General features: G+C 40.7%; 1 protein-coding gene across 1 annotated transcript; it reads left to right on the plus strand.

Moving 5' to 3' along the window:
• The first annotated feature begins 23,299 nt into the window (after positions 1–23,299).
• On the plus strand, positions 23,300–121,645 carry SH3BGRL2 (SH3 domain binding glutamate rich protein like 2). The gene is made up of 5 exons (XM_066252580.1): positions 23,300–23,400; positions 43,469–43,943; positions 87,835–88,020; positions 114,634–114,714; positions 118,693–121,645. Exons 1-5 carry the CDS (start codon positions 23,300–23,302, stop codon positions 118,702–118,704), a joined length of 855 nt encoding a protein of 284 aa, XP_066108677.1. The 3' UTR covers positions 118,705–121,645.
• The last annotated feature ends 22,534 nt before the right edge of the window (positions 121,646–144,179 follow it).

Raw genomic sequence — 144,179 nt, forward strand, 5'->3', positions numbered from 1 at the left:
CTTGCCCAGTCAGGGCACATGTGGGAGTTGATGCTTCCTGCTCCTTCTCCCTTCTCTCTCTCTCTCTCTCTCTCTCTTTCTCTTCTCTGTCTCTCTTCTCTAATAAGTGAATAAATAATAAATAAAAATAATTAAAAAAAAAAAGAAACAGTAGAGCCAAAAAATGGTGGGCCGTTCCTCTACTAAAGTCTCAAACCAGCCAAAGAGCAACACAGGGAAAACACTTCCCTTTCACTCATTCAGAGCTCCCAAAGCCCTGACACATTCTCCGGTTCCACAACCAGGAGAATCTTCTCCGGTTTCTCTTAGAATCAAAGGCCTCGCTTGACCAGGCGGTGGCGCAGTGGATAGAGCATCGGACTGGGATGCGGAGGACACAGGTTCGAGACCCCGAGGTTGCCAGCTTAAGCGTGGGCTCATCTGGTTTAAGCAAAGCTCACCAGCTTGGACCCAAGGTCACTGGCTCGAGCAAGGGGTTACTCGGTCTGCTGAAGGCCCATAGTCAAGGCATGTATGAGAAAGCAATCAATGAACAACTAAGGTGTTGCAACAGAAAAATTAATGATTGGTGCTTCTCATCTCTCTCTGTTCCTGCCTGTCCCTATCTATCCCTCTCACTGACTTTCTCTCTGTCTCTGTAGAAAGAAAGAAGAAAGAAAGAAAGAAAGAAAGAAAGAAAGAAAGAAAGAAAGAAAGAAAGAAAGAAAGAAAGAAAGAAAGAAAGAAAAAGAAAGAGCCTGACCAGGCGGTGGCGCAGTGGATAGAGCATCGGACTGGGACGCGGAGGACCTGGGTTTGAGACCCCGAGGTCGCCAGCTTGAACGCGGGCTCATCAGGTTTCAGCAAGGTTCACCAGCTTGAGCCCAAGGTTGCTGGCTCAAGCAAGGGGTCACTCAGTCTGCTGTAGCCCCCCTGTCAAGGCACATATGAGAAATCAATCAATGGACAACTAAGGAACTGCAATGAGGAATTGATGTTTCTCATCTCTCTCCCTTCCTGTCTGTCTGTCCCTCTCTCTGACTCTCTCTGTCTCTACCACACACACACAAAAAAAAAAAAAAAAAAGAAAGAAAGAAAAGAAAAAAAAGAGGTCCTGGCCAGTTGGCTCAGCAGTAGAGCATTGGACCAGTGTGTAGAAGTCCTGGGTTCGATTCCCTGTCAGGGCACACAGGAGAAGCGCCCATCTGCTTCTCCACCCCTCCCTCTCTCCTTCCTCTCTGTCTCTCTCTTCCCCTCCTGCAGCCAAGGCTCCATTGGAACAAAGTTGGTCTGGATGATGGCTCCATGGCCTCTGCCTCAGGCTCTAGAATGGCTCAGATTGCAGCAGAGCAACGCCCCAGAGGGGCCCAGCATCGTCCCTTGGTGGGCATGCCAGGTGGATCCCCATCAGGTGATTGTGGGAGTCTGTCTGCCTGCCTCCCCCCTCCTGCCCCCTTCTCACTTTGGAAAAATACAAAAAAAAAAGGCCTCACCAGTCTCAGCGGACCTCACAGAGCCTCTCAACTATGGTTCCCCATCTGCACACCTCCTCTTTCACTGCACAAACTGGCTTCTTCCTCAGCACTCTGCATTCTCTCCACTCTCATTCTGCAAACATGGTTTCTTTTTCTTTCTCTCTCTTCTCTCTTTTTTTTTTTCTTCCAAAAACTTTCTGGAGCAAAATCATCTCCTCCAGCAAACATCAGCAAAACAATGGCCCTTCCCAAGCAGGAAGGTAATTTGCAATTTCACAGACCCACATATACCTGGCACTGCCCAGTCCCCCATGCAAACTAAGTGAGCAAACATAAAAATCATATTTTACAAACTTATTTGACCAACAGTCTGTCAGATAATTCTACTTCAGTTACTCTTGAAAAGCAAATTCTTTTGACCTGATTCTTTTGGTGCCATCATTGTACAGTTCCTGAAGGAAGGTGAGTTGGGGGTACTAAGTGATGTGAAATGCACTCTAATCGGAGCCCAGCCAGGAGGCCGTGACAGCAGAGAAGCCACATGTGCTGTCTTAAGTGTTGAGAAAAGATTCTCTTCATGATCTTGTGGCTGAATGACAGTAAGAACTAGTAAGTGAAGTTTTTTCTCCTTACCTGTATTTTAGTGCCTCAGAGAAAGCACAGGGCAAGACGGGAAGCAGAAGGGTCTGTTTTCCAGAAGCCAAACCCGTGGAAGAGGACAGGGTTTGAAGGAGAGGCAGAGAGGCCCAGAGGACATCGGAGGGAGAGCAGGCCTCTGGGGTTTTCTCAGCCTCAGATGGGGGTGGGGGTTGGTGGTGTAGGGAGAACTGTGGGGCCCTGATGGGAGCCGTGTAAGCCATGTAAGAATAGGGGCCTGAACGCTGAATAGGCACCAAGCTTTAGGTGAATAGTCACTAAGGAGGACTCCCTCTGGCCTTGAATGCCCAGCCTGTGTGACAGATGTGGGCAGAAGCATAATCGCACACCTCTGGCCTGGGGCTGCTGGGGCTGGCACCGTGTGGTGGACTGAACATGGGTATCCTGCCAGAATCCATGTACTGACTGAAGTCCTACCCGCACCCCCATGTGATGGTAGTAGGTAGGAGGTGAGACCCTCAGGAGGTAATTAAGTGGGTTATGTCCTGAGAGGGGAGCCCCTAAAATGAGATTAGTACCTTCAGAAAAAGAAACAAGGTGCTCTCTCTGAGTATGCACGGCGGAAAGGCCATGTGAGGACACAGCAAGAAGGTGGCCTTCTAAGACAGGAAGAGCCTTCTCACTAGGAAGTGAATCTGCCAGCACCTTGATCTTGGACTTCTCAACCTCCAGAACTGTGAGAAATAAATGTCTGTTGTTTAAGCCACCCAGTCCCTGGTATTTTCTTATAGCAGTCCGAGCTAACTAGGACACAGAGAGTCTACATCAAAGACCATTATGTAGAGAACTTATCGTCGTTTTTAGCTCTCTGTGAGCGTCCCCCCACCAGATTCTGATGCAGCCCTGGGAGGAAGGGGAAGGGCCCCCGTACTGACTGAATGGAAGGTCAGGTCTATTTAGGTAGAGTCTTGAAGTAAAGATAAAGTTCATAATTAGATAATAGAAAAATAAAATGCAGTATTTCTGGCATAAATACATTTTGAACAGAGAGTCTTATCAGCAGGAATAGGTGGCTTTCTGTTTTCAAACAGCCCTAAATTTAAATTTAGAAAGTCCTACGCTTTTCAACTGATTAGAAGTAATAATAAATGTTATAAGACTGGGACTCTATCTTTTGTATTTCATAAAAACTGTCACATTCATTCACAGCCAGTGCTTTTGTCACCAGAAGCACTGCTTTTCTGCTCTCTGTTCTGCCTTTTATTATTTATTTATTTATTTATTTATTTATTTATTTATTTATTTATTTTTCTGAAGTTGGAAACAGGGAGGCAGTCAGACAGACTCCCGCATGCGCCCGACTGGGATCCACCCAGCATACCCACCAGGGGGCGATGCTCTGCCCATCTGGGGCGTTGCTCTGTTGCAACCAGAGCCATTTTAGCGCCTGAGGCAGAGGCCACAGAGCCATCCTCAGCTCCCGGGCCAACTTTGCTCCAATGGAGCCTTGGCTAAGGGAGGAGAAGAGAGAGACAGAGGAAGGAGGGGGGAGGAGTGGAGAAGCAGATGAGTGCTTCTCCTGTGTGCCCTGGCCGGGAATCGAATCGGGGAGTCCTGCATGCCAGGCTGACGCTCTACCACTGAGCCAACCGGCCAGGGCCTGTTCTGCCTTTTAAAAGACATGAGGTTGGGAAGTTTATTTAACTTCCCTGCCCCACAGGTTTTTATCTGCAAAATTGAGAAGGCACATGCTGAATTAAGAAGAGCCATGCACAGGCCCTGGCCGGTTGGCTCAGCGTTAGAGCGTCAGTCTGGCGTGTGGGGGACCCGGGTTCGATTCCCGGCCAGGGCACATAGGAGAAGCACCCATTTGCTTCTCCACCTCCCTCCTCCTTCCTCTCTGTCTCTCTCTTCCCCTCCCGCAGCCAAGGCTCCATTGGAGCAAAGATGGCCCGGGCGCTGGGGATGGCTCCTTGGCCTCTGCCCCAGGCGCTAGAGTGGCTCTGGTCGCGGCAGAGCGACGCCCCGGAGGGGCAGAGCATCGCCCCCTGGTGGGCATAGCGTCGCCCCCTGGTGGGCGTGCCATGTGGATCCCGGTCGGGCGCATGCGGGAGTCTGTCTGACTGTCTCTCCCCGTTTCCAGCTTCAGAAAAATACAAAAAAAAAAAGAAGAGCCATGCACAAAATGAGGTATTGATATCCACTCTTGGTCTCCATGCTGCATTGCCTATGAATTAGCCCCGTTAGGCTAATGCTGTCTAGGCAATGCTGGGCACTGGGTGGTCATTATGGTGATGATGGTGAAAATGATGATGATGATGACACTAGATGTTGCTAATAATGTCCCTGAATACCTGTCAAGTGTTTTATAGTTCACTAAGGAAGTTTCAAATATTTAATGTGATTTGATACTTTTAGAAACTCTATGAAGTATTGTTTTGCCCTTTTTGCAGATAAAGTCCCTGAAAGAGTTGAATGGAGAGGTCATGGTGAAGATGCCCACCTGTTGAATGGCAGATGCTCCATCCATAAAAGCCTGCGTTGTTTCCACAGGGCTGTAGCACTGGTTTTAACCTCCATCTTCACACTCTAAATCCTGATTTTTTCCTTAATGACAAAGCCCCTTCTTTTAACTGGAAATTGGAACTGTATAATATTCATTTTCTCATTTTGGCTTATAATAAATGTCACATAATATGTCTGGATTTCTCTACCACCCTCACTAAGGCTACTGATAGAAAACACTAAAGTATACTTGTAGTCACTATCCCCCCACTTCCATCTCAGTCCTATTTCTTGGTCTTCATCCAGTCTTCATACTTCCTTGTTTTCTTTGATGCTTAGGTTTCTTTTATTGCCCTGAGGGACAGGCTGGTGCACTTGTCACAGCTAGGGACAGTGGAGCCATATCACCTGGCTCATGGCTCTGCCACTTACTAACTGCATGATCTCAGCAAGTTTCTCAACCTCAGATTTCTCACCTTTAGGTGTGGATAGTACTTGTTTCATAATGTGATTGCAATTAAACAATAGTTCACATAAAGAACCTAAGCACAGTGCCTGGCTATTAGAAAGGGCACCATAAATGGGGGGGGGGTACCACTGTGGTCATTCAGAAAAACCATCTCATCAATTCATCCTGACTAAAGTGTGGAATATAGATCTATCTATCTATCTATCTATCTGTCTATCTATCTTGCTCAAAAAAATTAGGGGATATTTCAAAATGAATACAAAGTGATAAAATATCCCCTAATTTTTGTGAGCAGTATACACACACACACACACTTTTTTTTGTTGTCATAAGCTCTTTACATATTTCTTTAATGTTCTTGTCCTCAAACTTTGGACCTGACCAGAATTACCTGGGAAGCTGTCCACTTTCCTGAGTTCTGAGTGGTAAGCCTGAGTGAGACTGTGGCTGCTGCCCCCAAGCAGGCCTCAGGGACCAATGTCTAAAACACAAGTAAAATGGGAAGGGCAAAGGCTTTGGAGACAGAGACCAGACAGAGCTGGTTTTTATTCATGTGACTTGGGAACTCTCCATACCACATCTAAAAACTCAGTATAAAAATATCCCTGTCATGGGGTAATTGTAAGGAAAAAAGTAAATAAAGGCCCCAGCACAGTGGGATCTCAGTGTAGACATTAGGAACATCAAAGAAGTTCTTTTTTTTTTTTTAATTAAGTGAGAGCAAAAGAGGCAGGCAGACAGACTGTACCCTGACTGGGACCCACCTGGCAAGCCCCCTATGGGGTGATGCTCTGCCCATCTGAGGCAACCAAGCTGTTTTTAGTGCCTGAGGCAAAGGCCATAGAGCCATCCTCAGCATCGGGGCCAACTTGCTCCAGCCAATTGAGCCATGGTTGTGGGAGGAGAGAGAAAGGGAGAGAGAAGGAAGAAAGGGGGGGAGGGGAGAAGCAGATGGTTGCTTCTCCTGTGTGCCCTGATCATAAATCAAACCCAGGACATCCACACACCAGGCTGACACTCTACCACTGACCCACTTGGCCTGTGCCAAGGAAGTTCTAATTAATCTTCTTTGAATTAGAGAAAGAAAAATTGATTTATGTGGTTAAATTAATTGGTGCTCAAAAAAAACCAACACTAATTGAGAGCTGACCCACACTTTGAACACCAGAACTTGGACTTGAACTTGTCTTTCCTGTGAGAGTCAAATTTAGGAGCTTCACAAAATTCCAGGCTCTAACACTTCACTATAGAGCTCACATTTGTGTGGTACATTATTAGCATGTAACCCTTTCAGAATCTTTAGAAGGAGTAGGGATTAACCCACTGCATTAGACTGGTGGAATTGGATGCATCAGAAAGAGAAATATTACATAACTGCACTATGATTTGGGAGAAGAATGTGTTAACTTCTCCTCCTCCACCTGTTCTTCCTTTTCCTCCCTCTCATCCTTTGGCAGATGTATTGTGTTCAATATGAAACTGCAGCCAAAGGGAAGACTGACTCTGAAGAGCCAAGAATGCTTCCCCCTCATCCCCTCACTGTGAAATTTGGAGCTAGATAGCTGTTACCCTAGCAATTTGGTACCTGTCATTGCACTGTCAAGAACAATTTCTTGAACTGAAAAAGCACAGGGTAACTGCCTTTTCAGCACAACCTGAAATTGCTGGCACTTGGCATGAAGAATTCTCCCTTAAAAATAAGAATGTTCTGGGCCCTGGCCGGTTAGCTCAGCGGTAGAGCGTCGGCCTGGCGTGTGGGGGACCCAGGTTCGATTCCCGGCCAGGGCACATAGGAGAAGCGCCCATTTGCTTCTCCACCCCCCTCCCCCTCCTTCCTCTCTGTCTCTCTCTTCCCCTCCCGCAGCGAGGCTCCATTGGAGCAAAGATGGCCCGGGTGCTGGGGATGGCTCCTTGGCCTCTGCCCCAGGCGCTAGAGTGGCTCTGGTCGCAGCAGAGCGAAGTCCCGGAGGGGCAGAGCATTGCCCCCTGGTGGGCAGAGCATCGCCCCTGGTGGGCGTGCCGGGTGGATCCCGGTCGGGCGCATGCAGGAGTCTGTCTGACTGTCTCTCCCCGTTTCCAGCTTCAGAAAAATACAATAAATAAATAAATACATAAGAATGTTCTGCTCATTTCCACCCTCAAAGTTGCAAAGAAAACCTGGAAATATTCTACACATCTTGAATTTTAGAGGTGGAAGGGATCTAAAGAGAGGTGCTTTCAATCCTTTTGACTATGATCCATAGTAAAAAATACATTTACATATGACCCAATGTACACATACACACACACGTTCTACCCAATATAAATTTTATTTCATATTATTGTTATTTAGTCTTGTTTGTTTTGACTTGTTAAATTGGTTTCTCGGCCATTAATGGGTCATGACTTGAAGTTTAAAAAATACTGCTATAGAAATTGAGAAGATGGTGATAGAGTAAGCCAATGTTCCAACTGCCTCCTCTCAGCAACAAATTGGATTACAACTTAATTTAAGAACAATCATCTTGAAAAACCAATTTAGGACTAAACTAAGAGGAATCTATAACTAAGAACCCCAGAAGAAGCCACAAAAAAAAACTGGTAGGAAGGGCGGGGATGTGAAAAGGGCTGCCCCGCTCCCAGGAGCAAGTTGCGGCAGAGTCTACAAGGACCCTCACTGTGGGGAGAATGGCACTGAGAGGTGTGGATCCTCAGCCCCAGGCTCAGAGCCCCAGCTTAGAGCCCCAGAGCCTAGAAGAGGCAACTGGACAGTATTTACCCTTGAAAAAAGCCGGGTTACTGTTTGTGAGAAAGAGAAGAACTCTCAGACCCAGGCTCCATCTTAAAGGGCCCATGAAGAAAATCTCCTTCACAGACACTTGTCCGGGGCTTTAGTGGAGGGGAGAGCTGAGAGGACTGGAGTTGCAAGAGGAGAGAGTTGACTCAGAGGCCCAGGGAGAGACACTGTGGGAGAAGGCCACCCCTGTGCTGAGTCATTCCCCAATACTAAAGTGGCCATTTTTCCTGGGAGAAGCAACACCTTTAGGTGGCACCAGCAAAGGGAAGCAATTACCCTGATCACCAGAGTCGCTCCTGCTCCAGTCAGAGAAAAGGGTCACTCAGAAGAGGGGGCACATCAGGGACACAGGTTATGAATGCTGAGGCAAGGCTGGTACAATATCCACAAATCAATCAATGTGATTTATCACATAAACAAAAGGAAGGATAAAAATTACATGGTAATATCAATAGATGCAGAAAAAGCATTTCATAAAATCTGGCACCCATTTATGATCAAAACTCTCAGCAAAGTGGGAATACAGGGAACATACCTCAACATGATAAAGGCCATCTATGACAAACCCACAGCCAGCATCATACTCAATGGGAAAAAATTAAAATCAATCTCCTTAAGATCAGGAACAAGGCAGGGGTGTCCCCTTTCACCACTCTTATTCAAGCTAGTTCTGGGAATCCTAGCCACAGCAATCAGACAAGAAGAAATAAAAGGCATTTAAATTGGAAAAGAAGAAGTAAAACTGTCATTATTTGCTGATGACATGATACTGTACATAAAAAACCCTAAAGTCTCAGTCAAAAAACTACTAGACCTAATAAATGAATTTGGCAAGGTAGCAAGATATAAAGTTAATATTCAGAAATCAGAGGCATATTTATACATTGACAATAACCTGTCTAAAAAGAAATTAAGGAAACAATCCCCTTCACTATTGCAACAACAAAAAAAATAAAGTACCTAGGAATAAATTGAACCAAGTAGGTAAAAGACTTGTACTCAGAGAATTAGAAAACATTGATAAAAGAAATCAAGGAGGATATATACAAGTGGAAGCATATACCGTGTTCATGGATAGGAAGATCAAACATCATTAAAATGTCTATATTATCCAAAGCAATCTATAAATTCAATATAATTCTTATTAAAATACCAATGGCAGACTTCAAAGATATGGAACACATATTCCAAAAATTTATATGGAACCAAAAAAGAACACGAATAGCCTCAGCAATCTTGAAAAAGAAGAATAAAGTGGGAGGTATCACACTTCCTGATATCAAGTTATACTACAAGGCCATCATACTCAAAACAGCTTGGTACTGGCAGAAGAACAGACATACAGATCAGTGGAACAGAAGAGAAAACCCAGAAATAAACCCACACCTTTATGGACAATTGATATTTGACAAAGGAGGTAAGAACATACAATGGAGTAAAGACAGTCTCTTTAACAAATGGTGTTGGGAAAATTGGACAGGTATATGCAAAAAATAAAACTAGACCACCAACTTATACCATACACAAAAATAAACTCAAAATGGATAAAAGACTTAAATGTAAGTCATGGAAACCATAAACATCTTTGAAGAAAACATAAGAAGCAAATTCTCCTACATCTCTCGTAGCAAAGTCTTTGCTGATTTATCCCCACAGGCAAGTGAAATAAAAGACGGGATGAACATATGGGACTATATCAAGCTAAAAAGCTTTTGCACAGCAAAAGACAATATGAACAAAATAAAAAGACAAACCACACAATGGGAGAACATATTCACCAATACATCAGATAAGGGGTTAATAACAAAAATTTATAAAGAACTTTTAAAACTCAACACCAGGAAGGTAAATAATCCAATTAAAAAATGGAAAAAAGAACTGAATACTGCTCCAAAGAGGACATACAGATGGCAATAGGCATATGAAAAAATGTTCAATATCACTAATTATTAGAGAAATGCAAATTAAAACCACAATGAGATAATACCTCACACCTGTCAGAATGGCGCTCATCAACAAAACAACACACAATAAGTGCTGGTGAGCATGTGGAGAAAACGGAACCCTCCTGCACTGCTGGTGGGAATGCAGATTTGTGCAGCCACTGTGGAGAAGTATATGGGGTTTCATCAAAGAATTAAAAATGGAACTACCTTTTGACCCAGCTATCCTACTTTTAGGAATAAATCCTAGGAACACCAAATCACTGATTCAAAAGAAGATATGCACCCCTATATTTATTGCAGTATTGTTTACAATAGGCCAAGATCTGGAAACAGCCCAAGTGTCTATCAGTGGACGAGTGGATTAAAAAGCAGTGGTACATATATACAATGGAATACTATGTGGCAGTGAGGAAGAAGGAAATCTTACCTTTTGAGACAGCATGAATGGACTTGGAAACTATTATGCTAAGTGAAATAAGTCAGGCAGAGAAAGACAAATATCATATGATCTCACTTATATGTGGAATCTAATGAAGAAAGTGAACTGAGGAATGGAATAGAGGCAGAGGCAGGGTCACAGGGACCAGAGGAACAGCATTCGGAGGGAAGGGGGAGGAGGGGATGGGATCAGAGAAGGTAAAGGGGTTCGTGAAATTATATATACATACACAGAGATATAGATAGTAAGATAGCAAATCCTAGAGGGAAGGGGAGGAGGGTGTTGAGGAGAGGGGGGCAAGGGGCATATAAAGGGGGACACGAGGTTAGAGGTGAGGGAGTTATATTCATTGGGACACTTGAATCCATGTAAACACAAATTAAAATTAATATAAAAAACAAAAGAATCATAAAAAATATAAACTGCTATAGGAGATTGCAGAACCCAGAATGGTAAAGTGACTTGTCTAAAGTCACACAGCAAACAGCTATAAAGAACAGGAAATTCCAAGGCAAGAAGGACTGAAATAAGTGGAGTGAAGGTGGGTGCAGAAGAGGGAGGGGAAGGTAGTGAGGTTAGTAGGGCCCAAACATGAAACTTTCTGTGTCTTAACACACACACATGCTCACACACAAAAACTCCACAAGCTACAGGAGTCAGGGAAGGATTTCAAATAGGCAGCTAACCAAAAAGTTTATGTTTTGAGCTTCTGGTGAGCAGAGCACTAAGATGTAATGGGGGTGGAGAGGGAGGGAGAAGCAATCTCTCCTTTTCTCAATGCCATACCTTCTCTCCATCTTTGTAACAACATCTTCTGGTCATTGCTCCCATTCCCATCTGATGCAAGGATTTCATGCCTGGAATTCCTGTCTTCCCAGGACATCCCCATACCTCCTGATACCAACCCTGGTGACTTAAAAACCCATTTGGATGATCCCTCTAACATCAAAATTCATAGGTCTGTGCTCCCCTGACTCTGATGCCCTCCATTCTAGTTTTATCACCTGAAACAAGGCCTTGCCTGAAACCATACCAGTGCTGCGAACTGTTTTCAGGTATTGTCCTGTGGAATTGCCCATATTCATTTCACTTCTCCACCCTTACTCCAATCCCACCAAGCATTTATTAAATGCTGCTATGTGCTATAATATATGAGGAGTGGATGACAAGTTGTATAGTATACAATCCTTGTGCTCAAGAAAATTCCAGTCATGACACCGACAAACAAAGAACTACAATCCAGAATGAGATATGTGATGCTGCCACCAGTGGCACTAATATTCGTAATAGCAGTAATAATTAACAACTGTTTGGTGCTTTCTATGACCAGGCACTACTTTAAGGGCCTTATGGGTTGACACTCAGTTCTTTTAACTAAAGTTAATTTAGCTGGTAAGATTCATAGCCAGACAGACATTTTGATTTCAGAAACCATGCTAATAACCACTACCCCATACCATCAATGATAAAGAGACACAAGTTGCTGTGGAAGCCCAGGGGACACCAAATGGAGAACTTTTTTTTTAATTTTTATTAATTTTAATGGGGTGACATTAATAAATCAGGGTACATATATTCAAAGAAAACATGTTCAGGTTATCTTGTCATTCAATTATGTTGCATACCCATCACCCAAAGTCAGATTGTCCTCTGTCACCTTCTATCTAGTTTTCTTTGTGCCCCTCCCCTTCCCCCTCCCCATCTCCCTCCTTCCCTCCCCCCGCCCCCCGTAACCACCACACTCTTATCCATGTCTCTTAGTCTCGTTTTTATGTCCCACCAATGTGTGGAATCCTGCAGTTCTTGTTTTTTTCTGATTTACTTATTTCACTCCGTATAATGTTATCAAGATCCCACCATTTTGTTGTAAGTGATCTGATGTCATCATTTCTTATAACTGAGTAGTATACCATGGTGTATATGTGCCACATCTTCTTTATCCAGTCTTCTATTTTTTTTTACAGTGATTAAAGCCTTTAAGCAAACTTTTGGCCAATACTACAAGAATCCATAAAAGAGTAGTGTTCTTAACAAGTTCACCAAGTCCAAGTTGGCCCCAACACCATGCCAAATCCCTGATAAATGCAACCCAACCCCAGTTCAGTCTGTTAGGAGCTGTCCCAAGGAGCAGGAGTCCAGGAAAAGTCCACATCCAGGAAAAGTCCACGTGGCACTGGAATTGTTGTCACAATTCTATACTTTGCAGCTCACGTCTAAGTCCCAATGTCCGCTGCTTCTAGCTGGTAATGATTCAGGTAGACTGGAAAAGCCATTTACAGCATGCGTGGATATGGAGCTTCTGTTCTCCTCTGCCTGGAGAGATGAGACCAGGTTGCTTTTCCCTGGAGCTCTGCAACTGTGGCTTGGTAAAGAGAACCCTGGGATATACTAAGTTGTGTGGCAAAGGTAGATTCATAATAGAAGCTGGCAAAAGGGGGAAAGAGAGCTCTAAATTAGGAGTAGGTCCCAGCTTGAAATCTGAGTGGGGCATTGAGGTAGGAGGAATAAAGGAAACCCTATATATTAAACAAAGCAGCAGAAAATAGGACTATCAACACCCACAACAGAGATCTTTGAGGGAAGAATAAAAAACCTGACTATTCAGGCAAGACATAGTTAAGTGGCCCTTGTGCAAATGAGATCAGTTTACCTGCTTCTTGGAAGAAATACCCTAGGCTCGTCCACAGTGTCATAGATGGGGCCAACGGCCCTGTGCACCTTCAGCCTTCAGTGGCAAACCCCAGAATTTTGGGCAAGGTTAGATCATAGGTGGCTGAAGCAGGGCTGGAAGAGACTGAACCCTCCCTTAGAGGAGCGAGGGGGAAACCCACCTTCCAGTGTCTCTGTTTCCTCACAGCAGAGGCATGTAAGTCTGGCAGGCTTTAGCTCAATGACCTTCCTTTCCACTATTGAAGCAGGACCCAGATGGCATCCTATGAGACCCCTTTGGGGTGTTGGAGCCTTTAAGGGCGTATCCTAAAAGCTGCTATTTCCATTGGGCCAAATGGAGAACATTCTGGAGAACAGGACTGCTGACATTAGTTTTGGGAGGTAATTTAGATTTAACTAGTTGAAGATTGTGGGTTGAATGGAGGTGATCCAGATAGAAAAAACAAAGAGTTAGAGGTGAAAATGGTAGAAAATATTATGGCTAAAACGAATAATTCAGCCTGGCTGGACTATAGAATGCATATGTGAGAATGGCAAGAGATAGGTGGGAAAGATATAAATTTTATTTGTTTTTGTCCCCTGGCAAGTAATGTTTGGGACTTAAAAATGTAAAATGTTATGTCTTTGAACTCTTTCTTTATTATTTTTTTTAAAAGCATGTTCTTTTTTTTTTTTTAGATTTTATTCACTCATTTTAGAGAGGAGAGGAGAGAGAGGGAAAGAGAAGGGGCAGAAGGAGCAGGAAGTATCAACTCCCATATGTGCCTTGACCAGGCAAGCCTAACCCTAACTTGGACAGGCAACCTCAGCATTCCACATCTATGCTTTATCCACTGCACCACCACAGGTCAGGCACTTTCTTTATTCCTAACAACCGAAGGTCTTCTTTCTTTCTTTCTTTCTTTCTTTCTTTCTTTCTTTCTTTCTTTCTTTCTTTCTTTCTTTCTTTCTTTCTTTCTTTCTATTTCCTCCTTCCCTACCTCCCTCCCTTCCTTTTTTTTTTTTTTTTTTTTTTTTTGAGACAGAGAGAGACAGAAAGGGACAGACAGGAAGGGAGAGATGAGAAGCAACAATTCCTCGTTACAGCACCTTAGTAGTTCATTGATTGCTTTCTCATATGTGCCTTGACATGGGGTATTGGGGGCTTCAGCCAAACCAGAGACCATGGGGTCACGTCTATGATCCCGCACTCAAGCCGGTGAGTGCGCTCTCACACCGTCAACCTCGGGGGTTTTGTGCCTGGGTCCTCAGTATCCCAGGCTGATGCTCTACCCACTGCACCACCGCCTGGTCAGGCTCTTCCTGTTTTCTTTCTCTGTCTTTAATCTAAATAGCATTTTGTTTGGTCTTGTTCTTACAGCATTTGCCTCAGGCTTCACACTAAACCACCTCTGCCTTTGTCTTACTTTCTGCCGGATGTTAAGTATCCCTCTGTGAATCTACAGCAGAGCTTGACACAGAGTAGATACTCATTTACAGTGTGTCTGTAAAGTCATGGTGCACTTTTGACTGGTCACAGGAAAGCAACAAAAGATGATAGAAATGTGAAATCTACACCAAATAAAAGGAAAACCTTTCCAGTTTCTGTAGGATGATGTGGCAGCATGAGTGCATGTGCAGATGATGACATAACAGCGTGTACACAGCGGAGTAGCCCATGGCCATGCCAGTTGAGATGTAGACGGTACAGAGGAAAGTTCAGTGTGTTCCGTGGCTCACGAAATTCGAATCCATGACCAGAGTGCAACGTGAATATCGGCGCGTTTATAACGAAGCACCACCACATAGGAATAACATTATTCGGTGGGATAAGCAGTTGAAGGAAACCAGCAGTTTGGTGGAGAAACCCCGTTCTGGTAGGCCATCAGTCAGTGACGAGTCTGTAGAGGCTATACGGGATAGCTACCTAAGGAGCTCTAAAAAATCTATGCGTGAGCCCACATTGAACTGCACCAAATAGCTATGAAACTGGGAGAGTTTTCTTTTTATTTGGTGCAGACTTCACATTTCTATCGTCTTTTGTTGCTTTCCTGTGACCGGTCAAAAGTGCACCATGACTTTATGGATACACTGTATTTACTGAACTGGTTCCAAGAAGGATTTGGGAGTGCTTATAAGATTTATTTGAAAATAATGTAGAAAAGCCTCTGATTCAAATTGATTCAAACCCTGAATCAGGCTTTTTGAGAAGTACTGGTATGCGTTTCCTGGGCCATGGAGGTCAGTGGCCACCAGAGAGAGAAAGGGTGGTTTTGGGAAGGACTGGGACCGCAACCCAGGACAGACAGCAGCCAGGTGCATGGAGAAGAGGAGAGCTACAAGCCACTTTCTGACTTGGTCTGACTTTGGGAGCAGAAACAGAATCACAGAAGTGACTCATGGTGGCCTGGGAGTTTACTCCCTGAGAGGCAGTTCTGCTCCAAGCAAGCCACTCCTAGGTGCCCTCTCAGGGCTCAGCCCAAATGCTGCTTGCACCAGGGACTGATAAGGACACTGGCAGCCCAGAGGACTCATTATTAGCACTTGCAGTGACGAGTGGCCTCAGCATCTGCACTCCAACACTCTTGGGTTGGTTGGGAGCCACCTCACTGCTCAGGACGTCATGAGGCACCAATGTTGCTTTACGTTCAGAAACCCCACTGCAAGGGATTACAGTTCCTGGAATAAGAAGAGTGAGGGGCTCAAATGGAGCTGGGTTTTTTTTTTAGCCAATCAGCAAGTGGGGGCTAGACTACTTCAAGAATTTATACATTGACTGTTCTCCCTGGCTGAAGAGGTCAGAAAGCCAGCGGTTAGAGTCCAGCTGCATGAACCCTGCCACCACGGTACCTCTGTGAGGCTACTTCTGTGCAGGGTAGCTCTACAGTCGGCAGCACAGTATTCGTTCATATAAGTGTGGACCTTGGAGTGGGACCCAGAGCAAATGTGGCTCTGCAGCTTACTAGACAAATCATTTCAACTCTCTGAGCCTGGGCATTCTAGCTGTACCAGGGGAGCGGCTATGAGGATTGTGTGTGACTACACCTGTAAAGTGCCTAGTGCAGCAACTAATACATATTAAATACTCCACAAACTGTGGCTGTTTATTTTTTTCTTCAAGAGCCATGGGCCCCCTGCCTATGAGTTGTAGCACACAAGAAACTGTACCAATTTAGCATGAAATGATTTCCAAATTTATATTTTTCTAAATACCTTATATTTCTTTTCTAAAAATCCATTTTAATCCATTCCTGGTTTCTTCAGGTTTTATTTTGTAATAATGTGCATTGAGATACTTTCTTTTGTCATGTTCAGGAGGCACGAGGCCCTGAACTGTTAGTGACAGTTCCCTAGAACAGTGACAGCATGGCTCACATCAGATGGCAAAGCAAGAACAGCCACGAGGAGAAGCAGGAGCCCGCTGGCATCATGACCCTGCACCAGGCCTTTCTCATGAAAGCCCAAGGGAGATGGATGCTGAAAAAGCGGGGAATGAGAAAGCCAGAGGGTGGTGAGGAGCTGGAGGAAGAGTGACAAGAACCAACATTTACTGGGATTCTTGGGATTCTTGGCTATGTGGCAGCTCTGTTCTAGGCTCCCCCCCCCCCCCCCCCAGTGAGAGGAGAGGAAATAGAGAGACAGACTCCTGCATGCGCCCTGACCAGGATCAACCCGGCAACCCATATGCACATCTGGGGCCATGCTCTGCTCATCTAGGGGCATGCTTGCAACCAAAATGCTTTTTGCGCCTGAGTTTGCATCCTCAGCACCTGGGCTGATGTGCTTGAACCCATCGAGCCATGGCTGCGGGAGGAGAAGAGAGAGAGAGCAGAGAGGGAGAGAAGGATAAAGGGAGGGGTGGAGAAGCAGATGGTCACTTCTCCTGTGTGCCCTGACTGGGAATTGAACCTGGGACTTCCACAGGCCAGGCCAATGCTCTACCACTGAGCAAACTGGCCAGGGCCTCTAGGTTCTTATGCATTTTTCTCACTTGGTCCTCCAGTGACTGTGTGAGAGATGGCATTTTATCTTGTTAGGAAGACACAGGAAGATCCATGTCAGCAATATTAAGTGACTTGCTGAAATCACAAAATGGCTTTGTATCCATACCTTCCTGGTTCCAGAGCTCATTCTCTTACTGGGAAGAACAAAAGAACCTCAAAGAGGCTGGTCCTGAACCTGCATCAACCTCTGAGTTCAGGGACCAGAACTCATCTTCCTTATGGTTACATTAAGGGGTTAGACCGATGACCTGCATGGTCCTTTCCACCTCTCATATGCTGCCCTTGTCATTTTGGAAAACTCTGTTCAGTGACTCAGGGCATAGAAAAATACATGGAGTATCTATTTACTAACTGCCAGATGCTGTCTATTTAATTCATTTATAAATTGCCAACTAACTTTTGAAAAATATCAAACATCTTGATTCAACAATTATTAAAATTTTGCCGCATCTGAATCTTTCATAGCTATCTCTATATCTAACTGTGGATCTATCATCTACAGTGGGTCCTTGGGTTATGACACAGTTCTGTTCCTATGACAGTGACATAAGCTGAATTTTAGTGTAAGTTGAAACACACCCTAGCCTAAGTCACTTACCTATCCTAACACAGTTGTAAAATCATAATCTAGAACATAAAAACACAACTAAGCCACAGAGAAAGGAAAACGACATAAATATACCATACTGTACACAGTACTGTAGTAACAGAAAAAATGACAGAAAATGAGTAAGTCGAAACACTCACATCTCAATTTTTTAAAGTTTTTAAGGGAGTAAGCATCGTAAACTCAAAACATCCTATGTCAAGGCTGTTGTGACCCAAGGATCCCTTGTATCTGAATTTGAAACTAGTGGACATCTTAAGATATCACTCTCAAACGTTTCATCCTGCATCTCCTAAGAATTAGGACATCTTTTTACATAACCACAAGTATTATCACACCAAAGAAAATTAACAGTAGTTCCCTATTTATATCTAGGTTTAATCACCAGTCCAGATTAAAATTTCTGTATCTTCAACAACTTTTAGAGCTTTTTGTTTTTGTTTTTTTTGAACGAAGATCCAATCAAGTTTCATTTATTGTATTTGATTAAACAAGTTAAATAAAAATAGTTTTTCAATCAGGTGACACAGGATGCCACATTCTTAAACAATAGTGACACTAAATACAGTCATATGGCTAATGTGATGACCCACACAGGTCCTTCCAATGCAAAATTGTGGGATTCCTTTGAAGATCTGCTTGGCTGCGTGTGGATAATCTGTCCCACAGCAACCTTGTACTTGATGACATCAGCATCTTTTGATATTTAAATGTATGTATAATTTAATTGATAGTTGCAAAATGGTGATTTTACCAATTATCATTTCTTCTTCGTTTATTTGCAGGCATATCTTAGTAAACAAGAGCTTTTCCTTACCTATTGGGGATGAATTATACTTCCTTTTATTTTTTTTCAATTTTTTAAACTTTTTTTTATTGATTGATTTTTTTAAAGAGAGACTAAGGGAGTAAGGAAAAGAGAGAGAGAGAAACACCAATTTATTGCTCCACCCATTCACGCATTTACGGGTCATGACTGGACGTGCCCCACTGTGGATCAAACTGCAACTTTGGTATAATATCTGGACAGTGCCCCGACCAAGTGAGTTACCTGGCCAGGAAGAATTATAACTTCCTTTAAAGAAGCAGGGCAAAGCCCTGTCCAGGTAGCTCAGTTAGTTAAAGTATTGCTCCAACATGCCGAAGGTTGTGGGTTCTGTCCCCGGTCAGAGCACACACAAGAATCAACCAATGATGACATAAATAAGTGGAACAACAAATCTCTCTCTCTGTCTCTCTTCCTAAAATAAAACAATAAATAAAGAGGCAGGTTGAGAGCCTCTTTCCCTTTCCTAACTTTCAGAGTAGAAAGTTGCTTTGGCCACTTTCAGTAGTGGCAAATTCGGGGTTTTTTCTGTCTTTCCTGCTTTGAAGAGTCCTAAGAATATTTATTTATTTATTTATTTATTCATTCATTCAATATTTATACTCAGCTGCAGTCATTTTTGTTGCCCAAATTGCCCCAAATTTGGCCAGCAGGAGCTCCTTCAACCTGGCTGGCTTCTGTGCCTTTGGGATGTGCCCATCTCCCCTGTCTTTGGCACACAGAAATGTCGTGGGCTTAGCCGGTAACTTCCAGGCCCTCGACCTGGAATCAGCCATTTCTCCAAGGAACCTCAAGACTGTTTATTGGAGGATAGGATTTAAAATCTCAGATCTGCCTGACCTGTGGTGGCGCAGTGGATAAAGCATCAACCTGGAAATGCTGAGGTTGCCGGTTCAAAACTCTGGGCTTGCCTGGTCAAGGCACATATGGGAGTTGATGCTTCCTGCTCCTCCCCCCTTCTCTCTCTCTCTCTCTCCTCTCTATAATGAATAAATAAAATCTTTAAAAAAAAAAAAGAAAAAAAAGAAAATAAAATAAAATCTCAGATCTCTGAACTCAGTGAGCTCACTGCCAACAGAGTATCAATGCCTCTAGGCTCTTCTGTGGCTAAAGCTAAGAAATATATTTATTTCAATCATCAGTTGATATATACTTCTAATTCAAATTTAATAGTACCCGGTTTTCCTTAACGTTCTTCTTTTGCCTTATCCATCCCAGCTTGTTCCAGATGCTACTCTCCTACCATTTCCCCCACGGAGCCTCCCCTGCTCTCCCCACTCCTCGTTCCTAAGCATTTGGTTGGTTCATATTTAAACCAGCAATATTTTCCAAACTTCATTCACTTCTTCTAAGGTTTTCCTTAACTTTTATGTGTTTGTTTTGTTTGTTTTTTTTTTACAGAGGCAGAGATAGACAGGGACAGACAGACAGGAACGGAGAGAGATGAGAAGCATCAATCATCAGTTTCTCGTTGCGCGTTGCGACTTCTTAGTTGTTCATTGATTGCTTTCTCACATGTGCCTTGACCGCGGGCCTTCAGCAGATCGAGTAACCCCCTGCTGGAACCAGGGACCTTAGGTCTAAGCTGGTGAGCTCTTTGCTCAAGCCAGATGAGCCTGCGCTCAAGCTGGCGAGCTCGGGGTCTCGAACCTGGGTCCTTCCGCATCCCAGTCCGACGCTCTATCCACTGCGCCACCACCTGGTCAGGCGACTTTTATGTTTTTATATTTATTTGTACCTCTTTTCTTTGACATGGAAAATCACAGTTCTCAATATCTATAACATATTTACTTATTTGCCATAGTCTACAATATATATACTGTATAAAGTACATTTAAAATTGAAATACTGGATATCACAAATGGGAGTGATTTCCTTCTTGTGCTAATTTAAAGGCATTTAAAAAAAAAAGAAACATGGGATTTTACTAACATTCAGTAGTCATTCCACTTGGTTGAAGGGAGTTTTATTGCACACTGAAGCTTCCATTCTCAAAAACAAATGTTTCAGATTTCTCAGAACAGCTTTAAATATAGTGTGAGTTCTCTTGATGCTGACTTCACCGCCACCCCTGCCCATCTTTAAAGCTCACAACATTCTCTGGTTTTCTTTTTGCGCTACATCCCATTCATCAATGTCACTGGAGCCAGGTTCTGCCTTTTTTGAGACAATAAACAAATGTTCTTTCCTACTGTGTAGTTCTCTAGCAAGTCTATTTGTTCAAAGTTCATTTCTTAAATTATTTGTCCCATTTCTGCTCTATTATTTTTCAAAAAGGTGAATAAACCAATTTAGTTAAATTAAAATGTTTTTGACTCCCTTAAATGATTTTCTCCTGACCTTTATGTGAGTGGTATGGCAAACAGAAACTAGTGCAATGATAGTGCTTATATTGCAGGAATCAAAGGAGGACAAAAACGCCTAGGCAACTTGATGAAGAAGTAGAATTGTTTGCAGGACTACATGACTTTTGTGTTTTAGGGAGGGTGTTGGGCAGATAAAATATATTATGCTCACTTTGTTAAAGATGACGCTGCCCATACAGAAGCCGTCGCCCAGGTGATATTAATGTGTGTTGGGGGCAGGCTGTGGGCAGGCAGAATCCTTGTAGCCTGGGGCTTGGTTTTGGGATTAAGCCTTTCCCACCCTTTTTGATGTGGGGTGGTACAATCCAATCCCATCATGCCCCAGAAAAGTGACTTTATATTAGAAACTTCCCTATTTTGTATATTGGATTAAAGGTTTGGATTTCTACACTATAAAATAGGGCAGAACGGGAGCTTGCTCTCTTGGTTCCTGAGATTATCATTAGAGGAGAGAACAGAGCAGAGAGCAGAGAGAGGCCACGTGGAGGAGGCCAGGAGAAGCAGCCAAGATGGTGGAGTGTTGAGTGAGAAGCCAGTTTGTGCAGTTTGTGCAGGGAGAAGGAAGGAGATGGGGAACAGAGGTGAATAAAGTCTGGTGAGCTAGAAACCTTTGATTCTAGGAAACTCGGATAAGTCAGTAGCTTTGTGAGCACTGAATGTGCGTGGGTTTTGGAGCCCAGTGTGTGTTTTTACTTGCCCTCCGGGTGCAAGCTAGGATTAAAGACTATGGCCCACCAGTTTTTGGCTCCGTTGTTTCTTTACCGACTGAATCCAATGCGAACCTGCATGTGAATGGCCATGGTGGCGGCTCCTGGACTTACAGAGGGGAAGGTGAGAGGTAGCTGGAGGGTCTGTCCTTGATAATCTGATCACTCATTCTTCTTACTGGAGCTGTAGTTCATTTCAAAGAACTGATACCTAAGGTGACCAACTTTTTTACAATGAAAAGGAGGACAAAAATAAATGGAAGAAAACAATATCATAAATAAAAGAACCATTTTATTCATTGCAACAATTATACACTATAATATGATAAATGCATAATAAAAACATTTGTAATATTTTATATTGTAATTATACTTACATGCCTATTAATATTTAATAATAATTGTAAGAAAAATGTACTCATTTAGATACAAATACGTCACACCACATGTAATGGATTGACTCTGCATTGGTCAAATGCAGACATTTACAGAGTAGTTTTCCAATATCAAAAAGGAGGACATGTAGGATGTTGGTCAAATAAGTTTGTAAATATGATATATATGATTGCTCACTTATAGTTTGCATTGAGTGTGGGGACAAGCTTAATGTTGGAAGATCTTAGTATTAAAAGGGTAGGAAACGACCTGACCTGTAGTGGCGCAGTGGATAAAGCGTCGACCTGGAAATGTTGAGGTCGCCGGTTCGAAACCCTGGGCTTGCCTGGTCAAGGCACATAGGGGAGTTGATGCTTCCAGCTCCTCCCCCCTTCTCTCTCTCTGTCTCTTCTCTCTCTCTCTGTCTCTCCTTCTCCTCTCTAAAATGAATAAATAAAAAAATAAAATAAAAGGGTGGGAAATGCTTAGTCTTAAAACTAAGCTTTAGGCTATAATGACCCTGCCTGTTTACAGCCTGCCCCCCACACCCAATGCAAACTATAAGTGAGCAAACATATATATTATATTTACAAACTTATTTGACCAACATTCCACCCCTTTTGCTTGCTTACAATCTAAAGCACAGGAATTTTTGCACAAGGAAATTAGGCACGTTACACAAATTACAACAACATGACAAATCATACAATTTCAACAATTACAAAGATACACTTCACCAGTCTCTGAGTGCTTTGCCAAAAGCGCAAAATGTCCTCAGACTTCTTTCTAGCCATGGGAAAATCTTCCCAAGACAGGGGAAGGGCCTCTAGCAAAGCCACCCCCCTGCCCCCAACAGGGTACTTCACATTGTCCAAAATCCATAAGTCTGTCCAACAAAGGAGCCAATGCCCACTCCAGTCATAGTCCAGGAATCAATCCAAGAACATGGGGCCTCAGCCACCCCACTCATCCCTGCCTTCCTGGCAGGTCTTACACTGTCCCAAGGAGGAGCACGTGGCAATGGCAGTCAGCATTTCCATCTCTGCTCCAGAGAGCATGATGGCAGCCACCCCTATATCCCAAAACTGCAGACCTACCAGGGGTGTAGTAGGGTACTCCTTGCTGCTGGGCTATCACCTTCTGGAGACTGCGAATCGCAACTCCAAATGGATTCTCCTCATCCTCCAAAGATGAACTGAAAACACTGGCTCTCACTGCCAGGTTCGAGCCCCAGGCTGCCACCACCTTCTGCTCCACGGGCCTTGCAGTCCTAGCCCCTGCCTCAGCCCCTGCCTCCCGCTGCTGCTGGGTCTCTACAACGTCCAGGGCAAGCTGCAACTCACGAACCTGTGATTCCTTCTCCAGCAGCTCCTCCATTTCCAAGAGAAATTCACGAACCTGGTTGGCCTCCTTTGGTGCTTGCTCCAGCTCCAGGGTCGGCATCTCTTTCTCCCACATTTGCTCCAGCTCCTTCCACTGCTCGGTTTGCAGGTCCCGGGCAGCCTCTTCCACAAAGCTCTTGGTTTCCTCACACATGGCTGTAAAAGTCAGCCAGCCTACGGCCCCCAAAAGGACAGCCATGGGGAACCATAACAGCAGCCAGTCCTCTACTCCACCACTCAAAGGTGGTGGTGGCTCCATACCAAGCTGTATCGAATTCTTCCACAGACTACACCAAATGTAAAGCCAGTAGCTGTGGCCACCATCACAGTCACCTGGCCCATGCAGGTTCACATTTGATTCAGACAAACAATAATGAAAAAACAGAGCCAAGAACTGGTGGGCCATTACCTTTAATCCTAGTTCACACCTGGCATAATATGATAAATGCATAATAAAAACATTTTAAATGTTTTATATTATAATTATGTTTACATGCCTATTAATTTTTAATAATAATTGTAAGAAAAAAAGTACTCATTTAGATATATATATGTCATACCACATGCAATGGATTGACTCTGCATTGGTCAAATACGGACATTTACATTTTAGTTTTCCAATATCAAAAAGGAGAACATGTAGGAGGACACTTTTCAAGAGAGGACGGAACTTACAAAAGAAGAACTGTCCTCCCTAAAGGAGGACTATTGATCACTGTATGGCCAGTAGCCACGGCCACCATCACAGCCGCCTGGCCCATGCAGGTTTGAATTTGATTCGGACAGATGGTAATGAAACAACGGAACCAAGAACTGGTGGGCCATTACATTTCATCTTAGCTTGCACCTGGCGGGCAAGAAATACACAGAATGGGAAAGCACTCCCCTTTCCATTCAGGGCTCCCAAAGCCACTGACTCATCTGAGTATTCCTAGAATCAAAGTTTCTACCTCACCAGCCTTATTCACCTCTGCTCCCCTTCTCCTTCTCTCTATGCAAACTCTGCACAAACTGGCCTCTCCTTCAGCACTCTGCCATCTTGGCTGCTTCTCCTCTCCTCCACGTGGCCTTTTTCTGCTCTCCTCCAGCATGGGCTTCTGTGCCCCATTTTATAGTGTAGAAATCAAAACCTTTAATCCAATATACAAACAAGGAAGTCTCTGATACAAAGTCACTTATCTGAGGCATAATGGGATTCCTCATAAGAGTGCACCACCCCCTATCATGCAACAGTCAAGGGTGTGGGGAAAAGCTTAGTCTTAAAACTAAGCCTTAGGCTGTAACCACCCTGCCTGCTTACAGCCTGTTGCCCACACCCAATGCAAACTATGAGTGAGCAAACATATATATCATATTTACAAACTTATTTGACCAACAGTCACCTTATGATAATAAGCAAGGTCCACATCTGTGGTTTGTTATTTTCAAACTCTTCTGTATGCCCTTGTTCCCTCAGTCAAGAACACTGAGGTCACAGGCAGGAGCGTAAGACCTCGGACATTGCAGACCCCTCTTTCCTCTGCATTCTTCTGGTTTCTCCTTCACTTATCATCTAATCAACATGTGCTAGGTTCATGACTATCACCTGGCTTGCAAAGCACTTATGCTTTAGCACATGAATAATATATTAACCTAGCTCTAAATACATCACCCATTTGTCCTTGGAGGATAACAGTGGAGAGTCCTGTGTGAGGATCAGTATCCATTTTAGCCTTGAAATCAGGAGCAGAATAAAATAGTAATAATTTCCTGGTCTGAAAAATTATTTTTCAGGGGAGGGGTCATGAAAAAGAAAAGAAAACATGTATAGGAAGAGAAGAAGTAAGAAAAAAGTGGAGAAGAAAGAAGAGAACAGGAGCAAGGGATGGAATGGGGGTGGGTGTTGCAGAGAAAGAATCAAAAGGGTCTAAACCCGTGCTGGTGAACCTATGACACGCGTAGCCATTTTGGATGACACGATGTGGCCGCATACCAGAGAAGTATGGGGCCGCATGCTGAGAGGATGTTTCATCCTCGGCTCCTACACGGCCAGGTGCAGTAGCTGAGGATAAAACATTTGCTGTAGTGTAGACACTCTGTGCTGGAGGTCTGTAGGCCAAAACAACAGAACTCCGGCACAGAGTGTCTAGTTCTGGCACTTCCGGTTAGGCCGCTAGGGGATCTTGGACCTCACTTCCGGCCGGCAGAGCAGGGAGCAGTGGAATGCCGCGGGGGACGCATCTCTGGGGTCCTGTGATCGCCATTACCAGCAACCACATAACCACAGCAACCATCACCCAATCTACTGTTCTGGGATGTTGTGGATTTCTAATTGACCATCATTATTGAGATAAGTGAGGGGGAGGCTGGGAGAGGCGAGGGCCTGTGCTATGGGTGCCGTTTCCCGCCATTTGAAATAGCGACAGCCATCTTAATTTACATAAGATGCAACTTGCAGAATTTCAAGACAGCATCTGGGCTCCGGTGTTTGTCGACTTGAGGTCAAAGCTTGAGAATCTGATAAGGTGCTGCTTGGAGAATCAAGAGGAGTGCCACTATGAACAGAAAATTTGGAGTGCCTGGAACCAATTACCAGACACTTTTAGCACCCTGAAAAATATAGCAATGGCTTTACTCACAATTTTTCCCTCTACGTACTTTTGTGAGACCTTATTCTCAGCGTTAAATAATATCAAAACCAACAAAAGAAACAGATTGACAGATGAAGTTAGTAGCGCTTCCTTGGGCTTGAAGTGTACAAAATACCAACCTTCAATTGAAGATTTAGCCAATGAAATTCAGCAACAAAAAAAGTCACTAATAGGCAGGTTAGTTAAAGAATTCCCCCTCCCCCTCACTTATCTTAGTTCACGGCACCCCACACAAGTTAAATAATATCAAGACCAACAAAAGAAACCAACTGATAGATGAACAAAGAAGTCACTTAAGCAGGTAAGTTAAATAATTAGTTTTTGGTTTATTAAATACAGTTATATATTAAAATTATACATTTTTGTTATTTAAACTATAAATATCATGAAATTATGGTTTTTTACTCGAAGTGACACACCACCCAAGTTATACTTGAGTTTTTGGCAAATTTTGACACACCAAGCTCAAAAGATTGCTCATCACTGGTCTAAACTGTATCACAGACATAGGTCTGGTGGAAAGAACTGTTCTCTGAGGGCTGGAAGCTGTGTTTTCCAGTTCTATATCTAGGGAATCTGAGGAATGTGGTTGTAAATCAAGCACTTTAGGAAATACAGTGCCTCCTTTCATTAGCAATTAATATTCATGAATGCTTAATATGTACCGCTAGTTTATTCAACATTTGGCATGGATTATGTCATTTAATTCTCACCCAAGCCTAGGAATAAGGTTTTATTATTATCTCCATTTTACTGATGTGGAAACTGAGACAAAGTTGCTAAATAACTTACTCAAGGCTACACTAAACAAACGACCATAGCATCATTGTTGCTACTCACCACCTCTGTGGTCTTTCTTGCCAGCAATAGTTTGGGTTGCCAGTATGCCCACCCTCCACTCTATTCCCAGAGGACAAATGATAACAGACCTCAACGCATCTTGGCTCTCACACTCTCCTTTCTGACATATATTTCCAGCCTCCTTTGCCCATCGCCAGGTGACCCAATGAGGTTAAGGAGAATTCTGCTGGGAGCTTCTGGGAAAGCTTGTCTTCTGTGATAATAGAAAAGCATACTCTCTCCTTGTTCTCTTCTTTCTTCCTACTTGGATAGTAGAATAAAGATGCCATACTTGTGGTTGTGGATGCCACCTTGCAACCATCAGGCACAGAGCCCCAGGAAGTACATCATTAGGCTAAGGATTGCAGAATGGGAGCGGAAGTGCCCTGGGCTTTGAGGACATTGTTGGACTGCTACAATAAACCTGGATTCACCTCCCTGTACTCCTCTTGTTATGTGAAATAATCAAACGCCACTATGCCTACTAGAAATATGTCAGGTTTGCCAAATGTGCAGCTGCATTTATATCCACAGATATGGGAACAGAAATGGATGTTGGACAGACCGTCTTTGTTTTAGGCCGACAGTTGGCCATTCAGTACTGCAGAATATTCTCCTGGCACACTGCTCACCCTCAACCTTGACTCCAGTTTACAGTTGCTACTCTTAACCAAGGAACAAAGGCAAAATGTAGCAAATTACAGGAAAACAGACACTGATGATATTTTAACTACCTAAAATATTCTACTTTATATCTAAAACAGAAAAATGAATGATGATATTGCAAGTACACTTTAGATCATACTATGATTCCTTTCAAGGGACCCATGTTCCATATCTCTGCATTGTTCTCACACAACCACTCACTACAACCTTTGTACTACCACCCAGGACTTTAGTTTGCTTTGAAATGGTCTCACCTTGCCTGACCAGGTAGAGGCGCAGTGGATAGAATGTCAAACTGGGATGCAGAAGACCCAAGTTCGAGACCCCAAAGTCACCAGCTTGACTCCAGGCTCATCTGGTTTGAGCAAGGCTCACCAGCTTGAGCCTAAGGTCGCTGGCTCGAGCAAGGAGTCACTTGGTCTGCTGTAGCCCCTCCCCACCCCACCCGGGTCAAGGCACATATGAGAAAACAATCAATGAACAACTAAGGTGCTGCAACGAAGAATTGATGCTTCTCCCTTCCTGTCTGTCTGTCCCTCTGTCTGACTCTGGCTGTCACATAAATAAATAAATAAATAAATAAATAAATAAATAAATAAATAAACAAACAAACTAAAATGGTCTCACTTCAACCCTAACACACACTCATTAAATTAATCTCCATAGTCCCAGCATCTAATAGAATGCCTAGTGCCTAGCACAAACTCACTAAATGCTTGTGGTATGAAATTAAAATTGCATAACACACCTTTTATTGAACAGCTATCAAAGTTATAGGCTTCTCAGGAATCACAAGGACATATTAATACTATTCTGGTCTTGAGAGATTATTTCTTAATATTTATTAAAAAATTAAATAGATGCAAGTTGGTGAAGAAAGTTTAATAAGTTACTGATATAGAATAGGTGTTCAACAAATAAACTAAACAGATCAGATTGGCCTTTAAAAAAACTACATGTTCTGGACAAATGTAAACTGTGATTAAGGTAAAATGAGGCATTCTACTACATTGTTCCTAGGGCAAGAAGAATTTAATGAATGCTAAATATATGTCTAGTTTACAACCAGGGAGCAATTAACATTGGAAGGGCTAGAATTCTACCTACTACTAAGTACTTTATTTTGTCATAAACTCAGTGACATCTGGGCCAGTTTATGGCTTCTGAGTACAGTAAATTGCACTTATAAGGAAGTCTTGCTCCCTGACATCACTGTTAAATGGAGTTTCACTTCATGCAAAAATGTTTCCCCTCTCAAAAGATTCTGTTTAAAACTAAAGGCTCTCATTCTAGTGGAAAACAAAGTACTGTAGCATGATAGCCACAACTAAAGTTGCCCCTGAATAAATTGGATAGACAGATGGGTGCAAAGAACTGAGGAAAAGAACTGGTAACCTAATGATAAAGTGCTCTAAATTTTTTTCTCATCCTTTGATTTTACTTTTCAGAAACAATTGAGGAATTTAAAGGTAAAGACCTTGTTGAGCCTGACCAGGTAGTGGTGCAATGGATAGAACGTCGAACTGGGGTGCAGAGAACCCAGGTTTGAAATCCTGAGGTTGTTGGCTTGAGCATGGGCTCATTCAACTTGAGCGCAGGCTCACCAACTTGAGCATGGGGTCACTGGCTTGAGCGTAGGATCATAGACATGACTCCTGGTCACTGGCTTGACCCTAAAAGTTGCTGGCTCAAGTTCAAGATCACTGGCTTGAGCAAGGGGTCACTCGCTCTGCTTTACCCTCTGGTCAAGGCACATATGAAAAAGCAATCAATGGACAACTAAGGTGCCACAATGAAGAACTGATGCTTCTCATCTCTCTCCCTTTCTGTCAGTCTGTCCCTATCTCTCCCTCTCTCTGACTCTCTCTGTCTCTGTCACACACACACACACACACAAGATGTTTTCAAAATTTATTATTTAAAAAAAAGCATTATGGTTCAAGGTATTAAAAAGTACTTAAAAGCAAATGCTTGTAATTTCCATTATGTAGGCCCTTAAAAATTATAGGCAGCCTCAGCAATCTTAAAAAAGAAGAATAAAGTGGGAGGTATCACACTTCCTGATATCAAGTTATACTACAAGGCCATTGTACTCAAAACAGCCTGGTACTGGCATAAGAACAGGCATATAGATCAATGGAACAGAACAGAGAACCCAGAAATAAACCCACAGTTCTATGGACAACTGATATTTGACAAAGGAGGTAAGGAAATACAGTGGAGTAAAGACAGCCTCTTTAACAAATGGTGTTGGGAAAATTGGATAGCTACCTACAAAAAAATGAAACTAGATCACCAGCTTACACCACTCACAAAAATAAACTCAAAATGGATAAAAGACTTAAATGTAGGCCATGAAACCATAAGCATCTTAGAAGAAAACATAGGCAGTAAGCTCTCGGACATCTCTCGGAGCAATATATTTGCTGATTTATCTCCACGGGGAAGTGAAATAAAAGACAGGATAAACAAATGGGACTATATCAAACTAAAAAGCTTTTGCACAGCTAAAGACAATAAGAACAGAATAAAAAGACAAACTACACAATGGGAGAACATATTTGACAATACGTCTGATAAGGGGTTAATAACCAAAATTTATAAAGAACTTGTAAATCTCAACACCAGGAAGACAAACAATCCAATCCAAAAATGGGCAAAAGAGATGAATAGACACTTCTCCAAAGAGGACATACAGATGGCCAATAGGCATATGAAAAAATGCTCAACATCACTAATCATTAGAGAAATGCAAATTAAAACCACAATGAGATATCACCTCACACCAGTCAGAATGGCGCTCATCAACAAAACAACACAGAATAAGTGCTGGCGAGGATGTGGAGAAAAGGGAACCCTCCTGCACTGCTGGTGGGAATGCAGACTGGTACAGCCACTGTGGAAAACAGTATGGAGATTCCTCAAAAAACTGAAAATCGAACTGTCTTTTGACCCAGCTATCCCACTTTTAGGAATATACCCCAAGCACACCATAGAACGGCTCCAAAAGGAGAAATGCACTCGCATGTTTGTGGCAGCATTGTTCACAATAGCGAAGATCTGGAAACAGCCCAAGTGTCCGTCAGAGGACGAGTGGATTAAAAAGCTTTGGTACATATATACTATGGAATACTACTCAGCCATAAGAAATGATGACATCGGATCATTTACAATAACATGGATGGACCTTGATAACATTATACGGAGTGAAATAAGTAAATCAGAAAAAAAACTAAGAACTATATGAATCCATGCATAGAAGGGACATAAAAATGAGACTCAGAGACATGAACAAAAATGTGATGGCAACAGGGGTGGGGGGTGGGGGGAGGGGGGATGGGGTGAAGAAGGAGAGAGGGGTTGGGGGAGGGGAGGGGCACAAAGAAAACCAGATAGAAGGTGACAGAAGACAATTTAACTTTGGGGGAGGGGTATACAGCACAATCAAATGTCAAAATAATCTAGAGATGTTTTCTCTCAACATATGTACCCTGATTTATCAATGTCACTGCATTAAATTTAATAAATAAATTTTAAAAAATTATAGGCAGAACAATAATAAAAATAATGCCAATAACACTTTATGTTTGTTCGACTTCCATTTCCTCTAACTGTAGCTATATATAAACATTTTCTTATATTTCTTGTGGTGTAATTATTCTAAATGGCCTTTATGCCTAGCATAATGAGAAATTATGAGGAAACTCATTAGCATGTATTCATGAGAAATTAAAATGTTTCAGAATTCAAACAATAACCTAAATGTAAAATTTTGTTTATTATAATATGATTATCATGTATAAAGTCATGACCTAATAACCAAAAGACTGTAGAGTATTAAAAGTTCCTCTAACTTATGTTGCCTAGAATATTTCAACAATATCAATTTTTACCCTTTATTGTGTTATGGTAATATCATCTCCTGACCTATGATGTAATTTTGTTTGGGAGTAGGGGATTCCAAAAAAAAAGTTGATTAGGACAGTTTTACAAGATTTAACAAATAACAAAAACAACAAAATCTAGTCTTTTCCTCAAGCACTTAGCATACTCTTGTAAATTTTCATCTTTCCAATTAGCCATCATCTCCATGAGGGTTGGGGCTATGATTCGTTTACTGCTGGATCACTGGCATCTATCACAGCTTTGGGCACAGAGTGAATGAATATAGCTGCAAGAAATGAACTGCACACAGGTTTTTAGTTTATCCTATGATTATCAGCAAATCTCAAAGCCTCATTGTTACAGTTCTAAGATGGTGGCTTGTGCCATTCTGTCTTTTCATGCCTTTTTTTCAGTTTCAAGTAGGAATAAGTTACTGGGGAAATAAAAGTGTTTTATGCTGTTAAACACTCATCTCTCTCTCTCCCTTCTCCAGAGAATGGAGAACCCTATTGGTTGGGTTGAGTGTGAACTGATTCAAGACCAAGTCCTGAATGTTGGTTTCAAGCCTAATTCCTTGGTTTAGCATTTACCTCTAGGCCTTTACGATGAATGCTGAAAGTCCTATCCAATTCAGGGATTGGTTAGTATGGTTCCTGTTAATTAAGATTTTATTTTATTAAGAATAGACAGAAGGGGCCTGATGAAGCAACATAAAAGCAGTGGATGAATTCTCTCAGGAAATTAAAGCTACATTATTTGACTTTATTGCTGTTTCATTTCACTAATACTCCTATTATCTTAAATAAGGTCTCTAAACTTCATTAACATCAAAAAGTTTTTGTTCAGTACTTCAACTGAACATGACACTGTACAAAGAGGTTTATACAACCAGAGTCTTGTTATTTTGAAAGTTAAATTCACAGACATAAAACAGAAACATCGATAGAATTTATATGCTTTATGCAAGTGAAACCTCCCTAATTCACTTTGCATGATTAATCATAGTTAATACTTACTGAGTTCCTAACTATGTTACAGGCACTGTGTGAAAAAGCACTTTACATACATCTTCTCCACTAAGCCCCCAACAATAATGAGGAGGTGAGGTATCAGCAAGTTAAGTAAACTGCCTAAGGAAGGTCATACAGCTGTGACATTAATCCACGTCTGGCTAGGAGGCCCCCTTTCCTTAACAATTATGACCTACCCCTGCCCTTTAGCTTCTAACCTCGTCCCTCACAAATCTGTCACTCACAAAGAGCCAGATGTGCCAATTCAGCTCTCAGAGGAGCAACTTCCGGGAGCAGGGCAGGGATTGGGGCAGGCATGCTGTAACAACTGAAGGTCCTCAAATCCTTGAGGAGCTTAATTCCTGCATTAAATGCTAGTTAGAACAGGGCAGCTCTGACAGAATTATCAGTCAGATTCTATTCCATTCTATAACTAAAATCCTGACAGTTGATACTCCAGATTGTGTAAAAGAGCTCTTTATTTAATCTGTAGCTAAACCTTAATAAAAAATGTTCATACTGGCTGATTCCCCTTCAAACTTCTGTCCTTGCTTGTCCCCTTGTATTACTCCTCAGCTTCTAATTAGAAAAGCTGATATCCTGGCCTCTACAGCCTCATTTGCTAGCAGTCCTGCACCCTCCTGCTGAAAGTGCTCTTGCAAAGGTCAGTGACGATAATGAACCATCATTATAACAACATCTAGTACCTCTTGTGGAGTTATTGGGTGGCAAACACTGGGCTCAGTGCTTTATTTACAAGGGAGGGAGAAACCTGGAGAACCATAGGGCTGTACAGGACTTGCAGATGGTTTGGCTTAATTGGCCCAGTTAAAAAAAAATTAAGTCTACAGTGAAAAATCAAAATATTTCAGACAGATATCTGAACTTTTGAGATGTGCTGTCCAGTTTGCTACAGTCCTCACAGTGAATGAGTACACATGCACGTGAACCTTCCTCAGCTCTCTCATTCATGTCTCCTGCCCAACCCCTATAGGAATATGATTTACTGTCCATGCTTTACGTGGGTATTCTGGTCCGGAGTGGATAGCAGCTGGGAAAATAGACCTGCTTAAACTAGCTCAAGATGAAAGACTGGGGTTATTAAACAGCAACCCAAGGGCGGGAGCTATGGCAGACCTGGATTCATGGAAACCGAGACTGGGAGTAAGATAGCCACCAGCCTCCTTGTGAGTGTCTCCACTTTTCACTCTGCAGTGTCTCCATTCTCTTGTCACAGACCAACTTCCACTTCTTATTCTTCATTTCAGTTCCCTCCTTGTCTCATACTTGCTCAAAGCTTCTCATCCTCACCTGCAGGCCCCTCACAGCATCTTCCTTCATATTCCTGCTGCTAATGGCCTTAGTCTTTCCATTTTCTGATTGTAAATTCTTGAAAAAGAACAAACTCCTGTATTTTCAAGCTTGGTCATATATGTCATAAATTACTTTCAAGCTGTAACAGGTCACTGTATGGCCAGTAGCTGCGGCCACCATCACAGCCGCCTGGCCTGTGCAGGTTCGCATTTAAGCTGGACAGATCATAATGAGTCAACAGAGCCAAGAAACGATGGACCATTTTCCTTTATTCTAGACTTGTACCGGCCAACGAGTAAAAACAAACACATGGGCATCAAAACCCATTCTTTCTGTTTTTTTTTTTCCCTAGAATCAAAGACCTAATAGCCTCACTCCCCTCTGCATGCCTCCATTTTGGCTGCCTCCTCCCCTCCAACCATGTGGCCTCTTTCCTTCTCTGTAACAGCGTGGTCTCCCCTAAAATGGCCTCCTAGCTCCTCCATTTAAAACTTCTCAGCGTGAAAGCCCTCCCTCCGCACACATTAGACTAACCAAGCCCCTTCCCAAGCATGAAAGGAAATTAGCTGTATCACGAGAGCATCATCACATGAGCAGCAGCCATCTTTAACAATAAGTATGAGCAAACCCAGAAAATACAGATTTTACAACTCATTTGCCCAACAGTCACCCTGGAGGAAGTACACAGATGTGGTACAAAAATCTGTAACCAAGTGAGCTGGGAGTATTCTTCACAGCGTTGTGGGTTGATAGATAATATAAGGCATAACTTAGAGAACATCCTAAGCATAATTAATCCTTTTAACAGTCTTTAGTGATAGTCTTTATTTTTACTTACTTTATAGACATGAAAACTGAGGTTTAGAGAAGTGACAAAATTTGCTCAAGGTATTAAGCCTAAAAAGCTAGAATCTGAACTCAGGCTGTCTAACACACTCAAAACCACCCTTTTCATTATCATCTTTCTTTTTTTATATATAAATAATTTTTTTATTTTAATGGGGTGACATCAATAAATCAGGGTACATATATTCAAAGAAAACATTTCCAGGTTATCTTGTCATTTAGTTCTGTTGCATACTCATCACCCAAAGAGAGATCGTCCTCAGTCACCCTCTATCCAGTTCTCTCTGTACCCCTCCCCCTCCCCCTCCCCCTCTCCCTCCCCCCCCCACCCCCCATAACCACCCCACGCCTGTCCATGTCTCTTAGTCTCATTTTTATGTCCCACCAATGTATGGAATCCTGCAGTTCTTGTTTTTTTTCTGATTCACTTATTTCACTCCTCATAATGTTATCAAGATTCCACCATTCTGCTGCAAGTGATCCGATGTCATCATTTCTTCTAGCTGAATGGTATACTATGGTGTATATGTGTCCCATCTTCTTTATCCAGTCTTCTATTTTTTTTACAGTGATTAAAAGCCTTTAAGCAAACTCTTGGCCAATACAGCAAGAATCCATAAAAGAGTAGTGTCCTTAACATGTTCACCAAGTCCAAGTTGGCCCCAACACCATGCCAAATTCCTGAAAAATGCAACCCAACCTCAGTTCAGTCTGTCAGGAGCTGTCACAGGGAGCAGGAGTCCAGGAAAAGTTCACATCCAGGAAAAGTCCTCATGGCACTGGAATTGTTGTCACCATTCTATACTTTGCAGCTCATGTCCAAGTCCCAATGACCGCTGCTTCTAGCTGGTAATGATTCAGGTAGACTGGAAAAGCCATTTGCAGCATGCTTCTGTTCTCCTCTGCCTGGAGAGATGAGACCAGGTAGCTTTTCCCTGGAGCTCTGCGACTGTGGCATGGTAAAGAGAACCCTGGGATACACTAAGCTGTGTGGCAAAGGTAGATTCATAATAGAAGTTGGCAAAAGGGGGAAAGAAAGCTCTAAATTAGGAGTAGGTCCCAGCCTGAAATATGAGTGGGGCATTGAGGTAGGAGGGATAAAAGAAACACTATATTTTAAGCAAAAAATAAGTAAATAGGACTATCAACACCCACAACAGAGATCTTTGAGGGAAGAATAAAAAACCTGACTATTCAGGCAAAACATAGTTAAGTGGCCCTTGTGCAAATGAGATCAGTTTACCTGCTTCTTGGAAGAAATACCCTAGGCTCGTCCACAGTGTCGTAGATGGGGCTGACGGCCCTGTGCACCTTCAGCCTTCAGTGGCTAACCCCAGCATTCTGGGCAAGGTTAGGTCATAGGTGGCTGAAGCAGGGCTGGAAGAGACTGAACCCTCCCTTAGAGGAGCGAGGGGGAAGCCTACCTTCCAGTGTCCCTGTTTCCTCACAGCAGAGGCTTGTAAGCCTGGCAGGCTTTAGCTCAGTGACCTTCCTTTCCACTATTGAAGCAGGACCCAGATGGCATCATATGAGTCCCCTTTGGGGCATTGGAGCCTTTAAGGGTGTATCCTAAAAGCTGGTAGTTCCCCTGATCTCTATTAGGCTTTTTCTGCCTCTAGGTATCTTAAAAGCCATGCTCAGAAGATCTCGCTGAGGGGTTTGAGGATCCCCATCTGCCTATATAAATCTTTTCCATATATCTGGAGCTATTTGGAAAAAGACAAAACAGTGTTATTAGCTGGATCTAATAAAGAAGGTAGTAGTTTGCAGGCGAAAAAGATTTGGTGTCTCCTGTTCATCAGCATTCAAAAGAAATGTAAATTTTATTTTTTTTTAAAGTAAGAAGCATGATATGGTAGACCCATAGGAGTTCCAGGATATGACTACCCCCTTTTAAATTTTTTTTTAATTGACCTTAAAATGTTTGCTGAGTACACTTTAATAATACCTTAACTTTAAAGATTGTAAGCATGACAAAATACAGTAAATGCTTTTGCTCCATATGCAGGAGTATTTTCAGTTTAGCCAGTTTAGGAAATCCAATAATAGAACAATGCATACAGACAATGAGCTATAACATTATCATCTTTCTTTTTTCTTTTTTTTTTTTTGCATTTTTCTGAAGCTGGAAACAGGGAGAGACAGTCAGACAGACTCCCGCATGCGCCCGACCGGGATCCACCTGGCACGCCCACCAGGAGGCGACGCTCTGCCCATCCTGGGCGTCGCCATGTTGCGACCAGAGCCACTCTAGCGCCTGGGGCAGAGGCCAAGGAACCATCCCCAGCGCCCGGGCCATCTTTGCTCCAATGGAGCCTTGGCTGCGGGAGGGGAAGAGAGAGACAGAGAGGAAGGCGCGGCAGAGGGGTGGAGAAGCAAATGGGCGCTTCTCCTGTGTGCCCTGGCCAGAATCGAACCCGGGTCCTCCACACGCTAGGCCGACGCTCTACCGCTGAGCCAACCAGCCAGGGCCTATCATCTTTCTTAACTGCCTGGCTGAGTAACATTTTTCCTACTCTCTACTCCTTGAGTCTTGGTTTTGTACTTTTCTGATCATTTCTCCACTGTTTTAAATTCTTTGTTCTTCCAATTCTTTTTTTTTTTTTTTCAGGGACAGAGAGAGAGAGTCAGAGAGAGGGATAGATAGGGACAGACAGACAGGAACAGAGAGAGATGAGAAGCATCAATCATCAGTTTTTCGTTGCGACACCTTAGTTGTTCATTGATTGCTCTCATATGTGCCTTGACCACGGGCCTTCAGCAGACTGAGTAACCCCTTGCTTGAGCCAGCGACCCTGGGTCCAAGTTGGTGAGCTTTTTGCTCAAGCCAGATGAGCTCGCGCTCAAGCTGGTGTCCTCGGGGTCTCGAACCTGGGTCCTTCCACATCCCAGTCTGATGCTCTATCCACTGTGCCACCGCCTGGTCAGGCTGTTCTTCCAATTCTGAAATGTAGGAGTTTTCCAGGAGACTCTTCATGGCCCCTTCTGTCTCTTTCTGTACTTTTTCTTAGGCAAATTCATTGGCTGTTACAGATTTGGATGCATTTCTTAACCTGGGGTTCTTGAACACACACAACCCCCATCTCAAAAGGAGCTTGTGGACAGAATTTAGGGAGTTTGTGAACTTGAATAAGACAAAAATAACATCTTTATTGTGGGAGACAGGCTCTAAGCTGACAAGGTCCTTATAGCCTAGGGCAGTGGTTCTCAAACTTTTTGAAATCGGGGAGCATTTAAAATCCTACAAATAATTGTAGGCACACTATATACAAATTTCTGAGAAATATATTATAATAATTAAGTCAAATATTAAAGAAAAAAATATAAAGTCCAAGTGTGCTTTTATGGTAATTAAACAAAATAAATAGGACAAAATTAAATTTATTCTGACATTAAAAAACATTTTTATGTTACATTTTTTGAATTATGCTTTTTAGAATTTATAAAAAAGAGGGGTTAAAAATAAAAAAAAACAACAAAAAAGTTATCTTTTTATATATATAGATGCATTCTTAGTAAGTTTTAGTAAATTTGGCAGGTTCTGGCACGAATGTGTTAAGTTTTTTCATTCTGTGTTTATGAGAAACATGAGCCTGATGTGTCCTAGCGATTTCTTCAATGTTTGGGCATATATTTGAAAGGCAAACTCTCATTTCCTCGTCAATACATTGAAGAATTCCTCTTTTTACTTTTAATTGTGTTGAGTGCAGAAAAACCCCACCATACATATCATCTTAACTTTATACCAAACAAAGGGTAGAAGAAACTTGCCTCCAGTCTTTCCAGGGAACATGGGGGGTAGTGTAAATAATCCAGCACCACAGCTTAATAGCCTTTTGCAACCTAATCAAGCAAGTGAGGTGGGGAGTTGGGCAAACTGTCAGCTCACAGCCAATTCCCCACAACTCTGTCTCCCAAAAATCTAAACTCCAGAAAACCCTGTTGATTTTTTGGTTCCCAACAGGCACATATTTCTCTGGAATACCATAGGGCACACCTGGAAATCTTCTAGGGCGCACCAGTGTGCCCTGGAGCACACTTTGAGAACCACTGGCCTAGGGCTTAGTTTAAGACTAAGTTCTATTCCACCCTTTTAAGACTAAGATCTTTTCAACACCCTTTTTAAGACTAAGCTTTTCCCCACACCCTTGACTGTTGCATGATGGGGGGTGGTGCACTCTTATGAGGATTCCCATATATGCCTCAGATGAGTGACCTTGTATCAGAGACTTCTTTATTTACATATGGCTTATCGGCTTTAATTCTCTATACTATATAAATAATAAAGCAACCCGGGAGCTCTCGGTCTCTGTTCTTGTCATCAGCTTGCAGAGGCTCCCGATCCCATCCTATTTCTCTTTAAGTTTATTTTCTTCATTCTGCATTGTTCTCCCTCAGGACCTGGAATTACTAGCTGTGCTGGTTCACAGCACTTTATATTATATTTTCGCTAAACTCTAACTGAAATTTACCAATTCTTTCAATTATGGATGTAGGTAACAAACCACTGTAATAGCAATAGACCTTTATGACTTTGTTACCAATAGAAATCACAGTATTTATTTATTTATTTAAAAAATTTTTTTTTGGATTTTTTTGAAGTTGGAAATGGGGAGGCAGTCAGACAGACTCCTGCATGCGCCCACCCGGGATCCACCCGGCATGCCCACCAGGGGGCATTGCTCTGCCACAATCAGAGCCATTCTAGCGCCTGAGGCAGAGGCCATAGAGCCATCTCAGCGCCTGGGCCAACTTTGCTCCAATGGAGCCTTGGCTGTGGAAGGGGAAGGGAGAGACAGAGAGGAAGGAGAGGGGGAGGAGTGGAGAAGCAGATGGGCACTTCTCCTGTGTGCCCTGGCCGGGAATCGAACCCAGACTCCTGCATGCCAGGCCGATGCTCTACCACTGAGCCAACCAGCCAGGGCTAAATTTTTTTTATTTATTCATTTTAGAGAGGAGAGAGAGAGAGAGACAGAGAGAGAGAGAGGAGAGAGATTTTTAATCTTTTTTTAAAATTTTTTTTATTTATTCATTTTAGAGACAGTATTTATTTTTATGGTGGTTATTTGAGCCACTACTAAATCATAATACTTAATGCATTATCAAAAAAGTATGTCTATTACCATATCAAAAATTATTGAATAATTTAATAACTGTTTTGAAATTCTTTGTAATCTTGTCTCCTTTTCTTCTATTTAGGAACTTTTCTTTTTTTGAGAATGGGTCCACCAGACTACTAGAGGTTGAGAAGCCCTTTATAACACTTTGCTGCCTGACCTGTGGTGGCACGGTGGGTCAGGCATTGACTTGAAATGCTGGGGTCGCTGGTTTGAAACTTTGGGCTTGCCCAGTCAAGGCACATATGACAAGCAGTCAATGAACAACTAAAGTGAAGAAACTGAGTTGAAACTTCTCACTCCACCCTCCTCTCTCTCCTCTCTCTATCAAATTAATAAAATCTTTAAAAAAAAAAAGGACTCTTGGCCTGTTAACTAATCTTATTATGGTAATTATTTCACATAATATATATGTATATTAAATCATCACGTTGTACACTTCAAATTTATGCAATGTTATATGTATGTAATATCTTAATAAAGCTAAGGAAAAAAAACACTCTATACAGTCTATCATGATTTGTAAAGATCAAGTCTTAGGCAATGCCGGAGCACCTTCCCTAAAACCTAATGACCTACTCAGTTTGTCTGTATTCTGTCTTTAAGTTTCAGCTTCTTGCTTTATCTGCAGCCTTTACTTGTCAGATGGGCATCTAATCCTCTCTGTAGTATGATACCTTGGTGTTGATCTTGGACCTCAAGCTTGTATCCCAGATTGTTTTCTACTCTTGGTTACTTTTTCACTTTGTTTACTAACTCTTGAGTCTCAACTCCATACTGGCCTTTGAGGTTTGCTGGACACAAGCTCTAGACATAAACTTTTTTTCATCCAGTGTGAAAAAACATAGCCAATTATTACCAGAGTAATTCTTAAAGTATAGCTCTGATAATATCTTTCTCTTTGTCAGAATGCTTACGGATTAAGTGCATACTTTTCAGTTAGCACAGTTTTAGTTGCACAAATCAAAAGTTGAGGTGGCTTAAGTAAGATGAGGAATTTATGTCCAGGGATATTACACAGGCCTCAAGAGCAGGGTGACAGAAACAGATTGATTCATAAACAGGGATTGGCCAATGTTTTTGGTAAAGTGCCAGATAGTAATATATCAGACTCTGCAGGCCATATGATTTTTGTCATTCTGCCACAGACAATATGAAAAGGAATGTGTTCCAATAAAACTTTACTTATAAAACAGACAAGTAGCTGGATTAACACACAGGTTTTAAGATCCCTGGACTAAAGAATTGTCAGGACACTGTGAAATTCATTTCAGTCATCCTCCACTTGTCTGCATTGTTGTTCTCTTTCTGTTGACTAGCTTCTCTATAGGTTCTCTGGCTCTTAGGCTGGAACTTGGCTTCTGAAAGCTCTGAGCTCCCAGGTCACAATTAAAGGTCACATTCTCTCTGTCATTCTTTTTTTTATATATATAAATAAATTTTTATTAATTTTAAAGGGGTGACATCAATAAAACAGGGTACATATATTCAATCTTTGTCATTCTTAATTCCTCCAACTCCTTAGGGTAGTAATGTTCCCTGGCCTTGTTTGGGTCAGGTTTTCACCCCCAGACCAATCAGTTGTGGCCAAGGGTTTGGATCTTGTTGTATGAACAGGGTTTTGGGGCACGATCATCACTCCAACATCTTGGATTAGAGCAGAGGAACAGACTCCAGAAAAGGACAAGGAACTAAGCAGACAACCCAAGAGAGTCCCTTCTGTATTCATTCAAGCCTTTCTTTTCAGTCCTGTCCCCTATAAGTCCCCTACTGGCCTTTCTGAAGCAAAACTGACTCTTTACTATTCTCATATACTCTGGATATTCTCACCCTGCATTTTCCCCCATCTGCCAGCAGAAATTCTACTCATTTTATATATATATAATTTCTGAATATATATATTATTTCTGAATATATATATATAATTTCTGAATATATATATATAATTTCTGAAGTGAGATGCTGGGAGGCAGGAGGCAGACAGACTGGGATCCACCCATCAAGCCCACTAGGGGGCGATGCTCTGCCCATCTGGGGCGTCGTTCTGTTGCAACTGGAGCCATTCTAGCACCTGAGGTGGAGGCCATGGAGCCATCCTCAATGCCTGGGTCAACTTTGCTTCAATGGAGCCTTGGCTGTGGGAGGAGAAGAGAGAGAAGAAGGAGAGAGGGAAGGGTGGAGAAGCTGATGGGTGCTTCTCCTGTGTGCCCTGGCTGGGAATCGACCGGGGACTTCCACACATCCGGCTGAGGCTCTACCACTGAGCCAGCCAGCCAGGCCAGAAATTCTATTCATCTTTAAAGTCTCTTTTAAAAGGTCACCTTTCCCTCTCTTTCCTTTATATCCACACAACACTCCATCGGTATTTTGCTTGTTCTGTCGCTATTTCTGTGCCTTTTTATTTTGCAGACAATAGGTGTTCTGCTGACTGAAAAAATGACTTATTCACCTTTTTATCCATTCTCCTATCTTTCAAAGAATAGGCTCTGAGTTTCTATTTGTTGAGTTTAATCATATCTTCAAAATAATATAATTTCAAAAGGAAAAATAGCTGACTTTTATAAAGTCGCATATATACAGGAAATTGGTATCTACCTTTAAGAAAATTATTTTGAATTTTATAAACATTCATTTCCACATTTGTGGTAGCTAAGTTAAAGTATATTTGAAAAGAGATAGTAATTACAGCAAAACTTATATTTAAAATTGTTGATACTAAGGAGAAGTCAAGTCTCATAAGATCGTATCTTCTATTATACTAAATTAAAAAGGAAAACTACAGAGCCCTGGCCGGTTGGCTCAGCGGCAGAGCGTTGGCCTAGCGTGCGGAGGACCCGGGTTCGATTCCCCGCCAGGGCACACAGGAGAAGCGCCCATTTGCTTCTCCACCCCTCTGCCGCGCCTTCCTCTCTGTCTCTCTCTTCCCCTCCTGCAGCCAAGGCTCCATTGGAGCAGAGATGGCCCGGGCGCTGGGGATGGCTCTGTGGCCTCTGCCTCAGGCGCTAGAGTGGCTCTGGTCGCAACATGGCAACGCCCAGGATGGGCAGAGCTTTGCCCCATGGTGGGCGTGCCGGGTGGATCCCGGTCGGGCGCATGCGGGAGTCTGTCTGACTGTCTCTCCCTGTTTCCTGCTTTAGAAAAAAAAAAGGAAAACTACAGAAATGATATAAGTAATAAGAAAGGTTATATATAAACTTAAGATATTCAAAATTGCTCTAAAAAAACAAACAAAAAAAAAAACAAATGGTCTAAACAGATTAGTATTTGTGAAGAAATTTTCCAAGAAACCTCATCATCTAATTTCTTTGTGTCTAGAATTATTAATTAACGTCGTTCCTAGAGCTCTGCTAAGCTCCCCTGCTGAAAGGAAGAAAGTAAATACAGTACTGCGGGAAAAACTGGTTCATTTCCATTACACTGTGAGAGGCTTGCACTTTTGTTAAACAGAAGCACTTGCTAACAACTATTCCTAAACTATTAGCAACTACATAAAAGCTTTTTATCTAACGGCATCCTCCAGGGAGACTGCACTGGAATGTGCAGCAGGTCTGAAAAAGGCACAGATTTGGCTCAACTGTAAATATTAGGTGCACAGAGGCAAGGCCATTGTGCAGGGTAGGGGGCGGGGCGGGTGGGGTCCTGATTCCGAATGTTGATAGAAGGATTCTAATTTCGCTGGGTATTTATTTCTTCTACTACAATTACAGTTTTGCTAAGAAAAATAAAATATCAGTTGTGCTTTCATCTGGGTTTCTAATTTTCAGTGTCTGCAGAAAAAGAAAACCTCTCATTTATCTAAAAGAATCACCTTTCTGCAATCTCTGGGAAAACAGGCGCGCCCAGCCCCATCGCCCCCACCGCCACCGCCTTCTGACAGCCCAGCCTGCCCCATCCCCACGGCCACAGGTCGCTGCGGTTTACCCCACGCAGATGGCCCGGAGATGACAGTATTTATTGGCGTTTCTGGGTGGGGAAGCTCCAAACAAGTAAACCACACACAGAAGCTAAGCTTGGACTTTGAACCAAGCAACCCTTTTGCCTAGTTTTCTTCTTCCTAGTCTCGCCGGCATCCTCGCCACACCTCGTCACAGCCTTTCCCCCGCCTGCGGGTCCCTTCCAGCCACCTGCACACTTAATGGGATTGACGCGCAATACAGAGGCAACCTGAAGAAACGCAGTCCACCAGCCACTCCAGGGAGCAATCCAAACTACAACTCCCATCATGCCCCACACCTGCCACCCTCCACCCTCCTCGCCTGCCTCTTCTCCTCCCTCTCCTCCTCCCCCTCCACTGCCTTGGCTGGCGGCGGAGAGGCGCTGAGCTTTTTTATCTGCAGACCGGGAGGGAGGGATCTAGATCCCTGCGATCTTACCCGAAGGCAGGGCTCTAGCGGGCGGCGGCCGCGGCTCTCAGCCGAGTTTTACCTCCGCGTCCGCACCAGCCTAGAGCCCAAGGGGGCAAACGGTGCGCTCCCGCGCGGCGAGACGATGGTCATCCGCGTGTTCATCGCCTCTTCCTCGGGCTTCGTGGCGGTGAGCACGGCGGGGACGCGTAGCCGGCCGGGGTCGTGTAAGCTGGGGTGGGGGCGCCCGGCGCGGGTCCGGCGGGAGGCGCGGCGCTCGCCCCTGCGCGTCCGGCCGCGCGAGCCGGCGCCCGGCAGGTGATCCATCAGATTCGGTCGGACAATGAAAAGCGGGGCAGAGGTGGATGGGGGACCCCGAGCTCACCCCCGGCTCAGCCTGCACCTCCAGAGTGGGAGACGGCGCGGGTAACCCCCAGCTCCAGCGTGTGGCTCGGAAATTTGGGGAAGAGGTGATCCAAGAGTTTCGGGGTCCCACTTGCCTTGGTGTTAATTACTCCCAATTTTGGACTTTAAGCCTGGTTAAATTCTGTCACTTGCCTTGGTGTTAATTACTCCTGATTTTGGAGTCTCAGCCTGGTTAAGTTTTGTACGGGAGCTTTTTCGGATGCTTGGTTTTCCTAACCTAGCTCTTGAATTAAACAAGTTTAAGTGGTAATTGCTGTCTACCCGCCCTTCCCCACCAAGTACATTTCTTTAGTTTTATACCTGCGCAAAGAGAAGGTAAATCAGATTTTTCCTGTAGTGCCAGGAATTTTTATTTGTTAATTTTTTTAGGGGGGAACGTGGAATACTGTAAATATTTTTACATCTTTATGTAAATGTGTGTTTGGATTCTTCCCTCCTTTAATGCTGTGGTGAGTTTCATCTTGGGGATGTATAAATAGTGGCTTTTTAAATTATTGTAAGCTATTTTGTTTGGTCGATATCCTTGAGTATTTTGGGGAAGAATTTTTTTTTTTTTTAAGAAGGAAAAGTTAAGTAGCTAAATGTCAGACGTTAAGAAAAATTTAGTAGTATACTTGATAACCCACTGAGTAAGACGTAACAGTATGTTTTACGTGATAATGTTAATACTTGGTTTTCTTAGCTACAGGTTAAACTATAGATTTAATAGGCTCTTTGGTGAGATATGGTATACATATATAAATGCATCAAAAAGTGTAGTTTTGATCACTTTAAATTTGACCTGTCCAGTTGACTGTCCAACAACCCAACCCCTTGTCCCCAGATTTGTTTCTGAAGCAGGTGGGATGCAGGATGGAATAAAGTATTGTTTGCAAATTCTGATAAGCCACTGAGGCTTTTTATTTAAAGAGAAATCAACACTGTAGTAACAGAAAAAAGAAAAAAAAAAGACTCCCTTTTGCACTAGGAACAATAGATGGAAAATGCCACCTTATCTTTATGTGCAGGCATGCTCTGCTCCCCAGACTCCTGATAGTTTTGGTGTTTCTAGTTATTTGTGGTTGCTTAGTCATACCTGCCTTTTATAGAGTTCTTCACTGAAGCTACACTTCAATGTTTGGAAACTCATACTATTTTGTAAAAAGATATTTTTCGAATGCACTCCTTCATAAGAATGCTACAAAGCTTTTGGTTTCACCACCAACTTGCATGCTTCTGTAATTGTTCCAATAGCCTTTACTGACTGCACAGGGATGCTTTCTAGTACGTATTAAAAATCTAGGCTATATTGGACAAGTCAGAGCCAGAACTTGAGGTAGTTAAAAAATCTAGGCTATATTGGACAAGTCAGAGTCAAAACTTGAGGTAATTACTTTGCTTATCCTGTCAGTAGATAGTATATTAGTTCTGGAACCCTACACCTCCATTTCCTCATTCCAAAATATTTATTGCCTGCTTGCTATGTACCTTTTTAATTTTATTATTTTATTTTATTTTATTTTATTTTTTTTAGAGATACAGAGAGAGGGATAGATAGGGACAGACAGATAGAAATGGAGAGAGATGAGAAGCATCAATCATCGTTTTTCGTTGTGACACCTTAGTTGTTCATTGATTGCTTTCTCATATGTGCCTTGACCGTGTGCCTTCAGCAGACCGAGTAACCCTTTGCTCGAGCCAGCGACCTTGGGTCCAAGCTAGTGAGCTTTGCCCAAACCAGATGAGCCTGCACTTAAGCTGGCAACCTTGGGGTCTTGAACCTGGATCCTCCTCATCCCAGTCCGACGGTCTATCCACTGCGCCACCGCCTGGTCAGGCTGTACCTTTTTAATTTTAAATCGAATGTTTTGCACATGAAGCTAGACTTAAGAGACCTAAGTTTTAATGCAGTCCCTGACTAGTGGTATAAGCTTGGATAAGATGCTCTATCAGCGCCTGAGTTTGTCTTCTGTGGGATAAAGGATTGTGTGATGAATAGTTCAGGATTGCACTCTAGTGTTAAAATGCCTTGACTTCTTCAGTTGGGTAAATGTGGATAAACCCTCATAACAGCTTCTTTTACTTGAGCAATATACACGTTTGCCTCAAAGTGAATTTGTTTTTCCTTTGGTATTTTACTGTGATGTCTCAGGTCCCCTCACTGCCCACCTGGTGGTATGTGTTCTGACACTATTTGGTTTGAGCTGGAAGACGGACTATGTTATTACATATGTACAGCCCATAAACACTAATTAGCTACTTAATGGACCCAACCTTTTTAAGTCTCCTCAGCCTCCTCAGTATCTCCAATTGTAGTATCTCCTCTATCAATACCCAGTTTTTCTGTAATTATATAATATTGATACTTTTGGCAATGATTTTATGTATATACAAGAATAATGATTTATAAGAGATAATGAAGTTGTTTGAGTCAACTTTAGGGCTGGGGAGGCTAATGGGGCTTATAGTATTAAACTATATTAAGTTTTGATGGCATAGCCGTATTATTTTCCTTCCAGCAGTGTTGTGTTGATCTTTGGCACTGTTTTATTCAGTGACCAACAGTAACTAGCAAGTGCATGGGAGAACAAATAATTTGTTTCCCGAGTCAGTTTGATTTTAGTTGAAGTTTATTAAATCTCAAGGGAAGAATGTGACTAGAATTAGACTTAGCTAAGTGAGCCCCAAGAATTTCCAAAAAGATGCTCTGCCCCAGTCAGCAATAGATTCAAACATTCTATTTAGAGAAAATGCTCATATTTTGTTCTGATTTGTCTGAACTCTCTGGCTTCAACGCTTAAAAGTGGTAGTTGGAATAATAAAAGGATGTTTGCCCTTTTATTCTCCCTAGCTCCAGGTAAGGTCTGCTTTTACTAGGGAATAAAGGTGTTGTTACATTATTATGGTATGGATACACGAAAAATTTGACTTCTTAGGCATCCAATAATATTGCTGCCATTCATATTGTAGCGGAGGACATTTTAGTCCTAGAAAAATAGCATAATTGGCTTATCCTGGTTATTTCTTTGTGTAATAAGTTTATGTAGGAAATATATTAATAGGAATTTTTTATTAAAAACATTGAAATCAGTAATTTCCTTTGTTCATTATTTCATTCATTCAACAAGTATTTTCTAAAGGCTTGCTGCTTGCCTAGCTCTGTCCTTGGTCTTGTGGGGAACTGGAAGAGAGAGAGGGTGTGGGCTTAGTCCTCAAGGAATTCATGTGGGGACCAGGTGGGGAGATAAGATAGGAAAGGTAAAACCACCTACCTGTAATAAAGTACAGCCCAAGGATACACGCCTCTTTCAGGAACATTCTTACCAGAGATAGAAATAATATCGGCAGCAGAGGGATGCATTGCAGGATGTCAGATAAGGCGGAAATGTGCCAGAAAATCATGAAATATGCATGTGGGAGCCTTAGGCAGATGGCATGGAGAGGGATTGAGTTAGATTTGGAGCCTCGAGACAGTGCGTAAGCCCACCCTGTTCAGGCTGGGAAGGGAGGAGCGTTGAGTTCAGCAGAGGTCCCTGTGTACCCCTTTTGAGGACAGAGTAGACTCTGTGTCCTTGAAAGAAGCCATGATAAAACATAAACGCCATAGTACCCAGTGTCTTGGAGATGTCTTCAGTATCTGCAGTTTGCTTGCTCTCTGGAACCTTTTGTCCCCAAGGCAACAAGGTGCTCTCTGACAGGCAGGGACCCCTGGTATGTGATTTCAAAGAAATACCCCCACCTGCCCGGTGTTGATTAAAATATCTCAGAAAAGAAAGTCTTTTATTTTCCGTTAAAGTTCATAGGCTCAGTTGTTAGAGCTGTAAGAAAACATGAAGAGATTTTTAGTGAAGTCCAACCGCCTAATTTCACAGAGAAGGAAATTTGGGCATAGAGATTCAGTGCTTTACCCTGAGGTCATTTATGTCAGTCAGTGCAGAGCAGAGGGTTAAGTGGTTGCCAGGTCTCTTGACTCCTGAATGCATTCATTCATGTGTTTATTCAGCAATGTAATCATTCATGCATGGATTGATTCTTGCATTCATCAATCATTGAAAACCTAAGTACCAGGCCACTGTGTTAAAGTGTTGTTAGGTCATGGTCAGGAGAACAGAACAGACTTAGACTGCTTTTAGACTAGACTTAACACAAATTGATGCTGACTTTCTACAGCCCAAAGACCATTCAATCAAGGAGAATGAGAGACTCATTGCCTTGAGTGTAGTAAGCTAGACAGCAGTATATCCCTGGATGTTGGACAGTAACTGTCACTGGGAGCAAAAGTTACAGAGAAATTGGAAGTCAAGTTAGAGAACATGGAGCTTTGCCCAGGGTTGCAACTGTGTTTTCAAGTAGGGGTGAGAGTAGTGGTGGAAGAACAGGCAGACTCTGTACTCAGAGTTGTCTTGTTCGTTGTACTGAGAAGGCATACCCACCTGTTTTGCATGGCTTATAACTATATATTTTAAACATGCAGTGATCAGTAAAGCAATTGCATCTCCACAGAATGTATTCAGTGAAGCCTTCACTGTGTGAGGAAGCCACCTAAACCAAGTCCCAAGGCAGTTAGAGTCAAGATGTTACAACGTAGAATAGACTCGGCATTAACTCCTAAGTGATGCCAGGTAGTAAGCCTGTGCTCTTTAGCATCTTTAACTCACTCAGTCTACTGAGTGAGTCTTATGGCAAGGTAGTTATTTATTCCTGTTTTACAGTCGAAGAGATCGAAGTTAACTGACCTGACGAGATCATAGGCCGTAGATAGTGGTACCCTGAGTTAAACTCTGATGGGCAGGCGGCGCCAAAGCTTCTGAGAAGTTCTCCACTGTGAGCACTGTGTTGCCCTGGGAGAAGGAGAATACCAGGGATATTTGATACCCTGCTGGACGGGCCCCCCTAAGCACTGCCCCATGCAAAATGGCAGTGGTATCCCCGAGGAGAAACAGTGCTGAAGGGCCTTGGTAGGGGAGGTTGTGCAGTGAGGTTCAGGAAGAGGGGGTAGCATGCACAAAATGATCAGAAGCAGAAATACGTTGGGGTGCAAGGAAAAGAATTGTGATCGTAAAAGAAGGTCTGCCTGGAAAGGTGTGTGTGTGCGTTTCCTAAGGGCCGCCATTAACAAAGTACCAAAAACTGGGTGGCTTAAACCAGTGGTCCCCAACCCCTGGGGCTGCGGACCAGTACCGGTCCGCAAAGAGTAAATAACTTACATTATTTCCGTTTTATTTATATTTGCTTCTGAACGATGTTTTATTTAAAAAAAATGACCAGATTCCCTCTGTTATATCCGTCTAAGACTCACTCTTGACGCTTGTCTCGTAAGTTCGACAATTATATTTAAAAATACCACAGTTTTTATGCCGGTTGCATAATTTTATTTTGTGCATTTATCCGTCTCACCCTAAAGGCCAGTCTGTGAAAATATTTTCTGACATTAAACTGGTCCGTGGCCCAAAAAAGGTTGGGGACCACTGGCTTAAACAGCAGAAACTTATCTCCCAGTTCTGCAAGCTAGAAGTCGAGATCAGGGTGTCAACAGGGCTGCTTCCTCTGAGGGGTGTAAGAGAGACTCTTGTCCCATGCCTCTCTTCTGGCTTCTTATGATTTGCTGGCAGTCTTTGGGGGTTCCTTGGCATGTAGATAATCAACGTGACATCCGCCTTCATGTTCATTCACATGGTGTTCTTGTGTGCATATCTGTCTCTGTGTCAGATTTCCCCTTTTTATAATGACACAGTCATGCAGTTAGAGACCACCCTCATGACCTCATCTTAACTCTGTCATCTGCGAAGACCTTATTTCCAAATAAGCTACATTTGTAATTACCAGGGGTTAGGACTTCAATATCTTTTGGGGTCACAGGGACCCATAAAAGCATGTATTATGAGGGTTGAAATACACTAATTGATGGAATTTCCCCCCCTTTAATTGGAAAGATTTTGAGCAAATTTCTTGAATCTTAAAGGCAGCAGCTGGCTACGTCATGATGTGGAGTTTAGTCAATGTTCAAGGTATATGGCTAGGAAGGGAGAGGCGTCATATCCCAAGGAACACCTCACCTCAGGTTTTCCAGTTCATTGTAATATATTCCCCAAATTTGATATATTTCATTCTACAATAGTATTTTAACCTTGTAAATAAAATATAATTGAGGTTTTGGACTCATAAAATTAGGGGCTTTTTACCCATTTATTTTAGGACTCTTTCAATAAAGATTCCTATTTGAGTAAAGTGAAATTTTGACAAATATTTATAGTATAAACTAAGGATAAGATGGTTTCTACATTGCAAGAACGTAAGACTACTTGAGTCTTGTTTTTAATCTGTTTTTCAATTTTTTAAAATCAAAACCAGAAAAGGAAAACAGCTATAGTGGGGGGACCTCAGTAGCTCACTGAGAAGCAGTGTAAGATGCTAACTCCAAAAAATATTTCTTCTTTAGATTTTTTTTTTTAATGTTTAAGTAATAAAAAGTTTAGAAATGAATTGTGTGTGTTATTCCCCCAGTAACATTAGAATTGGGTGATGGAGTAGAAAAGTCTAGTTTCTTAGTGAATATTTCACTTAAAAAAAAAAAAATTAGAATGGCATACTGATCGTTATATATAAAACTTTAAAATAGTTTATGTTGAAATGCAGATTTAAAAAAATGGGATCAAGTAGTCTACTCTTATTGATCATTGTCACCCCATTCAACTGAATTTCTAAATTAAAAAAAGAAATGACTAGTTACACTGCTAAATATAAATTTTGTTAAAAGCTACTTTTCAAACTCGAAATTCAGAATGAGACCCTCTCAGGTTTCAGTAATTTTTCTGGCAGGAATCGCCCTAATCTGTATTGTAGCTGTAGAAAACTTAAATGGTTCTAAGTTGAATTACTTTCCTGTATTCGTTATTTTTCTGATTCATTTTTGTAATACTACTTATCCATTAAATAGTGACCTTAGCTTTCCAAATTAGAAGTTTAGTGAATTTTTCCTTGAAATGGCAAATGCTTATTAATATTTGAGGGAAATTTTCTACTTCTGATTATGTACAATGACCTTTTTAGGGTCCTCTTTATAGATGTGGTTTTTTTAGACCAGTAGTGATCAGTATGTACCATTGCCTCGTTTGGGGCGGGGGGTTTGGTGGGTCTGGGAGAGGTGGGGGTGAGAAGAGTTGGAGATGGGTAACTTGTGTCAGCTACGTGCAACTGAGCAATCTAGTTTAAGGCAGTGCAGTTTCCCTTCTGTCTTCTTCTATAGGCTTGTCTGAGTTTATCTGCCAGCACTGGCTAGTTTCTTAGGAACTAGACTATGGTAATTTAGAGTTAGTGTTGTTATTTCTTTTATGTTTGATTGCTTTTTGTTTTTTCCCTGAACTCTAAAAAAAAGAAATCAACCTACGAAAAGCACTTAATTGAATGTTTCCCTTTTGGACTCATGACAGCTTTGCTATAGGACTGAAAGCTGAACTAGGTACTGACAGACCGGGGTGTCCTCTACCTACAAGCCCAGGTACTCTGAGACTGGTGTGACCCCTGGGAAACTAGAACAGTATGGTTGGTCCCTGGATCTGGTTCCGTCTGTTGCCATTGGCAGCTTATTTGTTCCTGAGGGGACCTGACTCTTCTGGGCTGGCTCAGTATCTGGCAGGACCCCGAGGGGGTTTCCTGGAACTGACCCTGACAGTGGAAAAGCAGGACGAGTGTCCCATCAGGGTGTGTCTGTCTTGTTGTGGGACCTTTGTGGGCTCCCTGCCAGTACTGCTGTGGAGCTCCAGAAGCCGGAAGTGGAATGGTGGCCGCTGCTGAGGGCAGAGGGTTCTAAGTGTTGCAGGATGCATTTCCCATTTCATACTGTAATGACCCAGATCGGCTAATGGTGTTTTGTGATTTTCCATGTAATGGCTTTGGGAATGGATGTATGAGTGTAAGAGAGACCCAGTTAGGTGACTTACTTGACAGGTGAGTTTAGATACTTGGTAAATGCAAATAGGGTTAAAGTAAGCAGCCATTGCTGCATACCAACCCAATATTATAATCAAAACAAACCAAAACACAAAACCCAACACTGCTTCTGCGTCATTTGTTTTCCTTCTGTGGGCTGCGTACGGAGTGGGAGTGTAGTCCTCTTCATTCATGACATTCCCGTGTGAATTGAAGTTGACTGGTTTTCTGCTTTGGTAATTATCAGATTTCCTTTGAATGGGAACTGGCCATTTCTCTAAGCATGGATCTCAAGTGATAGGAATTTTGGGTTGCACTGTCATTTTATGATAAACTACTTCTGAGCCAAAGTAGGTGTTTGGGTTGATTATTTGCTGATTTAGTTAATTCTGGAGTCTGCCCCAGTTTTGGATTATCTATCACTGGAGGGCAGGGTTCCCTCATGGGTAAGGCAGGGACTGAGTCCGAATCCTAGCTCTGCCATTGATGAGGGATGTGACCTTAGCCAGGTAACCTCAGCCTCTTCATTTGTAAAAGTGGGATAAGGATGGTACCTTCTACCACAAGCATTGAATTTATGGAGTACAAGCATTCCATATTAGCAGAGTGCTAGGTACATGGTAAGTACTTAGTGTATGTAATCTATTATTTTTATTATATCAGCCGTAGCAGCAGTAGAAGTAATAGCAGTAATAAAAAAGAAAAATGATTATCTTGAATCATGTAAGATCTTTAATCAAAATATTTACAGTACATAGTGCTTACTAAGCTGAGCGTGCATGCTGATACAATTTTTGGAAAGTTTTTTGTAAATTTAAATATAAAGAGATTTCAACTGAAATTTGAATTAATAAGAACATGACAACTTGAAGAAGTCATTCCCTCCATAACCCAGTTAATTAGAGTTCTGTAATTTTTGAATATTTTATAGGTATATAGCATGTTGTGCATGAGTCATTAAACCATATTTATTCACTGCCTATGCAGATGGACACTATTCTTTTCGTACATGATTTTAGAGTTCTGGTTGGATTTAAAGCTTCCTTACCTTGGCAAGTAGATTTCATCCTCAGTGACAGCGCTGACTGATGGGTGGTGGCTGCGAGGGGAGCTTTGATAGGGGTTGGGAGCCTTGTCTGGGAAACAAGCAATGGGATTGCCTGTTGGTGTCTTCTCTGGCACCAGAGGAGGGAGGACCAGGGCCGTCACAGATACACTAGCCTTATCATAGACTGCAGTGGGACCCCGTCTTTCAGATTTGTGTAACTGAATGCGGACTGTTTTGAGTCTGTGAGAGAAATAGGAGACTCCAAGTTGAATTGATGGATAATATCCTTCCTCTGCAAACATCTTATCCCAAACTTGAGGGCCGGGACTTCTGTGTTTAATGAAGATGTGTGGTGTGGGTGGGGTGCTTTCAAACCTGGCAGATGGGCAGGTGGGTGGTGGTAAATCAGGTAACAGGGGCTCCGTGGGAAAGGTGATGGACACAGGAGCGGGCGAAAGACGCCAGAATAGGTGGACTCTAGGCGATGCCTGTCCACCATGCTGAGCCTTAGGGCATTGAAAGGTCAGGTTCAGGTGAACAATGAGTGTTTAACTGTGCCTGGTAATGTAGTAGGACTTTTTTCTGCAGGTTATTTAAACCAAAGAATGACCCTACAAACTGGTTTATTATACCTGTTTCACAGATGAGAATATTGAGGTTGGGTGAATAAGTAACATGCCTAGGAATCCAGGTTTGAACCCACCTTCTGATTTTGTATCCAGTACTTTTTTCATAACCATACATTGCCCACTCAAAGCCCACAGTCAGAGACTAGTGAGAACCTGGGTTGTTGCTGACCCAGAACGCTGGTTAGGAAAACAGTGTGAGTTCACATTAGAGAAAGGGAAGGGGCAGGACTCCTAAAAAACAGTTCCAGGGGTCGCACTCAGCTAGGCGCACAGTGTCCTCTGGACATGTGAAAGCAATGGCTTTGCTTCTGCAGAGACTCATAAAAGCTATAAGGAGTATGGGTTGAATTGGAAAGATGGTCATCATAGCAACTGTAATTCACACCATGTGCAGGAAGCCCTCAGGGCTTTTTGTTTGTTATTTTTATTTCTTAAAGTGACTTGGCATGGTAACCATTCATATTCATATTCTCTCTCTCTCTCTTTCTCTCATAGGAAATTGCTCAAGTTCAGAAACTAAATAACCTGCCCTGTCAGATTCCAGAAGGTCCAGATACCTAGATCTGTGCCATTCTATTTCCTGATGGCCATGTTCCAGAGGAAGGAATCAGAGGTTAAAAAAAAAAATTAGAATAGGCAGTGCTCTGAAGGGACTGTTGAATGTTTTGTTCGGTGTCCTGAAGCCAGATTTGCTGCACATAGGATTGTCTTGCTCTGTGTAATCAAGTTGAGTAGAACTGACTAGATGTATTGAACTGGAGGGAGCAGAGTGGGAGTGGAGAGTAATATGAGAGAAGAAAAACTTACGGATGGAACCCAGGGATGGGGCCGAGGGCAGAGATATTTTCTCTCTTGGGACCTTTCGGGCAACATGAGACATACCAGGACAAATGCTAGTGGTGGCAGTGTGTACTCTCATTCTGTTTATTCATCTTGGACATATTCTCCATGGGCTGATGATGTCTTTCTTTCTACCCTACAAATAAAGTGTCTGGTAGAAAGAGTTTATCGGTTATTGCAGCCTACTGTGGGAGTTCAATGCCAGAGCGGTTAGAAAGTAAAAGGCCAGAGTCAGGACTATTGGTGGCTGGAGGGGACAGGAGGGCCTGTGGGAGTGCAGGCAGCTGCTGTGTGAAGAGACTAAGGTAATCAACACCCGCAGGGAGGCCCGAGGGGCCTGCAGGACTGGGTCTGCAAAGCCACTGTTCACATGTTTCACAAAAAGTAGGTTCTTATAATTTACAGAAAAAGCCTCATAAACTTGGTAAATAAAAGAAATGTGTGATACAAGCAAGGTGATAGATAACGTGGAAAGAATGTGACTTTAAGAACACAAAGACATGGGTACAAATCATGACTCTGGTACCCTAACCAGCAGGGTGGTTTAATAAGTCTTTTAACCTCTTTGGATCTCAACATGCCCATTTGTAAAGTTGTTGGAGTTGAATGAAATGCCAGCCCTTAACAATATTATGAGTTTCATTTAAATTTAAGTCAGCAACACTTCTCTTGTCTTTTGTGAATTCTCAACTTTAAATGAACTGTTAAGAGTTAATTAAAAGAAAGAAAATTGTTCTTATAATTGGACAATGGGTCCTGAGTTTGATGAAATGCATTTATAGGAAGAGCTGAAACTGACATTGTTTATTGGAGTTAGCTAAGGGTCCTGAATGCAACCCCTTTGCTTTTGACTTAACATTGTGTCTTAAAATTTATTTTTTTTGAATCAAGATTTCAAGTACTGGGAGATATCTGTCTCTTCTTTCTCTTTCTCTCTCTCTTTCATGCACACCCACACCACACCACACCACACCACACCACACCACACACACTATTTCCCACTCTTCTTAATTATCTGAAGATTCCTTGACCCCATTCCCTCACTCTATCCTGGCATAGATCCATTGGAGCTAATTAGTGGTGACTGCTTCATCTAGGCATGTACCCTTGGGGTATCCACAGCCTTCCACTGTTCCCATCGTCTTCCCAGGTCTGAGCCATTTGTTATGGAGCTTGTGATAGTCCATTTTGTTATCATAGAAAAGTATTTCTTGGCTTCTATGTCTATTAAAAGTGAGAAACCACAAGATTATATTGAGACACTTATATATGTTTCATGAAGAGTAGGAGCCAGTGAAAGTTTTTTGTTTTTTTTTTGTGGAAGGAAGGAAATAATAGCCTTAAATGGTTGTTAGGTGTTTGTTGGCTTTATTCCTTTATGTTAATTGCCTGACTCTTTTGGGTATTTCAATATACGATTCTTTGTGGAAGTTAATTGTTATGGGGGGGAGGAATATCTGTTTCCTATGTGTGGTTGGTGCTACCCTCCTAGCCACTCTGTAATCTCTGAATTGCTCTTTGAAGTCATTATACTGTAGGACAGGTAATTCTTTATTATGGGAGGTTATTCTGTGCATTGTAGCCACAGAGCAGCATGCCTGGTCTCTGCCTGCTGGGTGCTAGTAGTGCCCCTTTGTCCCATTTGTGACAACCAAAACTTCTCCAGACAGACACTTTCAAATGGCCCCTGGGGAGCAAAATTACCCCTGGTTGAGAACCCTGCTCTAATTTGTAGTAGCAGAGGAAGGAAATGTGCATAATATGAGAAGGTTCAGATTGCCTAAAAACTGCAGAGATCATTTAATTCATCTTTCTCTTCTGATGAAGTGTGAGCCGTTAAATGACTAGTTCACACCAACACTGCTTGCTCTGATATTTCTAGAGCTGTGTATTGTGGATACTTCTATATTGTATTGGGAGTTGGGAGGCTTGGAATCTGGCTCTGGTGATGCCATTTAATTTGCTTTGTGTCTTTGGACAAGAAACTTAGCTTCCCTGGGCTTCAGGTTTCTCATCATGTTGTTTTTCTTGTTTTCTGATTGAGATATATCATTTACCGTGGAATTTACCCTTTTCAATTGTATATCCCAGTGGCTTTTAGTACAGTTACTATGTTGTGCATCCAGCACCACAGTCTATACCTCTAGAACCTTTCATCACCCCAAAAAGAAACCCAAGTCCATTAACCATCTCTCTCCATTCATTTATCTCTCTCCATTCATTCCTCCCTCCAGCCCCTGGCAACTACTAATCTACTTTCAGTCTCTATGGATTTGCGTATTCTGGACATTTAATATAAATGGAATCTTACAATATGTGTCCTTTGGGTCTGGCTTCTTTCACTTAGCATAATGTGTCAATATTTATGCATGTTTTGTAGAATGTGTCATTACTTCATTTCCTTGTATGGCTGAATAGTGTTCCATTGTATGAACATACCACTTTCATTCATCAGTTGATGGATAGTTGGGTAGTTTCCATTTTTGGCTATTATAAATAATGCTTTTGTGAACATTTGTGTACAAATTTTTGCGTGACCACATGTTTAATTCTCTTGGGTCTATACCAAGTAGAATATGATAACTCTATATTTAACTCTGTGAGGAACTGCCAAGTGGTTTTCCAAAGCAGCTATTTTATTTTACATTTTCACTAGTAATTATGAGGGTTCCAGTTTCTTTACATACTCACTAATAATTGTTATTGCCTGTCTTTTAGATTATAACCATTTTGGTGGTTATGTGGTCATACCTCAGTATGGTTTTTTTTTATTTTATTTTATTTATTCATTTTTAGAGAGGAGAGAGAGACAGAGAGGGATAGAGAGGAGAGAGAGAAGGGGGGAGGTGCTAGAAGCATCAACTCCCATATGTGCCTTGACCAGGCAAGCCCAGGGTTTCGAACCGGCGACCTCAGCATTTCCAGGTCGACACTTTATCCACTGCGCCACCACAGGTCAGGCCCTCAGTATGGTTTTGATTTGCATTTCCGTAATGAGTGATAACATTTATGTGGTTTTTAACAACTGTTTTTTTTTAAAGAGGTTCTAGCTCTGAGGGTTTTTTTCTTCTATTCCATACATAAACCAATATGAACAACATAGAATTGTGTCTTTACTGGATATATATTTTGGAAATGAATTGAGTTAATCAGTTCTCATAATATACTGCTCACAAAAATTATGAGATATTTCAAAATCAATGTGAAGAGATAAAATATACCCTAATTTTTGTGAGTAGTATATTTGGTTGTGAGAACCTTCAGGATGCAGAATGAGTATATGGCATTACTCTATCCCCACCCCAACCCCAGGTAACTCATAGCCTGCCCAGGGAGAAAAGCTGAACACAGAAAACAGAGGACAACACAGAGTCATAAGGAATATAGTTCTAAAATTAACCTGTAGGTAAGTCTCAAGGGCAGGTATATTTATTTGGATGAGGGCAAAGAAAGTCATATTCAGAGTTAGACAGAAAAAAAGTGTCTTTTGAGTTGAGAAGGTGGCTGTTTTTAAGATTTTAGAAAATTTCCTTAAAGAAAAGACTCTGCTGGAAAGTTAAAAGATTTTGTTTGTTTCCAAAATATTTTGTGTAACTTGTGGCCTGGAACAGATGCCTTTTCCCCTGTGCTTTTTCGTCAGACATGAATTTGAGCTGCATATCTGGACTGCCGTGTGCTGTAGACTTGATGACTCCTTTTCCATCGGTGTTTCCTGAGTGTGAGAGCCAGGCAGATGATGCTCTGTAGTTAGTTCCGCAGTGGTATTTTAATAGTGAGCTTGGTTCAAGAGATAATGAACAGGAATGAGATGATGAATAATTCACCTTTTGAATTCTTTTCCATTAAAGGGGTGAAGGTAAGGAGGAAAGCCTCCTTCTTTTAAAAGATTAAATCTGCCTGACAGGTGATGGCGCTGTGGATAGAGCATCAGCCTGGGACACTGAGGACCCAGGTTTAAAACTCTGAGGTTGCTGGCTTGAGCGCAGGCTCATCCGGCTTGAGTACGGGCTCACCAGCAAGGGGTCACTGGCTCAGCTGGAGCCCCCTGGTCAAGGCACATGTGAGAAAACAATAAACCACTAACGTGCCGCAACTAGGAGTTGGTGTTTCTCATCTCTCTCCCTTCCTGTCTGTCCGTCCCTGTCTGCCCCTTCCTCCTCACTAAAAAAAAAAAAAGGATTACGTCTGTGTGTAATCTCCAGAAAGCTTAGAAAAACCTCATTGGTCCCTGAGAGCTGATATCTTCAAGGCCAGATAGCCTGATATTTTGGGCCCTCTGTGATCTGATTCTGACCTCTCTTTGTGGCATTTTCTCTCACTGTTCTTTGGACTACTGTGTAAATACACCAGACTTGTTTTCTCCCTGTCTTCTGTGCCTTTTCTCATGCCATTTCCCTTGTCTTGCTGGTGCTCACCCTGCGTTGGGACCAGAGTCTCCTCTTTTATTGGAAGCGGTGCCAATGACATTCCTCAATAACGTATACCTTACAGTCCTCCCTTCCTCCTCCCTCCTCCAGACTGGGAGGACTCTGCTTCCCTAGCCCTTCACGGCACCACCTGTGACTTCTCTCCTGTGGCTTCAATATAGTCCACCCTTGGTTGTAATTATTTTGTACCTAGGTTGTTTGCACTACAAATTCTAAGTTCTTTGAGGCCAGGGACTATTCCATTCATCTTTCTATTCCTCCAAATTTCCTATTAGAAAACTTGGCATGTAGTATTTACTAAACAAATGAAAAAAAAATGTTTCATCTGTAACTTCTGCATCAAAAATATAAAACTATATCAAGAGTTCATGACCATGTCAAGGTGGGACTGGAGTAGAACATATAGATGGAATGTGCTTTGGGAAATATGAAGCAGGCAGGCCACTGAGAGGCAGTTGGCTATGTGCCTTCTGCAGGGTCGCACACTGCCCTTCGTAGCCTCACCCAGAAAACTGAATAAATAGACCACAGCAGTCTTTGGCCCCACTCAAAGGTATCTCTGAGAAGTGATGGCTGCCTTCTGAATACAGAAATGGAGAACTCCTTGATGCACAGCCTTGGCCGGTTGCTGTAAAGTAGAACAGCAGGCTTTTACACTTACGTGGACTCAGAGAATGTTAATGCACCACATCAGAGTACAGAAATGGACCGTAATGGTGATTCTTCGTCCAGAACAGATTAAATCAGGTTTGGCATATTTTGGTTTGATGTACTCTGCTGAACGCATAGGAACATGTGGTGCATTTTAGAAAGAGTTCTTTTTGTTTTCCTTTTCTTCCTTTTTTTTTGTCTTAAAAATGAGAAGTGGGGAAGCAGAGAGACAGACTCCTGCATGCACCCTGACTGTAACCCACCCGCAAGCCCCCTGTGGGGCAATACTGTACACATCCGGGTCATTGCTCCGTTGCTCCACAACAGAGCTGTTTTAGTGCCTGAGCCAAGGCCATGGAGCCATCCTCAACACCCAGGGCCAATTTGCTCCAACCAAGCCATGGCTGTGGGAGATGAAGAGTGTGAGAGAAGGGAGAGGGGGAGGGGTGGAGAAGCAGATGGTTGCTTCTTGTGTATGCCGTGACAGGAAATTGAACCTGGACATCAACACACTGGGCCCATGCTCTACCACTGAGCCAGCCGGCGAGGGCCAAAAGATTTCTAAACTAAAAATAGGGCAAAATAAAATAATAAGTTTATGTTTAAAGGGATGAGCTTCAATTATACAGAAAACCTCAGTCTCCACTTCCAGGAGGAAGGAACTGACTGGCTCCTCACTGTCCCCACGGTACAGCTCCTCTTTTTGCCTTCCATGTTCCTTTGTCTCTACCTTTTGCCATAGCTGTACATTCTTTTTCCTCCTCCATACAAGCTGTTTCTTTTATATCCCTTTTTTGTATTTCTGATGCTGCGCTTTTGTTCTTTTCTTACACATCACTGTAGCCTTGTAGCCCTCCCGTGTACCTTTTCCGTGGAGTACCTACCATCTTTCGGCAGCCTGGTCCCTGTAGGCACTTCTGTGTTACTGCCAGTCCCATATGGAAGTTATTTGTTGACAAGCCCTATTTCCCCCCTACCCACACACACCCCTTATGCATTGCATTAATTTAAAGACCTTGTTTTGTCATCCATGTTACCCTAGTTCCTAAAGCAGTATCTAGTACAGGGGTCCCCAGACTATGGCCCGCGGGCCACATGCGGCCCCCTGAGGCCATTTATCCGCCCCCGCCGCACTTGCGGAAGGGGCACCTCTTTTATTGGTGGTCAGTGAGAGGAGCATAGTTCCCATTGAAATACTGGTCAGTTTGTTGATTTAAATTTACTTGGTCTTCATTTTAAATATTGTATTTGTTCCCGTTTTATTTACTTTAAAATAAGATATATGCAGTGTGCATAGGGATTTGTTCAGTTTTTTTTATAGTCTGGCCCTCCAACGGTCTGAGGGACAGTGAACTGGCCCTCTGTGTAAAAGTTTGGGGACCCCTGGTCTATTACATGGAAACTTTTAAACAAGGCCTTGTAAAAACCTGCTCAGTAAACAACAGCTCCTTGACTTTAAGAGTCTTTGATTGTTCTTTGTGCTGGCCCTCTGTGCACTCTTGCTTCTGTTCTCTCTCCCTCTCTCCCTCTCTCTCCGCCTCTCCCTCTCCCCTTCTCTCCCCCTCTCTCCCTCTCCCTCTCCCTCTCTGTCCCTTCTCTCCCCCTCTCTCCCTCTCCCTCTCCCTCTCTGTCCCCTCTCTCCCTCTCCTCTCTCTCCCTCTCCTCTCTCCGCCTCTCCCTCTCCCCTTCTCTCCCTCTCCCTCTCCCTCTCTGTCCCCTCTCTCCCTCTCCTCTCTCTCCCTCTCCTCTCTCTGCTTCTCCCTCTCCCCTTCTTTCCCACTCTTTCCCCCCCTCCCTCTCTCCCCCACTCTGATTCTCCTTTGTTAGTTTCTCTCTGCTTACTCTCTTGAGTCCAGATGGATGCAGAATCATATGGCTGAAGACAGAGAAATTTAAGATGCAAACACTAGACTTTGAAGGTACTCTTCCAAGATACAGTTTATCTTACCTGGAATACAGGGATTGGGGCCATCTGTGGGAAGGGCGAGGGCCTGTGTAGATTTGAGGAAGCTATGAAAGCTCCTGGTGGTGGTTGTGTAGGACTGAAGCTGAATTCAATGTCCAGCTGCAGTTAGATGGTGGAACTTCAGCAAACAAGACTGGCTAGCATTGCTCAGTGAGTAGCCCAAGGAGGGCAGAGAAGGCTGGTGACACGGCGGCCTGAGAGGGAGCGGGTCCAGGGCATGCACGAGGGAGCATCCAGACTTTGTCTTGTAGGTGTCAGTTTGTGCCTACTATGGAAATATGGACTAATATGATCTCCTGTAAAATGTAATTGTGAAAATGATCTGTCATCTCCCCAATTATTTCTCAAATGTAAGTAGAATTTGTTTTTAGATCATCTTACAGAATCACTTTCACACATTCAAGGATGGACTGATGTAGAAATGGGAACAATGTATTCCAGAACCCACTGTGTCACAGAGCAGCTTCTCCGGCTGTGGACAAAGGCACCGCTTTTGGCTGACGTCCTGTATTCTTGCCTGTGGAAAATACTCTGTTCAGCAGGATTTCCTCTTCACTGTAGAGGATTTGGACTATCACAGCACGTTTTGCCAGAGCAGCTTTTCTGCAAAGTGCATATCTTCTAATTAACAGGAAGCATGTGTATGAACAGTTGTATATAATTTCCATGGTGGCATTCTAAACATATTATGTACTTGGCTGACTTTTTTCCTTAAGGAAGTAAATATGTAATATTGACAGGGAATGTAAAAACTATAAAATCTAACCACCCACATCTTTCATTTCATGTTTTTGCTAATGATATGATGGCTTCACATTGCTAAGTAACGCAAGTTTTTTCTTAAAATGCTGACCAAAGGCAGTTCATGTTGATGGAGAAACTAGTCCTAGCCATTTATATTTCGTCAGGCGGGAACAGAGACAGATCAGCTTACAGGTCTGTGATGGGCGCCTCCTCTGAAGCTGCCCTACTCACTCCCTTGTGGGATGCAGAGGTGATACACACATGGTCTTCATCCTCCAGAGGAATTTAGGGTTCAGTTGGGGAAGGAGCATGGATACAAACTACTGTTACTAAACAATGCCAGGCCGTACAGCATTATTAAATGTTGGGCTGGTGGTGACCATGGGTGGAATGGGAACTTGGTGAAGGAGATGATCTGGACAGCAATGGTTGGTGTAAGTCGGGTTTCTCAACATTGGCACTGTTGACTTTTTGTTTTTGTTTTTTGAGAGACAGAGAGAGAGAAGCATCAACTCTTTATTTTACTGAGTTATGCCACTGATTTCTTATATGTTCTTTGACTGGGGCTCAAGCCAGCATCCTTGGGATAAAAACCAGCACCCTCTGGGATGGAACAGACCTTAGGGTTGAGCTTGTTCCCTCGGGATCAAGCCAGTGACCCTGGGATCAAGTTGGCAACCCCAGGCTTGCACCAGCAACCTTTACACTCTATCCACTGCACCACTGGCCACGGATCAATAAGTATTTTTAAGGAATGAATGAATCCTTTAAAAGCTTCCAGGAAGAGCAGAATGCACCTAGGGGGAATCCAGTGTATATGTTAGAGATGGGAGTGACTTTTAGAAGGGAATGTTAATGACATTTAGTCTATTTCTGTGGTTCTAGTCTTTCAGTCATTTGTTCATTCCGAGTTAGAAACCTTTTCTCATTGCTTGCCCTTGGGCCATAATTTTGAACTGATAATTACCCAGTTGAAACTAATTTGTACATTTTATAACTTATTCAAATTGTGTATGTCCTTCCCTCTTGGGATTTTTAAACATTTTAATGTCGTTGGCACAGAGTAACTTTTGTGATTATTTGGCAATGTTTATAGCTGTCCTTAGAGAAATAAAGGAGGGTGCATATTGGTTCATTTGCATTTTCTGTGAGCACTGTTCTTATAGTGATGTTGGTGATCTGTGCCTATTTATACATAATTGGGATTTTTGTTTGGATCCATGAATAGCATTGATGTGAGGTTACGGAGGTTGATTGCTTAACCTATGGCCATGGGCCTATACTTGTGTCTTCTCTAGAAGCTTTGAAGAGCTTTATGGTTTGCTGAAATCCACCTAATTACTTACTTTGTAATTACCCCTCTTTTTTTCTTTGAACATATTAAACATACCTATTTTAAATTCCGTATCTGATAATTTCAATATCTGCAATGTTTTTGGGTTTTTTTCCCCGCACCCTTCTGGGTTTTCCGTTTCCTAAATGTAATGTATGTGGATATTGGACTGCTTAATAGGAGTTCAGAATTGCTGTCCCAACTCCTGCTACTTACCTAATGAATTATTTTGGGTGAGTTACTTAACTAACCTCTGTATCTCAGTTTTATCATTTTGTCAAAGGAGTATATTGACTCAACTACAACTGGCACACGTAACCCATACAAGGGGCACAACTGGAGTACCTGGCTCAAGTGACCAAGGAGACGGCACTATTGGATCTCAAAGGACACTTACTACATAAGGCTACTCTACCAACACTGGAAGACATAGCAGCTCTACCTAGTACATAGCAACAAACACCATGAGGCAGTCAAAATGAGGAGACAAAGAAACATGTCCTAAATGAAGGTATAGAACAAAACTCCAGAAAAAGAACTAAATAAAATGGAGATAAGTAATCTACCAGATAAAGTTCAAAACATTGGTTATAAAGCTGTTCAAGTGAGAACTTCAACAAAGAAATAGGAAACAACATAAAGGGAGATAGAAACATAAAAAGAGAACCAGTCAGAAATGAAAAATACAGTAACTGAAATGAAGACTACATTAGCAGGAATCAGCAGTAGATCAGATGAAGCAGAGGACTGAATCAGTGATTTAGAAGATAAGGTAGTAGAAAATACCCCATTAGAACAGCAAAAAGAAAAACAAACAAAAATAATTAGGATAGTTTAAGGCAGGGGTCTCAAACTCACGCATGTGGCCCGCCGAACAAGTTTGTGCGGCCTGCAGACTAATCCACGAAGTTCAAAATATTTTGGATAAAATTAAGTAAGCCTAGGGGCCTACTTGTATTTTTCATTTCTCTAGCATCCTAGCTAGATATTAGCTTAGTTAACAGCAGTTGTGATGCGAACTACAGTTTATTCGTTTTGTGACACTGAATAAACTGCATGTACGATTGTGCTTGTTGTGCTGATTTTTTTTTTGTTTTCAACTGCAGTGAGAAAAGTGTTGCATAACAGTTGCCTTTTGTAGACCTAGTGTGGCCCGCCGAATGGCTGTGATCTTGCTCTGCGGCCCACATGCTGAGTTGAGTTTGAGATCCCTGGTTTAAGGGGATCTGATACCAACATTGTTATCATAGGGGTACCAGAAGAAGATAGAGAGCAAGGAATTGAAAACTTGTTTGAAGAAGTAATGTCAGAAAACTTCCCTAACCTGGGGAAGGAAACAGACATATAAGTCCAGGCACAGAAAGTCCCAAACAAGATGAACCCAAGGAGGCCCACACCAAGACACATCATAATTAAAATGCCAAAAATTAAGACAAAAAGAAAGTCTTAAAAGAATTAAGAGTAGAGCAGTTAGTTTTCCTATAAGGGGGCTCCCATAAGACTGTCAGCTGACTTCTCAACAGAAATTTTTCAGGCCAAAAGAGATTAGTAAGAAATATTCAACATGATGAAAAACAAGGACCTACAGTAAAGATTATTCAGCAAAGCAATCATTTAGAATTGAAGGAAAGTTAAGAGCTTTTCAGGCAAGAGAAAAAGCTAAAGAAGTTCATCACCATCAAACCAGTCTTACAAGAAATGTTAAAGAGCCTTCTTTAAGAAGAAGAAAAAACAAAGATAAAAATATAAACAATAAAATGGCAGTAAGTACATATTTATCAACAGTTACTTTAAATGTAAATGGATTAAGTGCTTCAATCAAAAGACATAACAAGAGACAACAAAGGACCAAGCAACTCCATTTCTGGGTATTTTATATGAAGAACCCCAAAACACTATTTCAAAAAGATATGCATCTATATATATTCATTGCAGCATTATTTATAATAACCAAGTTATACAGGCAACTTGAGTGTCCCTTGCTAGATGAATGGATAAAGAATAAGTGGTACATATATACAATGGAATATTACTCAGTTATAAAAAATATAAAATCTTGCCATGTGCAACAACATCAATGGAATTAGAGGGTATTACGCTAAGGGAAATAAGACAGAGAAAGTCAAGTACCATATGATTTCATTTACATGTGGAATATAAAAAACAAAATAAATGAACAGGCAAACCAGAATCAAACTCATGGGTCCAGAGAACATTTTGGTGGCTGCCAGATGGGAGGGGGTTTGGGGGGATGTGTGAAAAGGGAAGGGATTGAGAAGTACATAATGGTAGTTACAAAAAAAGTCATGGGGATATAAAGTACAGCATAGGGATTATGTCAATAATGTAGTAGCTGTGTATGGTGTCAGATGGGTACCAGATTTATTGAGGTGATCACTTTGTGAGTTATGTAAAGTGTCTAATCACTGTGTTGTACACCTGAAACTAATTTAATATTGTATGTCAACTGTAATTGAAAAATAAAAAATTACTTAAAATCACAGTAGGAGCTTTTTTTTTTTTTTTTTTTTTTTTAGTGAGGCAGAGGGCAGAGACAGACTCCTACATGTGCCAGACTGGGATCCACCTGGCAAGCTCCCTACCAGGCAATACTCTGCCTGTCTGGGCCACTGCTCCGTTGCTTGGCAGTGGAGTCATTTTTTTTTTTTTTTGAGGCCATGGAGCCATCCTCATTGCCCGGGGTCAACTTTGTGGGAACAATTCAAGCCATAGCTGCGGGAGGGAAAGAGAGAGAAGAAGGGGAAGGGAGAGAAGCAGATGGTCGCTCTCTTGTGTGCCCTGATCAGAAATCTGACCCTGGACTTCTACACACTGGACTGACACTCTACTGCTGATCTAACCAGCGAGGGCCTAGAAGCTTTTTTAAAAAGAAAGAAAAAGAGTAGATTGACAGGTCATTGAATAGTTTTAAGGCAAATGACTCATTTCAGGATTGTGGTCTAGGCATTGGCAATTTCATATCCATTTTTTCTGCAGCTTCATTGTTGGCTAAAGTAGCATGCAAGGTACTTTGAAGTCAAAGAGGTATAACATCTGTTCCCTGTCCTCTAGAATTTTACTAGACAAAATCCAGTAGCTCTAAAACACAAATTGAATGTGGGTAGCATATTCATTGAAAGTAAGTGGGAAATATTCTGGACTGAGGTGGTACAATATGAGAGGTGGGCTCTAAGTTAGGCCTTGTAGGAAGAGGAGGACTTAAGTGTTGAGAAGTCAAGATGGCATTCAAGTCAGTCACTGTGGTGAGGGAGTAAAGGTAAGGAAAGGAGAGTCAGGAGATTACATGGAGAAGTTGGGACCTCAAGTGTTAATCCCACACTTAGCCATATCCTCATACCAGCGTCCTCTTCACTCCAGCCCTGGACAACCACTGATCTTTCTGTCTGTAGATTGGCCTCTTCTCTGAGCATTTTATATAAATAGAATTGTACAATCATTGTATGGTCTTTGATGACTAGCTTCTTTTACTTTAGCTTGTTTTCAAGTTTCATCCATATTGTGGCATGTATCAGTACGTCATCCATTTTTATAGCCATATAATATTCCATTGTATGGATGTGAAGTTCAAATTCTTGAGCTCGACTCAAATATTACTGAATCAGTAACTTTGGAGATGACCTCCTTTCCACAATCTGTGTTTTTTCTTTTGTTTTGTTTTGTTTTTGTATTTTTCTGAAGCTGGAAACAGGGAGAGACAGTCAGACAGACTCCCGCATGCGCCCGACCGGGATCCACCTGGCACGCCCACCAGGGGGCGATGCTCTGCCCCTCCGGGGCGTCGCTCTGCCGCGACCAGAGCCACTCTAGCGCCTGGGGCAGAGGCCAAGGAGCCATCCCCAGCGCCCGGGCCATCTTTGCTCCAATGGAGCCTTGGCTGCGGGAGGGGAAAAGAGAGACAGAGAGGAAGGGGGGGGGTGGAGAAGCAAATGGGTGCTTCTCCTATGTGCCCTGGCCGGGAATCGAACCTGGGTCCCCCGCACGCCAGGCCGACGCTCTACCGCTGAGCCAACCGGCCAGGGCCCACAATCTGTGTTTTGACAAGCCCCCCTGGGCCACCAAGATGCACATTTGGGCCGACAGTCACTGCTGCAGGGTAAGGGACAGAGGGACATGGTGCTGGAGAGGTGGCCCTTGTGAGCCTGGGCACAGACTTTTACTTTCATCTCAAGGATAATGGGGAGGTTCTGAAATGTTTTTAAACAGCTTTATGCTTTAAAAATGTATTTTAGCTTTTCTGCAATAAGTGGTTTTTTGGAGAATCTGGCTAAAAGAAGATACAGGAAGGTGATGGCTTGCCATGGACTTTGGGAGTGAAAATGGAGAAGGAAACAGGAGAGGGCTCAAGAAATATCTTGAAAGCAGAAACTTGAGGTTCTGTGATTTGATGATTAGTTATATTATCAGGGATCCTGAGTCAAAGATGAAATCCAGTTTTCTGGGTTGGGCAGGTGAGTGGGTGCGGTAACATCAATAAGATCTTCTGAATATTCTGGGGTTTTTTTTTTTAGTGCATAGGTAAATATTAATCACCCATTCCTCCCCCTAGAGCCTACTCTTTAGGCAACCTCCAGAGACGAAATATTAGGTGACATTTGACTATACTGTGTGGAATGTACTCACCACACACATCTGGAACCACAAGTAACATTGATATTAATGTGTGTAATATATAAAAAGAAAGAATATGTGTATGTGTGTGAGCAGGTGGAAAATAAAAGTGTCTCCAGGGTATTTGGACTCAGTAGTGTGTGTAGAAATCTTTTCAAGCAAGGTGAATTTATTTAATTTAGAGAGAAGTGGAGTATTTAATGAGCAGACAGAAGAGATTTGAAGTTGTGGTCGATTCCCAAAAGGCCTATGGTGTGAGCTGAGGTGCTCTGGCCTGAGGGTGTGACCCAGGCCACCCCAGGATTCCAGGATTCTGAAGGTTAGCCTGGAAATCTAGGAACAGGAGACTATCGAGCTGTCTTTATTTAAAAAAAAAAAATTATCAAGGTGCCAATGAGGAATTGTAATATTCTCAAAAGCTAGTGCTATGAACATTCTTGTCTGCTTTTAGACGAGAGTGGGTAGGATAGTTCAATTCTGGAGCCACGGCGAGCAGCGGGAGAGGGACTGTAGAAATGGAAATAGGCAAGGCAGAGGAGTAGTGGAATTTTCAGGACTTGGCGGCTGAAGAAAAGAGTGAAAAACAAAAGAAAAGAAGGAGATGAGTTCATGGTTTCTAGGAAACTGGATGAGGATTCCGTCATTGTAACTCATGATGATGGAGGAGTTGTAGGGTTAGGATGGCTGTGAAAGACGGTGATTGTAACTTTTTAACAGAAACAAATAATTACTGTTGACCTTTGAACAACAGGGCTTGTTCAACTGCGGTTTCAGTTTAAACTGCAAGTTCACTTACATACAAATGAATAAAAAATACTTTTAAGTTTATTTTCTGTTCCTTATTATTTCCTTAATAATATTTTCTTTTCTCTAGCTTACTTTATTATAGGAATACATACAGTATAGATAATACATGTAATAAATTAATCAGCCATTTATGTTATTGGTGCATTAATCAACTCTATGTTATCAGTAAGGCTTTTTGGTCAACAGTAGGCTATTAAAGTTTTTGGGAAGCCAAAATTATAAGTGGATTTTTGATTTAGTGGGGGGTCTGCATTGTACATGGGCTTAAACATTTAAGTGTAGTTTTGAAAAATAATGTCACTAAATTTGAGGTAGCAGATTTTATACACTTCATTATCTTTTAAATTTTGATTCAGTTCTAGTATTGTCCTACTTAGCTATGTATTAAAATTATACCAAGAAGTAGAAGCACATATTGTTTTAGTAACCTGTGATCTGGAATGTGAAGGGAGTTGCCTAAACTACTCTGAAAGTATTGGTTCCCAATAAGGAAACACATACAGGTAACATTTCGTTAATGGTGGGTTGGGTTCGAGTTCTGGGAAGACTGCCAGCAGCAGGCAGCAGCAGTAAGCTGCCTTTGATCTGTTCTGAAATGTTTTTTAAAACTCAAGAATAGTAGACCATAAATTCTGATACCTGCCTTAGTTTCAGTTTTGGAACTAAATGAAGTGATTAGTTTTAATTACATAGTAACTTCTTGATCTTTATCTGTAATTCTGAGACAAGTGAGTATAGTCCAAATAAAAAAGGTATTAAATTAGTGTTGTTTATCAGTTTAAAAATACACCAGGACTGACTCTGTAAGTCCTAGGGGACTGCCATGGGGACGTTTGTTCATTTCTCTTTGCTTGGCTGAAATATCTGGTTCTCCTTGTTCCACTTTCCAGTTTTATCTTTAGCCTTCCTTCTTAGTTCTTGTATGCAGCAGAGATGGGAAAGCCCAAAAGGTTACTCTTGTGAACATTCAACAATGAACAGCACCTGTTTGTTCCTGGGTTTGGCTAGTCTAGATGGGGCAGTTGGACTTCATTCTGCTGATGACAAGACTGTGCAAGGGTGTGCCCAGGGAGCACCCATCCCTTTCCGTCTGCTTTAGCCTGCTTCCCAGACGAGCACAGGGTATAGCAGGGTTAGCCTGGGCCTGGGCGGAAAATAAACCCGTATAGAATGTGCTCTGCTGGTGTGACAGCATTATGCTCGTATCTGAAGGGAAACCTGTTCTTACCAAAGGGTATGTTCCCAGAGAGTAGATCACCTCTCTGTTTAAATCAAGTTTTCTATAATGGGCACTATCAGTTATTTGACTGTTGATGCCTGTAACTCACAGCTTTCTTGGGGTGAACTAAAGCAAGACACAGGCGGCGTCTGTTTCTAGCACAGTGTTTGGCACTTGGTAGGTTCTCAAAATATTTTTGTGGAATGGCTAAATGAGTGACTCAGTGAAGGAATGGAGAAAGAGAAGCCAAATTCCTGTGGAGCTATAGTGGGACCAGGTATCCCCAGTGATTAGAAGTAGGCCTGCTAAAAAGAGAGTGGCTGATGAGGTTTGCGGCCTTAGCATAGAATTACTATAGTGATATAATCACTAATGTGTGGGGAGCTCTTTCAATGTGCCGTGCACTAAGAATTCTGTATTGCGTCATTTTATTTTCATCACCACACTCTTGAGCTGAATTATGATCTGCATTTCACCTGTAGGAGACTGTAAAGCCAGAAGCCACGGCCAGGGCCACTATCACAGCAGCCTTCTGGCCCATGCAGGTTCACATTGGATTCAGACAGTCGGTAAAGAAACAATGGAGCCAAGAACTGATGGGCTGTCATCTTTAATTCTAGCTTGCACCCGGCGGGCAAGTAAAAACACACACTGGGCTCCAAAACCCACTCACATTCAGTGCTCACAAAGCTACTGACTTATCCGAGTTTCCTAGAATCAAAGGTTTCTAGCTCACCAGCCTTATTCTCCTCAGTTCCCCATCTCCTTCCTTATCCCAGATACAAACTCTACACAAACTGGCATCTCACTCAGCACTCTGCCATCTTGGCTGCTTCTCTTGGCCTCCTCCACGTGGCCTCCTTCTGCTCTCTGCTCTGCTCTCTCCTCTAATCATCCCAGGAACCAAGAGCAGCAAGCTCCCGTTCTGCTCCCATTTTATATTGTAGCTTCACAACCTCTAATCCAATATACAAAACAGGGAAGTCTCTAATACAAAGTCACTTCTCTGAGGCATGATTGGATTGTATCACCCCACATCAAAAAGGGTGGGAAAGGCTTGATCCCAAAACCAAGCCCCAGGCTACAAGGATTCTCAACACACATTAATATCACCTGGGCTACGGCCTCACGTGGGCAGCACCATCTTTAACAAAGTGAGCATAATACATTTTATCTGCCCAACAGAGACTGAAACTTTGGTAGAATTAGGTAACTTGCACTAGATGATCCCTTTTTGACTGTCCAGGACTAGAACATAAAACTATTCAATAAGTGGCCCAGATGAGGATCAGTCTACTACTTGTGGCATCATTGTCAAAGTGCTCTAACCATCACAAACAGTCACACAGAAGCAAGGCCCTTCACACACCTGAGTCAAGCTTGCCCTGGCCAGACCTACCTCTCCACTTACTTTTACACCAACCCTGTTTTAGTGCTACCAAACCAAGTACAATAATAGTGTGTGTGTGTGTGTGTGTGAGAGAGAAGGTTTTTATTTAGGTAGGTTATTTTTGTAACAAGGTTAAGTTTTGGAATTATAGGAAGTTCTTTTGACATGCTGAGTAACCAACAAAGCGGTGTATTGTTAATAGAAACAGGGAAGTTAGGAGAAGATGGTAAATTGTGAATTGATGGGTTGACCTTGTGAAAAAGTTTTTTGTTTTTGTTATTTTGTTTTACCAGTCAAGTTTGAGGTAATGGTGACACATTAAGCGTAAATTTTCAGAACGGCTTTGGGGTCCTGGCCAGGTAGATCCGTTGGTTAAAGCATCATCCCAACACGCTGATGTCGTGGGTTTGATCCCCAGTATGGGCACATTCAAGAATCAACCAAAGATGGCATAAATATGAAAGTGGAACGACAAATCAATGTTTGTTTTTAATTCTCTGTCTCTGTCTCTCTCCCTTCTTCTGGCTCTAAAAAAAAAAAAAGAAAAAAAAAAAAAAAAGGCCCTGGAACTATAGGATTGGCTCTTGTGAAAGAGGTAAATTTTTAAATGCAAATTTTGGTTATAGCTTCATAAAGATTAATAGTTGAAGTCCTGGAAGTATGTGATGTCTTCAAGAGCAATAGTATTAGTATGAAGAGAAAACAGATTATAAAAGGATATTGCAGGATGTTATGATGTCTTTATTTTGCCTGATTCAAGCACATTAGTATGTGCTAATATTTCTATCTTGTCTGCCTCTAGATTTACTACCCTCTCATTTATTTTAACCAATAGAAAAAATATTAGCTGTATACTATACTTCTATATTTATAGTGAAACCTAGATTAGTTTTCTAGAATTTATTTATGAGTCTAATAGTAATTTTCCTGGTCATAGGTATGTGAGAATGCTTCCAGGTCAAGAATATCAAAATTTAAGTCATATAGATCCAAAACCATAAATTGTTACAAAAATAACCTTTTTAAATGAACCCTCCCCACAACACATGTTATTAAAAAAATATGATGGTATTTTCCCCCTTTGCTGATTTTGCAAAGTAGGAATTTATAAATTGACTTTTAAAACTTGGCGTAAAAAAAAAACACTGAAAAATAATAATAGGCCAGACCAGGTGGTGGCGCAGTGGATAGAGCATTGGACTTGGATGCGGAGGACTCAGGTTCAAGACCTCGAGGTCGCCAGTTTGAGCATGGGCTCATCTGGTTTGAGCAAAGCTCACCAGCTTGGACTCAAGGTCGCTGGCTCGAGCAAGGGGTCACTCGGTCTGCTGAAGGCCCATGGTCAAGGCACATAAGAGAAAGCAATCAATGAACAACTAAGATGTCGCATTGAAAAACTAATGATTGATGCTTCTCATCTCTCTCCGTTCCTGTCTGTCTGTCCCTGTCTGTCCCTCTCTCTGACTCTCTCTGTCTCTGTAAAAAAAAAAAAAAAATAGAATTTAATATTTCTCAAATGTTTGGAACAGAGATTTGCCTTCTGAATTGAAAGTTACTTAGACAAACATTATAAAGGAAAATAATATGTAATCTTGTGTTTTTGCAGACCCACATTTCTCCTGGTCCCTCCCCACAGTTCTCTCTAGTGCAGTGGTCTGAAATGCTTTTTGATCACATACTCCAGCAATATATTATTTCAGGATATATTCCCAATGGCTGTATATTTAAAAAAATTATATATATACATTACTATACTAATAAAATATGTGCATTATAAAGTCTGTAAAATAGCAATTAAAATGATGGGATACTGTTGAAATAATATTCTTAATTTTATTTTTTAATGAGAAAAATTTCTTTTTCTCTCTTTCAAAAGTTGTTTTTCTTTAGTGAGAGAGAGAGAAACAGACAGGAAGGGAGAGAGATGAGAAGCATCAAATCATAGTTGCAGCATCTTAGTTGTTCATTGATTGCTTTCTCATATATGCCTTGAATGGGGGGCTCCCGGCCAAGCCAGTGACTATTACTCAATCCTCAATCCAGCGACCTTGGGCTCAAGCCAGAGACCTTGGGCTTCAAGCTAGCAACCTTTGGACTCAAGCCAGCAACCATGGGTCATATCTATGATAACCACTTTCAAGGTGGATGAGTCTGTGCTCAAGCCAGATGTGCCCATGCTCAAGCCAGTGACCTCAGGGTTTTGAACATGAGTCCTCATTGTCTCAGATCCACGCTCTATCCACTGCACCAACACCTTGTCAGAGTCAACAGTTTTTCTTAGAACAGTGTAAGCTAACAGTACTACAATTTGAAGGTGTGCTTTTAGCAGTTGTTAAATTGTTGAAAAGGTACTTCCCTAAAAAATTCTAAGATGCAAATAGAGAATCAGCATCATTATAACTGCAGAACAATGGTGATCATTTTTTATCTCATTTATTAATCATGTAACAGTGGTAAAATTTTTCTTAGTTAAAATCATACTGTTGGGCCCTGGCCGGTTGGCTCAGTGGTAGAGCGTCGGCCTGGCGTGCAGAAGTCCTGGGTTCGATTCCCGGCCAGGGCACACAGGAGAGGCACCCATCTGCTTCTCCACCCCTCCCCCTCTTCTTCCTCTCTGTCTCTCTCTTCCCCTCCCGCAGCTAAGGCTCCATTGGAGCAAAGATGGCCCGGGCGCTGGGGATGGCTCTGTGGCCTTTGCCTCAGGCACTAGAGTGGCTCTGGTCGCAACATAGCGACGCCCAGGATGGGCAGAGCATCGCCCCCTGGTGGGCAGAGCAGCGCCCCTGGTGGGCGTGCCGGGTGGATCCCGGTCTGGCACATGTGGGAGTCTGTCTGACTGTCTCTCCCCGTTTCCAGCTTCAGAAAAATACAATAAATAAATAAATAAATAAAATCATACTGTCTTCCCCGATGTCAGTTCTTGAGAACCAACTGAAAGATGTTATATTTTTACATTTAAAAAACTCATTAAACTTTTTATTTGAAAGATTTCTACGAGATTAGAAAATTATCTTTCTAGGTTTTTTCACAGTGACAGTTTCTGTGGACAACAGCATTGTTTTCATTAACATAATAATATCAGACATTTCCTAAAATTCGTTTAGTAAAAGTTGAACAAGAAAGTTACTTGATGAAAAAAAAAGAAAAAGAAAGTTACTTGATAAAGTATAAGGTGACCAAGTTTTTTACAATGAAAAGGAGGACAAAAATAAATTGAAGAAAACAATATCGTAAATAAAAGAAACATTTTATTCATTGCAACAATAATATACTATAATATGATAAAAGCATAATAAAATCATTTGTAATATTTTATATTGTAATTATGCTTACATACCCATTAATTTTCAATAATAACTGTAAGAAAAAAGTACTCATTTAGTAAAACTAACTATCAAACAAAACCACTAATTTGGAGTGATATCCGGGTGTATTTATCACTTTTTAGTTAAAAAACGTCTGTTTTATGCAACTATTTAATCAAAATGCGTTATTAATAGATATGGTTTGAAGTTAGATTTCCACTTTAAAACTCAAATTTCAGGAAAATACTTGTAAATAAAATTATACATATTTGTAAACTATTAAATAGATAATGAATTAATAAAATGTAAATTGTGCTTACCTGTCTGTGATTGAATATTCACTGAGAAAGAAATAATCATGAGTCTACAATGTCATATGTGCTGCATCATGTTTCAGTAAGAAGTACACAAAGCCATTTGCGCACTCGGTATATTGCATGCTCTCTCAAGGTCTCCCGTGCGGAGCACATGCGTTTCATAATTGTGTCTTGCCACACTGTACTGATCCTTGAGGAATTGTCATGTCAAATACAAATACGTCACATCACATGCAATGGATCAACTCTGCATCTATCGGATACAGACATTTACAGATTAGTCTTCCAATATCAAAAAGGAGGACATGTATGAGGACATTTTTTGAGGGAGGACAGAACTTATAAAAGAAGGACTGTCCTCCCTAAAGGAGGATGATTGGTCACCTTATAAGTATCATCTTTACCTTGAAAGGTACAAACCACAGCCTGACAAGGCGGTGGTGCAGTGGATAGAGCATCTGACTGAGATGCGGAAGGACCCAGGTTCGAGACCCCAAGGTCGCCAGCTTGAGCATGGGCTCATCTGGCTTGAGCAGAGCTCACCAGCTTGGACCCAAGGTCGCTGGCTCAAACAAGGGGTTGCTTGGTCTGCTGAAGGCCCGTGGTCAGGGCACATATGAGAAAGCAATCAATAAACAACTAAGCTCTCTCAATGCGCAACGAGGAACTGATGATTGATGCTTCTCATCTCTCTGTTCCTGTCTGTCTGTCCCTATCTATCCCTCTCTCTGTCTCTCTAAAAAAATAAAATAAAATAAAATAAAATAAAACTACACTTTCTTTAAAAAAAAAAGAAAGGTACAAACCACAAAGAAAGAAGGTATGTACGTATGTGTGAGAGTCAGTGTGTGTTCTAATATCTGCTGGGTAGCATACTACTGATAGCATTTGTAATCACGAAAGAAGTCAGCACATTCAGAGCAGTTATCTTTTATAAAAGGAAAAAGTCTGTAGAATGTACTCAAATTTCCAGTGGTAGGATAATGGTAGAATAAATACTCAGTAGAATTTATGCACGCAATAAGATAACTATGATGATTATTAAAACAAAATATTTATAATACAACCATGATGTCCTAGTTGAAATGTATGTTATTATATAGCAACTGTATAAAGGTATGTTTCTAAATGATGAATTTTTGGAAGGTAATATGGCAAATAATTACTTCTGGATGATGAGATTATGGGTATTTCAATTAAAAAATTTTATTGAAAAGACATTTTAAACATGGAAAAAAGAAACCAATATAAATTGATTAAGAAAACAGGACCAAAAGTATTGACTGGTTAAAACAAAAATATATTAAAAGTATTTATTAAAGCTCAATGTTTATTTGTTTAATACAAACATTGAGTGCCTAGTAAGCACCAGGGACTGTGCTAATGGACACATTGATGAAAAAGCAGTCTTAACCCTGGCTGGTTGGCTCAGCGGTCGAGTGTCGGCCCTGCCTGTGGAAGTCCTGGGTTCAATTCCCTGTCAGGGCACACAGGAGAAGCGCCCATCTGCTTCTCCACCCTTCCCCCTCTCCTTTCTCTCTGTCTCTCTCTTCCTCTCCCACAGTCAAGGCTCCATGGGAGCAAAGTTGGCCCGGGCACTGAGGATGGCTTCATGGCCTCCGCCTCAGGTGCTAGAATGGCTCCCATTGCAGTGGAGCAATGCTCTAGGTAGCTGAGCATCGCCTCCTGATGGGCATGCAAGGTGGATCCTGGTCGGGTGCATGTGGGAGTCTGTCTGTTCCCCCCCTCGCTTTTCACTTTGGAAAAATACAAAAAAAAAAAAAAAAAGAAAAGAAAAAGCACAATCTTTTCATTATTAAAATTGTATTGCTTCCCTGGCTGGGTAGTTTAGTAGATAGAGTATCGCTCCTGCATGCTGAGGTCGCAGGTTCGATCCCTGGTCAGGGCATGTTTGAGAAGCACCCAATGAGTACACAACTAAGTGGAACAATGAGTTGATGCTTCTACTTCTCTTTCTTTCTATCTCTTTCCTCCTTTCTCTCTCCCCCTTACTCTCTCTCAAATGGAAATTTTTAAAAATTATATTGCTTAATTTACAAAATACTGTAATTGTTCTTTTAAAATTGTTCTGTATTTCATAATTCATCTTTCTAACACTCTGATTCCCTAAAAATCAAGTTTCAATCTTTTGCAAGACAGCATCTTTCATTGTTATCTTTGGCTTGGTAACTTGGTATTTGCTTTCAAGTAAGATAAACTGAAATGGACACTAGAGACACAGTACTTTATGTGTAATCTCATGTATAGTTAAATAGCATTAGAGTTGACAGTCAGCAGATGGCTTGTTGGGGCTTATTCTACACCCTGCCTTACTCCCCAACAGTGGACACATTGGTGAGTGGTTTAGTTAGGAATGTGTTCATCTGCAAGTAAGAGAGAACCTGACTTATGTGAGCTTAAATGAATAGAAGTGTTTGGTCTCTCCTGGTAATCTGGAGGCTGATTTGTTCAGGGCTTGTGTTTCTAGGATTCTCTTCTAGGTTAGCTTTTTCCTGAAGCTTATTTCCTCAACGATGGAAAGGCTGTCTCTGCACCTCTAGTCCTCATACCTGGGTTTTTAGCAGGAAGGAGGAAAAAAGGGGAGACAGGGGCCCTAGCATCGTAATAGGAGAGCAAAACCTTGTCCAGGAGCTCCACCCAGCAGACTTTGGCTCGCTCACAGCTCAAGAGCCAGATCTGGGTCACGTGGCTGCCCAGATGCAAGGGTGGATGGGAAAACTGGGGCTAAAATTTTCCAAACTTCTCAAGAGAGGAAGTGAGTAGTTTTGGGGTTAACTAATCTATCATCTGCCACAATACTTCTTGCCATATGCATCCTCTTTATTACAATATAATGCCTAGTGAGTCCAACAGTGAGGTATTAGTTGCAGAATTTGCCATGGAATTATATATTTTTGAGGTAACCTACTCAATCGCTGGGAAGTTTCTGGGGTCTTTGACAAGGAAAATTATTAGGCCTTTCCTCCCTGTTTAGTTGAAAAAAGGAATTATTTTAGAGTCCTCTAACTCTCCTAGTCTAGTTCATCCCTTCTATGAATTTTATCATTATAAGAAAATCTATTCTCCTTTTTTTCTCTTTCCTCTGCCTGTCTTTGACTTTTTCCATCTAAGATACTTGAAAGACCTTAATCAATCAGTCTTACTGCATCAGAAAAAAAGAAAACTGTTTATTTGAAGTGTGAAAGTAGGTGAAATAAAGAACTGTTGCATAGAATACCTAAAGCCTTTGAAAGTACCCAGAAGTCACTTTATATCTTTTGCAGAAGGCTACATCTAGGCCAAGAAAGTAAAGCTAATATGTACGAATGGATGAAACAATTGAGCCAAGTGCCTACTATTGCTTAGTTCTTTTCTTACTTAAATCTTCCCAGTGAACCAATGAAAAAAGATATTGGGTTCATTTCACAGATTTGGAAACTGAATCTGAGAGAAGTTTAGTAATCTCTCCAAGGCCTCTCAACTGACAAGGCCAGAATTAAAAGTAGGAACTATCTAACTCTGAAATACATCCTCTTTTTAAAAATTTTTTCTCTTTCCACCTGTACCTCTTACTGTCTTTAAACTTCCTTTCCCACAAAGCTTACATTAAATGCCAATTAAAGAACACTATCTTTATTCCAGTCGAGTATGTCTCCTCATTTACTAGTGACTCCCAAGGTCCCAGGGTGCTGCATCATCTGCGCACACCCCAGAATATAGACAATGACTAGACACGCGGGGAAGCCAATGGAAGGAGTCTGGCAAGGCTACTTAATTACGGAAGTGAACTGGCAGCCTTCTGGGAAAGAACTAATCCTACAAGAAGAGAATGAAGAAGTGCAAGTTTATTTCAAATGAGTGCCACAGAGTAGGGGTGAGTGTAAATCAGAGCCTGTCCTCTGATCTAATCCCTAGAGACTTGTGGAGCCAGGCAACTGCCTGATAGTGGTATCTTCACAGATTTCCTTCGTGCCACATCAGCACTCCACATCAGCACTTAGAGCAGCAGCCGCCCGGACAGGTCAGAACCCAGGCACCTGTGAGGGTAGGTCAGTAGGGCTTGAGGTCCTCAGCAGATCTGGGTCTTGCAGGGGTCAGGAGTTGAAAGGGTGAAGAATTACTGTTTTGGTCCATTGCTTATAACAATATACCACAAACTGGGTGGCTTATAAACAACAGAAATTCATTTCTCACATTTCTGGAGGCCAGAAGTCCAAAATCAGGGTACCGGCATGGTTGAATTCTGGTGTAGACCCCTTTTGGGTTGCAGACTTCAGACTTATGTGTGAGTCCTCACATGTGGAAGGTGCAAGGAAGTTTTGGGACTCTTTTACAAGGACACTAATCCCATTTGTGATGGCTCCACCCTCATCACTGCCTTTTGGCCCCGCCTTCTAACACCATCACCTGGGGGTGGTGGTTAGGTTTCAACAAATGAGTTTGGGCGAGAGGCATTCATAGCACTTGTTGATGCAGTGGCCAAGAAGGCTGCTTTGGAGCACATCTAAGGAGCTTGCTTCAGAACCGGAGATAACTAGGGAAGGCAGTCGAGAGCTAAGGGTGATAGACTCCTATGGTAGCAATCGGAAGCAGTGTCAGGGAAATATTTGCTTAATTCTCAAAATCACCATCAATTTGCAGACATATCAATAATTTAATTAACACATTTGGGCAAAACAAAACACTGCATTATACACTTGCAACTTTTAAAATGAACTGGTAACAACATTTTTATTTAAACATGCAATCATAAAACTTTCACCTTCAGTACCAGAGTCAGTGTTAGAAGTGAAGCCTTTTTCAGGGGTCTAGAGATTCTTCTGAGTTTAGGCTATTTACAGTTAGATTCATGTGCTAGGCACACTTATTTTAAATTCATAGTTTTAGTATTAATTGAGAACTATTAGCATTTGATTTACATTTCTGTTTGACTAAACTTTAGTTACATTTGTTCCTAAATTAAATTACCAACTGAGTTTGATCTCTTGAACATCATCTGGAAATCTTTGGTGTTCAGCACTAGTGTGTTAATACTTTAATCATCTATTCAGTTAATATTTACTGAGAGCCTCCCAGCTGCCAGTCCTTGTGCTTACACAACTGATATTGTGGACAGGTGATCATAAAAACAAGTAAACAGATGAATCAAGTTTTAATAAACTTAGACAAAATGTCAGCTAAGGAGGCTAGAGAGGGCTCTCCAAGGAGATGATATTTGAGGTATCTCCTCTGAAATGATAAGATAGCATTGCTGTTACATTCATCCTTCTACTTGTGAGAATCATCCTGTCTATTCATTAACAAATGTTTATTGTCTGCTCTGTGCCAGACACCATTCTAGGCTCTGGGGATACAGCAGTGAACAGAACAGCGGACAAAATCCCCAGCCCTTTGGATTTATGTTCTAGTAGGGGAAGGTAGACAAACAGATACATAAAACATAAAGTATGTCAGATGCTAAGTGCTCAGGTGAAGTTCTGGAGTAGCTGGTAAAATCAGGTGGTTAAGGAAGTACTCACTGAGAAAGTGAACTTTGAGCCAGAAATGAAGATCTGGGATCTAGCCCAGGGTAGGCAAACTTTTTCTGTAAAGGGCAACTAGTAAACACTTTAGGCTTTGGGAGCCTGCCTATCACTGTTGGAACTACTCAGCTCTGCCACTGTGAAGCAGAAGCAGCCTTGGACGATACCTAAGTGAATGGGTGTAGCTGTCTACCAATGCAACTTTATGGACACTGAAATTTGTATTTCATATACTTTTTACATGTCATGAAATACTATTTTTTTCTTTTCTTTTTTTCAACCATTCAAAAATGTAAAGACAAAATTTGGCCTATGGGCATAGTTTGCCTACCTGTGAACTAACTAGACTAAGGATTTAGAAGTGGCTTTCCCTCTCATTGCTTTTGATGATGTGCAATCGCCCATGTTTGCATGATAAGATGAAACATACCTTTTACCCTTTTGTGGATATCTCCCTGTTTCAGTTTCAACAACATTGTTATTTTTTTTCCCCTTCTTTTTCAAGTGAGGAATAGAGAGACAGACTCCCACATGTGCCCTGACTGGGATCCACCCAGCAACCCATCTGCCCATCTGGGGTCTATGCTCTGCTCATCTAGGGCCATACTAGAAACTGAGCTATTTTGAGCATGTCAGGCAGAGACTCAACAGAGCCTTCCTCAGTGCCTGGGGCTGATGTGCTCGAACCAATCAAGCCATGGTTATGGAAGGAAAAGAAAGAGAGTGTGTGTGAAAGGAGGGGGAGGAATTGTGGAGAAACAGTGTATAAAAAATATATGAGCCTGACCTGTGGTGGCGCAGTGGATAAAGCGTCAACCTGGAAACACTGAGGTTGCAGGTTCAAAACCCTGGCTTGCCTGGTCAAGGCACATATGGGAGTTGATGCTTCCTGCTCCTCCCTCTTCTCTCTCTCTCTCTTTCTCTCCCCCCCCTAAAGTGAATAAATAAATAAATAAAAATTTAAAAATATATGAATTTGAACTCAGTTGAACATGAACCATAAGAGTCACAAAAAATAGTTACAGGAATGACTGAGTCATTTACCCAGGGTGGGGCAGGACGACCTGCTGCAGTTTCCCCTGAAGCCAGGAGGGTGTTCTTATCACTTAACTGACCGCATAGTTAATTATTTGAGAATGTGGTGGTCTTACTTTGTTCCTAGAGACTATGAATGAAGTGCCCTCATGTAATAGCCTCCAGCCAAAAATTTCCCCTAAAATAGGTTAGGTTCTCAGACTGCCCCTGAAACTAGAGAACTCTTTGTGGATGCTTATGGTGGGTGGCCGACTTTGGAGCCCAGGCTGAGGCTCCCTGTCTGGTGGTGTGTTCCTTCATGGTTTGGTGAAATCTGTACACACTCATAATTCTCTTTTTCTTAGTTTTTTGCTCTAATTAGCTATTACTCTAGAACCCAGGCTGATGTGCCTCCATCTGGTGATATTGTGTAGTTTATTATCATTGTAGCTGATTCTTTTTCTTTATTCTACTTTAGGTTACTTAAGTTCAAACCCCTTTTGATTTTGCCTTATTTTTTATTGTTATTAACCGTAATAAATTTCCCCCTAAAATTTATCCGTGAGTAATTGCAACTTTGTACGGCACCCTCTGCATAGTACAGGGGTGGAGAAGCAGATGGTTGCTTCTCCTATGTGCCCTGACCAGGAATCAAACCTGAGATATCCACATGCCAGACCAACTCTCTACCACTGAGCCAACTAGCCAGGGTAACTTTGTTAATATTTTTAAAAGAAAATGAAAATCCATTTGTATATTCAGTGACAGATACTCACTTCACATATTAAATTCATGTCTTACAGCCTTTATTTCTAGGCCCTGATGTGCAATTCATCATACTACAGTATTTCTGAAGACATTGTGAGTTGCAATTAAGGATTGAACCAAGTAGCATTATATTTAGATGCAAACTATAGAAAACTTGATAAAGAGCAGCTTAACTAATTAGGAGTTGATTTGTCTAATATAGAAAGGTTTAGAGGAGGCTGCAAAAGATTGGTGTGACACCTGTAAAATATCATCAAGGACCCCAGCTCCTGCCATTCTGTTTGAACATCCTTAGCATGTGGTGTTTGTTTTCACATTTGCAAAATGTTTTCTACACCTCTGGGCACCACTTTTGCATTTGTGCAAGGGAGATGGTAAGGATGAAGGGCAAAATGGACTTTGTCTTTCTATTCATTAAGTGGAACCATCCCCAAAACACTTGCTTCATATCTCATTGGCCAGATCTGTGTCATGTGATCGTCCCAAGCTGCAGAGGAGTATGGGTAAACAAATTTTGTAGCAGAACACATTGCTTTCCTAAACAAAACCAGGCTTCTGTATTAAGAAAGAAAAGAAGATGGCTATGGGGTAAATAACTAGCATTATCTGCTATGGCTTCTAAGTGTGTTTAAAACCAACCAACCAGGAGTTAATAGGTACCTTGCTTCCATTTATGGCTAAATTGATATGGGTGAAGGTAGGGACTATTTGCCCCACAATTCTTCTCTTTCACTTGCTTCTCAAATTTATTTTGATACTGGTTGTAAGGTATACTTAGTTTCAGAATAGTCAAATGTGGGGAGAAGAAAGCTATATATTTGTGTTAAGGAAATGAATTCTGGATTTATGCCCAGCACATGAAGTGCCCTTGGTGGCTTCCTGTTGCCACAGGGGAAGCCTTTCTATTCCCCAGGGCCCTGCTGTCTCCTGAGTGCTGGCCTCCTGAGACCGTCTGTCCCCTGCCCTCAAGCCTGGCTCACCCAGTTCCAGGAGACATTCACCTTGGCATATCTCAGTGACAGCGCTTGATGGTGTGACTCATTTTCCTTCCTGATGTTAATATCACAAACATCCACTCGGAAACCTCCTCCTCTGGGTTTAATTTCTCGTTTTTGTTTATTTGAGTGATTTGCTATAGTATTAGTTAATTTTCTGTGGCATTAGCCCTTTTATTATAAAAATCTTTTTTTTTAATCATCTGGCCTTTCTTATAAGTATAAGGAAACATGGAAGCCTATTCCTAACAAACTGCATTGAGTCCTGCTTCGTGTCCTGTTGGGAAGCTTGATTTATGTAAAGCCCCGCACCTCTGTGGCCATGTATACTGCTCCTGCCCTGGGCTGTGAAGCTCTACATGAAGCTCGCTTTCTCTCTCAGAATAAATTTTTAACATTTAGTCTTTTGACTGTTGACAGATTCACACTGTTCAAAAAAGTTTAAAGTTTATACTTGTAGAGGCTGAGAACTGTTGTTCCCACTTTGTCCCTGTTACGCAGTTCCCAGTCCCCGGACCCCTAAGCAACTATTCTTACTAATTTTTTCTGTAACCTTCAAGAGTTTTTTAAAATGTAGTTAACATCCATCATCACATCATGTTACAAATTCTTTTTCTTGTGATAAGAAATTTTTTAAGATCTGACCTCAGCAACTTTCAAATAGACAATGCAGTATTATTAACTATAATCACCATTGCTGTATATTATAGCCCCAGGACTTACTGATTTTATAGGGAAGTGTGTACTTTTTGATCTATGTGGCCTTGTTGAAAAACAGTTTACCCTGGGTCCATCAGAAAAATGTCTCTGCCCTTTCACCTGGGTTTCATTCATAGTGCTTTGTTCTAAAGTAGTATTGTGAGAAACAGTAAGATTGATAAATAAAGATGTTCACTACATGATATTATTTCTAGTGATGAAAGTGACAAGTATGCTAAATATCCAACAGTAGAGTGATAGTTAGCTGTACATCTATATGATGGACTTGCCAGGGAGATACTGAACTTCATACTCTTGAAAACTTTTGATGACAGCGGACAGTATTCATGATATGTTGTTGAGTGACAGGAACTGAGCAGCTGTATTTACCCAGTGGGACCCTGTGAAAGAAAAGACCAATGAATGCCCTGTGTGTGTGGTGGGGTGTCCATGTGTATAGGGAGGGAGATGGGGATGTAAAGAAGCTGTGCGAGTGCTTTTGATGTAGCCTACTATTGAAAAGGTATGAGTTTTTAGTGTAAGATATTTTTCCCCGCGGAGAAGGAAGGAACAGGTTTCGGAGCCACCAAGTGTAAGTTCAAAAGGCTTTATTCAGTACAGAGCGTTCCTCGGACGAGACTCACTGGCCTGGAAGATGGAGGTCAGGAAAATCGCACACGCGGAGAGACCACGTGGGTATATTTAAAAAAGGGGTCCCTCTAGGGAAGTCGGGCTAATATGACGTAGAGAAATCTCACTGGCTGACAGTCGCTTTTTGTTCCAAAGAGTCCTAGGAAGTTTCTTTTGTCACGCTTGGCTGTGGGCGGTCCTAGCCAAAGTTCGCGGGCCTGGGTTCCCCACGTGACCATCCCTCTATCCACCGACCTTACATTTAGGTCTTCACATTTTGGGATACAGGTAGGCATTATATGTATATACGTTATACGGAAAACCACGGTTTGATTATGTAGCAGTTTCATTTTTCATCACTCAGGATCATTAGAAATGTGCTGGATATGTAGGTTTCCACATGGACATTAAATTGAGACCCTTTCCTCTAATTAAATTTTGACAGTGGTTGTTTGGGTAGTAATATGGTAGGTAACTTTTTGTTTGTTTACCATTTCTAAACTTTTAAATGTGTAAATACATTGCTTTTATAGTCAAAGGAGCTGGATCGTGAAGGACATTGTGCTACCTGCTTAGAAATGGGTATGTTCTTCCAAAGGCAGTGGGGGTTACTAGAGAAGGGCTTTAAACAGGGGAGTCACTTTAAATTCCAGGAATTATCTTGACAAGAACACACGCACACTAGGATCTTGATCAAAATAGTTGACTACTTTTGACCTCAGGAACAATAAAATCTACCTTGTAGGGTTGTAAAGGGGAATTAAGTAGGATGGATGGTACTTTTTTGCAAGCTGAAGTTTCAAAATAATAACGAATTTCTGAAATTGTGTGTATCAATGAGGGGGGAAAAGCTTTTTCAGAAATGAAAAGTGGCTTAATTTAAAAAGATAATGCCATTATCAATTTAGATTTATAATCATATAGTAACTCTCTCATTTTATAATATCATTGAGCTTAAAAATGACCTATTTTGTCAGCTTATTATTTCTTTCCATACTAACTCTGCTCTTGTAAGTCATTGATAGGCTTCAACTCAGTGATGGCAATCTCTTTGCTTATCACATGTGACTAATTTCCACGTCAGAGACATCCGTCATTGTGGTTTTGGGTGTGGGGGAAGGTTGGTGGAGGCAATTGGTATGTGACAGTGTTCTTCAAACATCTTATTTCCTATGACAAGAGGCCTTCCTGGCTGCTTGACTTCTCAAAATGATTCTTCTCTTTGGCCATTATAAGATTTACTTTATCACTTAAGTTTGTTCTTGGTGCAGATTTTCCAGAATCATTAGGAAGAGCAAGCTTTTTTTCTCATGTTTCACATACTGTTTAAGATATTGACTATTGTCACCCCATCTAAGTTAGTTAATTTTAAGGTCATCAATCGTCCTCCTTTAGGGAGGACAGTCCTTCTCTTGTAAGTTCCATCCTGCCTCAAAAAGTGTCCTCCTACATGTCCTCCTTTTTGATATTGGAAGACTAATCTGTAAATGTCTGTATTTGATCAACGCAGAGTTGCTCCATTGCATGTGTTGTGACATATTTGTATCTAAATGAGTACTTTTTTCTTACAATTATTATTAAAAAAATAATAGGCATGTAAGCATAATTACAATATAAAATATTACAAATGTTTTCATTATGCATTTATCATATAGTGTATTGTTGCAATGAATAAAATGTTTCTTTTATTTACGGTATTTTAATTTATTTTTGTCTCCCTTTTCATTGTAAAAAAGTTGGTTACCTTATTAATATAGACCCTTAAATTAAGACGATTGGTAACATTTTAAGAAATACAAATGTGCCTGACCAGGCAGTGGCGCAGTGGATAAAGCGTGGGATCTGGGACACAGAGGACCCAGGTTCAAAACCGCAAGGTCACCAGCTCGAGAGTGGACTCATCCAGCTTGAGTGTGGGGTTGCTGGCTTGAGCATGGGATCATAGACATGACCCCATGATCGCTGGCTAGAGCCCAAAGTCGCTGGCTTGAGCAAGGGGCCATATGCTTTGCTGACCCCCCCCCCCCCAGGCACATATAAGAAAGCAATCAATGAACAACTAAGGAGCTGCAACTAAGAATTGATGCTACTCATCTCTCTCCCTTCCTGTCTGTCTGTCCCTCTATAACTCTCTCTGTCTCTGTTAAAAAAAAAAAAAAAAAAGAACTACAAATGTGTTTGCAGCTCTTCAGGAGCACAACTGACCCCTAGTGACTGAGGAAGGAAACATGAAAGATCAGAGGAAGGAAAAGGGTTAAGAAATAAGAGTTCAAAATACAATGGTGCTTGCTGTTTACTCTCACCTTAGAAGTGGGGAACATTTTTCTCTTGTGAATTGATAAAAGGATGCTTTCACACCAGTGACCACAGCTTTGGGATAGCTGAAGGAGGCTTCTGAGGGGAGGAAAAATGTTGCTGCTCCCAGAAATCAATGAAATGTTGACATCTCAGATGAGCTATATGTGGCTTTCAAATGGTTTTTAACAGAGAGCTTTCATGGCTGTAAATGTCATCTTCTGTGGGTAGGAGGGGAGTGGTGATGGACCTCTATGTGAATCTCTCACCTCAGACCTAAGCAGTTCCTTCCAGGCAGTCTGAGTTGTGCCCCAGAGTTCTGGGGAGTCTAGTTGAAGAAATTACTGTGTCAGGACTGGTTTAGACCTCTGCTGGATACCCACAGAGCAGACATGCATGGCGCCTATGTAAATTGCTTCTATTTTGTATCAGTGATCTCTGACAATGAGAAATCAAATCTAGTTCAATTTGGAAATTGTTTCAGATGAGCATTTCTCCTCGTTTGTTTTCTCTCTTCAGATAAAGAAGAAGCAGCAAGATGTGGTTAGATTTCTGGAAGCCAACAAGATAGAGTTTGAGGAGGTGGATATCACAATGTCAGAAGAACAGAGGCAATGGATGTATAAAAACATACCCCCAGAAAAGAAGCCTGCTCAGGGCAATCCTCTGCCACCTCAGATATTTAATGGTGACCGATACTGTGGAGTAAGTAGCTAGATTATTGTTACACTATTTCTTCGCATGACTGAAATCACAGAGTCAGCTTGAGTACAGTGGGTTTTTACAGTGAGGGCTGTAACCTCTCCATGCAGTGTCTGTTCACGTCTATAAGTCTAGCAGGGTAACATTGAGAAGGAAGAAATATGTCACAGTGTGTCTGAGTCTGAGCGTATGTGTGTCGGGGAGTTTACCTGCCTCTCTCCTTGCTTTGGAAAATCCAGTGGGAAGGGCAGCTATATGCATATTTTTTATTGTGTTCTATATTTAAAAGCATAATGTTTGATTAATGACACTTTGTTGGGCAGACTGGAAGGGGTAATTATTCTTGAACTTTGATCCCTTTACAGTATAAAAATCTAATAGCTGATTATAAACAGTAGTTTATTTTTTATTACAATGAGCCAGATGGATCATTATAAATATCTAAAATATATTAGGTGCCTTCCTGCTGTATGTAACATATGAGAGATGAACTCCCTTTTGTCTAATTACCTATTTTTCTTCTTACCCTTAGGTTAAGGGGAAAAAACCAAGAAGTTTCTTTCTAATGAGTAGTTAGAATTTGCCCTTTGCCAGAGCTCTAAGCATGTGCCAGTTTATTCTGGGACCTATACTGCAACTCTTTAGGGATGGCCGGGAGAGGGCAGGGGGGTAGGAGAAGGGCAGGGGCTAGGCTGCAGTGCTCAGTGGCTTGAGATGGAATAAATAACTGGGTTGCATTAGGGTGGAGAAAAGTGATAGCAGAATGCTTGTGGTGGTTTGAAAATCAGTTGTTTTCTGTGTGCATAGGGAGAATGAGATATTAAAACATAAAAATATAAGGATTATGTACCAAGTTCTTATGTACATGTCAAGAAGAGAATCCTGAACATAGCACTAGATACAGACTTCAGTTCTAGTACTGCTTTATGTTGGCTGTGACACCTTTGGATGGTGACTTACCTCTTTAAGCCTTAATTTTCTCATCTTGAAGCAAAGGATGACAATATATTTCTTACTTCACAGAATATTTCTGACTGTTTATAAAGTATTTTAAAGTGCATTATTGTAAGAATAAAGGTTAATATTTTGGGGGATTTTTAAATATCATGATCTCATATTTTATTAGGGGAAAAATGTGGAAAACCAAGGGTGTATCCATCTCATTCACGATTACTGGGTCTAGAAAATGTACTCTTGTGACTGCAGACCGAAAGGAGGTAATAGTTGAAAATGTGTGGAAACTGTACAGTTTCAAAATCAAGTAGAGCTAATAGTCAAATAGTGCTAGAAGGCTTAAAACAAAAACCTAGTAGTTTTCTGTTTCTCACACTTTGTAGTTTTTAAAATGCCATTATGTTGGTCTTCATTTAAGTAGTAGTTTGTGTATAGAATTCTAGGTTGGAAAGAATTCTGATGGTTTTCTTTCAGTATCATTCAGTTCTGCAGTTGAGAAGTCTAATGTCATTTTCTTTGATCTGTTGTATGTTTTTGTCAGTTTCTTCTGTGCAAATTTTTAATTTTTTGTATTTTTTTTTTTCTGAAGCTGGAAATGGGGAGGCAGTCAGACAGACTTCCGCATGTGCCCGACCGGGATCCACTCGGCACGCCCACCAGGGGGCGATGCTCTGCCCATCCGGGGCGTCTCTCTGTCGCGACCAGAGCCACTCTAGCTCCTGGGGCAGAGGCCAAGGAGCCATCCCCAGTGCCCGGGCCATCTTTTGCTCCAATGGAGCCTTGGCTGTGGGAGGGGAAGAGAGAGACAGAGAGGAAGAAGAGGGGGAGGGGTGGAGAAGCAGATGGCGCTTCTCCTGTGTGCCCTGGCCGGGAATTGAACCCGGGACTTCTGCACGCCAGGCCGACGCTCTACCACTGAGCCAACCGGCCAGGGCCTCTTCTGTGCAAATTTTTAACATCTTTTTCTTACATATATATGATTCCTATTTTTCATTTAACTGGAGTGAGTACTCAGTGTAGGTCCTTATAATCTAAAAATTATATAATTGAGTCATTAAATATGTTCTTTTATTATTTTCTTTGAAAATTTTTCCCTGCTTTTTTTTTTCCTTGTCCTCTTTCTCTAGATTGTCTGTTAATTTAGATACTGGACCACTGGCATAGATTTTAAAATATTCATAAATATATATATTTTTTTGGTTGTAGATTCACTTCTTAATTTTTTGTTCTGTTTTCTGGAAGATTTCTTTAACCTCTGAATATTATTATTTTTTTTTAACTTAAATGTTGCTTTATTCCATGCATCATGCTCTATAGCAGGGGTCCCCAAACTTTTTACACAGGGAGCCAGTTCACTGTCCCTCAGACCGTTGGAGGGTCGCCACATACAGTGCTCCTCTCACTGACCACCAATGAAAGAGGTGCCCCTTCCGGAAGTGCGGAGGGGGGCCGGATAAATGGCCTCAGGGGGCCGCATGCGGCCCGAGGGCCGTAGTTTGGGGACGCCTGCTCTATAGTTTGCATACATTGCTTTACATCCTTTTCAAAAATGATCTATAAAGTTATTGCTAATTAATATCCTAAAGCCTTACATAAATTGTCCCAGCTTATCCTCCCCAAGAGTGGCATACTAGGGTTTGAACTTAGGCTATCTGACTTGAAGATCATGATGAGTTTTCAACTCCACTGTAAACTGGAAGATATTCCTAACATTATCCCCCACCTAGTCCAGTGATTAAAATGGTAAATTTCTGCATGGGTTGAATCCCTTTTCTATTTTTTTAATTAAAATTTTAATTTATTGTGTTAACATGGATTCAAGTGTCCCACTCGATATAACACCCTCACCCCCCAACAACGTGCCTCCCATTATACCCCCTTTGACTCCCTCTCCCTCTTCTCTCTGCGATTTGCTGTCCTGTTATCTGTATCTGTGTGTTATGTATGTATAATTTCATTAATCCCTTCACTTTCTCTGATCTAGTCCCCTCATCCTCCTTTCCTCTGACAGCTGTCCCTCTGTTCTCTGTGACCCTGTCTCTCTCTCTATTCTGTTCCTCAGTGTGCCATGTTCATTAGATTCCATGAATAAGTGAGATCATATGATATTTGTCCTTCTCTACCTGGTTTATTTTACTTAGCATAATAATCTCCAGGTCCATCCATGCCATTGCGAAAGATAAAATTTCATTCTTTTTCATGGCCACGTAGTATTCCATTGTGTATATGTACCATTGCATTTTTATCTTTTTGTCCACTGATGGACAAAAAGATCTGGACTGTTTCCAGATCTTGGCTATTGTTAACAATGCTGTAATAAACATGGGGGTGCATATCTTCTTTTGAATCAGTGTTTTGGTATTCTTGGGATATATTCCTAAAAGTGGGATAGCTGGGTCAAAAGGCAGTTCCATTTGTAATGTTTTGAGGAAACACATATTGTTTTCCACAGTGGCTGTACAAGTTTGCATTCCTACCAGCAGTGCAGGAGGGTTCCTTTTTGTCTACACCCTTTTCAGAACTTGTTGTGTGTTGATTTGTAAGTGAGAGCCATTCTGACAGGTCTGAGGTGATATCTCAGTATGGTTTTAATATGCATTTCTCTGATGATTAGTGACATTGAACATTTTTTCATATGCCTATTGGCCATCTGTATGTCCTCTTTAGGAAGTGTCTGTTCAGTTCCTTTGCCCATTTTTAATTGGATTGTTGACCTTTCTGATGTTGAGTTTTAGAAGTTCTTTATAAATTTTGGTTATTAACACCTTATCAGACTTATTGGCAAATAAGTTCTCCCATTGTGTGGGTTGTCTTTTTATTTTGTTAATGGTGTCTTTTGCTGTGCAAAAGCTTTTTAGTTTGATACAGTTCCATTTGTTTATTATGTCCTTAATTTCACTTGCCCGTGCAGATATATTGGCAAACATATTGTTACAAGAGATATTGGAAAGTTTACTGCCTATGTTTTCTTCCAAGATTTTTATGGTTTTGTGACTTACATTTAAATGATTTATCTATTTTGAGTTTGTTTTGTGAATGGTGTGAGTTGGTGGTCTAGTTTCATTTTTTTGCATGTTCCTGTCTAATTTTCCCAACACCATTTATTAAAGAGACTGTCTTTACTCCATTGTATACTCTTGCCTCCTTTGTGAAATACTAATTGACAGTAAAGGTGTGGGTTTATTTCTGGGTTCTCTGTTCTGTTCCATTGATATGTATGACTGTTCAATACCAAGCTTTTTTAATTACAATGGCCTCATAGTATAACTTGATATCAGGAAGTATGATACCTCCCACCTTTTTTTTCCCCATTTTTATGATTGCTCAGGCTATTTGGGTTCTTTTATGGTTCTCTATAAATTTTTGTAATATTTGTTCTAGATCTGTGAAGTATGCCATTGGCATTTTAATAGGAATTGTATTGAATCTATATATTGCTTTGGGTAGTATGTGTACATTTTAATGATGTTAATTCTTCCTATCCATGAACAAGGTATATGCTTCCACTTGTTTGTATTTTCCTTGATTTCTTTTTCAATTTCTTATGATTTTCCATGTACAAGTCTTTTACCTCCTTTGTTCAATTTATTCCTAGGTACTTTATATTTTCTGTAGCAGTAGTGAAGGGGATTGTTTCCTTAATTTCTCTGACAGTTGATTGTTGGTATATAAAAATGCCTCTGATTTCTGAATATTAACTTTATATCTTGCTACCTTGCCAAATTTATTTATCAGGTCCAGTAGTTTTTTGACTGAGACTGGGATTTTCTATGTACAGTATCATGTCATCAGCAAATAATGACAGTTTTACTTCTTTTCCAGTTTGGATGCCTTTTATTTCTTCTTGTCTGATTGCTGTAGCTAGGACTTCCAGAACTAGGTTGAATAATAAGAGTGGTGAAAGGGGACACCCCTGCCTTGTTTCTGATCTTAAGGGGATTGCTTTTAATTTTTTCCCATTGAGTATAATGTTGGCTATCAGTTTGTCATATATGGCCTTTATTATGTTGAGGTATGTTACTTGTATTCCCACTTTGCTCAGAGTTTGATCATGAATGGGTGTGCTGGATTTTATCAAATGCTTTTTTTGCATCTATTGATATAATCATGTGATTTTTATCCTTCATTTTGTTTATGTGATGAATCACATTTATTGATTTGTAATATTTTACCAGCCTTGCTTCCCTGGAATAAATGCCACTTGATCATGATGTATGATCTTTTAAATGTATTGCTGGATCCAGTTTACTAATATTTTGTTGAGAATTTTAGCATCTATGTTCATCAGGGATATTGGTCTATAGTTTTCTTTCTTTGTAGTGTCTTTATCTGGTTTGGAATGAGGATAATACTTGCCTTATAAAATGAACTTGGAAGTCTTTCCTCCTCTTGAATATTTTGGAATAGCTTGAGAAGGATAGGTGTTAGTTCTTTGAATATTTGGTAAAATTTGCCTGTGAAGCCATCTGGTCCAGCACTTTTGTTGGCTGGAAGTTTTTTGATAACTGTATCAATTTTATTTGTTATAATCGGTCTGTTTAGGTTTTCTGATTCTTCAAATTGAGTTTTGAAAGATTGTATGTTTCTAGGAGTTTATCCATTTTGCCAAGGTTGTCCAATATTTTGGCATATAGATCTTTGTAATATTTTCTTACAATCCTCTGTATTTCTGCTTGTGTCAGTTGTTATTTCTCCACTCTCATTTCTAATTTTATTTATTTGAGTCCTCTTTTTTTCTTGGTGAGTCTGGTTAAAGGTTCATCGATCTTGTTGACCTTTTCAAAGAACCAGCTTCTGGTTTCATTGATCTTCTGTATTGTTTCTTTAGCCTCTCTGTCATTTATTTCTGCTCTGGTCTTTATTATTTCCTTCCTTCTACTACCTCTTGGCTTTATTTGCTGTTCTTTTTCTATTTTTTCTATGTGTAGGGTTAGGTTTTGTGAGCTTTTTCTTGCTTCTTAAGGTATTCCTGTAATGCTATGAATTTTCCTCTCAGGACTGCTTTTGCTGTGTCCCATACATTTTGGGTTGTTGTATGTTCATTTTCATTTCTTTCAAGGACATTTTTTATTTTCTTATCTCATTGATAACACATCTGTTATTTAATAACATGCTATTTAGCCTCCAAGTGATTGAATGTTTTTCAGTTTTTCTATTGTAGTTGATTTCTAGTTTTATTCCATTGTGATCAGAGAAGATGCTTGATATGATTTCAGTCTTCTTAAATTTATTGAGACTTGTTTTATGTCCTAACATGTGGTCTATTCTAGAGAATATACAATGAAAAATTGAAAAGAATTTATATTCTGCTTTTTTGATGTGAAAGGTTCTGAAGATATCAATTAAATCCAGTTGATTTAGTGTAGGCGTCCCCAAACTATGGCCCACGGGCCACATGCGGCCCCCTGAGGCCATTTATCTGGCCCCCTGCCATACTTCTGGAAGGGGCACCTCTTTCATTGGTGGTCAGTGAGAGGAGCACTGTATGTGGCGGCCCTCCAACGGTCTGAGGGACATTGAACTCCCCTGTGTAAAAAGTTTGGGGACCCCTGATCTAGTGAGTCATTTAAGGCCACTATTTCTTTGTTAATTTTTTGTCTGGAGTATCTATCCATTGATGTTAGTGGGTATTAAAATCCCCAACTATTATAGTATTCCTGTTGATCTTGCCTTTTATGTCCATCAAAATCTGCTTTATATATTTAGGTGCTCCTGTATTAGGTGCATAAACATTCTCCTGTATTAGGCGCATAAACATTTACAATTGTTATATCCTCCTGTTGGATTTATTTTTTTATCATTATGTAGTGACCTTCTTTATCCCTTTGTTTTAAAGGCTATTTTTTCAGATATAACTATTGCTACATCAGCTTTTTTTTTCATTTCTATTTGTATGAAATATTTTTTTCCATCCCTTCACTTTCAGTCTATATGTATCTTTTGTTTTGAGGTGGGTCTCTTGTAGACAGCATATGTATGGGTCTTGTTTTCTTATCCATGCAGCTACCCTATGTCTTTTGATTGGAGCATTTAATGTATTTACATTTAAGGTTATTATTGGTATGTACTTATTTATTGCCATTTTATTCTTTAAATCTACAATTCTCTTTCTCTTGATACTTTTTCTTTACTCTTTTTATAGATGGCCCTTAACATTTCTTGCAGCATTGGTTTGGTTGTAATGAATTTCTTGAGTCTTTTTTTTGTCTGGGAAGCTTTATTTTTCCTTCAATTTTAGATGATAGCCTTTCTGGATAAATTAGTCTTGGTTCTAGGTTCTTGTTTTGCATCACTTTGAATATTTCTTGTCAATCCCTTCTAGCTTCAGGTTTTTTTGTTGAGAAGTCAGATGTCATCCTTATGGGGGGCTCCTCTATAGGTAATTAACTGCTTTTCTCTTGCAGCTTTTAGTATTCTTTCTTTGTCTATTAACTTCGGCATTTTAATTATAATGTGTCTTGGTGTAGGTCTCCTTGGGTTTCTCTTTAATAGGATTCTCTGAGCTTCTTTTTGTTTGCATTTTTCCTTCATCAATTTATGGACGTTTTCAGCTATGATTTTTTTCAAACAGATTCTCTATCCCTTGTTCGTTCTCTTTTCCTTAGGAACCCCTATGATACGGATGTTGTTTCTATTCATGTTGTCGCAGAGGTCTCAGAGTTTCCTCAGTCTTTGGAAGCCTCTTTTCTTTTTGCTGCTCTGCTCTTGTGCTTATGTTTAATTTGTCCACTAAATCACTGAATCAATCCTCTGCTTTATCCAGCCTGCCGTTAATTCCTTGTAGTGCAGTCTTCATTTCTGATACTGTATTTGTCATTTCCGACTGCTCCTTTTTTATGATTTCAATGTCCTTTTTGATGCTTTCTATCTCTTTGTTTAAGTTCTCATTGAATCATCCATTGCTGTTCTAAAATCCTTGAACACCCTAATAACCATTATTTTAAACTCTGCATCTGGTAGTTTGGTTAATTCCATTTCATTTAGTTCTTTTCCTGGGGATTTTTCTTGTTGATTCTTTTTTTTTTTTTGACAGAGACAGAGAGTGAGTCAGAGAGAGGGATAGACAGGGACAGATAGACAGGAACGGAGACAGATGAGAAGCATCAATCATTAGTTTTTCATTGTGCGTTGCAACACCTTAGTTGTTCATTGATTGCTTTCTCATATGTGCCTTGACCGCGGGCCTTCAGCAGACTGAGTAGCCCCTTGCTGGAGCCAGCGACCTTGGGTTCAAGCTGGTGGGCTTTTTTTTTTTTTTTTTTTTTGCTCAAACCAGATGAACCCACGCTCAAGCTGGCAACCTCATTGTCTCGAACCTGGGTCCTCTGCATCCCAGTCCGACACTTTATCCACTGCGCCACCGCCTGGTCAGGCTCTTGTTGATTCTTTTGGTCATATATCTTTTTCTGCTCATTTTGTCTGTGTATTGGGAGCTCTGCTCTGACTTTGAAATTTGTTGTGATGTCTTTATGAGGAAGATGGGCTCAGTGGTACTGACCTCCAGGCTACCTGAGTTCCTTGCTCTAAGAAGGCTTCTTAAGGGTAAACCCTCTTGTTGTATGTGAATATTGAATGCAGTTGGTCCTTTCATGGGTGCAGTTATCCCTTCAGGCTGCCTGACTCTTTTAAGTGTCAACCTTGATCATGTGTATTAGATACTGTGTAGTGTCTGTCCTGTTGGGCGTATTTATTTTCCACAGTGTCTAGTGCCTGCTGTACTCCCCCTTTGGGCATGCTGCTTGGGTAGCTAGCTGAATCTGGTGTTGGTGCTGTCTGCCATCCACTAGTAGTTGTGGTTGTATTGGTTCTGGGTCTTCTTAGGTTGACATCAGCCATTGTTTGTAACCTGCCATGGGTTACCTGTATGGAGCTACTGCTCTGTTCACTGTTTGTGCCTGCGTTTTCTGTGCCTGGGTAGTGTGGAAGGGTACAACCTGTGTATAAGCATCAGAATCCTGCTGCTTAGAGATGAAGCAGCTCTGTAAAAACCCCAAGTTCTATAAGATTTGTCTCCACTTTTCAGCTGTTCCACCTTGTCTTTATAGAAAGACTGTAATGTGGGCTCAGCCTGGCCTCACCCCATCAGTCCCTCTACTGATTGCATGCTTGGTGGGTTAGGGCAGCTGGAGTTGGGAATACAATGTTAGTAGCACCCCCTACTTCAGGGGTCTCTTGGGCAGGAGTTCAGTGTGGAGAAAGTGGCTGGTACTCCAGAGCCTAATTCCCCAGATACTGCTGGATACTCTAAATCTATTTTTCCCCAGCAAGGTGAGCAGCAGGTTCAGATTGGTTGGGGCCGATGGTACCCTCTGTCACAGTTCTTGGAGCTAGTGAGCCCCTGGTGTCAGGGAGGAAGACTGAGAGAGTCCTCTCCTGGGGCTATTTGTGTCTCCCTGTAAAGTGGCTAAACCCTGACTGGACCCAACAATAGGTTCCTGGGTCCCACACTTTAAATGTCCATGCTCCAAGCCTCTGTCCCTTACCCCTGTGGAACCTAGCCCAGCAGGGCAGGATATTCAGAACCTCGCCGGCTGAGTGAAACTTCACCCTGTTCAGTGTACATGAGCTGCTGTTCTGGTGCTGATCAGAGAGAATGGTACTCGCCTTAGCTGGGCCTGGTGTCTGATGAGCCCTCCCTTAGGACACACTGCCAACAAGATCTGTTAGTTCCTGACTCGATGCTCTCTGCAGCTGGCTTCTGGATGTGCCAGCCCTGACTGGCCTTCAGCAACCTTCTTGGAGCTACAAGAAATCCAGAGTTTGTGGCTGCCTCTGCTGGGCCCAGGTGCACACGGAAACACCAAGCCCCACACGTAGGCTGGCTTTTATTCACGCTGGACCTAGGAGAAGGTCAGCAAAAGGCCAAGGTTCCCTGAGCCCGCCTCCTGCAGACTTAGTCTGCTGGCTGCTTGTTGGGCTCACCCACTGAAATAAAACCTCTGGTAGAGTAGAGCCTGGGGCAGTTCAGGGATTTGGAAGGGTGTTGGGTGTGGTTCTCCCCCTTAGCCCTTGGTATCAGTCTGTCCAGACTTTTTCACAGACCTCAGTAGGGTGTGGCCCCCAGGTTTCTGGTGGGTATGGCCTCTGAGACCCAGAGCTGTGGTCTGCCCACAGTCTGGACAGTTTCTACTGTGTTTCCTATGATGCAGAAGCAGCAGTCATAGTCTTAGGAAGCATGGGGGGCAAGGAAAGCTCTTGCCTCAAAGCCAGAAAACTGAGACACTGACAGGTCCCCTGCTTCCTGGCTGACCTCTCAGAGTGGCCCAGTCTTCATAGGGTGGGGCAGGAGAGATTCCCAAGTATGGTGCGGTTGCTTTCCCCCAGGTTGGTGATGCACAGAGGGGTTTCCGTGGCTGTCCTCCATGGTGTCTCTCCCTGTGCTACCAACTTCACACCGTCCTCACACAACTCTAGTCCTCTCAGCTTTCCCCTGCCAGAGCCCCGGGTACGTGGCTGTGAACAAGATTTTCTGTGCTGGCCCTTTAAGATAAAGCATGCATAGGCATCTCCGAGAGCTCCATCTCTTTTTTGCAGACAGAAACCTTGGCTCTTTTCACTGCCAAATGTCACATGGGCACCTCTTCTAGGCTCTAGGGCTCTAGGCTGGGGTGCTGGGAATGGGGCTTAGGACCCTTGCCCCTCAGGGTTAACTTCCCCACAGTGAAAGTCCCTCTGGACCCTCTGCCACCGCTCGTTCCTGGGAGTGGGGCAGCTGTTTCCGCGTCTCTGCCTTTTCTACCAGTCTTGGTGTGGCTTCTTCTGTGCTTCTGTGATCCTTGGGTATAGGCTCCTTTTAGTCCAAAGTTGGTTTTTCAAGATGATTGTTCTTAAATTAAGTTGTAATCCAATTTGGTCCTGGGAGGTGGCGGTTGAAATGTTCACCTACGCCATAGCCATCTTGGAATCCCCTCTGAATGTTTTCATTGAATATTTTTATGTCATCCCCCCCATTCTTACTTTCTGATTTTTTTTAAATAATGTTGTGCTTTTATGAGATAAATGTAAGATTTTAGTCCAGTGGCCATATTAAATATATGGGGTATTTTTGAAGTTCTCCAACCAGTGTTGTCCCTGTTTCCGTAACTTCCTCTTTTTCAGTTTGTTTATTTTGGCCTTCTCTCTGGAGTGTGGTGGGCCTTCCTCAGATGTCTGGTGATCCTTGCCTTTTTTTAAATTTAAGATGTGAGGCTCAGGAAAGCTAATGACAAGCTGTATTTGTGAAATGCCCATAGGTTTGTTTCCCACTGGACTTTTCTCTAGGATGACTGGGTAGCATGTCAACATTCTCATAGCAGATACTGATAGTAGTATCTGTAGATCTTTTCTCAGAGGACAGCTTAATATTTCCAGAGATTGGCCTTTCAGTCCCTTGCTTTGGGAATGTCAGCCTGCCTACTGGAAGTTTTGTCCCTGTCGGGTAAAAGAACTGGAGGGTCTCTCTCTGTCAGGCACATTTTTATTTCATATCCCCTTTTCACTCCCACTGTCTTCAGTGCTGCTGTTTATAAGTTTGTTGCCTCCGAGAAACCACATCTATTAACATTGTACCTTCTAGCTCCTTTGGGGAGAATGAGGCATACTGGGAGTCTGTCTGGATTTTCAGTGATTCTCCTTGTTTTTTGACTGCTCGCTCACCCCACCTTCACAATCACAGATGCCTCCAATTTCTGATCTTTTCTGGGGTCTTGCAGCTTGTTTCTTGGTAATGCTGCTTCTGCCAACACTAACGTTTGGCCAAACTCTGCTCTCTGACATCCCTCACCATTTCTCTACCTACTTCCTATGTGTTTGTAGTTCAGGGCTATAAATGTCTCTTAGTTTTATTTTTTGAATGGAGTTTCTGGGGTCTGTAATCTGTGTTGTTCTGTTGACTTTTTAAAAGAAATGAGGTAGAGACATCTTTGCTCTCATAAAAGAAAATTCTTCAGAGCCCTTTGAATAGAGGAATGTATTAAATGAATAAAAGTGTAATGTGAAGTAAATCTTTTTAGTTTCACCTCTTTATGACTTTCTAAATCTATGTATCTTTACCTTATGGAATCTATGAAAATATTTTCAGATAGTATCTGGCTAGAGGCTTACATATTGATTACACTATACTAGATAAATGCCATCTTCTCTGCTTGAGCAGTTAGTCCCGTGGTAAAGGTCACAACCGTGCTGGTATATGAACTCTGCCTTCATAGTCTGTTCTGGCATGAGGTTTTAAGACCGTATCTGCTCTCATCAAGTTCAAGTAAATACGACTTTGACAAAGGCAAAAGCATTATAGGGCAGTTAATAACCATGGCCTCATTCATCCCAGCTCTTCCTGTGTACCTTGCTTTACCCAGTGATAGTTTATGAGTGTTGTTCTCTGGTTGAATAACCTGTGGAAAGCTGCTGCATTTGCAAGTGACCGTATCCAGTAAGCATGAAGATGGTAGTTCTTTTTTTTTTTTTTTTTTTTTTTTTTTTTTTTAAAATTTATTTATTCATTTTTAGAGAGGAGAGAGACAGAGAGAGAGAAGGGGGAGGAGCTGGAAGCATCAACTCCCATATGTGCCTTGACCAGGCAAGTCCAGGGTTTCGAACCGGCAACCTCAGCATTTCCAGGTTGACGCTTTATCCGCTGCGCCACCACAGGTCAGGCGAAGATGGTAGTTCTAGTTTCAATATTTTGAGGAGCTGCCATAATGTTTGCTATTGCGGTTATGCCAATTTATGATCCCACCAAGACTGCACAGGGTTCTGGTTCAACATCCCCACCAACATTTGTTATTTTCTGGTTCTGTTTTATTTTGTTTTGGGAATAGACATCCTAATGGGTGTGAGTTGAGTGGCATAATGGTTTTGATCTGCATTTCTGTGATTACTGATGTTGAGCGTCTCATGTGCTTATTCATTTGTATCTCATCTTTGGGAAAATGTCTATTCAAGTCTGTTGCCTATTTTTTTTATCATGTTACTTGGTTTTCTGTTTTTCAGTTGTAAGAGTTCTTTGTATATTCTGGATATTTTCAGATGAACAGGTAGCAACCCCATTCTGTTGGGTCTTGCCTTGTCAAGGTTCTGAGCATTTGTATTCTCATTTTATTAATAAAAGTCAAAGCCAGATGTCTCAAAAACAAGCTTATTTAAACTTCTAAATTTTGCAATGAAATCTATTTCAGAAATCACCTCTTTAGAAGTTCATGTATCCCACAGGTAGAATTTCCTTAGCAAACTCGATCTGAATTAGAAAATCTGTACTCCAGGACTTCTGTCTAAAGCATCCCTTCTGTAGTCAGGGAGAATCTGCTTTAGGTGTTTCACTGTAGTGACCTTTTCTGGCATCCTCACAGCTACTCGGTAAGGTCGAGTTGGCTGTTGGGAAAGAGGTGATATAAAGTCCTCTTTATCGCTGATTGCTGATCAGCTGTATGCCCCAAATCATAATTTAATTACATATTCTTTGCTGTTTTCTCTCTTCTATATAACCCTAGTTTTTATTTTTATGTCTATAAATGTTTAATCTGTTTTCACCTTACTGAGCTGTTTGCTTCAATATTCTACAGTGATGAGTCCCTGGGACATACTTTCATGAAAACAACTTGTGCTGTGAATACTGAAAACCTTCACTGGATAGTCTCAGGCCACCCCGAGTGTATGCTTAGCAATGTATTTTAACTAATATCTAAACTGGCAGTCTTCTTTCTGTTAAAATTTTTCTCTGGCTGAGTATTATGCAGATAAAATGAACGAAAACAAAACTGTTTAGACAATAAGACACTGTTAATATCAATGTTAAGACAAGGAAGCCTGTTAACAGGTAGGGCAAAAACAGGAGTCGGTTTTCCTCTGCCCTGTCTACGCGACCTCCCCCAGGATGGAGCCTCTGTGTGAGGTTCTTAAGTTATCACCACCATTTCACATACTAGTATATATAGTCCTTGATTTTAAATGCATTTACTTTTTTGTTTGGAGGATTAAGAGATGTGCCTTCTTATAGTTTCTCTTATTCTCCTCCATTTTGATTGGCACACATGCACACACGTTAGCATTGCTAAAGTTTTTAAGTCGCATTCTCTTCTGTACTATAGTAACTTATAATACATAAGTATATATTATATTTATATTGTTTTTTTATTTTTTTCTGGCTTTCAGGGTTTTTTTTATTTTTTATTTTTATTAATTTTAATGCAGTGACATAGATAAATCAGGGTACCTATGTTCTGAGAAAACATCTCCAGATTATTTTGACTTTTAATTATGCTGCATACCCCTCACCCAAAGTCAAATTGTCTTCTGTCACCTTCTATCTGGTTTTCTTTGTGTTCCTTTCCTCCCCCTACCCCCTCCCTCTTCTTCCTTACCCTCTCCCTGTTACCATCACATTCTTGTTCATGTCTCTGAGTCTCATTTTTATGCCCCATCTATGCATGGGTTCATATAGTTCTTAGTTTATTCTGATTTACTTATTTCACTCCGTATAATGTTATCAACGTCCATCCATGTTGTTGTAAATGATCCGATGTCATCATTTCTTATGGCTGAGTAGTATTCCATAGTATATATGTACCAAAGCTTTTTAATCCACTCGTCCTCTGACGGACACTTGGGCTGTTTCCAGATCTTCGCTACTGTGAACAATGCTGCTGTAAACATGGGGGTGCATTTCTCCTTCTGGAACCGTTCTATGGTGTTCTTGGGGTATATTCCTAAAAGTGGGATGGCTGGGTCAAAAGGCAGTTCGATTTTCAATTTTTTGAGGAATCTCCATACTGTTTTCCACAGTGGCTGCACCAGTCTGTATTCCCACCAGCAGTGCAGGAGGGTTCCCTTTTCTCCACATCCTCGCCAGCACTTATTCTGTGTTGTTTTGTTGATGAGCGCCTTCCTGACCCATGTGACATGATATCTCATTGTGGTTTTAATTTGCATTTCTCTAATGATTAGTGATGTTGAGCATTTTTTCATATGCCTATTGGCCATCTGTATGTCCTCTTTGGAGAAGTGTCTATTCATTTCTTTTGCCCATTTTTTGATTGGATTGTTTGTCTTTCTGGTGTTGAGATTTACAAGTTCTTTATAAATTTTGGTTGTTAACCCCTTATCAGACGTACTGTCAAATATGTTCTCCCATTGTGTAGTTTGTCTTTTTATTCTGTTCTTATTGTCTTTGGCTGTGCAAAAGCTTTTTAGTTTGATATAGTCCCATTTGTTTATCCTGTCTTTTATTTCCCTTGCCCGTGGATATAAATCAGCTAATATATCCCTGTGAGAGATGTCGGAGAGCTTACTGCCTATGTTTTCTTCTAAGATGCTTATCGTTTCACGGCTTACATTTAAGTCTTTTATCCATTTTGAGTTTATTGTTGTGAATGGTGTAAGTTGGTGGTCTAGTTTCATTTTTTTGCAGGTAGCTGTCCAATTTTCCCAACACCATTTATTAAAGAGGCTATCTTTACTCCATTGTATGCCCTTACCTCCTTTGTGAAATATCAGTTGTCCATAGAGCTATGGGTTTATTTCTGGGTTCTCTGTTCTGTTCCATTGATCTATGTGCCTGTTCTTACGCCAGTACCAGGCTGTTTTGAGTACAATGGCCTTGTAGTATAGCTTGATATCAGGAAGTGTGATACCTCCCCCTTTATTCTTCTTTTTTAAGATTGCTGAGGCTATTCGTGTTCTCTTTTGGTTCCATGTAAATTTTTGGAATATGTGATCTATATCTTTAAAGTATGTCACTGGTATTTTAATTGGTATTGCATTGAAGTCATAAATTGCTTTGGGTAATATAGACATTTTAATGATGTTTATTCTTCCTAACCATGAGCACGGTATATGCTTCCACTTGTTTGTATCTTCCTTGATTTCTTTTATCAATGTTTTATACTTTTCTGAGTATAAGTCTTTAGTCTCCTTGGTTAAATTTACTCCTAGGTACTTTATTTTTTTGGTTGTAATAGTGAAGGAGATTGTTTCCTTAATTTCTCTTTCTGACTGTTCATTGTTGGTGTATAAAAATGCCTCTGATTTCTGAGTATTAATTTTATATCCTGCCACCTTGCTGAATTCATTTATCAGGTCCAGTAGTTTTTGGTTTTTTGGGGTTTTTTTTGTGGTTTTTTTTACAGAGGCAGAGATAGACAGGGACAGACAGACAGGAACGGAGAGAGATGAGAAGCATCAATCATCAGTTTCTCGTTGCGCGTTGCAATTTCTTAGTTGTTCATTGATTGCTTTCTCACATGTGCCTTGACCGCGGGCCTTCAGCAGAACGAGCAACCCCCTGCTGGAGCCAGCGACCCTGGGTCCAAGCTGGTGAGCTCTTTGCTCAAGCCAGATGAGCCCGCGCTCAAGCTGGCGACCTCGGGGGTCTTGAACCTGGGTCCTTCCGCATCCCAGTCCGACGCTCTATCCACTGCGCCACCACCTGCTCAGGCCAGGTTCAGTAGGTTTTTAACTGAGACTTTAGGATTTTCTGTATACAATATCATATCATCTGCAAATAATGATAGCTTTACTTCTTCTTTTCCAACTTGAATGCCTTTTATTTCTTCTTCTTGTCTGATTGGTGTGGCTAGGACTTCCAGGACTATGTTGAATAAGAGTGGTGAAAGGACCCCTGCCTTATTCCTGATCTTAAGGGGATTGCTATTAATTTTTGCCCATTGAGTATGATGTTGGCTGTGGGTTTGTCATAGATGGCTTTTATCATGTTGAGGTATGTTCCCTGTATGTTCCCACTTTGCTGAGAGTTTTGATCATGAATGGGTGCTGGATTTTATCAAATGCTTTTTCTGCATCTATTGAAATTATCATGTGGTTTTTCTCCTTTCTTTGGTTTATGTGATGAATCACATTGATTGATTTGCGAATATTGTACCAGCCTTGCCTCCCCAGAATAAATCCTACTTGATCATGGTGTATGATTTTTTCCTTATATTGTTGGATCCAGTTTGCTAATATTTTGTTGAGGATTTTAGCATCTATATTCATCAGGGATTTTGGCCTATAATTTTCTTTCTTTGTGTTGTCTTTGCCTGGTTTTGGAATTGGAATTATGCTTGCCTCATAAAAGGAGCTTGGAAGTCTTCCTTCCTCTTGAATTTTTTGAAATAGCTTGAGAAGGATAGGAGTTAATTCTTCTTTGAATATTTGGTAGAATTCACTTGTGAAGCCATCTGACCCAGGACTTTCCTTTATTGGGGAGTTTTTTGATTACTGTTTTGATCTCATTTGGTGTAATCGGTCTGTTTAGCTTTTCTGATTCTTCCAGATTGATTTTTGGAAGATTATATGCTTCAAGGAATTTGTCCATTTCATCTAGGTTGTCTAGTTTTTTGGCATACAGTTCCTCATAGTATTTTCTTACAATCCTTTGTATTTCTGTTGTGTCAATTGTTATTTCTCCACTCAAATCTAATTTTATTTATTTGAGTCCTTTCTCTCTTTTTCTTGGTGAGTCTAGTTAAAGGTTCATCAATCTTGTTTACCTTTTCAAAAAACCAGCTCCTAGTTTCATTGATCCTCTGTATTGTTTCTTTAATCTCTATGTCATTTATTTCTGCTCTGATCTTTATTATTTCCTTCCTTCTACTACATTTGGGCTTTACTTGCTGTTCTTTTTCTAGTTCTTTTAGATGCAGGGTTAAGTTGTTTATTTGAGCTTTTTCTAGCTTCTTAAAGTGTGCCTGTAGTGCTATGACCTTCGCTCTCAGTACTGCTTTTGCTGTGTCCCATAAATTTTGAGTTGTTGTATGCTCATTATCATTCGTTTCTAGGAATTTTTTTATTTCTTCTTTGATCTCATTCTTAATCCATTTGTTATTTAACAACCTGCTATTTAGTTTCCATATGTTTGAGAAATTTTTAGCTTTTCTGTTGATTTCTAGTTTCATGCCATTGTGAATAAAGTGCTTGATATGATTTCAATCTTCTTAAATTTGTTGAGACCACTTTTCTGCACTAACATGTGCAGAGCAGATGTTAGAAGTTCTCTCATGTTAGAGAATGTACCATGAGCACTTGAAAAGAATGTATATTCTGCTGCTTTTGGGTGAAAGGTTCTGAAGATATCTGTTAAATCCAGTTGATCTACTGTGTCCTTTAAGTCTGCTGTTTCTTTGTTAATTTTCTTTCTTGAGGATCTATCTAGTGATGTTAGTGGAGTGTTAAAATCCCTACTATTATAGTGTTGCTGTTGATCTCACTCTTTATATCCATCAAAGTCTGCTTTATATACTTAGGTGCTCCTATATTAGGTGCATAGATATTTATAATAGTTATATTTTCCTGTTGGATTGCTCCCTTTATCATTTGTAGTGGCCTTCTTTATCTCTTACTATATTCTTTGTTTTAAAGTCCATTTTGTCTGATATAAGTATTGCTACCCCTGCTTTTTTTTCATTTCCATTTGCATGAAATGTTATTTTCCATCCTTTTACCTTCAACCTATGTGCATCTTTTGTTTTAAGGTGTGTCTCTTATAGACAGCATATGTACAGATCCTGTTTTCTTATCCATGCAGCTACCTTATGTCTTTTGATTGGATCATTAAACCATTTACATTTAAGGTTATTGATATGTAGTTGTTTATTGCCATTTTCTTCTTTAAAGCTGTATTCCTCTTTTGCTATATTCTTTTCCCACTTTGGTCTGTTTACACCATACCCCTTAACATTTCCTGCAGCATTGGTTTGGTTGTAATGAATTCCTTGAGGTTTTTTTTTGTCTGGGAAACTTTTTATTTCTCCTTAAATTTTAAATGATAGCCTTGCTGGATAAAGTAGTCTTGGTTGTAGGTTCTTGTTCTGCATTACTTTGAATATTTCTTGCCATTCCCTTCTGTCCTCAAGTGTTTCTGTTGAGAAGTCTGATGTCATCCTTATGGGGGCTCCTTTGTAGGTGATAGCCTTTTTTTCTCTAGCAGCACTTAATATTTTCTCTTTATCACTTAGCTTTGGTATTTTAATTATGATGTGTCTTGGTGTAAGTTTCTTTGGGTTTCTCTTTAGTGGAGTTCTCTGTGCTTCTTGAACTTGTGAGAGTTTCTTCTGCATTAATTTAGGGAAGTTTTCAGCTATGATGTGATTGAACAAAGTCTCTATCCCTTGTTCTTTCTCTTCTTCAGGAACCCCTATAATGTGGATGTTATTTCTCTTTATGTTGTCACAGAGCTCTCTAAGAGTTTCCTCTGACATTTTGAGTCTCTTGTCTTTTTTCTTCTCTGCTTTCATGCCTTCATTCCAGTTGTCATCCAACTCGCTGATTCGAACCTCAGCTCTGTCCATCCTGTTTTTAATTCCTTCCATTGTGGTCTTCATTTCTGATATTGTATTTGTCATCTCCGACTGATTCTTTTTTAATATTTCAATATCATTTTTTATACTTACTATTTCTTTATTTAGGTGTTCGTGGTGACCATCCATTGTTGTTCTAAGATCCTTAAGCATCCTTACAATCATTAGTTTGAGCTCTGCATCTGGAAGTTTGATTATTTCCATATCACTCAGTTCATCTCCTGAAGGTTTCTCTTGTGGTTTCATTTGGATTGCACTTCTTTGTCTTCTCATTATGTCTGTGTGTTTGCGTATTTTCTTGTAGAGCTGGTTGAGTCTAGGCTTGGTGTTGTCTGCTTCCAGTTTTCACTTGTGTTGTTTCTAAGTCTTCTTGGGTTGGCATCAGCTATTATTTGTAATACACATTCCTATTTGGCCCGCTTTGAAGTCTTGATTTGTTTGTTTTCTTAACAGGTGATTGTCTTGTTTGCTGATCTCAGCAGGGGGCTTATTTGAAACTGTATCCAGGAATGTGGTGGGTGTGACCTGAGGCTCTGAAGTCCTTTTCTGCCAGTTAATCTCTCTGGGGGCGGATTGCTTTATCAGCTTCAGTTGGGGGAGGTGTATCTCATATCTCCATGGAGACCTGAGTTACTGCCCTTCCTCCCCACTTCTTGTTTTCAGCTGTGTCTTGTGCTGATTGGAGCTGGAGAAATGTCTGTATCTCTGTGACCTGGAAATACTTTTGTATTTTGCTTTGTGGAAGGATCAGCCCCTCCCCCAGTATGGCCACCTCCAGCACTGAATGAGTCAGCTTTTCAGGTTATCACATTTATTCCTCTCCCCCTCACCATCCATCTCTCTTTCTCTCCTTTCTTTTTGGAATACAAGCAGGCCCTTTCAACACACCTCGTTCCCTGGTCTCCAGGCAGTGGCTTTGAGCAGTATTTACTGCTCTTTACCTTGGAGTGAGAGCCCAGCCTCACCCCCCACCCCTGTTCCAGTAAGCAGGGGAGATTCAGGTGCTCCCTGCCAGGTTTGTTGTGGCTTCTTCTTTGCTCCTTTGTTTTTGAGAGCTGTTCTTGTAGTCCAGATTTGGTTTTTCACACTGATTGTTCATAAATTAGTTTATAATCCAGTTCAGTGGTGTGAGCTGGGAGTCTGTGCGTCTGCCTACTTCACTGCCATCTTCAGGTCCCCTGGCTTTCAGTTTTTTAAGAAACAGTATCTGAAAACACTTTTTTGTGAGCCTCCACCAGCCCTCCCAGCCCAAGTGCTGGGTCGGTTCGCTTTCCTGGACAGCCACCTGCTCCGAACTACTCCCTTGCCCCGCCCCACCCTGCCTTGGTATATTTATATTGTTTTGAGCATATAAATACTGTTCTCTACAGAACTGTTTGGTTCTGTGAGCGGTCACAGAGGAAGGTATAGAATCCTGTTTTACTAACTCCCTGTGGCTTAAAGGAGAACAACAAAAATGTCAATATCCAAGAGATTCTCCTAACCTCTGTTAGACTTTGCCTTTGCTCCTTTGGGTAGTTATTAAAATTTTATTGCTGTTTTCTTTTCCTATGTTTAGCACAAAAATTTTTTCAACCAAATGTAATTGGTGCTTGGGTATCTGTATTCGCTTGCTTTGCCATCTTGTACCAGTACCATTTGAAATGTAAAACACAAATTAGGAATTTAAAATCCTCAGCTTTGGGCTTACTTGTCATTTTGGTATCTGGCATAACAATTGCTGAATGAAGCCATTTTAGACAACTGCATCTAACATCTCACCAGGATTGGGACTGCCGACTACTTTTTCCTTCTATACCAAGATTTCATAAAATAGGATATAGTACTAACTGTCTTTAAGCACAAAATCAAGAAATTCTGCTCAGAGGATACCCGCAGGCATGAAACTTGTAAGAAGCAGCAGCCTTGGCCCAATTTAAGCAGTGACAGTAGCAGTAACTCTTATGGTCTTAAAAAGAATTTTTTGAAAAGATTTTCTTTTTTTGGATAAAGCCTTGGCTCTTTTCGAATGGCTGCCGAGGTTTCCCTATGCAGCACGTGTGCTTCTTGTTTCCTGTAACCTCCTGTTTGGATCTGCCCTTGGCATGTAGAAACAATATGGGGCTGTCACTTAGTTGTCATTGACTTAGCGTGGGAAGCAGTACAGCTTTTCAGCGTGGCTGCTGTGGGTTTTCCTTCTTGTTTTCTTAGGGAACACTAAAAGGGCAAAGAACTTTAAGACCTTTGTCTCAAATGCTTGTCTAGTCCATAATAGTCTAATGGCAGCCTACAGCTAATGCCCTTAGGTAGGCTCTTTGGAAGAATGAGACTATTGTGAACTCTACCTGTTGTACATTTATCATGAGCTTATAAATGTCTCTAATAGTGGTTTTCACTTAAACAGATGTATAGGTGATGGAACTTTTTTTATTTTTTTCCTTTTTAATAGCTATTTAGCTTGCTTTATCCTTCTTAAATTGCAACATTCAGATAACTGTTCCATTAGTAATAGGGCTGGTTTATTATGCTAGTTAATTATGCTGATACCTATATAGGCCAGAAATTTTTCTTTTCATAAGCAGTTCACTAGAAACAAAGGGGATTTTTCATCCTTTTTCTTTAATGTAATAAAAATGTACTAGCCTCTGAAAGTGAGCTGTTTTATCTTGAATATGCTTTTGTGTTTGTACCCTTCTCCAAAGGTGCAATTAACTGATCGTTAATAGAAGTTTGATTGTCCTGAAATGTGTCATTTGCATATCTGTATTTACAAAGGCTTCAGAGACAGTGTCTGACAATAAGGAACTCAGCAAGCCTATTTAGAAACTTTATAGTGAGTTTTTAAGTACAGTGCTTTTAACATTTGCAGTGATATACACTTTAAAATATAAGCCTGATAAATGAAATGAACTTGATAAGAAAGCAGATCTTTCTCTTTTACTGGGGAATGCCTAAGGCCATAACGACTTGTACTAGTAATCAGTAGGTATGATTTTTAAATTTCTAATACTGTTTTACTCTTAAATTATTTCACATCATACTATTTAATTTATTATCTCTGGAAGGAGATACTACTGTTCAGAAATTTTAGATTTTAAATTATCAATCACATACTCTTTGCCTAAACATGACAAGGAAAATAAGTTAACCTTTAAACCTGGAGATTCATCAGACCACTCAAAAGCTTTTGAGTGTCAGAAAGTAAACTGCATATACATGATTCTTTAAAACCCATAAGCAATAAAGTGGAAATAAGATTTCTTTAAGTGATGTTGCTAGCATGAGATTACCTAAAACACAGCACATCAGTCATTAATTAGCAGATAACTAATTCATCCACTTGACAAGTATTATTGGTAACCTGGTTTGTGTCAGGTACTGTTCTAATATTGACTTTTAAAAAGGATTTCATTAAATTATTCTGCTTTTAAAACTAATTACCAAATTTTATATTTGTCACTTTGGAAGGAGTTAATTACCTTAAGTGACTATTTCTAAACTGTTGGGAGGATCCAATTCAGTATTCAGGTAAGAAACCCCCTTAGCTGTAGTTATGTGGCACTGAGTTAAAGTTTCATAAAATAACACTTAAAATGTTTATGACAGAGATATAAAGATTTTTTATATAAATAAGAAATGTTGTTCTTCTGAAATATATAAATATCTGAAACGTCTAAATACTTTTGCTGGTGACTAAAATGTATGAGAACAGATTTGATTCGATGTTAAATGGATTGTTTATAAAACTATGTATTTTCTCCACACAGAGATTTTACAGGTTCTGTTTTATATATGAAACTTGCTTTTGAGATTTAACCTTATTTCCAGTTCTGTGATTTGAAGAACTATAATTATTTTAAAACTAAGTGGGTTTTTTTTTCTGTTTTTGTTTGTTTGTTCATTTGTTTTAGCGAGAGATAGGACAGACAGGAACAGACAGGAAGGGAGAGAGATGAGAAGCATCAGTTCTTTGTTGAGGCTCCTTAGTTGTTCATTGATAGCTTTCTCATATGTGCCTTGACAGCAGGGGTGGGGGCTTCAGCCAAGCCAGTGACCTTTGGGCTTGAGCCAGCAACCATGGGGTCATGTCTATGATCCCATGCTCAAGCTGGTGATCTTGGGGGTTTGAACCTGGGACCCCAGCATCCCAGGCCAAAGCTCTAGCCACCTGGTCAGGCTAAAATTATAGTTTTTAATATAGACACTGAAACCTGAATTATATACATTTTTATTGTAACTTGCATTTTGATGTATTACTGGTATATGCAAGATATTTTCGTGTTACTACTTAAGACTTTTAAAGTAAAATTCATGCTACATTTATAGAGATTGAGTCAGGAATTGACTTTCATTTTTTATTTCTTACATTAGTTTTTTTTTTTATTCCTGCATTTTACACATACATCAGAGATTATTAATGAAGTAGAAACAGGTAAAGGCCCTTCAAAATTCAACAGGGACAGCATTTTGATGACTAAATCACTCATCCTAATTTTTTTCTTTCACTATTGTCTCTTCCCTTTTCTGTTCAGTTAAACCAGAGAGGAGTATATTTTCAAATAGGTATTTTTAGTAACTAAAATATGTAAGTAACCTTATACCCGGACACAGCTCACAGGCCATTTAAGAATAACTCTGCTGAAAGCTCCATCATTTCATAGAATCCTGCAGGTTCAAGGCATTTGGTAGTATCTGATGCAGAAAGGAAGAAATAGTCTGAGGAGGTTAAATGAAGTTGACCAAGGTCATATAACTCAGTAGATTGCAGGACATCACATCTACAGTTGTCTGAGTATATACGTATACCACTCCGTTTCCCAGAAATGAATCTCTGAATGGTTGAGGAGTGGAAATACAAGACTTCCCTTTCCCTCAGTCTTTACTAAGTCGGAACTGGACCACAGTCTTTTTTACGCCATGAAAAGAATTTAAATCTGTCCTGACCAGGTGGTTGTGCAGTGGATAGAGTGTCGACCTGGGACTCTGAGTACCCAGGTTCGAAACCCCGAGGTCACTGGCTTGAGGGAGGGCTCATCCAACTTGAGCATGGGGTCACCAGCTTGAGCATGGGATCATCAACAGGACCCAATGTTGCTGGTTTGAGCCCAAGGTCACTGGTTTGGCTGGAGCCTTATGGTCAAGGTATGTATGAGAAGCAATCAGTGAACAACTAAAGTGCTGCAACTGCGAATTGATGCTTCTCATCCCTCTTCCTGTCTGTCTTTGTCACTGTCACTTTCACACACACAAAAAAAGAATTTTAGTCTGTACTATAAGATCAATGAGAAGTCTTGAAGTAAAGGATTTAATAAGAGGGCAATATGATCAATGTGTCATTTTTAAAAGGTCAGTCTTGTCCTCACTTGAGAATGATAGGGTAGAAATAGGTTAGCTTGGAGTAGGGTGGGTAAGTTGGGGTATTCCTGCAGAAGTCTAGTTTAGATTAGGGCAATGAGATGGATATTGAAAATGAGGAGTTTGAAGGATAGTTTTTGGTTGAGGAAAAAGAGGAGTCCTGTGGTACCTTAATTCCTGACTTGGTAGAGTCCAGTAGATGGTGGAGTTATCTTTCTTTAGAGGTCCATCTTTTGGTGTGGCAGGAAGATCATGAATTGCGATTTAGATTCCTTATGTTAAAGAGACTGTAAGCAGTTAGTACTTATATAGAACCAGTAGTGAGAAAAGAAATCAGAGTTAAAGAGGTGAGTTTAATTAGGGCCATGGCTCTAAATGAGATTCTCTAGGGAAAGAATGTAGATTGAATAAATGGCCAAATACGGTATGAGGAGGAGCAGGTACACCCGTTTTCATACAGGATATCTAAAAGGATGAGATAAATCTAGCTGGAGTTTAACTGCCTTCCTTTTCTTACCACATTGACAATAAGTGACAAATGGTCAGATAAAGAATGTTTTTTCAATCAAACAGGATTGTTTCATGAACCTGTGACGTGCTACTCAACTGTTTGGAAATACCTTTGTTACAAAGAATATTTGTAACATTTTCAGTCCATGGGATATTTGCCTAAATTCTACATCAAATTTAGACTTGCATTGTTTGTAACATAGTTTTTTTAAATAAAATATTATAAAATTTTTCATAAAATTCTATGAAATGTGTAATACTGTAGAGTCACCAGGAACCCCCAACTGCCCAGTTGATAATTTTCATCACTTGGGGGTCTCATACAATTTCTCAAACTTAACATTTTGAAACTCAACTCCAGCCTCACCCTGCTAAAGCGTTTAGATAAGAGAGTCTCTACACAGAGTCAGATAATTCAAAGATTTTTTTTGGTCAAACTGACGCATGCTTTGCAAGGAACAGATCCCTGTAAGTCATTAACTCTCGTTTAGAAACCTTGGGTTTCAGAAGTACCTGTGATGCCATTGGTTCAACTTAGCAGTGGATTCATTAGGGTTCAGTGATTCATACAGGGTGCCCCACACTTTGTTTCTTCCTGGCAAAAAGCATCATAGAGTACAAAAAAAACTTTAGTTACAGCGTCAATAAATACTCGGCCCAAATCTCAGCTCTCATTGGCTATCAAACTTGGTCAACATTTTTTTTTTCTTAGCCCATTTCCAACCAATGACAGACTGATTGTAAGGCACCTAGCATAAAGAAAATGCCTAAGAATGCTTCTGATCCTTGTCTGTTTACAATATTTATCCTCAGGATAAAATTATCAAAGAGAAACCTCTACCAAATTTTAAGACTACTTTATATCACTTTAGAAACTGCATAGTATTATACAGGCAAACTTTTGAAAAGAAACAATTGATGAGCATATTGATCAGCATTCCTTGATGGCTTCTTTTGTGAAAGTAGGAAGAGAAAAGTGATTCTGCTTCTGAGGCAAAGGTAAATGTTACAGATGATAAATTCAGCTTTCTCTAGTTTTTATTTGAGCTCTTTATTCTCTCTGAAGACATGGTCATAAAGAATGTGGACAACTTCAAAAGCACTCACATTGACACATGGAGACCTTTATAGGCTTCTATTTACCCAAGGATATATATTTTTAAAGCCCTAGATAACAAAATATCAAGAGTAGAATTGGGAGGCAGCCTTCCATATTGAAGTGCTAGAATAGGTCAGAGTGACTTTACACAAATAAATCTTAGCTTGGCACACGAAGGAGAGAGTGTGTTCCGATTTTATTTCTGTTGTCAGTGTTTTATGTTTTAATTTTGCCACAGGCTTTGGATTTAAAAACTTGTTACATTTGTCATCATAGTCAAAGAAATTTTTAGGCTTAGGAAGAGCAAATCAATAGATTTCTGTAGCTCTTCCCTGGCCTGGATGGAGCAATAGTACATTTTTTATTTTTTTATTTCCATAAAGAATTTGTCAAAAGTGCCAAATACAGAGATAATTGTATGTTTGTTTATTCCTCCTCCCCTTTTTTTTCTAGGATTATGACAGTTTCTTTGAATCAAAGGAAAGCAACACCGTCTTTTCATTTTTAGGCCTGAAATCACGGTTGGCATCAAAGGTAGGTAAATCTCTTCTTGTTTTAAAATTCATCTTTTTTCAATGGTTAATTGTTCTCAGCTGAGGTTGAAAGTGTTAAAGGAATGCATATATACCCTAAAGATTTAGTTTTCTCTTTCTCAGATGCACAGTTAGAGATTGCCCAGTGTAAAAACACAAGAGCAGCCTATTTCTTTCAAGTTTTCAATTATTGCTCTATATTAGAGTTTATTTTTATTCATAGTTTAGTTTATTGATAATTAATTTCCTCTTTTTCCAAGAAGAATTTAAGATAGCAGAAAGTAGTGCGTGCTTTCTATTTTAAACTGCAAGTTTACATTACTTTATGGTTTTTTTTTTCTTTTTTTTGACAGCGACAGAGAGTCAGAGAGAGGGATACATAGGGACAGACAGACAGGAAGGAGGAGAGAGATGAGAAGCATCAATTTTTTGTTGCGGCACTTTAGTTGTTGGTTGATTGCTTTCTCATATGTGCTTGACCATGGGGCTACTTTTATGTTTTTTGAAATAACAGCATGAAAGCCATATTTTTAAGAACTCTTACATGTTTTTTTTTTTAATTCAATGAGAAGGGGAGGCAGAGAGACAGAATTCCACATGCATGCCAACTGGGATCCACCTGGCAAGCCCACCAGAGGGTGATGCTCTGCCCATCTGAGATGTTGCTCCATTGCTCAGCAACCAAGCTCTTCTTAGAGCCTGAGGCAGAGGCCATGGACCCATCCTCAGTGTCCAGGGCCAACTCACTTAATTGAGCCATGGCTGCAGGAGGAGAAGAGAGAGATGGGGGTGGAGAGGACTGGAGAAGCAGATGGGCGCTTCTCCTGTATGCCCTGACCAGAATCAAACCCAGGACATCCACACACTGGACTGATGCTCTACCACTCAGCCAACAGGCCAGGACCGGTCTTTTACATGTTTAATTCATTAAAATTGGTAGAGAGATGGTCTGCAATAACAAATAGTCAACCTTGAAAGAATTGCAATTCTTGAACTAATCAAAATGTTCTTAAAGCTGCTTTATTAGGTCATATGTCTTTTCGAGAACATAAACGGCTCAAGCTTTTCTCATTTTTAGACCTGGAAATGATATATCTTATCACAACTTTGTGAAGCATATGGATTCACTTTCAAAGTAAAAAGTAGCATTTGCTTATTAAATAAGGGAATATTTTTATTGTTATTTCCCCTTTTAAAAGCACTGTTTTTCTGATGATGAAAGTAGCCTAGGCTCTCTTAGAAAAATTGAGAAAATACAAAAGTGTTGAGTAGAAAATAAAAATTGTCTGATATCCCACCACCCAGAGATAACCACATTAACATTTTTAGTGTATTTCCTTGCAGTCTATACATATATAGCAATTGAGTTTTTTCACTGTATTTCAATGGGACAGAATTCTAAATTGTCATTTTAAACACTGAATTGAAATGCAGGTACATTACTAGGAACTTTGATGTCTGTAAGTAAGAGGCCTTTTGAGGCTAGCCAGGATTTGTACCATTTCTGGAATACCTATGGGAGGAAGGCAGCGACTAGCGATAATAGAAGTTATACACGAGCACCTGTAGTTTACAGCCAATGTGAGATCTTGCTTTGTTTTTATATCAGGAAGTATACAGATGGTTGTGGGTGGTTTCCATGCACGAGTTTAAAAAGAAGCAAAATCCACACTTAGAATATTTAAAGGTTCTTAAGACTGTTTTTATAAAGATGGAATATTGGAATACTTCTTAGGGAAATTGTAGTATTTTATAACATGTTTTATCCAAGGATATTAAATAGTCCAGATTTATCTGCAAAGAACTGGAAGAAACTGGGGTAGGAGTGACCTAATGGATGCATAAATCTCATGGACATCATTATCTATGCAAAAAACTTAAAAACCAGTACTGTGTGCTTGCTTTCTTTGCTCTTATTTTCCCTGAAGATTGGGATTCCTAGAGACTTAGTGGGCTGACTCTTCTATTCTTTAAAAATGTTTATTCTCTCAGAAATTTCTCAAGAAACCTATGATCTGTAAAATAAGCAGTGTTGCATGACTTGTGGTCATAATATTAAAGTTGGTGTTGGTGCCACTGACGTTGACTTGATCTCAGCAGACCAATCCGAAAGCAGCAGGGCTCCAGGCATCCCCACCCACCCAGCCAGCCCAGCATTTTCAGGTGCCTGAGTCCGTCATACCTGAGCGGGAGTGTCCATGGTGAGGTGTCTGTGCCACCGTCACGAACCATTTGAGGGACCTTATGGGTTAATAGCGACTCACACCACATTCATCTTCATAGGAGAGAAATAAAAGTATCTTTAAGAGCAATTCAGCAGTACCACCACCCCTTCTAATTACTTAATTACTTATTTTTTACTCTGGTGGTAATTTGTTATACAATCCATACTCTGAAGGCCTGAATAGAGCATTCACAGGTATAAGGTACTAAAGCATAGAAGCCCCCTTTTCTCACCTCCTTCCCTACCCTCTCTACAGCGGTGGTCCCCAACCCCCGGGCCGTAGACCGGTACCGGTCCACAGAGAAAGAATAAATAACTTACATTATTTCTGTTTTATTTATATTTAAGTCTGAATGATGGTTTATTTTTTAAAAATGACCAGATTCCCTCTGTTACATCCGTGTAAGATTCACTCTTGATGCTTGTCTCGGTCACGTGACACATTTATCCGTCCCACCCTAAAGGCCGGTCCATAAAAATATATTCTGACATTAAACCGGTCCATGGCCCAAAAAAGGTTGGGAACCACTGCTCTACAGTGTACACACATAGAAGACAGGGCTCGAAAGCCTGCCTAGCAACACAGAGAAACACTATTAGCACCTGTAATTGCTCTTACACAGTGAGGTGACAGAAAAGAGGTAGTAGGAATAGGACATTGATGGGCCCAAAAGGCACAGGTGTTGTGTAGACTTGGGCAGGTCTCAGAAGTAGACAGGGCTTGCCTGGCCTGTGGTGGCTCAGTGGATAGAGCGTCGACCTAGAATGCTGAGGTCATTGGTTCAAAACCCTGGCTTGCCAGGTCAAGGCATGTACAACAGGCAAGCAATGAACAACGAAAGCGAAGCAACTATGAGCTGATATTTCTCTCCCCCCACACACACACATGTAAAATCAATCAATAAAAAAAATCTTAATAAAGTAGATGGGGCAGATCCCCAAATGGTGGCCTCCAGGCCACGCTGGCTCTGGATGTATTTGTATGCACAAGATTTTTAAAAGAATTTAAATGAGTTGTTAATATTTTAAATGCCAGATTTCCCACTTTCCTCGGGAAGTTGAAAGATGAAAACCCTGGGGAAACCCACTTTCTTCTGTGGCTGGCTGGAGCCAGCAATGTTTGGCCCACCATGGTATCTACCTAAGATAAAAGGAAGCCTCCTCACCAATACTTTTCAGGTAGAAAATCATCATGTTTGTTATTTTAATAGATTCAAGGTAGGGCCTGAAGTAGAAGTTTCTGCTTTTGGATCACTGGCCGGTGCCCAGAGTGATAACTGGTAAACCCTGGGCTGACCAGCCAGACATGGAGTAGGTCGGACGCCTCTCTGCCAGGTATCTGTTTGGTGGTGGAATCAGGGGCCACCCTGGGGGTTGGGACAGCAGCTGTTTACCAGTAGGCATGGCCATACAGAACTGTTCTTCACCTCGGGTCCCTCACTCTCCACAGGCCCCCTGAGGGAGGTGGCCCACGCACATGCCACTCACTCAGATGTGAGTGGAACAGTCGTATCTCTGAGACAAGTCTCGGCAGTTTTTGAAACGTGGCTTTCTTTTCACTTTTATATTTGACAGGTCAGGTGTGTGGGATTTAAACCTGGCTTCTTAGCCTAAAGCCCAGGATTTGTTCTTACCAATCACAGAGGGGTGTGATTTATTGTGATCTCTAACATCTCTGTTTTGGATTTTTAAAATATCACTGCCAGGGTGAATTTTCTTGTCAACAGTGCAGTAACTGACTTTTTTTTTTAATAGGCAGAACCTTAGGGAAGACAAGTGGAAGATGGTGGAGATGCGTTTGGAGCGCCCCCTGGTACTCAGCACACACCTGCTTACCTAATGCATCACTGTGACAGAGCCACATGCATCATCAGTTAACTTTGCTTGCATTCGGAAAAAGGTGTTTTTGGAAGACGTGGGTATAATAGGATTGCATGATTGCTTTAAACCAAATCAGAACTGTGGTGGGTTTCTTCTTCTTTTCAGAATTGCCTGCAGGTGCCTCACTCGCTGGAGGGACTGCAGCCTGTGTCTGGTGTGCTTCCCTAGTGACTGAAAGATAAGCGAGTGGCACCATCAGTGAGAGAATGTTGGATCCGCCCTAGGTTGTAGTTGATGCCAGTATTGCTCAGACCTGCTTCTCTTTAAGCTGCCTGGATTGTATCCTTCAAATTAGTTTCCCAGACTTAGAATCTTTTTGATCAGAAAGAAAATAGAAAAGAAATGCTTATTGACAAGGGGTCATGAATTTTGCTGTAGAATCACAAATGTCTCTATTCCAGTGCTTTGTAATAACACCTGCAGAAAAGATTGGATGTTTTAGCCTCCTTTTGGTAATATAAACTCTTACCCCCATAAATTCTCCAAGCTCCTACAGATGTTTCCAGATATCGCTGTTGCAACAATGTGTGATCAGAGCTAGGTTACAGGGATGAAAATTATTGCTATTTTGGAAAATAGGTGTTTCTTTATCTCTTGCAAGAGGAGAGTTTCGCCTAAATGCAGAAGACTGCTTAAAGGATATATTTTAAGAGGTGTACTAATTAGATAGTAAATTTATAGGGAAAGTATCTGACTCATATCTGAAGGCATTTTCAGCTCCAGCAACTTATAATATGTAAGTGCATGTATATTTTTAAATGCAGCTACCCTGACCAACAGCTGCTTATTCTATTTTGTGAAGGGATTATATTTTTTTGAGAAAGGAAGATTTTGTTTAGATATATTTTATGAACCCTTGATTAGGCATATTAAACAATTCTAGTATTGCTGCACAATTTAATTTTTTTCTTGTCTTACATTCCATTGGTTCTCTAACTTTGTTAGTTTATCTTCCTGGCCAGTGCACAGTCCCAGGTTTTCTAGGGTAATGTAGATACATGTTCTTATTCCGCCTATGCTTTCAGAGCAGCATGTAAGAGAGGGACCGTTGAGAGTAAATCTGAATTGTATTTGGTTATCAAAATCTTTACTCCCTTTGGAGTAGATGCTAATAAATACTGAGCATGTCTTACTTTATTAGGGCGGGGGCTACTTTTTTTGTATCCTTGTCCCTGCTTACATTTTTTTGAGTTTTTAATTCCAAACATGGGACCAGTCTTGCACAGGGTAAAGGATCAGAGGGCTGCCGAAAATATTCAGCCATTCTCAACATCTTGATGCTGGATCTGCCGCTTTGATTCTGAGCAGGAAGTTTATAAGAAATTGAAAGAACAGAAGACATATGTTCTCTTACTCTCCAACTTGCTAACTGTGGACTTGTTGAAAGGGAAAGCTGAAGTACCAGCCTGAGGTTGGCCGCCCAGGACTACAACCAGAGAAGACCATGCCACAGCTCTCTACCTGGCTGGGAGATTCGCGGTCCTCCGTTTTCTCTCCAAGGAAAGCTGCTGTGGAATCATAGGTATTACTGCTTAGGTGGCATTAAATAAGATCCAGGTCAAATTCTATTTGAGAAATCCCAGGGACTATCCAGGAATTTTTTTTTAACTGGATATTGTGTGTGAGTATGTGAGTCTTCTGATAAGACTTAGAATTTCTTTTTAAGCTACAGCAATTAAAAACTGTTTAATGGTCCGGTGACCTAAGTTATATTGTCTACTCTTGCCAGTGAGCACCAAGAACCAGCTTGTTAGGATTGAGGCTTTGGAAGTTAAATTCCGGGGTTGTAGGATCACTGCAACACTTGCTAGACAAAGAAAGCTAATCGGATTTGTCTTTTAACTTTTGAATTACTAAGGCTATACTAGGCCCAGTATGATTCTCCTAAACAGACTAGATGAATAGGAGGGCTAAATTACTATCACAGTTACATATCATCCACCCTTCGCCCCACTTTTTTTTTCTTTTTTTTTTGATTAGCAAAGAAATAGAGACCTCCCTCGGGGTGCTGTCCGTGTTCGGCGTGAGCTAGAAGCGCACTGCGTGGCCTGGACGCAGTGCCCGGCTCTGCTGAGCTCTGAGGACTGCCCACACTACCTTCAGAGAATACTGTGTCCTTGTAATATTTTATCAGCTGAATTTCAAACAAGTAATGATTTTTTTTGTTCTCTTCTTTAACTTGCTGCCGTTAGACTTAGATAATCACAATGTTAAAAGCCTAGGAAAGAAGTGGCTGGGAATTGCAGGCATCAGTGTCATATCAAGGGCATTTCAAGATAGAATTTTTATTTCCTGTTGTTGGCTTGTTGGGACAAAGACATGTGCTGTTAGAAATCAGAGTAAGCTATTTTATAATCAGATAAAATACAGAGTGCCATCCTGCTAGGGGTACACAGACCAGAAGGAAATTTAGTTGGAGAAGTAACTGGTTTTTTCCAAATTCTGGTGTTCTGTTAAAATCAAGGAGGAGGAGAGGAAGGATTTCTTTCCTCTCAGACTTTAATATATTTTAGATTTGTTTCTGTTTTCTAGATTTATTCAACAGATGTTTTTGAATTACATGACTTTATAATGAACTATTATCTATTTTTCCTGTTATTGAAAGGTTACAGAGTCTCTTTCTGCCTTGTTTTGGTGTTTTAAAATTTGATTTTGCTGTAAAGGGTTTTGATTTTCCTAGAAATGCTTTTCTCAAGTGTCAGGGCCCACTTTGATCTGCATAATTTTATTTTTAGATTTCATTTTGTATGCATTTGTCCCTAAAGGCATTGGTGAAATCCCAGATTTTATATTCAACATTAAAAAGGAATAAACTATAGAAAACACATATTCTGAAAATGGAGTGTTTGTTCCGTACCATTTCTTATACCTTTCCTAATTTTAGTTCTGTCTTTGGTTGAAACCTTCCTGTTTATTTGGAATGCTGTGTTTTTACTCCCATACATGAACCCCATACCTGCAGATTAGCTGTAAAAATGCAGACATATTGTTTGACCATATGAGGAGATGCACATATATAGTGTGTGTGTGTGTGTGTATGTGTTCAGAGGTGGCCACAGAATGATCCCATTCAGCACCCAGGATCAAGGATGGAATTAAATCACTGGCCCTTTGGTTGTTTAAATAGATGACTGTGGTGTCCTGAGTATGCTGAAGCCACGGGCTGGTGGATTTGTTTTCCTAATTGGTGGCAGAGAACAAGTCCAGTGTAGCTGCCACCCTTGGTAGAGGGGCCCCCTTTGATGCAGCTGCCTCTGAAAGCAGAAGAAAACATTTCTGAAGGCAGTGTCTAAAGTTGATCTCCCCACTGAACTATTTTAAACCTTGAACACCAACCCAGAGGGAAGGTAAAGGAGGAGATAAAAGAGAACAGGCTGTAAGTTTGCAGAATGTGCTAAATCCTGAAACCAAATAAGCCACCCACTGTAAACCTGACCTTCAAAATTTTCCTAGTTCTTCTGGAAATGCAGGTCAGGTTAGTTTAGTCATCCTTTCAATCAGCAGGTGTTGAGCCCTTAGAATGTTATGGGTACTGTCTGAGCAGGACAATAGTCTCCACCCTCGAGGAACAGAGCAACAGAAGCAAAAGCAGCAGTTAGTTATAGCCAAGTGGTGAATGATCGAGTTGAGGTAAGTGCATAGCACTCCAGGTCACGGGCGTCATCTGAAACATGATGTATAATCTATTTCTATGTTACAACCACTCCAATTTAAAATTATTTCATACGTGCAATGGAACATATATGCATACACATACACACACATATGTATACACTAAAATGTAAAAGAGTAATAATAAGCAGAACACAGGCTGGGGGGGGGAAGTAATAAGCAAATTCCTGTGTGCCTGTCACCAGCTTACTGCCTTTCCTTTGAAGCCCCGTGAGCTCTTATCTGACCCTATCCTGTCCCAGTTTGACTGCAGGAGCCCCTCTCCCGAGCTCTGTGTTGCTTGTAACCTCTCTGTCCTTGATCATTTTACCGCCATGTGTATATCCTTAAATAATAAATGAAGTTAAACTATCTGTCACTTTCTTTTTATGTTCATTGAAATTGGGCATTCTCTTTTTGAAACAAGTACCCTAGTTGATTTTCACTGTTAAGTTTTATTGCATTGTATGACTCGACCACAATTTTTCCTTTCTGTCACTAGATGTTGAGCTGCTGCTTTCTTTTAAAAAGAAAAAGGAAATGTTGCTATGAACATTTTTTAATGGGATTTCTGGTGCACATACATGAGAGTAGATGTATACCTTGAATAGAATTGCTGTGCCATATAATAAAGCACATCGACTTTCAAAGGATAAGGCCAAATTGTTTTCCAAAGTCATGGTATGAAGTTACACTCCCACCAGTATACTAGAATTCCTGGTTCTCTAGCTCCTCACCAACTTTTGGGGTTGTCAGACTCAAATTTTTGACATGCTCAGTGTAAAATGTGGTTTCATTTTGCATATATTTGATTACTAATAAGTTGAACATTTTTTATTATGGGAATTCTTATTGGAAATCCCTCTTCAAACCTTTTACCTTTTCTATTGTGTTTTTAAAGATTAATTTTTAGAGGTTCTTTGTACTTAAATCTTTTATCAGTTATTACTTAACTATTAAAGAGAAACCATATGTAGAGCAGAAAAATATTCTGAAGCCAGTTCCAGAAGTGTGAAAAGCATGTGAAACTTCATAGTATTTGGAGAAAATAAAGTTAAAACATTTATTGTGTGCTTATTATATGCTAATTTTCAGCCTGTTGGCATATGAGCAAGAGAAGATGCATTATGGAAACCTCTCTCCACTCTAGAGGGGTTCCTTCCCTGAAGCTGTTTTCAGGCTCATCAGTTCCAGTCATTTGGTAGGAGGTGAATATCATGGTTTGGTTTTCTGCTACAGAATTTCACCAGAAGGAAATCTTCATATAGACTGCATGTTTATATATGCACATTTCCTTAATATGTCAGCATGTAATAAGCTTACAGCAGTATGCCAAAATTATATGTAAAAGAACATTTAAAGAACTACTTATTTAAGTCATAGGAGATTGTTTTGAACCTATACTCATAATTAATCCTTAAGCTGAATGAGAAAGTTCAGCATCATGACAGTATAACCCAGTGTGTTTTGGAAGTAGTACGTTTTCCTGCATTTAACCTGGTGGGTAGCAGAAGAACAAGAAAGTGCAATGCAGTTTGTCTTCTGAGGCTCCTGGTAACCAGACAACAGCATTTTTAATAGACTGAGGACCCTGGCATTTGAAAGTATATCAACTGAAAAGCTGTTACTGCTTATAATGAACTGCACAAAGATTTAGACTTCTTTTATAAAACAGCACTCCACATTCTTAAAATAGACATTACTTTTGGTTCTAGAATAAAATTCACTATCACTAAATTTTCCACTGAAAAATCTCTAGTGTAAATATTTAGCATCAATGTTATGAGGATGAAAGCTCTGTAGTTTGGAACAGTGGTATCCAGTATGGTACCAACAAGCCATATAGAATTATTAAGCACTTGAAATTACCTAGTTGAATTAAATATGTGCTGTGAGTATAAAATATATTCCAAGCCCTGGCCAGTTGGCTCAGTGGTAGAGTGTCGGCCCTGCATGTGGAAGTTCTGGGTTCTCAGTGGTAGATTACCGGCCACAGCACACAGAGAAGTGTCCACCTGCTTCTCCACCCTTCCCCCTCTTCTTCCTCTCTCTCTCTTCTCCTCCCACAGCCAAGACTCCATTGGAGCAAAGTTTGCCTGGGCGCTGAGGATGACTCCATGGCCTCTGCCACAGGTGCTAGAATGGCTCTGGTTGCAACAGAGCAACTCCCCAGATGGGCAGAGCATCGCCCCCTGGTGGGCATGCTGGGTGGATCCCAGTCAGGCTCATGCGGGAGTCTGACTGCCTCCTTGTTTCTAACTTCGTGGGTGTGTGTGGGGGATATATATATATGCGCCAGATTTTGAAGAGTTGGTATGAAAAAAAAGAATGTAAAGTATCTCTAATAATTTTTATATAGATTACATTTAAAAATAATATTTGGGACATATTGGGTTAAATTAAATATTAAACTTTTAATGTGGCTACTAGAAATTTTAAAGTCACATCCATGGCTAGCTTTATAGTACTACTGGGCAGTACTGTGCTATATCAGCCTCTACCTGAATTTACAATAGATTAATGAGAAAGGTTTTTAGGGTTTGGGCAAATCATCTTCCTTCATCTGTAATTATGAAAGGAAATGTGAACATCATTTGGAATCTTAATTTTATAATACTGCTGCCGAGATAAATGCTTTTCTCCTTTTGTTTTTTAGTCCCCTCAATTGAAGCATTTTTTTGTAGGGGAGAAAATATCTATTTCCTGGAATGAAGAGTAATGTGTGTGTATTGTAATAAGGGACATCTCTCTCTGTGTCCAGCCTCTTGTTCCTTTATTGTCTTATGAAGTTGAGGTCCTTGTTGAATTGTTCCACATCTGTGAACTAAGTCATGGTGGCACTTTTGTGGTTTTCCTTTTGTTAAAGATGGAATTTAATGAGCCACATAGATACCATCTATAATCTGCAGAACAGTGATGAATATTAATAGGATTTTGTCCTAGATCTCCTAAAATGTTAATTCTCTGTATTTGTAAAACCCACTTGAGCTCATAAGAATATATGGATAATCTACCTTTTTCAAGTATATTTCTGATCTCACTGCCAAAGATGAAAACAGAATGTGAATAATAAAGGAAAAGATCTTCCTTTCCCTGTGTAGGGTGTTTAACCATTATCTTTTTGCTACTCTCTTAGCAAAATAGTTTTCTGGGGAAATCTGTGTTAGGTTTGTCATTAAAATAATTGATGGTGACAGTACTGTAAGAATATCTGGAGATATTACTTTGTTTAAGACCCTTCCCTGACATAAGAGTGATTGTCCTACATGCAGTCCTTGCAAGCCAGGAGGGGATGCCAAGCATCTGTTTCCTGTAGCTGCTTTGCATGTTGCTTTTGGGCTCATTATTTGTCATTCTAATGAACCACCACACCTATTTGGGATTTTGCATTTGAGGATGGGAGGAACAACTTGTCTGAGATAAATTATAGACATTTTTCACCCTAACTTGATTTAGTTTGGTATTACTACCCCATATGTTAAGTTGGGATAATAGTTTTATTTTTCTCCCTGTCAATCCATTTCATGTCATGTACTACTAATAACATCACTGGGTTGAAATACAGATTCGGGGCTCTGGGATAGCCCACAGCTAAGCTCCAGGAATTTGGCATTGATTCTGTTATTCTAGAGCAAACTTAGCCTTTTTTAATCTCTCTTCCTGTCTTTAGTGGTAAGCCACTCTTAAATAATTTATTCCTAGCCACATCCTAACAAACTAGTGCGGCGGGTAGCAAAAGTGTTGACAGCAGCAATATTTTTACTCCCCAGACTGGCATCCAGAGGAATGACTCCAGCTGCAGCTTCCCTCACTGGACTGCTTTACATGCCTAATAAATATAACCGTATCCCGGCCATAAATGAGAAACTGAATACTGCCAGGTTTCCCATCCTAGTCATGACATGACTGGGTGAGCAGAATTTTAGCAGTTATATGCTTAGCAGGTAAAATGACCACAGCATTCTGACCTGGACAGTTTCTGACCGATAACAGCAAGAAACCACTTCCCTGTCATTGACTCATTTAGGGACCAGAGTGCCTCTGAGTACGACCATTCCAGAGTGATCCAGTTCTCTAGGGACGACTTCACAGGAACCCCAAAACAAACGGTTACATGTGCAGTAAGGGTGGACAGAGGTGCTCCTGGAATCTGATAGATACGCAGGCAAAATAGGGGAATTTGGGTAGTAGTGGTTTCTACAAAAACGATCACTTTAGCAGAGAATGAGTTTTAAGTGTTGAAGATCTGTTTTCTCCAATCATTACTGAAAATGTTACTACTCATCCTCATTGAAAAATGGCCTCTTATTGGATAGTATTTTCAATATACATACTGTTTAAATTTACATTCTGATTTTTTACTGATTGGAACAGCATCCTTTGCATGGCTTGTGGTAGATACAGGAGTCATCAAATAAGCTGTCGAGCCAATGCCCAAGCACTCTGCGCTGTGAAGTCATTCTTTTTTTGTACCCCAGTTTGTATGTTTTACTTGGTGAACATCTGAGAGAGAAGAGAAGAAGCCCTTTCTGTCTCAGTAAGGGCATAATCACCACTCACCAGTTAAGCCTGAATATGAAAACCAGATACTGTATCTCTTACCTTGTATTAAGTCAATTCTGTGGGATTTTTGGGTGCCAAGTATTGATATGTACATTTGCATGATGTTGATGAAAGAGTAGCGACCCTCCTGAGCACAGATACTTACTGTTTAGTATCTTAGAAGCTGCTTTTTCTTTTGTGGGTTTTTTAAGTTTTATCCTATTTGGTCTGGATCAGCTTTGTATTAAGACAGGAATTTCTTGTATGTTCTCTCTTTACTGAAACAACACGGTTTATTAGTATGTGTTCAGTACTCTTTGATAATTAAATAGATGGCCATGTACTGGAAAGTCTAGGTTTTGTTTTGTTTTTTTTTTAATTGTATCACTAGTAAATTGGATTCCTTATGTCCTTTCTGCTGGCAATTACCAGTTGCTAAGTGTGAATTATGTTGTAGCAGTCTGTGTCCAATTAGGATAGAAACACCACACAGTGACTTAAACAGGAAGATAAATATAAAGAATGATTCAACTGATAAAAGCCTGTCAGATATAAGAAAACTATATTTTACCCTGGGACTGAGGAAGAATTCCCAAGGAAGAACAAACTTGGAAGGGAGGCCATGGTCCTTGGAGAAATGACAGCTGCAGCCCACTGTCTGGCAAAGAGGTTCACTGGTGTCATCAGGCAGGACTGGTTTACTGTCACCAGCAACAGGAAGCAACCCTCTGGAGTGCAGGCAGCAGCCAGCTGAGCCTGGCCGAATGTGTGTGCTTGCGGAGGGAGCCAAGGTGCCAGTGTAGACAGCACACCTGTGACATCTGGTGTTCATGCCAAAGAGGGTTGTGAGGAGGTTGTCACCAGGCCAGACCCAGCTGCAAGGTCCCCAAGGAACCACATGTTCTGGGACCCCATGTTGAAGCAGCACCATCAGACCCACAGTGAAGGCCCGCTGTGCAGCAGCCCCGCAGAAGAGCCCCTTTCCCCTACAGTGTCCCTCCAGCGCCCTCTACTGAGAGCGCTGAACACCATGCTCACCGGCAAGGAGAGATTGCTTAAAGGAATTTCCAACCGTTAGTGCAGCACGTGTTTGAGGGTGGATTTGAAGCTAAGACACTATAAAATTGATAACTGGCTTGTACCATAAAAAATTCTCTTAGTGACTTCTCTCCGGAATTAGCCATGCTCTTTAAAAGCAAAGGGATTATCAGTGTTTTGTGAAGCACAAGTAATTTAAATGAAAATTGCATTACACACAATATTGAGGCCTTGCCTGCAAATATTCAGAACTTCATTGTGGGAGCTAGCAACTCGGTTATTAACTAAGCTGGTGAATGTCATGTCACAAATATAGGTGCCACAGGGAGACACAAAGCTCATTTAGTCATCTTTACTTTGGGGTTCTCGGTTTTATGAAACTGTCGAAATTTTATTTAAAGGAAAAAGCATTATGCTAAATATATATTTAAGCTTCTAGAAATAACTCCATGTAATCAGTTATTCTAAGGAGATGCACCAGACTATTTTTAAAGCATTGGTCTTCGCCTAGCAGTAGAATTTCTCTTTAATTCTAAAACAATAAATACCAAGAGCTCAATACTTGTATAAAGGACATAGCTATTGGATTTTTTTTTAACAAATAGAAAATTGAAAAGAAAATTCTGTAAAGGCTGACCTGTTCATTCACCCTAAAAGATCTCGCTTCTAATGGAAGGTGAGGCATTATTAGGAAATGGTCAGATCCAATGAACCCAATGATTCTGTGCATTCCCAGACTCTCGGTCCAGGCAGAATAGTAATTAAGCAGGTGGGTAGAGGGTTAGATAGATGATCCTGCCAGATATCCTTCCTTTATTAACTTTAAAATGAGCCTAAAGTGAAAGAAAAATTAATTTTACTGAGAAAGTAGCTTCAAAAGATGGCTCATCTGGGACACTCCGGTGTCCTCTTGGCTTGCTCCGAAATGCTGGGTGTGCCCCCCCCCCCGCCCCGATTTCCTTTCTGGTTGTCTCATCAGTATTTGAGGGTTTGGGGTGCCATGAAGACATGTTTAGAAAATCAAGAGTAACAGATATTCAGAGCAGTGGCAGCATTCTAAACTTTGTTGGGAACATACAAGTAGTTTTCAGTGTGGCTCTGCCATGAGAGTTTACACTGCGGATGTCATTGTGGTGCCTGTCACCAAACCACGTGTACGAGGACTCGGTGGTGGCGAAGACCTGCACTAAAGAGCCTCTGCACCCTTTTGATTCAAGGCTCCGTGGCATGGATTTTACAGTTGTCTGTGAGTAGTAACATTGGTGTTACTTCTGGGAATGAATTACCCTTCTACCACAAGCCCAGACTTTTTATCTGTGAATAGGTATGCCAGGGAAATTTGGGTCTCTTTATTATTTTACCAAAGTATTAGTTCTCTAAACATTCTAATTTCTCCAAAAGCCCAATGAAAGCATCATTGCTGGCTTATAATGAAAGCAGACCAAAAATCTGATACTTCTATTATGTAACTACCTATTTTTCAATTTGATTGATATTCTTTTATATACATAATTTTAAAAAAATCTTAATTAGCGCAGCCAATTTAGTCACTAATATAACCATTGGGTTCTTTCTCTGTTCAAGGAAAAATATTGGCCTTCCTGAGATCCTTATTAATTTTAGCTCCAAAGTAAAAAATCAATACAAATTTCTTTTAGAAGCTTGACAAAATTCTGCCAGCTGAGCAGTAACTAGATAGAGCCCTTAATAGGAACTAACTGCTGTTCAGTATTTTTCGTTGGGAGGTTAAATGGGTGGATGATAAGAACAGCATGTTCTTTTGCCTTATAATAACCTTGATTGTAGTCAAAATTCTTTGAAGCCTAACAATAGCTTTGGTTATATTCAAAGCTGTCAGAAAATGACTATAAATATATATACTGCATCTTAATGGAGACATCTCAATTTTTAATTCTGCTAAATTTTAGTTTTCTAAAATAAGAGGCATGAAATATCTTTAAACAGAATGTTCTTTCCAGTTATTTCACTTAAGTCTTGGCCTATCCTCTGAAATGTAACCTACAGCAGCCATCAGAAGTAAAATGTAATAATTACAAAGTCAGTAACAAGAAGGATCTCAGGGACAGGTGACAAAGTAGCCATGTGGAAGTGGTAGCAATGCCAGGGTGTATATTAGGGCTCATGCACAAAGGAGGCAATTCTAGTATAAAGAAGTAGAACAACTGAACTGATGACTTGTTAAAGGTATGTTACATTTTGAGATCAATTTAGCAATATAGAGAACTTCATAAAATCCAAAGGAGCAGTTCTGGACAGCAAGGTGTCAACACTTCTGAACTCTTCTAAATTCTCCTGTTTGGCATTCTTATTTCAGATTTACTCTGCCATATATTTAAATTGTGGCAAATTTCAGAATGGGGAAGAACCAAATGCTAGGGACTAGAGCCCTTTACAGTATTTCCAGAACTCTAAATGCACTCTGATATTTGCTACTTCCCTCCTGCTTTGAAATCCAAAACAACTCAGAGTAGCCTCCAAAAATTTACACAAATCTAGAGGAAGGGAAAACACTGGAACAGAGTTGTACAAGGGAAACTACTTGTGTGTCAATGGAACTGGGCGCATCTTTAATGAATATTCCAATAGCCCCCCCCCAAAAAAAAATCCAGGATGTTCCAGTGCTTATATGAAAATAGAACAAAAAGCCTGACCAGGCAAAGGCACAGTGGATAGAGCATTGAACTGGGATGCTGAGGACCCAAGTTAGAAACTCTGAGGTCACCGGCAGAGGCAAATTAAGGTCCATTGAAGCCCAGGGTGCAGAAGAAAATATTGGGCCCTTAAAAAAAGAGACAGGGAAAAGAAAAATACATGCTAACCATATTTTTAAATAAATAAAAAATATGTACTATTAATGTTAAAATTACACATATAAAACCAAACTTGGTGTCATTAGAAAAAAGTGTAAAGTTGGGGTTTTGTGGGGCCCTTCAGAAGTTGGGGCCCAGGGTGCATGCCTGGTGCGCCCATGGTTAAATCTGCCTCTGGTTGCCAGCTTGAGCACAGGCTCATCTGGCTTGAGTGTGGGCTCACCAGCATGAATGCAGGGTTGCTATCTTGAGCATGGGGCATGGGATCTTAGACATGGCCCCATGGTTGCTGGCTTGAAGCCCAAGGTCGCTGGCTTGAGCCCAAGGTCACTGGCTGGTCTAGAGCCTCCCCCCCCAACCCCCCCCCCCCCGTCAAGGCCCATATGAAAAAGCAATCAATGAACAACTAAGATGCCACAATGAAGAACTGATGCTTCTCATAACTCTCCCTTCCAGCCTGTCTCTGTTTGTCCCCCCGCCCCGCTATAAAATAAATAAATAAATAAATAAATAAAATGCAAAAGCATTCAGGTACATCATTTACTCTTAGTTTGAATTTTGCACAGAAAACAAGAGTTAGAATGAAACAGGAAAATGACAATATTCTGTGATTATTATACACACGTATTTGAAAAATATATATGGTATATATCACATAGTTAAAAATATACATTTATATGTGTAATCTATATATAATCTTAAAAAAATACTAAATATCTTTAAAAAATACTAAATGCTTAGCAGGTTATTTATAGAGCCAGGAACCCTTTGGTAACAGGAGTTGTGTGGTGGCGACATCTAGAGGCCGAACAGCTGAGTACAAGTTACAGAATGGACGTGGTTTCATTTTAACTGTAAGCACAGCAGTTAAAGAGACCTGTGAAAAGGAAATACACCTTTTTTACAAAAGGTTTTTCGGTGTATATTTACGTACGTTAAATTGGAAATGAAGGCCTAAGGAAGGAAAATCTTTGAAGTATTTTTTAGAAAGTTACCTAAGAGGGTCAGGAATCCTGGGTTCTCAATGGAAGTCGGTGTTCCTGTCTTCTGGGGGGAGGTAGGGAGAGAGGGAGACCTGGTGGGGAGCAGGAGCTGAAGTATTATTTTTAATGTACTTTATTGCAGTTCTAGAGAATTTTAAAGTACACTATAAACCCAATAAAATTTCCAGCAGCACCAGCCACAGAGACTTGCACCAGCAGTGACAGAAAATATTTAATTAAGCATGACTTTGCATCAACCTTTCTATACCTACCGCTCACTTTTGTATCTCTGTTAGTAGTAAAATTTTCTAACCGCCCACCGGTTCCACAGTAATGGTGATTTATAAAGTAGAGAAGTATAACTTTACTTTATAAAATTTATAAAGCAGAGTTACAGCAAGTTAAAGCATATAATAATAATTACTTACCAAGTACTTTATGTCGGATTTTTGCTAAGTTTGGCAGAATAAATCTTTATAAAACCACTTACTATAGTTAAATCTATCTTTTTATTTATATTTATACTTTGGTTGCTCCACTACCGCCCACCATGAGAGCTGGAACGCCCACTAGTGGGCAGTAGGGACCAGGTTGACTACCACTGCTATAGTAGGTAGCCCTTCCCAGCCCTGATCCAGCTGGGCCGGTGGAACATGGTGGGGCAAAACACCTACAGGTGGCAGAGCTACCACGGCCAGGTCTTAAAGCATCACCTGCAGCTTCCCTTGCAGCTCAAGGAGAAAGAGGAGATAGAAAAAACACAAGGTCAGAGAAAATGAGCCTAGAGGCATTTTCTATTCATGGATTCTGTAAAAGAACATTAATTGAGTATTGTATTAGTTTTCTATTGCTGCTGTATCAAATTATCCAAACTCACTGGCTTAAAACAACATGAATATATCCTAGCATTCAGAAAGGCAGAGGTCCGAAATGGGTCTTGGGCTAAAATCAAGTTGTTGACAGGGATGCATTTCTTTCTGTTGGTTTTAGAAAAAAATCCGTGGCCTTGCTGAGGCTGCCTGCACACATTAGCTCAAGGCTGCGTCACTCAGCCTCTGCTTCCACCTCACATCTCTGACTCTGGCACTTCTACTTTCCTCTTTTTTTTCTTTTTAAGATTTTATTTCTTGATTTTCAGAAAGAGGAGATAGAGAGAAAGGGGGGAGAAGTGGGAAACATCAACTCGTAGTAGCTGCTGCTTCTATGTGCCTCCACCGGGCAAGTCTGGGGTTTCGAACCAGCAACCTCAGCATTCCAGGTCAACGCCCTATCCACTGTGCCACCACAGGTCAGGCTCTATCTTCCTCTTAAAAGAATCGTCATGATTGCATTGGGCCCACCGAGATAATAACCTAGGATAAACTCTTCATTTAAAGATAATTCATTCTATCTGCAAAGTCCCTTTTGCTAAGGTGACCAACTTTTTTACAATGAAAAGGAGGACAAAATAAATTGAAGAAAACAATATTGTAAATAAAAAATATTTTATTCATTGCAACAATAATACACTATAATATGATATGATCAATGCATAATAAAAACATTTGTAATATTTTATATTGTAATTATGCTTACATGCCCATTAATTTTCAATAATAACTGTAAGAAAAAAAGTACTCATTTAGTAAAACTAAATATCAAACAATACCACTAATTTGGAGTGATATTCGGGTGTATTTATCATTTTTTAATTAAAAACTCTGTTTTATGCAACTATTTAATCAAAATGTGTTATTAGTAGATATGGTTTGAGATTAAAATTCCATTTTAAAACTCACATTTCGGGGAAATACTTGTAAATAAAGTTATACATATTTGGAAATTATTAAATAGATAATGAATTAATAAAATGTGAATTGTGCTTACCTGTCTATGATTGAATATTCACTAAGAAATAATGGTGAGTCTACAATGTCATATGTGCCGTGTCATGTTTTAGTAAGAAGTACACAAAGCCATTTGCGTGTTCTGTATATCACTTGCTCTCTCTCAAGGTCTCCCGTGTGGAGCGCATGTGTCTCATAATCGTGTCTCACCGCACTGTACTGATCCTTGACAAATCATCATGTCAAATACAAATATGTCACATCACATGCAATGGATCGACTCTGCATCGATCAAATACGAACATTTACAGATTAGTCTTTCAATATCAAAAAGGAGGACATGTAGGAGGACACTTTTCAAGGGAGGGCAGAACTTATACAAGAAGAACTGTCCTCCCTAAAGGAAGGTGATTGGTCACCTTACCTTTGCCAATGTAAAGCTACGTATTCACAGGTTCAGGGGATTGGGGCATGGACATCTTTGGGCATTATTCTGCCTACCAGAAGCACCTTGTAAGTCAATACTGTGTGAGCCAGGCATAGGAGATATAAGGTCCTTACCTTTTAGTGGGGGTAGGGGTTATGCACACAAATCAGGTTTTTAAACAGTACAAATGGTGGTGATTGTAGGTAATACACTGAGAAGCTAGCTCAGCTGAGGCAATCCGTTCAGGCTTCCTTATCCAGGTAACATTTCTCCTAATTCTAAATGATCAGGGTGAGTTCACTGTGAGAGTGAGAAAAGGAGTTGTAAGCAGAGCACAGAACATATGTAAAAGTACAGAAATATGTAAAACAGCTCAGCAGTTTCCATGGTTAATAAGATGTTGGATTGTCTTGCTGGAAGTGGTGGGAGGTGAGCCTGCACGTAATGGCTCAACTACATTATGAGATTGTTCTTTCTATGATAATGTCTGTTTTGGACTAAAAAAAAGGTTGATTTCTTACATAAATATTGCTTCACAATGGTATAGGAAATTATGTTCAACCTTGGTCAAACAGCCAAATGCATTTTAATCTACCTTTTTGTAGCCACTTCTAATAATAAAGGGAAAATGAGCTATAAAGCTAGAATGAAGATAAGCACTTGATAACCCAATGAAAATATAAAAGATAATAGCTAGAGAAAGATACATATTTTTCATAAAGCTCTTAATATAGTTATGTTCTCTCACCATTGGCTTCATAAAAAGTTTAGTGAGATTTTCATTAAGCAAAAACGATTACCATGGTAAAGACTCAAAGGTGAATTGTTAAGAAATGTAAAACAAATATGATATTGAACCATTTCACACAAAGAGCTTGTAGCACACGTATTTCTCTGATATTATGGAAATTTTATTTGATTTTTATCTTTTGACTATGGACTCATCCCCAGCTAGTGCTTATTTTACTGACTGACAAAAGATAGGCGTGATGTGACCAGACTACTGTGAGGGCCTCTAGAAGAAGGCGCAGTGAAGGTTTGGAGAGACTGAGGTATCCCAGGAGTTCTTGGGCAACATCAGGAATTGCAGCTGTAATGTTAAGCAGGGAGCAGACTGGAAGGGACCCCTGTTTAACATTCGGACATATCCCTGAAACTCTCGATACTCAAAGTGTGGTCCAAGGAGCAGCAGCAAAATCATGTTTAATAAGCTGCTAAGGGATTCAGAGTCCGACTGAGGTTTGAGATGTGCTGCTGCAGATGTTAGAAGGCATTGATGACAGGATTTAAAGCAAGAGTGTCAGAGAATCATATTTGTATTTTCAAAATCAGAGTTGGCAGTGAGAGAAGACAATGGGGTGTAGGGAAGGGTGATGTGGGGAAGAACAGAGGCTGAGAGACCAATTGAAAGCGTAATTCAGAGATGAGGGTTTGAAGTAGGGGCGTGGCCATGGACATGCCTTGTTAGCTCCGGGCAAGAGGGAGGCGTGAAGGGTGACCCCCGCATTTTCTTGCTTGACTGATTGATGTAGTTAATAAACATGAGGAAGATACTGAGGCTGCTTGTGTACACTTACAAGTTTGAGGTGCAAGTGAAACACTCAGGTGATTAAATTTACCGTCAGACGGCAGAGTGACTGTGATGAAATAGTTCAGGGAGTGCCAGAGAACAGAAAATGAAGGACCACGCTGAGAAGTGGGAAACCAGCGGAAAGTATTGTCTGGACAGCTGAGAGGGAGGAGACCAAAGAAAGGTCTGACTGGACAAACACTAGAAGACGTCCTTTGGACTTGACATTCTGGAAGTGTGGCGTGAGCTCCTTAATTATTTACATGCCAAAACATATGGGAAAGAATTGCTAAAATTAGGAATGAGTGAATAGAAAAGGACCGGTAAATGCATGTAGAAAGTTACTAAAGAAAGAAATCTAAGTTGGGGCAAGTGGATTCGTAGTAGTAGCAGGTTTGATTTTAAGGCCTCCCGTGCAGGCAGGTTAGCCACTTGAACAGGAGAAGCCTCGGCAGGAATCTTATAAAAGCGCACTGCAGCATGCGGAGATCAGAAATCAGAAGGAAGAATGAGAAATAGAGACCCAGAGGTATTAGACGGTCTGTGAAGATTTTTACAGAAGAAAACCAGAGGAGAAAGTTGAACATAAATGATGGAGACAGGGGTGACTCTCTTTTTAAAACTGTGGTCATTAGGAATTTCTTCAATTTGGTGCTGTCTCAATAAGAGCTGACATAGCCCAATTGCTTCTCCACTGGATGTTCATGCTATGCGATGTGCTGGAAGCTCTCCAAGCACGAGGCCTCCTCTCACCTCTCTGCATTTCACTCCCAGGTGCCTTAGAAACGGAATGGGCTTCATTAACTTCTTGTACTTTCTTAACGCTTCACAGTCTGTGAGCTGCAGAGAGATGTTTTTATCACAGTAATTTATTTTTTAGTGTCTTAAAAAAAAAATGCATGCTTCCGGGGCACTGTTCTACTCAGGAAGCACAGCCTACAGGAAGGCTTCCGTGTGGGTGAATGGCAACATCTCACAGACACTTGGGCGACTGGCTTTGTCTCATTTTTCCTTCTCCTATTTTAGAATAACCCACTGAAACTTGGTATGAAGCTGTCCTTTTGTTCCCATAATTTTCGTGTTCTTTTATAAAAAGTAATTAATACAGCATGACCAAGGGTGGCACAGTGGATACAGTGTTGATCTGGAACACTGAGGTCACCGGTTTGAAATCCTGGGTTTACCTGGACAAGGCACATATGGGAGTTGTTCTTGCTCTTTTCCCCTTCTCTCTCTTTCTCTCCTCTCAAAAGTGAATAAATAAAAATCAAAAAATGTAATTAAAACTAAAATTGGGTCCTGGCCAGTTGGCTCAGAGGTAGAACGTTGGCCCGGAGTGTGGATGTCCAGGGTTCGATTCTCGGTCAGGGCACGCACGAGAAGCGACCATCTGCTTCTCCACCCCTTCTCTTCTCCCTTTTCTCTCTTTATCTCTCTCTTCCTCTCCTGCAGCCATGGCTCAGTTGGAGCAAGTTGGCCCCAGGCACTGAGGATGGCTCCATGGCCTGCCTCAGGCACTAATATAGCTCAGTTGCCAAGCAACAAAGCCATGGCCCCCGATGGGCAGAGCATCGCCCCATAGCAGGCTTGCCAGGTGGATCCTGGTTGGGTGCATGTGGAAGTCTGTTTCTTTGCCTCCCCACTTCTCACTTAAGAGAAAAAAACTAAAAATGTGAAACTACTATCCTTGTAGGAGTCTTTATTTTTACTCAGTCATTACATACAATAATTTCTTCCTCTAAACAAAACATCAGAAATCTGAAAGATGTTTAAATTGCCTGCTAATTGGTTTAATTCAGTTGGTGGCCCTATGGAAACCTCCCATAGATGGTCTTCATTCATGTAACATGATTTGTTTACTATCATGTTCCCCAATTTATATGTCTTCTTTTCGGTGCTGAAACCAGCTTCCATCATCTTTTCTTAAACCTCTTTTCTTTACCGTACCAGTGCCCCTCACTGGTGTCTGTGATGAGCTCACATAACCTACACTGTGGCCAACTATATCCCAAGGATAACTTTGGATGTAAGGCAAATGGGACCAACTTCCTCTGTTACATTCAAGCAATAATAGAATACTGATTTGAGAACTGAAGTGAACACTTTACCTTAGTCATGGCTGCATCTTGATACTCCAGCCATGTTGCCAGGGGTCTTTCTCTTTAACTTTCTGCTTGAGTCTCATCTGGCTTTATTCCACAGAGAGGATCTTTTATGCTGAAGGGAAAACAGCTCCAGATTCTCAAGGACCCCATGTCAAATATCAGGAAGACTTTGGTCAGCCTGGATGACATGACCACCCTTAAAAAGAGTCTATCAGCCTGATCAGGTGGTGGTGCACTGGACAGAATATCGGACTGGGATGCAGAGGACCCAGGTTCAAAGCTCCGAGGTCACCAGCTTGAGCACAGGGTCACTGGCTTGAGCATGGGAACACAGACATGACCCCAAGGTTGCTGGCTTGAGCCCAGGGTCATTGGCTTGAGCAAGAAGTCACTCGCTCTGCTGTAGCCCCCTAGTTAAAGCACATATGAGAGGCCAATTAATGAACAACTAAGGTGCTGCAATGAAGAATTGATGCTTCTCATCTCTCTCCCTTCCTGTTTGTCCCTATCTGTCCCTCTCTCTGTCTCTCTGTCTCTGTCACAAAAAAAGAGTCTATCAAATCTTATGGAGTAAGGAGAGTGAGTTCCCCCCAATACAAGTCTAAGAGCTATTGCCAGATGACAGAAGTGATGCTGATCAGATGAAAATAACAGATACCTACTGCATCCAAAATAATGAGTAAAATTAGCCATTTGTAGATGTTTTGAAAATGATCAGAAGCCACACAAATCAAGAAGCAATGAGACCTTGTGAAAAAGCAGAACTTTTAAGGCAAAGTCAGGGATATGACAGGATAAAAGAAGATCATAGCCTAACTGATCATTATATGAAATCAGAATTAATGTGAAGAGAAGTCCTCACAGAGAAGGAAAGACAAGGAGCAGAAATGTGTCAGTGAGCCCCAGATGGGACCCTGACAGGATGATGCAAGTATGGTTCAGCAAACACATTGAGCACCAACTATATTCTGAACCAGTGGCTTGCAAACATTTTGACCATTAGCCACATTGAGAAATCCATCACTTATCAAGACCCAACACACACACACAACACGTCAGATAGTTATAATAAAACATATTATTTACTCTTCCAATATACAGCGCTCTTTAACATTTTTAATTCAGTGTATTTTATTTCTAAAATCCCTATGTATTAGTTTCTCAGAGCTTTTCTAACAAACTATTACTGACTGCATGGCTACAACAACCCAACTTTTCTCACAAGCTAAAATACATTTCTGAAGGCTAAAAGCTGAGATCAAGGTGTCAGCAGGGTTGGTTCCTCTGAGATCTCTCTTCTCAGCTTACAGGGCCCATCTTCGCCCTGTATCATCACATGGCCTTTTCTCTGTGCGTGCCTGTGTCCATATTTCCCCTAAACTTTATAATTTAAAATATAACCCTTTTAAGAAACTAGACATTTAAGAGATCTTTTCATCAGAAAAAGCACAATACTTTTTTTCCAAGATAACCATTTGTCTTTTCATTTGAAGTTGTATTTTTTCTTTACTTCTGGAAGAGTTTCCTTCAGCTTCTATAGTCTAATTCTATTTGTCTAACCCATAGATACAGAGAACAAACGGATGGTTGTCAAAGGGGAGAGGATTGGGGGGATGGGTTTAAAAAAGAGATCATACTTAATAGTAAAATAACACTTTTCTCCCCGAGTTCAGGAACAAGAGAGAGATGAGTTCATTATTATCACTTCTATTTAACATTGCTTGAGGTTCTAGTCAGTTTAATAAGGCAAAATAAATAAGAGGTGTAAAGATTGGGAATGAAAAATAAAATTGTCATTTGTATTTGACATGTCTATATGTGGAGAAAAACCAAAAAAAAATTATGGCAAACTATTAGAATCAATAAGGGAATTTAAAAGGAAGTTAGCTGCAAGGCCAAAAAATAAAAATAAAAATGAAGTTCTCACAAGAAAAAGGAATTTTGTAACTACATATGGTGACAGATTTTAACTAGACATTGTGGTGATTATTTCACAATATACACAAGCATCAATCATTATGTTATACACCTGAAACTAATATAATGTTGTATGTCAATTATACCTTAATTTACAAAAATAAATTTAAACAAAATAAAACAAAACAGTAGGGACTCACCAAGGCATTCTTGGTTTTCTTGGAGGCCTTCCACCCCATTGGCAGCAGAGACTTGAGCGTGCCAATGTCATAGCTCCTCTGGTTGATGTTGGCTTGAAAGTGGGCACAGTGCTTGCTCTGGCCAAGCACAGCCCCATGGTCACCAGCACCAGGCCCCAGGTGGTGGTCATGGCCAAATCACAACTGAAAAAAAAAAAAAAAGAAAAAAAGAATAATATTAAAGTATAATGGGAAGAATTTAATCTAGAGTCCTTTCTAATGGAAAATGTAAAAGCTTTTATCAATCAACCAGTTACATTTTAAATTTAAACTTTTAAATCTTTCTTCTCTGTTGACAGAAATAAATCATGTGGTATTAGATCATTGTACTCCTTTATTTTTTGTAGAACTTCATTCATTTAGTAGTTTAATCGCCCTATGCTGCATGAATTAGCCTAGAAATATGTTTTCCTGCCAGTGCCATCAATTTCTGTCCATTCTCGTTACTCATGTAGTTGTGGATTGATTAGCAAAACACATCTTCTTCAACATAAAACTGTATAGTTTATGTGTTTTTACCATCTACACTAAATCTACTTATATATGAAGACAATGAGTTCTGTTCACCAAGAAATAGTGGTTTGAAGTTTTTGTTAACCTTTTTTTTTTTTTAAAAAAACAAGCCCATCACCTTAAATGTACAAAGTCAATATAATAATTGGTTATCTTTTATTTCATACTTACAACAATTCACCTAATCATGGGATAATTATGATTTATGATTTTTTTTCCCCAGTCATTTTATTCTTATGCAAACACTAAGTACATTTATGATTAGTTTTGACAAGAACCTCCATGTCAGATGAACCTGGCCTAGGGGCCATTCATTCCAAGCTAATCTGACCTGCTCAAATAAGGGCTCACTGAGGTGGCAGCAAAAGTCTTGTTTAGTGCGTCGCCACTGGGACGCAGTGACTCTTAGTAAAAACCACACACAATGACAAATCTGCTGGTAAAAATAACAAGATTATTTTTCTTCAGTTTATAAAAAGGGTTTTGTTCTATTGTATAAGTCAAAAGTTTTAGGTTGGTCACTAACCTTAATGGTAAAAATCTTGGTTCTTAAGGGCTGTATAAAAACAGTAGCTTCTGCTATTAGCCATTAAATCTCTGAAATGGTAGTCCACAGGCTGCTTTCATCATCGCCATAGACAGGCGGCATGGACCTGTATGTGCGCACTGAGTATCCCTTATGATGGTCTACTCTAAGCTTCAGGGCTCTGATTACTGTTTCTCAACATTGCCAACAGAGATGTGACCAGCTATTGGCCAGTGAGGTCGGTATTGTAGCCACTATTTCATTATAATTGTTGCCACACAGAAATGGTCAAGAAAGAAGCTGAAAAAAAGATGGTGATAGTGGTATCTTTTTAGAAGCTACACCAATAGTAAAGATATTCTATTTGATTCACTCGTGAACATTAAGCTTTCTTTACTCCCTTCTCTCCAGGAATTTGGAGCGAAGTTCTGGAAAGACTATGTCAGGAGAATATTAGAATGTTGCTCATCGCCTGAGAAAATGATCTGTAGCATTTGGTGCTGGATTATTCTGTATTGCAATATGGATATTTGCCTGCTGACCATCAGGCAGCTGGAAGGGTCCACAGGCTGGAAGGAGTGGGCAGCATGTGAACAGGCAGCAATTGCCCATTTAGTTGACTCTTTGCCTACTTGGAATTTACCTGCTGTAGGGAGTTCACCTGGCTTGGGATGCAACACAGTGATCATCTTAGTAGGCATTGTAGAACACTTTGTCTCCCAACCCTTCTGTGAAGTATTATCATCATTTTCTGTCTCTAATAAGCATTCCCAATCAACTTTTAAATCATACTTATTTATCAGTAGAGATTATACTTTACACTTGTATGACATATGTTACAACGTGCTTTTATGTATATTTTTTGTATCTGAACCTCAACATAATCATATGAGCTAGGAAAAACAAGTGATGTTGGACTGATCCTTAGGAAGGTTATATGATTTATTGCCTTAAGTCATACAGTTTTCTGTTTACTTGTCCAGTTTCCTGCTATCATCATCAATAAAAAATATAGCAGTTTACATTTGATGTAGAGGGTTTTTCTGCTGAGTAACTTGCTACTTCTCCCATAATTTCAAATCTTCTAAAACCTATTTTGTTCTGGCTATCCGTGAAGCAGCTCTGCTTTAGTGCAGCCCATTCCTGGCCCCATATTTTGTGATAGCTGGGATGCAGATCCCCTTTCTCACTATTGATCATATAGTTGTGGGTTGGCAAACTTTTCTATAAAGGGCCAGACTGTAAATATTTTAAGCTTTGCAGGCCATGTGGTCTCTATCACAACCACTCACCTCTGCCAGTGCAGTCTGAAATAAGCAGTAGACCATACATAAACAAGTAAGTGGTTACGTTCCAACAAAACCTTTTATGAACACCGAAATTTGAATTACATATTATTTTCATGTGTCGTGAAATATTCTTTTGATTTCTTTTGTAATCATTGAAAAGTCGAAAACTCATTTTTACCATACAAATCTGGCATGCCAGATTTGGCCTGATGATGCCCGATACAGTATATTATGGTGCAGCTTAGAGATTAGCCAAGGTACTTTAATTAGAGTTCAAATTGGCTTGAGCTTGGTTCCCTGGCCTGTGGAATTTTAAAGCGGTTCCTAAGGTTCTTGGTGGATATATGTTACCACGAGCGTCTCAGCCTCCTGAGGCTCCTTCCCTATGTTTGGCCTCTACTCTCCACCCTCCTATGAAATACACTTATGCGCTACTTCACGATTGGGATACCATCTGAGAAATGCATCATTAGGTGATTTTGTCACTATGAGAATGTCATAGAATGCACTTACACAAATCTAGATGGTATAACCTACTACATACCTAGGCCTCATAGTATAGCTTATGGCCCCAAGGCTACAAGCTTGTATAGCCTTTTACTGTACAAAACAGCAAAGATCAAATAAAGCACAAGAGAAAATGATGCCATCAAGAGACACAATACACGCTGGCCAGGTAGCTCTGTTCGTTAGAACGTTGTCTTGATATACTAAGGTTGTGGCTTTTATCCCCAGCAGATGACATAAAAAATCAACTAATAAATGCATAAATGTATAAATAAGTGGAAAAACAAATCAATGGTTCTCTCTCTCTCTCCCTTCCTCTTTCTCTCAAATCAATAAATTAAAAAAAATTTTTTTAATAAAAGAGACACAGTAAGTCATGACATTTATGAGGCTGCTGCCATGGTAACATGGCATAAATTTTAAAAATAAGTAGGAGTAAATAAAAACAGTGATAAAAAGCATAGTATAGTAAAAGCATACAGAAGCTAGTAATACAGTTGTTTATTATCATATTAAGTGTTAGGTACTGTGAATGATGGTATGTTCTACACTTTTATACAACTTGGCAGTGCAGTAGGTTTGTTTACAGCAGCATCAAACATGTGAATAATATTGATACATTGTGCTCCAAGGTTATAACATCACTAGGTGACAGGAATTTAAGCTCTATTACAATCTTATGGAACCACTGTTGTATGTGGGGTTTGTCATTGACAGCACTGTTATGTGGCCCGGCCGTTTCACTAAGCTCCTCAAATAAAATCCCTCACCCACACAAGTCTTTTTGAAGAAAACAGAATTTACTGAAGATTTCAGAGGAGGAGTTTATCAAGGAAATCTAAACCATGTCTAAAAGAACCATGACATTACACTTCCTAAAAGGTAATTCTATTACTTTGCCACTGAGTTATTTTTCCCAAATAAATAATTGTCTTCTTTAAGAGAACTAGCTCTACATTTTACAAAAGCAGTACATTTTCTTCCCTTTCAAATGTTGGGCATTCACGCATTCATTCATTCATTCATTCATTCATTCAACATACATTTATTGATGTAATACAGTGTTGTTCAAAGAAAGTTTCTGCAAAGATGCAATAGACTATATCTGTGCTGTTCAATACAGTGGCCACTAGCCACGGACAACTACTGAGCCCTTGAAATGTACCCCAGGAAACCAAGAAACTGAATTTTAAACTGTATTTAATTTAAAGTTAAATAGCCATGAACGGCTAGTGCTACCACCTTGGACAGCACAGATCTAATATGTGAAGGCTACGTACATATTTTAAGTGGCTCTATTAATATTCAATTTCTAAAACTCATACAAAATTGGGACTGAGCCTCACTGCCTGTGTGCAGGATTTAATTAAAACTGCATGGTTTACCATGGCTCGTGT

The sequence above is a fragment of the Saccopteryx bilineata genome, chromosome 1 (genome assembly GCF_036850765.1).
Source record: "Saccopteryx bilineata isolate mSacBil1 chromosome 1, mSacBil1_pri_phased_curated, whole genome shotgun sequence".
NCBI lineage: Eukaryota > Metazoa > Chordata > Mammalia > Chiroptera > Emballonuridae > Saccopteryx > Saccopteryx bilineata.

Excerpts from the sequence above, each read along its gene's own strand:
- SH3BGRL2 (XM_066252580.1), top strand. The coding sequence starts at position 23,300 with ATGGGGAACCATAACAGCAGCCAGTCCTCTACTCCACCACTCAAAGGT. Across the intron at positions 23,401-43,468 it reads TTCCACAGACTACACCAAAT|TCTCGCCGGCATCCTCGCCA; the intron begins GTAAAGCCAGTA and ends TCTTCTTCCTAG. Across the intron at positions 88,021-114,633 it reads ATGGTGACCGATACTGTGGA|GATTATGACAGTTTCTTTGA; the intron begins GTAAGTAGCTAG and ends TTTTTTTTCTAG.